Here is a 140,960-nt window from a genome sequence, read left to right as displayed (position 1 = left end):
CTGATTCAGAGAGTACGGGACGCTGACTCTGAGCTGACATTGATTCCAGGGGACCCAAAACATCATTGTGGGTCTGCAGGTAAAGTAGGGGCTAATGGAGGTCAGGTAATCAATGGAGTTTTAGCTCAGGTCTGACTTACAGTGGATCCAGGGATCCCTGGACTCACCCTGTGGTCATTTCCCCAGTGCCAGAATGCGTCACTGGCACAGACATTATACTTAGCATACTTGCCATACTTAGCAGCTGGCAGAATCACCACACTGGCTCCCTGACTGGTAAGGTAAGTACTATTATGGTGAGAAAGGCCAAAAGGAAGCCATTAGAGCTGCCTCTACCTAGAAAAATAGTAAGTAAAAAACAATATCGCATCTCTGGAGGGACTGCAGAGATTAGTGCCACCATCAAGGACTTGAAAGACACAGGGGTGTTGATTCCCACCACATTTCTGTTCAACTCTCCTATTTGGCCTGTGCAGAAGACAGATAGATCTTGGAGAATGACCGTGGATCGTCGTAAGCTTAAGCAAGCAGTCACTCGAGTTGCAGCTGCTGGACCAGATGTGGTTTCATTGCTTGAGCAAATTAACACATCTCCTGGTACCTTGTATGCAGCCACTGGCTTGGCAAATGCCTTTTTCTCCATTCCTGTCCATATGGCCCACCAGAAGCAATTTGCCTTCAGTTGGCAAGGCCAGCAATATGTCTTTTTTTTTTTTTTTTTTTTGAGACAGAGTCTCGCTCTGTCACCCAGGCTGGAGTGCAGTGGCGCCATCTCGGCTCACTGCAAGCTCCGCCTCCCGGGTTCACGCCATTCTCCGCCTCAGCCTCCCGAGTAGCTGGGACTACAGGCGCCCGCCACCACGCCCAGCTAATTTTTTTGCATTTTTAGTAGAGATGGGGTTTTACCGTGTTAGCCAGGATGGTCTCGATCTCCTGACCTCGTGATCCGCCCGCCTCGGCCTCCCAAAGTGCTGGGATTACAGGCTTGAGCCACCGCGCCCGGCCCAGCAATATATCTTCACTGTCCTACATCAGGGGTTATCAACTCTCTGGCTTTGTGTCATAATCTTATTCGGAGAGACCTTAATCGCTTTTCCCCTCCACAGGATATCACACTGCTCCGTTATACTGATGACATTATGCTGACTGGATCCAGTGAGCAAGGAGTAGCAAACACACTGAACGTATTGGTGAGAATTTGTGTGCCAGGGGATGGGAAATAAATCTGATTAAAATTCACAGACCTTCTACCTCAGTAAAATGTCTAGGGGGGTGGGGCCTGTCAAGATAGTCCTTCTAAGGTGAAGGATAAGTGGCTGCATTTGGCCGCTCCTACAATCAAGAAAGAGGCTCAATGCCTAGTTGGCCTATTTGGATTTGGGAGGAGACACATTCTTCATTTGGGTGTGTTACTCTGGCCCATTTATCAAGCGACCTGAAAGGCTGCCCGTTTTGAGTGGGGTCCAGAACAGGAGAAGGCTCTGCAACAGGTCCAGGCTGCTGTGCAAGCTGCTCTGCCACTTGGGCCATATGACCCAGCAGACCCAGTGGTGCTTGAGGTGTCAGTGGCAGATAGGGATGCTGTCTGGAGCCTTTGGCAGGCCTGCATAGGTGAATCACAGCAGAGGCCTCTAGGATTCTGGAGCAAGGCCCTGCCGTCTTCTGCAGATAACTAGTCTCCTTTTGAGAGACAGCTCTTGGCCTGTTACAGAGCTCTGGTGGAAACTGAATGTTTGATTATGGGTCGTCCATTCACCATGCAGCCTGAACTGCCTGTCATGAACTGGGTGTTTTCTGACCCGTCTAGCCATAAAGTGGGTCATGCACAGCAGCATTCCATCATCAAATGGGGTGGTACATACGTGATTGGGCTTGAGCAGGTCCTGAAGGCACAAGTAAGTTCCCTGAGGAAGTGGCTCAAATGCCCACGGTCTGCACTCCTGCCACCCTGCCTTCCCTTCCCCAGCCTGCACTGATGGCCTCATGGGGAGTTCCCTATGATCAGTTAACAAAGAAAGAGAAGACTAGGGCCTGGTTCACGGATGGTTCTGCATGATATGCAGGCACCACCCGACAGTGGACAGCTGCAGCACTACAGCCCCTTTCCAGGACATCCCTGGAGGACAGCGGTGAAGAGAAATCTTCCCGGTGTACATGAGCAGTGTACATGGCTGTGCACTTTGCATGGAAGGAGAAATGGCCAGATGTGCGATTATGTACTGATTCATGGACTGTAGCCAGTGGTTTGACTGGATGGTCAGGGTCTTGGAAGAAGCATGATTAGAAAGTTGGTGATAAAGAAATTTAGGGAAGAGGTATGTGGATGGACCTCTCTGAGGGGTCGAAGACCATGAAGATATTTGTATCCCATGTGAGTGCTCACCAATGGGTGACCTCAGCAGAGGAGGATTTTAATAATCAGGTGAACAGGATGACTTGTTCTGCAGACACCACTCAGCCTCTTTCCCCAGCCACCCCTGTCATCATCCAATGGGTGCATTAACTAAATGGCCATGGTGGCAGGGATGGAGGTTAGCCATGGGCTCAGCAACATGGACTTCCACTCCCCAAGACTGACCTGGCTATGGCCACTGCCCAATGCCCAATTTGCCAGCAGCTGAGACCAACACTGAGCCCTCGATATGGCACCATTCCTCGGGGTGACCAGTCAGCTACTTGGTGGCAGGTTGATTATATTGGGCTTCTTCCATCATGGAAAGGGCAGAGGTTTGTCCTCACTGGAAGAGACACTTACTCTGGATATTGGTTTGCCTATCCTGCATGTGATGCTTCTGCTACGACTACGATTTGTGGACTCATGGAATGAATGCCTCATCCACCATCATCGTATTTCACATAGCATTGCCTCAGACCAAGGCACTCACTTTACGGCTAAAGAAGTGCAGCAGTGGACTCCTGCTCATAGAATTCACTGGTCTTACCATGTTCCCTGTTATCCTGAAGCAGCTGGATTGATAGAACGGTGGAATGGCCTTTGAAGTCTCAATTACAATGCCAACTAGTTGACAATACTTTGCAGGGCTGGGGTAAAGTTCTCCAGAAGGCCGAGTATTCGCTGAATCAGCATCCAATATATGGTACTGTTTCTCCCATCGCCAGGATTCACCGGTCCAGGAATCAAGGGGTGGAAGTGGAAGTGGCACCACTCACCATCAACCCTAGTGATCCGTGAGCAACATTTTTGCTTCCTGTTCCCACTACATTATGTTCCGCTGACCTAGAGGTCTTAGTTCCAGAGGGAGGAACACTGCCACCAGGAGACACAACGATTCCATTAAACTGAAAGTTAAGATTGCCACCTGGACACTTCGGGCTCCTCCTACCTTTGAGTCAACAGGCTAAGAAGAAGGGAGTTACAGTGTTGGCTGGGGTGATTGACTGGACTATCAAGATGAAATCAGTCTACCACTCCACAATAGCGGTAAGGAAGAGTATGCGTGGAATACAGGAGATCAGTAGGGCACCTGTTAATAGTACCACGATCTGTGATTAAATTCAATGGGAAACTACAATAGCCCAATCCAGGCAGGACTACAAATGGCCCAGACCCTTCAGGAATGAAAGTTTGGGTCACTCCACCAGGTAAAAAACCACAACTTGCTGAGGTGCTTGTAAAAGGCAAAGGGAATACAGAATGGGTAGTAGAAGAAGGTAGTCATCAATACCAGCTACGACCGCATGACCAGTTGCAGAAACGAGGACTGTAATTGTCATGGGTATTTCCTCGTTATTTTGTTAAGTACATGTTTGTGCATCTATACACTAAGAAAATATCTTCATTTTATTTCCTTTATCATGTGACATAAGATTTATTGACCTCATGTCAGCATTTATGTGCTGCTAACTTTATGTAATAGCATTTAGGCTAAGGATTGGTGTACTTCCGGTTGTATGAAGGATAGCTGTATTATGTTAGATGTAATTATGAACTTTTTTTTTTTTTTTGGAGACAGAGTCTCGCCCTATCCCCCAGGCTGGAGTGCAGTGGTGTGATCTCGGCTCATTGCAACCTCTGCCTCCTGGGTTCAAGCCATTCTCCTGCCTCAACCTCCCGAGTAGCTGGGATTACAGGCACGCGCCACCACGCCCAGGAAATTTTTGTATTTTTAGTAGAGACGGGATTTCGCCATGTTGGCCAGGCTGGCCTAGAACTCCTGACTTCAGGTGATCTACCCGCCTCGGCCTCCCAAAGTCCTGGGATTACAGGCCTGAGCCACCATGCCTGGCCCATTATTATCTTTATTTGAAAATTACATATGATTTCAGGAGATGTATATGGGTTCAAGTTGACAAGGGGTGGACTTGTGATAGTTAATATTGAGTGTCAACTTGATTGGATTGAAGGATGCAAAGTATTGATCCTGGATGTGTCTGTGAGGGTGTTGCCAAAGGAGATTAATATTTGAGTCAGTGGACTGAAAGAGGCAGATCCACCCTCAATCTGGGTAGGCACCATCTAATCAGCTGCCAGTGTAGCTAGGATAAAGCAGGCAGGGCTGGGCTCATACCTGCAATCCCAGCACTTTGGGAGGCCGAGGCGGGTGGGATCCACCTGAGTTCAGGAGTTTGAGACCAGCCTGGTCAACATGGTGAAACCTGGTCTCTACTAAAAATACAAAAATCAGCGGGTGTGGTGGTGGGTGCCTGAAATCCCAGCTACTCGGGAGGCTGAGGCAGGAGAATCGCTTGAACCTGAGAGGTGGAGGTTGCAGTGAGCCGAGATGGCGTCATTGCACTCTAGCCTGGGTGACAGAGTAAGACTCTGTCTCAAAAAAACAAAAAGAAAACAACAACAACAAAAAAAGCAGGCAGAAGAAGTTGGAAAGAGCAGACTTGCTGAGTCTTTTGGCTTTCCTCTTTCCCCTGTGCTTCCTGCCCCCAAACATTGAACTCCAAGTTCTTCAGCTTTTGGACTCTTGGACTTACACCAGTAGTTTGCCAGGGGCTCTTGGGCCTTCAGCCACAGACTAAAGTCTGCACTGTCAGCTTCCCTAATTTTGAGGTTTTGGAACTTGGACTGGCTTCCCGGTTCCTCAGCTTGCAGACGGCCTATTGTGGGACCTCACTTGTTATCGTGTGAGCCAATTCTCCTAATAAACTCCCCTTCAAATATTTATCTGTCTTATTAGTCCTGTCTCTCTAGTGAACCCTAATACAGAGGTCCTGGATCCACTTGTTCCTGAAGCGGGATCTGCCCATGAACTGTTCAGCTGCAGGAGTTAATGAGCACGCTTCTTTTCTTTGGCTTGGCTCAGCTTCGTCTGGGTTTCTGTCGTTTGCAGATGAAAGCATCCTGACTCATCTAGACAGGATGCTGTGGGAGCACCAGCCTTCATCAACAAGGCCCCATCTCCAGGCACCTACCATCTGCTGGGCAAGGTGCCACTGCTGTAGAGACACTTGGTTCTTACTGTGACCCTTGTGGGAGTTCTTCTCCTTATCACCCATTCATAAACAAGGAGCGTGGTGAGCAGCGGCAGCCCTTCCGAGCATACCCCCGTGCTGGGATTCTCCCTGGGGCTGCTGGCTCTGGGGCCGTGGGGGGGGCTCCAGGGCTGGGCCTATGCCAAGGGCTTTATAAGCCTCATGGATGGACGCTTGGAGAATGTGTGGCCCTGAGAGGGCTGGGAGGGTCCTTGGATCCCTGAGAATGACAGGGAGGGAGGCCGGGCGTGGGTGGCTCATGCCTGTAATCCCAGCACTTTGGGAGGCCGAGGCGGGCAGATCATGAGGTCAAGAGTTTGAGAGCAGCCTGGCCAACATGGTGAAACCCCGTCTCTACTAAAAATACAAAAATTAGCTGGGTGTGGTGGCCAGCACCAGTAATCCCAGTTACTTGGGAGGCCGGGGCAGGAGAATCACTTGAATCCTGGAGATGGAGGTTGCAGTGAGCTCAGATCGCGCCATTGCACTCCAGCCTGGGTGACAGAGCGAGACTCCATCTCAAAAAAAAAGAACAAAGAAAGACAGAAAGACAGGGACGGGGTCTCTGGCCTCCCACCTACACGCTGGGGGTCTCTGTCCCTGCCTCCCTCCCCCTTGTGTACCTGGGAGGCCCTTGTGCATGTCTCCCTGTCACCCGTCTGGCTCTCAAGCTCACTAACCTACTTTCTGTTTCCGGGTGCCCCCAGCATCTCACACCCCAAGCCTCCCCTCTCCCGATTCCATTGCCGCGTTTGTGTCTGCCTGGCGCTCAGTCTCGCTGCCTCTGCCCTGTCTCGCTGTGTCTTTGTCTCTGTGTGTCTCGGGGTCACCGCGCCCCTTTGGCTCTGACTCTGTCTCTAGTCTGTTCGTGTCTCTCCAGCTGTCTTCCTCTGTCTGTCTGTCTGTCTCTCTTTTTCTCACTCTTTGGGAACTGCTCTGTCTCTCTCATCTGTCTCTGCATCTCTGCCTTAGTTTTGGCATCTCTGTCTTGGAGATTCTGTCTCTGGTCTCTGTGTGGCTCACTGTCTCTTGCTGCGATCTCTCTCTTCTCTGTCTCCCTCCTCCTCTCCCTGCCCCTCCCTCCCCACATCCTGAGTTGTCTTTGGGGAACCGGAAATTTGGGGGATCAGAGAGATATTGGGAGGCTCAGTGGCTGCTGCTGAGAGATAATGCGGGTGTGTGGGGGCTGGGGGTGGGGGTGGGAGCCCAGAATCCACCGCGCCCTCCTCCTGGCCCTGGGACACACAAAGGCAGTGGCGTGGGGGAGGTTCTGTTCCCTCTGTGGGCCTCAGATGTGAACCCGCCTCCCTCACGGGCTTGGGGTGAGGGGCAAATCCAGCAGCCAGGGCAGAGGTGGGGCTTGGGCTAACAAGGGGTGGAGGGAGAGCACCCTCCAGCAGGCGTCTGAAGGTGAGGCCAGCGGGGGCTGGCAAGGGGCTGAGAGGAGGGGAGGCTCTGGCCTGGCATCAGGGGTCTTCCAAGGACTCTCGAGCCCATCCCTTCCCTTCCCTGCACCTCAGTGGTGCTATCTGTACTGTGGTGGGCTTATTTAGTTAACAGACACTTGCTCTGAGACAGTCTTTAATCTTCGCAACAACCCTATGAGTTCGTACTAACTCCATTTTACAGATAGGGAGACTGAGGCACAGAAAGGTGCCTTGAGTGACCTGCCCAAGGTCACACAGCTAGGAACCCTCAAAATGACAGAACTCTGATCAAATTAGGTTGGTCATTGTCAAAGTCTGAGCTGGCTGTATGCATGCCCATTTTAAACAGAGGCAGAGGTAATTCACCTTAACTCCTGGGGAGATGCCAGGATTACAGGCAGTGGCTCAGTCCTGTAATCCCAGCACTCTCAGAGGCTGAGGCAGGAAGACTGCTTGAGGCTTGGAGTTCTAGACCATCCTGGGCAACATAGTGAGACTCTGTCTCTACAAAAAAAAAAAAAATTAAGACGAAAATCACAATAGGCTGGATGTGGTGGCTCATGCCTATAATTCCAGCACTTTGGGAGGCTGAGGCAGGCGGATCTCTTGAGACCAGGAGTTAGAGACCAGCCTGGCCAACGTGGTGAAACCCCATCTCTACTAAAAAATACAAAAATTAGCCAGGTGTGATGGTGCACACCTGTAATCCCAACTACTGGGGAGGCTGAGGCAGGAGAATTGCTTGAACCTGGGAGGTGGAAGTTTCGGTGAGCTGAGATCGCGCCGCTGTACTCCAGCCTGGGCAACAGAGCAAGATTCCTCTAAAAAAAAAAATCATAATAAAATAAACATTTTAAAAATTATCTGGGTGTAGTGACTCCGGCCTGTAGTCCAAGCTACTTGGAAAGCTGAGGCAGGAGGATTTCTTGAGACCAGGAGTTCGAGGCTGCAGTGAGCTATGTTTACTCCACTGCACTCCAGCCTGGGCAACAGAGACAGATGCTGACTCTAAAATATTAAATATAAAAAAATTCTGGGGCCAGGCATGGTGGCTCACATCTGTAATCCCAGCACTTTGGGAGGCTGAGGAGGGCGGATCACTTGATGTCGGGAGTTTGAGACAAGCCTGTCCAACATGGTGAAACCCTGTCTCTACTAAAAATACAAAAATTAACTGGGTGTGGTGGCGGGCACCAGTAGTCCCAGATACTTGGGAGGCTGAGGCGGGAGAATTGCTTGAACCCAGGAGGCGGAGGTTGCAGTGAGGCAAGATTTCACCACTGCACTCCAGCCTGGGTGATAGAGCGAGACTCCATCTCAAAAAAAAAAAAAAAAAAGTAGAAAACTAATAAGAAAGTGGGAACAGACAGTTATGGATATAGTAAAAGTCACAAATGGTGAATGTAGATTCAGAAGAATGAAATTTTAGGAAACCCAAAGCCCGCTGGTGGCTGACAACCCTTCTCTGGCTCTACCATTTCTTAATCACAGCCTGGCAGTGCCGTCGATCACCCGTCCGAGACCACAAGGCCACTGGGTGGCAGGGCTGGGATCCCAGCAGCTGTGGCAGGCTCTGCAAGGCACCAGAGCCTGAGAGACCCTCTGCATCCTTCAGAGCTCGTGGTGGCAAGCAACAGAAACCAACCGGAGCTGTTAAATGCTGGAGATTAATGGGAGGGCCAGCCAGGCACAGGGGATCATTGGAGAGGGGAAGCCATCCTGGAAAACCAATGGGATGTGGGGGACAGTTGTGCGTAGCAGGAGCTACTGTTGCCCTGCCCAGACATCCCAGCCCTGTGTTGGGCCACTGGCTTGGCCCTAACTGTCCCTCCCTCTCTGTTCACCAGCACCTGTGATTGGCCTAGTCCAGCCTCCACATCCAGGTCCATGCTGCCTGGAGGTTGGGGAGAGAGTTCTGCCCATAAATGAAGTGGGGCACAGGTCCCTCCAGAATCCACAATTTGGGCTTCTCCGACATAATTTAGGACTGTGGTGATGGAAGTCTTCTTCTCCCAGGCCTCCTCACCCCACCTCTGGGCCCGACTCCTGCTCCGCCAGCCTTGCTTGGAGCTCCTCCCACCCACCTGCTCTGCAGTGGTGAAGGGAGTCAGATCAAATCTATGGCTTGTAAACCACTCAAGAAGCTGATTCAGGGATTCAGCAGACTGAATGTATCGAGGCAAATATGAGGCTTTGAGGGGTTTCTGTTGACCTAGCCTTTCTCTAGGACAAATCAGTTTGTTGTTATTATTTATTTATTGATTTATTTTTTTAAGAGATGGGGTCTTGCTCTGTTGCCCAGGCTGGAGTGCAGTGGTGTGATGATGGCTGGCAACCTCAACCTCTTGGGCTCAAGTGATCCTCCTGCCTTGGCCTCCCAAAGTGCTGGATTACAGGTGTGAGCCACCACGCCTGGCCATAATTTATTATTTTTTTCATAGAAAATAATCATCCATTTGAATTTGCAAAACAAGTCTATGCTGGTAAAGGTGGCCTTTTTCCCGTTCCACGTATATTGGGGCTGCTGGCAGTATTCCAACCACCCACCTCTCCCACTTGCTGAGTCAGTCATGTGGGCTTTTTTGCTTCCTTGACACCCCAAAACCACCAGGCTCTTTTCTTCCTCTGGGTTTTTGCATTTGCTGTTCCCTCTGCCTGGAGCTCTGCTTCCATGGCCTCATGTGGCCTCCTCCTTCCATCATATGGATCTGGCTGAAGTTTCCCCTCCTAGGAGGAGCCCTCACCCTCCACCCTATGTAACTGTGTATGTCCCCATCTCAGTTCCCCTGCATCCCATTACTCTGTTGAATTGGCTTCCTAATGCTGATCTCTTTTTTTTTTTTTTTTTTGAGATGGAGTCTGCCTGGCCCTGTTGCCCAGGCTGGAGTGCAATGGCATGATCCTGGCTCACTGCAACCTCCACCTCCTGGGTTCAAGCAATCAATCCTTCTGCCCTAGCCTCCCAAGTAGCTGGGACTACAGGCATGTGCCACCACGCCTGGCTAATTTTTGTATTTTTAGTAGAGATGGGGTTTCACCATGTTGGCCAGGCTGGTCTTGAACTCCTGACCTCACATGATCCACCAGCCTTGGCCTCCCAAAGTGCTGGGATTACAGGCTTGAGCCACTGCGCCCAGCTATAATGCTGATCTCTTTATGCATTTGGTGTTTTTGTCTGTCCTCCTTGGTACTGTGAGCTCCCTGTTCATCTCTGTCAGTCCAGGGCCCAGCATAGAGCTTGGTACACAGTAGCTGTTCGACAATCATGTTGAGTGAATGAATTAAAAAAGAGCTTAAGACAAACACGTGAGGCCCTTAACAACAAGTTCGTTTCAGTCCTAACACGTGGTACATTCCCAGCCTTAGAGAAAGCACTGTCTAAAGGAGAGACTGCAAACTGACTGCTCACCAACGTGTTTAATTTTTTTAGACGCTATGGTTAAAAAACCCCACCACATAAGATAACATTTACCATCTTAACCATTTGTAAGTGTACAGTTCAGTAGTGTTAAGTGTATTCACATCGTTGTGCAACAGATCTCTAGAACGTTTTCATCTTGCAAAACTTTTTTTCATCTTTGCAAAACTAAAACTCCCTACCCATTAAACAACAACTCCTGGCAACTGCCAGTCTACTTTCTGTTTCTTGTTTTTGCATGTGCGTGTGACTGGCTTATTTCATTAGCATAATGTCCTCCAGGTTCATCCATGCTGTAGTGTGCAATAGGATTTCCTTCCTTTTGAAAGTTGAATAATATTCCATTGCATGGTGCTACAATTTAAAAGTCCTCTCCAAAACTCATGTTTAATTGCCATCATGATAGTATTAAGAGGTGGAACAGCTGGGTGTAGTGGCTCACGCCTGTAATCCCAACACTTTGGGAGGCCAAGACAGGAGGATGGCTTGGGCCCAGAAGTTCGAGACCAGCCTGAGTAGCATAGGGAGATCCTGTCTCTACAAAAAAATTTAAAAATTAGTCAAGTGTGGTGGCACATGCCTGTGATCCCAGTTACTTGGGAGGCTGAGGTGGGAGGATGGCTTGAGCCCAGGAGGTCAAGACTGCAGTGAATTGACATTGAGCCACTGCCCCCCAGCCACAGGTCCTCCACAGAGCAAGACCCTGTCTCAGAAAAAAAGAAAGAAAGAAAGAAAGAAAGAAAGAAAGAAAGAAAGAAAGAAAGAAAGAAAGAAAGAAAGAAAAAAGATCGTGTTACCAAAGTCCCAGGTTCTTCGTGCTGTGAACAAAGAATTGGAGGAGACCAAGGAGAAAGAAGCCAAAGTTTACTAAGCACAGTAATACACTGTCAGAGAGGGTAGAGCAGACTGACCTGTGCAAAATGAGATCAGCACCAGTTTGGTGTATTTTGAGTCTTTCGATATGTTTTTTTTCCTGAGTTGCCTAATCTTTAGCCGGTAGATGCCTTTTGCCTTTTGATTGATAGGTGGAGTTGTTTAATTTCTCGACCTTTGTGAGCTTGTATGTTGCCTCCATCCCATAATTTTAAGTACATCCATGATATGCAGTCCATTTGCATGAGCTTTAATGACTCGATTATCATATGGGATCCGTTTATTTTTTTTCTGAAATGGAGTCTCGCTCTGTCACCCAGGCTGGAGTGCAGTGGCACAATTTCAGCTCCCTGTAACCTCCACCTCCCGAGTTCAAGCAATTCTCCTGCCTCAGCCTCCTGAGTAGCTAGGATTACAGGCGTGCGCCACCACGCCCAACTAATTTTTGTATTTTTAGTAGAGATGGGGTTTCACCATGTTGGCCAGGCTGGTCTTGAACTCCTGACCTCGTGATCTGCCCACTTTGGCCTCCCAAAGTGCTGGGATTACAGGCGTGAGCCATCGCTCCCGGCCCATATGGGGTCCTTTTAAGGATACCTTTTCTCTCTTACGCAAATACCCATCCTGAGGGGACTAGTTCGGTCTGGATCTTGCCAACCAAGGGCTCCTTACTTCTTGATCTCACTTTTGTTTTGGCTCAACTTCTGCTTCTTGCTCACCCACTTCTTTATCCTGCTTCTGCTCCTATTCATTCCGCCCTCTATCCAACCTCAAATTCCCCCTGCTATCCTCCTGCCTCAGTTGGACTGTTAAGGTGATTAGGCCCTGAGGACTCTGCCCTCATACATGGATTAATGTCGTTATTGCTGGAGCAGGTTGTTATAAAAGCAAGTTCAGCTCTCTCTTGCTGTCTCCTGCAAATGCTTTCTTGCCCTTCTGACTTCCACGGTGGGCTGACACAGCAAGAAGGCCCTTGCCAGATGCAGGCCCTCAAGCTTGGACTTCCCAGGCTCCAGAAGTGTATTTTTAACAGTTTCTTTTTCTGGCCAGGGACAGTGGCTCATGCCTGTAATCCCAGCACTTTGGGAGGCTGAGGCGGGCAGATCACTTGAGGTCAGGAGTTCGAGACCAGCCTGGACAACATGGTGAAATGCTGTCTCTACTGAAAACACAGTGGGCACTTGTAATCCCAGCTACTTAGAAGGCTGAGGCAGGAGAATTGCTTTGAACCCAGGAGGTGGAGGTTGCAGTGAGCCGAGATCGCACCTCTGCCTTCCAGCCTGGGTGAGAGAGTGAGACTCCATCTAAAAAATATATAATGATAAAATTCTCTTTCTTATTAATTCCCCAGTCTGTGGAGTTCTGTTATAGTGGAGCAAGACAGACTAAGACATACGGATATACCATATTTTGTTTATCCCCTCATCCTTCAATGGCCAGTTGGGTTGCTTCCACCCTGGCTACTGTGAGCAATGCTGCCATGAGCATGGGAGTGCAGCTACGTCTTCAAGATCTAGCTTTTAGGCCAGGCGCGGTGACTCACGTGTGTAATGCCAGCACTTTGGGAGGCCAAGACAGGTGGATCACCTGAGGTCAGGAGTTCAAGACCAGCCTGGCCAACATGGTGAAAACTTGTCTCTACTAAAAATATAAAAATTTGCTGGGTGTGGTGGTATGCACCTGTAATCCCAGCTACTTGGGAGGCTGAGGCAGGAGAATCGCTTGAACCTGGGAGGAGGAAGACTGAGCCATTGTACTCCAGCCTGCCAGCCTGGGCAACAGAGCAAGACTTTGTAAAAAAAAAAAAAAAAAAAAAGAAAGAAAAAAAAATCTAGCTTTTAATTCTTTTAAATATATACCCAGAAGTGGGATTGCTGGATCATATGGTAGTTCTATTTTTAATATTTTGGGGAACTGCCATCTTATTTTTCATAGAGGTTGCACCATTTTGCATTCCCACCAACAGAGCAAAACAGTTCCAGTTTCTCTATGTCCTTCCCAACGCTTGTTATGCTCTGGTTTTTTTTTTTTTTTTTTTTTTTTTATGGAGTCTTGCTCTGTTGTTCAGGCTGGAGTGCAAAGGTGTGATCTCAGCTCACTGCAACCTCCGCCTCCCAGGTTCAAACAGTTCTCCTGCCTCAGCCTCCCAAGTAGCTGAGATTATAGGCACGTGCCATCATACCCAGCTAATTTTTTTTTTTTTTGTATTTTTAGTAGAGATGGGGTTTCACCATGTTGTCCAGGCTGGTCTCGAACTCCTGACTTCAGGTGATCCTGCTTTGGCCTCCCAAAGTGTTGAGATTACAGGCGTGAGCCACTGCACCCAGCCCTGTTTTTTGATCATAACCATTCTAATGGGTATAAAGTGGTATCTTGTGGGTTTGAGTTGCATTTTCCTAAGGATTTGTGGTGTTGAGCATCTTTTCATACATTTGTTGGTCATTTGCATATCATCTTTGGAGAAATGTCTATTCAAGTATTTTGCACATTAAAAATTTATTTTAATTATTTTTTTAGAGACTAGGGTCTTGCTATACTGCCCAGGCTGGCCTCAAACTCCTGGGCTCAAGCAATCCTTCTGTCTCTGCCTCCCTAAGTGGGATTATGGACATGAGCCACCATGCCCAGCCTGCCCATTTTTTAAATTGGGTTGCTTTGTTGTTGTTGAGTTATAGGAGTTTTTTAAAAACATATTCAGGATATTAACCCCTTATCAGATATATGATTTGCAAATATTTTCTCCTATTACATAGGTTGCTTTTCACTGGGCTGATTGTGTCCTTTGATGCACAGAAGTTTTTTGTTTTGTTTTGTTTTTGAGAAGGAGTTTCACTCTTGTTGCCCAGGCTGGAGTGCAATGGTGCAATCTCAGCTCACTGCAACCTCTGCCTCCCAGGTTCAAGCAACTCTCCTACCTCAGCCTCCCAAGTAGCTGGGACTACAGGCTTTTACCACCATGCTCAGCTAATTTTTGTATTATTAGTATAGACAGGGTTTCGTTATGTTGGCCAGGCTGGTCTTGAACTCCTGACCTCAGGTGATCCACCTGCCTCAGCCTCCCAAAGTGCTGAGATTACAGGCGTGAGTGACTGTGCCCGACTGATGCACAGAGGTTTTTAATTTTGATGTAGTCTTATTTTACCTTCTTCTTGTTGTTGCTGCCTGTGCCTCTCTTTTCTTTCTTTCTTTTTTCTTTCTTTTTTTTTTTTTGAGACAGAGTTTCACTCTTGTCGCCCAGGCTGGATTGCAGTGGCATGATCTTGGCTCACTGCAACCTCTGCCTCCTGGGTTCAAGTGATTCTTCTGCCTCAGCCTACTGAGTATCTGGGATTACAGGCATGTGCCACCATGCTCAGCTAATTTTTGTATTTTTAGTAGAGAAAGGGTTTTGCCATGTTGGCCAGGCTGGTCTTGAACTCCTCACCTCAAGTAATCTGTCCACCTCGGCTCCCAAAGTGCTGGGAATACAGGCGAGAGCCACCACACCCGGCTGCCTGTGCCTTTCTTGGTGTCATATCTAATAAATCATTGTCAAGTTCAGTGACATGAAGCTTTCTCTGTATTTTTTTTTCTAGGCATGTTATAGTTTTAGGTCTTATATTTAAGTCTTTACATTTTGAATTAATTTTTGTATATGGCTGGGTGTGGTGGCTTACACCTGTAATCCCAGCACTTTGGGAGGCCGAGGTGGGTGGATCACCTGAGGTCGGGAGTTTGAGACCAGCCTGACCAACGTGGAGAAACTCTGTCTCTACTAAAAATACAAAATTAGCTGGGCGTGGTGGCACGTGCCTATAATCCTAGCTACTGGGGAGGCTGAGGCAGGAGAATCACTTGAGCCCGGGAAGCGGAGGTTGCAGTGAGCCAAGATCGTGCCATTGAGCTCTAGACTGGGCAAGAAGAGCAAAATTCTGTCTCAAAAAAAGTTTCTTTTGTGTGTGTATGGTATATGATAAGGGTCTAACTGCATTATTTTATGTGTGAATAGCTAGTTTTCCCAACACCATTTGTTGAAGATTTGGCTATTTCTGCCACTGAATGGTCTTGGCACTCTTGCCAAAGATTATTTAACCATAAATGTGACGGTGGGCCAGGTGTGGTGCCTCACGTCTGTAATCCTAGCACTTTCGGAGGCAGAGGTGACAGGATTCTTTGAGGCCAGGAGTTTGAGACCAGCCTGGGCAATGTAGTGAAACTAGGTCTCTACCAGAAAAAAAAAAAAAAAAAATTGCCAGAATGGTGACACCCACATGTAGTCTCAGGTACTTGGCAGCCTGGGAGGATAGCTTGATCACAGGAGTTCGAGGTTTCAGTGGGCTACAATCACACTGTGCACCGGCCTGGGCAACAGAGTGAGATCTTGTACAAAACAAAAACAAACAAACAAAATATTAAAATAAAAAAATGTGAGGATGTATTTCTGGGCTCCCTATTCTATTCCATTAGTCTTTATCTCTGTCTTTATGCCAAATATCACATTGTTTTGATTCCTGTAGCTTTGTAACACATGTTGAAATCAGGAAGTAGTCTTCTTACTTCTTAAGATTTTTTAATCTTAATTTTTATTTCTTGAGACAGGGTCTCACCCTGTCGCCCAGGCTGGAGTACAGTGGTTTGATCTCAGGTCACTGCAGCCTCTGCCTCCCGGGTTCAAGCAATTCTCCTGCCTCAGCCTCCTGAGTACCTGGGACTACAGGCACTTGCCACCATGCCTGGCTAATTTTTGTGTTTTTAGCAGAGACAGGGTTTTACTATGTTAGTCAGGCTAGTCTCAAACTCCTGACCTCAAATGATCCACAAGTCTTGGCCTCCCTAAGTGCTGGGGTTACAGGCATGAGCCACCTCACCCAGCCTACGATTTATTTATTTATTTATTTTATTTTTATTTTTTGAGACGAAATCTTGCTCTTGTCCCCCAGGCTGGAGTGTGATGGTGCGATCTTGGCTCACTGCAACCTCTGCCTCCCGGGTTCAAGTGATTCTCCTGCCTCAGCCCCCTGAGTATCTGGAATTACAGGCGCCTGCCACCACGCCCGGCTAATTTTTGCACTTTTAGTAGAGATGGGGTTTTACCATTTTGGCCAGTCTGGTCTAGAACTCCTGACCTCAGATGATCCACCCTCCTTGGCCTCCCAAAGTGCTGGGATTACAGATGTGAGCCACTGCTCCCTGCCTTTTTGATTTATTTTTTAAAAATTAGGTGCGATATCATTTAGAATTAAAACATTTTAAATTAATATTATTTTTGATTGACAAATCATAATTGTTCACATTTATGAGATACAAGGTGATTTAAAATTTTTTTTTTTTTTTTTGAGACGGAGTCTCACGCTGTTGCCCAGGCTGGAGTGCAGTGGCGCGATCTCGGCTCACTGCAAGCTCCGCCTCCCGGGTTCCCGCCATTCTCCTGCCTCAGCCTCCTGAGTAGCTGGGACTACAGGCGCCCGCCACCGCGCCCGGCTAATATTTTTTTGTATTTTTAGTAGAGACGGGGTTTCACTGTGGTCTCGATCTCCTGACCTTGTGATCCGCCCGCCTCGGCCTCCCAAAGTGCTGGGATTACAGGCTTGAGCCACCGCGCCCGGCCTAAAAATTTTTTTTAATAGAGGTGGGATCTAGCTATGTTACCCAGGCTGATCTCAAACTCCTGGCCTCAAGTGATCCACCCGGCTCCACTTCTCAAAGTGGTGGGATTACAGGCATGAGCCACTGTGCCCAGCCACACACACACACACACACACACACACACACACACACACATATATATATTTTTTAACTAGGCTCTGTAATCCCAGCTACTCGGTAGGTTAAGGCAGGAGGATCCCTTCAGCTCAGGAGTTTGAGACCAGCCTAAAAAAAGAAAAAAAAAAAAAAAAAGACAGTATATTCTGTGGTTCAACATTCCAAAGGTACTAAAGGTTTTACACAGAAAAATCTCCCTCCCACCTGATCCCTAACCACCAAGCTCCTATCCAAAGGCACAGTCATTCTTATCAGTTACCCAAAGATTTTCCACAGGTCTATAAGCAAATGCACGTTTAAGCAAATTTGCAGCTACTTTGTTTTTGTTTAAGTGGCGTAATTCCATGCATTGTTTGCATTTTGCTTTTTCGTGTAATGCCGTGTCTTGGAGATTGTTTGACATCATTACCCTAAAACTTAAAACCTTGTGCATTGTGTTTTTTGTTTTGTTTTGTTTTGTTTTTGAGACAGAGTGTCGTTCTGTCACCCAGGCTGGAGTGCATTGGCACAATCTCTGCTCACTGCAACCTCCGCCTCCCAGGTTCAAACGATTCTCCTGCCTCAGCCTTCTGGGATTACAGGCACCTGCCACCATGCCCGGCTAATTTTTGTATTTTTAGTAGAGATGGGGTTTCACCATGTTGGCCAGGCTGGTCTCGAACTCCATTTCACTCTGTTGCCCAGGAGTGCAATGGCACGATCTCGGCCCACTGCAACCTCCACTGTGGGCTCAGGTGATCCTCCCACCTTAGCCTCTTGAGTAGCTGGGATTACAGGCGCCTGCCACCATGCCCCACTAATTTTTGTATTTTTTGTAGAGGCAGGAGTCTTGCCATGTTTCTCAGGCTGGTCTCGAACTTCTGAGCTCAAGCCATCCTCCCGCCTCAGCCTTCCAAAGTGCTGGGATTACAGGTGTGAGACATCACACCTGGCCAGTGCGTTCTTTTTTTATTTTTTGAGACAGAGTCTCACTCTGTCGCCTAGGCTGGAGTGCAGTGGTGGTGATCTTGGTTCACTGTAACCTCCGCCTCTCGGGTTCAAATGATTCTCTTGCCTCAGCCTCCCAAGTAGCTGGGACTACAGGCACGTGCTACCATGCCCAGCTAATTTTTGTAATTTTTAGTAGAGACGGGGTTTCACAATATTGGACAGGCTGGTCTCGAACTCCTGACCTTGTGATCCGCCCGCCTCAGCATCCCAAAGTGCTGGGATTACAGGCATACCCACCGCGCCCGGCCCAGTGCATTCTTTTTTAATAGCTGCATGGTATGCTGTTGTGTGGATGGACTTTAAATAGCTATCTCGTGATGGACATTTAGATTGTTTTAATAGTTTGCCCCCCAAAAGCTGCAATGAATAATCTTATGCATAAGTCATTTAGCCTGTGTGGGAGGACTTCTGTATAATGAATCCCTTGAAGAAGAGTCACTTGGTCAAAGCGAATGTGCATGTGTGATTTTGATAGACACTGCCAAATTCCCCTTCGGGGAAAGGGACCAGTTGACACTCCCACAAGAGGTGGCCCACAGTGCCTGTTTCCCCACACCCTTGCCAGCTCAGAGTGCTATCAAACTCCTTAATCTTTTGCCAAACTGTTAGGTAAAGATGAGTCTTTTTCTTTTGTTTTAGACGGAGTCTTGCTCTGTGGCCCAGGTTGGAGTGCAGTGGCACGATCTTGGCTCACTGCAACCTCCGTTGCCCGGGTTCAAGCGATTCTCCTGCCTCAGTCTCCCAAGTAGCTGGGATTACAGGTGTGTGCCACCACACATGGCTAATTTTTGTATTTTTAGTAGAGATGGGGTTTTGTCCTGTTGGCCAGGCTGGTCTTGAACTCCTGACATCAGGTGATCTGCCTGCCTTGGCCTCCCCAAGTGCTGGTATTACAGGCGTGAGCCACCGCACCGGCCAAGGTTAGAGTCTTATTGTAGTCTTAATTTGCATGTCTTTTATTATGAAAAATAGCTGAGCATCTTTTCATATGTTTGCATTGTTTCTGTTTACTCTTCTGTGATCTATCTGTTCATGTCCATTGACATTTTTTGAGTAGTCTTTTTCTTATTTATTTCATGAGAAGCAGCTATATTTTTCCTGTTTGTCACTGATCTTTTTAAAAAACATGTTTCTGAAGTATAACGTGCTCTGCACAGTGTGAAATCAGAAGCGTGCAGCTTGATGGATCTTCAAAAAGTGGAGCTTCCTGTGCCACTTGGCATTTAATATCGTTTATACTCATCAGGGCTTTTGACGCGAGAAGTTTCTTATTACAGAGGTGAGTTTATCAATTTTTTTTTTTTTTTTTTTTGAGACAGAGTTTCGCTCTGTTGCCCAGGCTGGAGTGCAGCAGTGGCGTGATCTCGGCACGCTACAACTTCTGCCTTCCGGGTTCAAGCTATTCTCCTGCCTCAGCCTCCTGAGCAGCTGGGACTACAAGCACCCACTACCGCGCCCAGCTAATTTTTGTATTTTTAGTAGAGACAAGGTTTCGCCATGTTGGCTGGGCTGGTCTCGAACTCCTGACCTCAGGTGATCCGCCTGCCTTGGTCTCCCAAAGTTCTGGGATCACCAGCGTGAGCCACCACATCTGACAGAGTTGATTAGTCTTTTGTTTTATGACATACTGGTTTTGTGTTAAGCTTTCCCATTCTGAGATTTTAAAAATATATATAACATGGTTTATTTTAGTATTGTTGCTATTTTATTGCTAATGTTAAAATCTTTTTTTTTTTTTTTTTGAGACAGGATCTTGTTCTATTACCCAGGCTGGAGTGCAGTGGCACTATCATAGCTCATAGCTCACTGTAGCCTTGACCTCCCCAGCTCAAGTGATCCTCCCACCTCAGCCTCCCTAGTAGCTGGGACTGCAGTGACACCATGCTCAACTAATTTAAAAATATTTTTGTAGACATGGGGTCTTGATATGTTGCCCAGACTGGTCTCAAACTCCTGGACTCAAGCGATCCTCCTGCCTCAGCCTCCCAAAGTGCTGCTGTTACAGGCATGAGCCACCGTGCCTGGCCTCGTTTAAACCATGAATATAATTTATCCTGGTGTAAGGTGTGAACTATGAATCTGCATTATTATTATTTTTTTCAGATGGCTAAACTTTGTCCCAAAGCCAACTTGTTGCATAATCTGTATTTTCCCCACTCACCTGAAAAGGTGCCTTATCTGTGCTAAATTTCCTTGGCCTATTTCTGGATTTGCTGGTCTATTCCGCTAACTGCTGTCTATTCATGGGGACATTTTAGTTGGCGCCACCAATTTATTGAGCAATTCTGTGCTGTGTGTTCTACATATAAGCTGTGGTAGTTAACACAGTTAGAATACCGGGCTGGGCTACGTGGCTCACGCCTGTAATCCCAGCACTTTGGGAGGCTGAGACGGGCAGATCACTAGCGGTCAGGAGTTCAAGACCAGCCTGGCCAACATGGAGAAACCCCGTCTCTACTAAAAATACAAAAATTAGCCAGGCATGGTGGTGGGCGTCTGTAACCCCAGCTACTTGGGAAGCTGAGGCATGAGAATTGCTTGAGCTGGGAGGCAGAGGTTGCAGTGAGCCGAGATCGCGCCACTGCACTCCAGTCTGGGTGACAGAGCAAGATTCTGTCACACAAAAAAAAAAAAAAAAAAAAAAAAAAATTAGAATACTGACTCAGTGGCGGTGTGAACTTTAGCAAGTGACTTCATCCCTCTGCCTCAGTTTCTTCAGCAATAAAGTGGAAAATGATAATAGTGCCCACCTCATAGGCTTGTTGGGAAGATTGCGTACACTTTTTTTTTTTTTTTCCAGACAGAGTCTTGTTCATCCTATCACCCAGGCTAGAGTGCCGGGCATGATCTCAGCTCACTGCAACTTCTACCTCCCAGGTTCAAACAATTCTCCTGCCTCAGCCTCTTGAGAAGCTGGGACCACAGTGCGCACCACCACACCCGGCTAATTTTTGTATTTTTGGCAGAGACATGGTTTTGCCGTGTTGGCCAATCTGGTCTCGAACTCCTAGCTTAAAGTGACTCACCCGCCCTGGCCTCCCAAAGTGCTGGGATTATAAGCATGAGTCACCATGCCCAGTTGGGATTCAAGAATTGAATGTACTATGCAAAGTGCCTAGAGCAGTGTCCGGCATATAATATACACTAAATAAATGTTAGTCATTTATTTTTATTATTTAGCGTCTTTTTTTTTTTTTTTTTTGTACAGATGGGTGTCTTGCTATGTTGCCCAGGCTGGTCTTGAACTCCTGGCCTAAGATGGTTCTTGTGCTCTGGTCTCCCAAAGTGCTGGGATTACAGGTGTGGGCCATCACACCTGGCTGTAAGGCCATTTTTCATACTTCCTTCAGCCCTGTGACTGTTGACCCAGTTCTTTGGATGAGGAAACTGGGGCTTGAGGCCCTGAGATGAGTTACCCAGGACCTTGGTGAGTGGCATCACTGGTTTGGAGAGAGGCTTCCCTTGTTCTTGAGACCCGTGTGCATAAGCCTGGCCACTTTGAGCTGTCAGATCTCTCTGAATTCTCATGGGAGAGATGGGGCCTTTTCTTCCTTCCTTTCTGTCACCCCAGCACCGCGGTGGCTGATCCCCGAAGAGGAAATGTCACATGAGGTTCCAGCAGCTGGAGCCTCAGTAGCTCGGCCCCTCCGTGCCAGGCCTACAGGGATCCCAAGTCTCTGAGAAGGTGGTGGCCTGCCTGGGCAGCCCTGGGGCCTTGGAAAGAGACCCCCATAGCCCATCCCTCACCAGCAGTGGGACCTGGGGCAAAGGCCTTCCCCTGTCTGAGGGTCAGTGTCCTCTGTGAAATGGGCAGGTTGTAACAGGGCTCAAAGAAGGTGATGGGAGCCTCGAGGGCTGGTGTGGAGATTTGCAGTGGGCTAGTGATTTAAAATGGCAAACAATGTGTTCTGTTTCCTACCATCCCCACCCCACAAAAGTAGCTGGGTATGGAGACAGAGGGCCCAAACTGCCAGTTCAAAGGTCTGTGTGCCAGGTGTGAGGCAGAGAGGACCCAGGAAGCGCCAAGCGGGAGAATGAGGTTTCTCCTGCCAGCAAGAGGGAAGATGTAGTGAGCTGGAAAGGGAACCCAAGGGAGGGTCTGGTCATGGGGGCAGGTGGAACTTGGGGCCAGTCCAGGGGGAAAGAAGGTGGCGTGGGGGAAGGGGTAGATGGAAAGGGAGGAAATACAGAGGAAGGGCGCCCCTGGGGAGTTTGGGGTATTTGAGGGAGAGGCGGATTGGCATCCTCCTCCCTAACTGGAGTGGCTGGGTTGTGTCTGTACAGACAAATCCAGCTCTATGGGTTGGGCTGGCCCGATTTGGCAGATAAAAATGCAGGATGCAATTGCTGGGACATACTTATACTAAAACATTATTGTTATTATTATTATTATTACTATGATTTTAGAGATGGAGTCTTGCTCTGTTGTCCAGGCTGGAGTGAAGTGGCATGAACATGGCTCACTGCAGCCTTGACCTCCTGGGCTTAAGCAATTCTCTTGCCTCAGCCTCTCAAATAGCTGGGACTACAGAGGTGTGCCACTACACCCAGTTAATTTTTAAATTTTTATAGGGATGGGGGTCTCGCTATGTTGCCCAGGCCGGTCTTGAATACCTGGCCTCAAGGGATCATCCATCTTGGCCTCCCAAAGTGTTGGGGTTACAGGCATGAGCCACCGTGTCCAGTCACTAAAAGATTATTTGTTGGTTATCTGAAATTCAAATTTAACGGAATGCCCTGTATTTTATCTGTCTCACCTACCCAGGGTGCCTGAGGAGGACAGGGCCAGAGGGTGGTGATGAGGTATTACATGGCCTGTGTATGGTGCAGAAATGCTCCAGGAGCTTCTGCAGGCTCTGATAGGGATACAGAAGGTAGCTGGGAGGACATGACCTTGTAGCTGACGGCTGGTCCCAAGCAGGCGTCGAGCGGGAGGCTTGAGAAGCCTTAGCAACAGCAAAAACGAAGAGGAAAGCCTCCAAGCTGCAAGAGAAACCGCAGTGCTCCTGCAGGTGGGAGGCTGGGGGAGCAACCTATCAGCCAGCAGCTTTGTCCAAACTCTCTCCCCTCCCCCCCCGTCACCCAGCTACATTCGTGGGCTCCCACCCTGTGGCCTGGGGGCTGAGGCTCTCCCAGGGGCAAGTGAAGCGGAAGAAACAACACCATGACGGTCCTCAGAGAATGACTGGGGCTTGGAATCTTCAATGCAACTGAAAAAAAAAAAGGTCACTGATTTGGACTGAATTTACCCAAATATGTCTCAATGATGTTGTCAGAGGCGGTGAAGGTTGGAGTCAAGAAAATTATGTTTGGGCTGGGTGCAGTAGCTCACAGCTGTAATCCCAGCACTTTGGAAGATCAAGGCAGGAGGATCACTTGAGTCCAGGAGTTCAAGACCAGCCTGGGCAACATAGGGAGACTCCATCTCTACAAAAAATAAAGAAATTAGCCGGGTGTGGTGGTGCACACCTGTAGTCCCAGCTACTTGTGGGACTGAGGTGGGAGGATCACTTGAGCCTAGGAGGTTGAGGAGGCTACAGTGAGCTATGATGGTGTCACTGCACTCCAGCCTGGGTGACACAGGGAGATCCTATCTCAAAAAAGAAAAGAAAAGCCTTGGCATGGTGGTTCACGCCTATAATCCCAGCACTTTGGGAGGCCAAGGCAGGCGGACCACCTGAGGTCAGGAGTTTGAGACCAGCCTGGCCAACATGGTGAAACCCCGCCTCTACTAAAAATACAAAAATTAGCTGGGTGTGGTGGTGCGCCCCTGTAGTCCCTGCTACTCAGGAGGCTGAGGCAGGAGAATCCCTTGAACCCGGGAGGCAGAGGTTGCAGTGAGCCGAGATTGTGCCACTGCACTCCAGCCAGGGAAACAAGATTGAAACTCCATCTCAAAATAAATAAATAAAAATAAAATATAAAATAAGGTTATGCTGTTTTCTTCTACTCTGGTGCCCTGTGCCCCGTCTATTTGCTCCATGTTGAGTGCCCGGCATGGCTCCTGACACCCAGTCCCCGGACACGGGGGCATGAGCAGGGCATTGAGGAGGACTTGAACACCCAGGGCAGGCGCCCAGAGAAGTGCTCCTTGTGATGCAGACTCTGAAGTCACTGGCAGAGGGAGGTGAGAGCTGCTTGAATGTAGAAAGAAGTGCTGGCACTTGAAGGGGTCACAGTCACTTGTTCCTATTTTCCCAACACTTCTCCAGCATTAACTGTGGCCCAGCCCTGTCTTAAGTGCTTTATAAATATCACTTTATTTTTTTTCTTTTATTTTAAAATTTGTTTTTAAGAGACAGTCTTACTTTGTCACCCAGGCTGGAGTGCAGTGGTGTGATCGTGGCTCACTGCTGCCTTGAACTCTTGGGCTCAAGGGATCCACCTGCCTAAACCTCCTGAGTAGCTAGGACTACAGGCATGCACCATCACACCTGGCGAATTTTTTTTTTTTTTTTTGAGATGGAATCTCCATCTCTTGCCCAGGCTGGAGTGCAGTGGCGTGATCTCGGCTCACTGCAACCTCTGCCTCCCGGGTTCAAGTGATTCTCCTGTCTCAGCCTCTCCAGTAGCTGGGACTACAGGCGTGTGCCACTGTGCCCAGCTAATTTTCTATATGTTTAGTAGGGATGGGGTCTCACCATGTTAGCAGGATGGTCTCAATCTCCTGACCTCAAGATCTGCCTGCCTTGGCCTCCCAAAGTGCTGGGATTACAGGTGTGAGGCACTGCACCTGGCCCACCTGGCTAATTTTTAAAAATTGTTTTGCAGAGATGGGGTCTCACTTTCTTGCCAAGGCAGGTCTTGAACTCCTGGGCTCAAGTGATCCTCCTTTCTCAGACTCCCAAAGTGCTAAAATTACAAGTGTGAGCTACTGCGCCTGGTCCTTTTCTTTTATTTTCATTAAAAATTATTATTATTATTATTATTATTATTATGTAGATAGAGTCCTGCTCTGTGGCCCAGGCTGGAGTGCAGTGGTACGATCTCAGCTCACTGCAACCTGTGCCTCCTGGGTTCAAGCAATTCTCCTGCCTCAACCTCCCGAGTAGCTGGGATTACAGGCACACTCCACTATGCTCGGCTAATTTTTTTGTATTTTTAGTAGAGATGGGGTTTCACCATATTGGTCAGGCTGGTCTCGAACTCCTGACCTTGTGATCCACTTACCTCAGCCTCCCAAAGTGCTGAGATTACAGGCGTGAGCCGCCGTGCCCAACAAAAAAATTATTTTTTAGAGACAAGGTCTTGCTATGCTGCCCAGGCTGGAGTGTAGTTGCTATTCAGAAGTGCAGTCCCACTACTGATCAGCCTGGGAGTTTTTGTTTGTTTATTTGTGTGTGTGTGTGTGTTTGTTTGAGATGGAGTCTTGCTCTGTCACCCAGGCTGGAGTGCAGTGGCGTGCCACTGTAGCCTCAAGCTCCTAGGCTCAAGCCGTCTTCCTGCCTCAGCTTCCTTAGTAGGCTGGGGCCACAAGTATGTGGCACTACACTCGGCTCATTTTTAAAACTTTTGTAGAGATGGGGGTCTTGCTCTGTTGCCCAGGCTGGTCTTGAACGTCTGGTTTCAAAGGATCCTCCCACCTCAGCCTCCCAAAGAGTTGGGATTACAGGCATGAGCCACTGCACTTGGCCCCAGGTCTTTCATTCAATGAACAGGCTGTATGAGACGGCCTCTGGGGCGGGCCCTGTGGCTGGGCTCTGAGGACAAGCACGGAAATGAGATGCTGGACAGACACTAATAATTACAATCCAATATGATCAATGATATAAAGAGCCGAGTTTACTGTGGGCCAGGCCATGTTCTAAGCACGTTGCCCTGCTCATTTCTTCGTCCTCACAACAACCCCCTGAGATATCATTGGCCTCATTTTGTAGATGAGCAAACAGAGGCTCAGACAAGTTCAGTCATTTGCCTATGGTCGCAGCAAGCAAATGGCAAATTTGGGATTCACACCTGGGAGCTCTAAGTGTAGGGCTCTATGGGGGCACATCCCAGAGGGCTTCCTGGAGGAGGTGACACTGCCCCCTGGAGTAGTACAGAAGGAGTAGTTGAGAGAAGGGGAAGGTGTCGTAAGCAGAGGGAACTGCCTATAGAGTCTGGGAGGTGACCAGCCTGGCACTGGAGGAGTTGGAGGTAGTTGTGGGGCTGGAGCTAGTGCAGTGCCTGGTCTAGGCTCCTTGGTGGTGGGCAGAGCTGGTGCCCACCCACTCCTTCCTCAGAAGGTGGTCCTCTGCTCACCATTCTCAGGGGCTCTGGCTGGGCTGGGTAGAAGGGGAAGGACAGGACAGGACTCAGAGCAGGCAGGAGTCCGAGGCTGCAGGGGAGCCATGAAGGCGCCACTGCACTCCAGCCTGGGTCACGTAGCAAGAATCCATCTTAAAAAAAAAAAAAAAACACCCAGGGCAGGACCCCACCTTGCCTGGCCCTTGGGACAGCGTTGAGGCAGGAGCACCAGTCATGGAGGGGCAGGATTGCATGAGTCTCTACAGGCTGCCTGAGTTTGCTGCCTGCCCTGTCCTTTGCTGGCTCTGTGACCTTGAGCAAGTCACTCTCCCTCTCTGAGTCTCAGTTGCCCCATCTATAAAACAGACAAGAGTATCAGATTTCTTAGCAGATGCAGAGGTTTAGAGCAGGGCCTGGAAGTAAGTATCTTGGTGTCAGCTGTTATTAGCACTGACACAGTGACCTTCAGCAAGTTATCTGCTTTCCTTAGGGGGAGGGGAGCCCGTGGCAGTTGCAGGGCTAGTGTACCCCCCTGCCTCCTTGCGACACCTTGGGATCAGGCCTCGGCCCTTCCCTAGGGCCCAGCCCTGCCACACACTTGGGTCTGAGCCTTCTGGGGGTGTCGCAGGCAGCTCCCGGCAGCCGGGGGAGGGGTGGGAACCAAGAGAAGTGGTGACTAAGACGGGAACCTGAAATGCACTCACATGGAGGCCTCCCCCAGGGAGGTGGGTTTTCACTCTGCTCTGGTGGGTGACTCATGCGGGGGCAGGTACGGAAGGTGCCAGGACACAGGGGTGATACGCATCCCTCCCAAGAAGCTGGTGACGCAGTGGGCTGTGGAGGGCTGGTGGTGTCTCCCACATTCTGGGGGCAGAGGGATAGACTCTGTGACTGCGAGGCCTGGAGTCAGAACGACCTGGGTTCCAGTTCCAGCCCTGTTAGCTTTGTGACCTTGGGCAAGTAACTTCCCCTCTCTGTGCCTCAGTTTGCCCATCTGTAACATCAGGTTCATCTCACATCCACATCCCAGCACTGAGTCCATCCTATTGCGCTTTATTGGCTCTTGGCCACTCCCCTCCTCAAGAACCTGCACTGGCTCCACATTGCCCAACAACAAAATGCAGCCCTTCTCTGTTAGGGGGTGGCGAGGAGGACCAAGGAGGAAACACGTTTATGGGATATCTGCTCTGGGCCTTGGGCTTATTTATTTATTTTATATATTTTTTTAGGGTAGAGTCTTGCTATGTTGCTCAGGCTGGAGTGCAATGGTGCAATCTCAGCTCATTGCAATCTCCACCCTCCGGGTCCAAGCGATTCTCCTGCCTCAGCCTCCTGAGTATCTGGGATTACAGGTGCCTGCCATCATGCCCGGCTAATTTTTGTATTTTTAGTAGAGACAGGGTTTCACCATGGTGGCCGGGCTGGTCTCGAACTCCTGACCTCAAGTGATCCACACACCTCGGCCTCCCAAGGGAGGTGATTATGGATTGGGCCACCGCACCTGGCCCTGGGCTTATTTGAACCCCACACAAACCTATTTTACAGCTGAGAAAGCCAGCTCCCTGCAGGTGTCCAAGTCACCCAGGGCCACGCCGGGGGCAGAGCTGGGCTTCAAACCCTTGTCCATCCCTCTCCATCCCCCTGAGTCCATCTCTCTCCTGCCCACACAGCTTCAAATCCAGTCAATAAAATGGCAGGAGTTTAAATGTGAACCTGTTTTTATTACAAAGAAGAAAAAAAGAGGAAAGCAGAGAAAACCACCAATTCTTCTTCAGGGTCTCACCTCCTCGCAAGTAACATATGGTGACAATATCTGGCCTACTCCTGAGTGCTGACACCAGAAGACAGCTGTTAAGAGGAGGCGGTGGGTGTCCCCTCTCCCTTGACCTTTTAACCAAGCTGAACCTTGGTGACACCATGAGTAAGTTATAAATGTACTTTAACTCGGCTCTGGGGTCTTCATTCTGTGCCTCCTAACTTACATGTATGTTACATGCCATTTTGTGTGCACAAAATTGTTTGTAAAGGCACCAACCCCTGATGGTTTCAAAGATGAGTCTAGTGGATCGTCAGATAAAGTGAAATGAATTTAGCTAAACTATTCTAGGTTATAGAAAAAGATAGAAGGCCGGGCGCGGTGGCTCAAGCCTGTAATCCCAGCACTTTGGGAGGCCGAGACGGGCGGATCACGAGGTCAGGAGATCGAGACCATCCTGGCTGACACGGTGAAACCCCGTCTCTACTAAAAAATACAAAAAACTAGCCGGGCGAGGTGGCGGGCGCCTGTAGTCCCAGCTACTCAGGAGGCTGAGGCAGGAGAATGGCATGAACCCGGGAGGCGGAGCTTGCAGTGAGCTGAGATCTGGCCACTGCACTCCAGCCTGGGCGGCAGAGCGAGACTCCGTCTCAAAAAAAAAAAAAAAAAAAAAAAGAAAAAAAAGAAAAAGATAGAAACTCTTGGATTTTTTTTATAAAGGCAGCATGACCTTCCTATGAAAATCTCATAAACATAGTAGGCTGGGCACGGTGACTCATGCTTGCAATCCCAGCCTGTGGGAGGCTGAGGTGGGTGGAGCACCTGAGGTCAGGAGTTCGACACCAGCCTGGCCGACATGGAGAAACCCTGTCTCTACTAAAAATACAAAAATTAGCCGGGCATGGTGGCGGGTGCCTGTAATCCCAGCTACTTGCTATTCAGGAGGCTGAGGCAGGAGAGTCGTTTGAACCGGGGAGGTGGAAGTTGCAGTGAGCCAAGATCGTGCCATTGCATTGCACTCCAGCCTGGGTGAGAGAGTGAGACTCCCTCTCAAAAAAAAAAAAAAAAAAAAAAAAAAAGAAAATCTCATAAACATAGTAAACCAACAAGCAAATTACAACAACAACAAAAAACCAAAAACAAGCCAAGAAGAGGAAATTGAAGATTAATGATTTGGGTATAAAAATTCTAAATAAAATGTTAATAAAGTACAATTGTATATCAAAGAGTAACATACCTTGAGCAGTTTACTTCAGGAATGATCAAGTACAGTAATTGATCAATATAATCGCATAGGGAAAGTACAATGTGATCACATCAATTGATATTGAGAAGTCAGCTGGAAAATTCAACAGCTTTTTCTAAAAAAAAGAAAAACAAGGCCGGGTGCGGTGGCTCATGCCTGTAATCCCAGCACTTTGGGAGGCTGAGGCGGGCGGATCACGAGGTCAGGAGATTGAGACCTCGATCTGGCTAGCACGGTGAAACCCTGTCTCTACTAAAAATACAAAAAATTAGCCGGGCGTGGTGGCAGGTGCCTGTAGTCCCAGCTACTGGGAGGCTGAGGCAGGAGAATGGCCTGAACCCGGGAGGCAGAGCTTGCAGTGACCCAAGATAGCGCCACTGCACTCTAGCCTGGGCGAAAGAATGAGACTCCGTCCCAAAAAAATAAAATCAAAAAAAAGAAAAAAAAGAAAGAAAGACAAACAAAACCTCCAAAACTCAAAAAAGGAAATAAAAATTAACTCCCCAGCCTGGGTGAGGCAGCTCCTGCCTGTAATCCCAGCATTCTGGGAGGATCGTTTGAGCCCAAGAGTTTGAGACCAGCCTGGGCAACATAATGAGACCCTGTCACTACAAAAAAAAAAAAAAAAAAAAATTAGCTGGGCAGGTGGTGCATGCCTGTGATCTCAGCTACTCGGGAGGCTGAGGTGGGAGGATCACTTAAGCCTGGGTGGTTGGGGCTGCAGCAAGCTGTGACTGTGCCACTGTACCACTCCAGCCTGGGCATGAGAGGGAGACTCCCTCTTAAAAAAAAACAAAAAGTCTCATAAGAAAATTTAGGAAACTAGGCCAGGCGCGGTGGCTCAAGCCTGTAATCCCAGCACTTTGGGAGGCCGAGACGGGCGGATCACGAGGTCAGGAGATCGAGACCATCCTGGCTAACACAATGAAACCCCGTCTCCACTAAAAATACAAAAAAATTAGCCGGGCGTGGTGGCGGCGCCTGTAGTCCCAGCTACTCGGGAGGCTGAGGCAGGAGAATGGCGGGAACCCAGGAGGCGGAGCTTGCAGTGAGCCGAGATCGCGCCACTGCACTCCAGCCTGGGCGACAGAGTGAGACTCCGCCTCAAAAAAAAAAAAAAAAAAAAAAAAATTTAGGAAACTATATATATATATAACATGGAAATTGTGGAAGATATTTGTTATTTATTTATTTATTTATTTTTTTGTGACAGAGTCTCACCCTGTTGCCCAGGCTGGAGTGCAGTGGCATGATCTTGGCTCGCTGCAACCTCCACCTCCCAGGTTCAAGTGATTCTCCTGCCTCAGCCTCCCGAGTAGCTGGGACTACGGGCATGTGCCCCCATGTCTGGCTAATTTTTGTACTTTTAGTAGAGACGGGATTTCACCATGTTGGCCAGGCTGGTCTTGAACTCCTGACCTCAGGCAATCTGCCCACCTCGGCCTGCCAGAGTGCTGGGATTACTGGCGTGAGCCACCGTGCCCAACCGGGAAATTGTTAAACCAATAAAAGAAGCCCAGAAATCACCAAGAATCTTTTAGATGAATCTTTGTTAAAATTGGAGGAAAAAATTATGGGAAAATATCCTAAGCAAAGTTAAAGGGTGACTTGGGTTTGCCAATATGGCAAATGAACAGCCTGAATCTGTGGCACATAGACGGGCCTTGCAGACTGTCAGCAAAAAGACAAACAATACGAAAGAAAAACAGCCAAGAGGAGGAAGCACAAGAAATTCACAGAGGAACAAATTTAAATAGCAAATAAATAAGCAAAAAATGTTCAGCCTCATTAGTAACCAGGGAAACACAAATTGAAGGACCAATGAGGTAGCAGTTTATACCCATCAGGTAAGCAAAAATTAAACAGCTAATGAAGTTTTAGGGGAAGCATAGTCATATATTGCTGGTGAAAATGCAAACCCCAGTGGGCATTTTAGAAATCAGTCTGATAAGATCCAACAAAAAAATTTTTTTTTTGGCAAGATCTCAAAAGATACTCCATTTATTTATTTATTTATTTATTTATTTATTTATTTATTTATAGAGTTGGACTCTCGCCCTGTCACCCAGGCTAAAGTGCAGTGGCATGATCTTGGTTCACTGCAACTTCTGCCTCCCAGGTTCAAGTGATTCTTCTGCCTCAGCCTCCCGAGTAGCTGGGAATACAGATGTGCACCACCATACCTGGCTAATTTTTGTATTTTTAATAGAGATGGGGTCTTACCATGCTGGCCAGGCTGGTCTTGAACTCCTGACCTCAAGTGATCTGCTTGCCTTGGCCTCCAAAAGTGCTTCGATGACAGGCGTTTTTTTTTTTTTTTTTTTTTGAAAGCAAGGTTATTAAGAAAGTAAAGGAATAAAAGAATGGCTGCTCCGACTGGGCGCGGTGACTCACACCTGTAATCCCAGCATTTTGGGAGGCTGAGGCGGGTGGATCACAAGGTCAAGAGATTGAGACCATAGTGGCTAACACAGTGAAACCCAGTCTGTACTAAAAATACAAAAAATTAGCCAGGAGTGGTGGCAGGCGCCTGTAGTCCCAGCTACTTGGGAGGCTGAGGCAGGAGAATGGTGTGAACCTGGGAGGTGGATGGAGGTTGCAGTCAACCGAGATTGCGCCACTGCACTCCAGCCCGGGTGACAGAGCGAGACTCCATCTCAAAAAAAAAAAAAAAAAAAAAAAAAAAAAAAAAAAAAAAATGGCTGCTCCATAGGCGGAGCAGTCAAAAGTTACATCTGATGCGTTCTTTAACTGGGCAACTATAGGAGAATGCACTCCACCAAAACAAGAAAACAAACCAAGTAAGAGGAACATAATGGCATCTAGGAACAGGAGATTCAACATACGAAAGAGGGGAAAGGAGGTGGGGCGGGGTGGTTCACGCCTACAATCCCAGCACTTTGGGAGGCCGAGGTGGGTGGATCACCTGAAGTCAGGGGTTTGGGACCAGCCTGGCCAACGTGGTGTAACCCCGTCTCTACTAAAAATACAAAAATTAGCTGGGTGTGGTGGCGCACACCTGTGATCCCAGCTACTTGGGAGGCTGAGGCAGGAGAATTGCTCGAACCCAGGAGGTGAAGGTGGCAATGAGCAGAGATTGCCCCACTGTACTCCAGCCTGGGTGACAGATTGAGACTCTGTCTGAAAGAAGAAAAAGACAAAATAGGGGAAGGGTCTCCTCGGGGAAAGGATGAGATGAGAAAGACCCCACGGTGACATCGTGCAGCAGGCCTGGGCAGGAGTGCATTCATGTTGGAGCATGGCAGGAGGCAGCAGCAGAGATTTTTTCTCCAAGAAAATGAAATTCACAAACCACTTAATCTAAGTGAACATCTTGAGAAATGATATAAACAACTGATGGAGAGCTTTGGATTGAGTTAATAAGCATGTCGAAAATGCTAAGCAAATGAAGAAAATGAAAATGACTAACCCTAGGAAAACAAAAATTGTGCAGAAAGGAAAGGTAATAGTAATTTACTGCACAGCTTAGCTCTGAGTTGTGTTTACATGTCAATAATAATATTCGCTAAGATTTTGGTAGTTTAATGTTTTTCATCACATTTAGGATGCTTTCAGTCATTATGTATTTATTATTATTATTTTTTGAGACAGAGTCTTGCTCCGTCGCCCAGGCTAGAGTGCAGTAGTACGATTTCGGCTCACTGCAACCTCTGTCTCCCCGGTTCAAGTGATTCTCCTGCCTCAGCCTCCTGACTAGCTGGGATTACATGTGCACACCACCACACCCAGCTATTTTTTGTATTTTTAGTGGAGACAGGGTTTTGTCATGTTGGCCAGGCTGATCTCAAACTCCTGACCTCAACTGATCCACCCACCTGGGCCTCCCAAAGTGTTGGGATTACAGGTGTGAGCCACTGCGCCTGACTGGCTTTCAGTCGTTATGTCTTCAATTTTTTTTCTACGCCAATATGCTTTAAAAGCTGAGTATTACAGCAGAGTTTTTGCTGCAGGAAAAACTGGAACCGAAGTGAGCGTCCGCCCAGGAGGAGATGTTTGAGCCATTTGTGGAGCATCCACATGGTAGAATGTTACACAGCAATGAGACAGAATGAATCACACATCTATCCTGGCTGCCCTGGCAGGATTCCGTCAAGTGCTCTTGTTTTTTGAGACAGAGTCTTGCTCTGTTGTCCAGGCTGGAATGCAATGGCGCGATCACAGCTCACTGCAGCCCCCAACTCCTGGGCTCAAGCGATCTTCCTGCCTCAGCCCCCTGAGTAGCTTGGACCACAGGCAGGCACCATCACAGCCGGCTAATTGTTTTGGAAAGACGAGGTCTCAGTATGTTGACTAGGATTATCAAGTGTTCCTACAGGAAGAAAGTAAGATGGTGAGAGATATGAATAATAAGATTACAGTTTTATAAAACAAAAGCGACCCTCTTTACATGAATATATGGACTTGGCTATGATCAACAATAGAAAAGGTATGGGAGGGAACACATTGAATTGTTAGCTTTGGTCACTAGCGTTAAACTAGAGCTTATAATACTGATGGGGCCAGATGCCATGGCTCATCCCTATAATCCCAACACTTTGGGAGGCTGAGGTAGGAGAATCGCTTGAGGTCAGGAGTTTGAGACCAGCCTGGGCAACATAGTGAGATTCCATCGCTTCAAAAAATTGAAAAAACTCACCAGGGCATGGTGGTATGTGTCTATAGTCCAAGCTAGTCGGGAGGCTGAGGTGGGAGGATTGTTTGAGCTTGGGAGGTCAAGGCTTCAGTGAGCAGGGATCATGCCACTGCACTCCAGCAGGGGTGACAGAGCAAGACCCTGTCTCAAAACAAAAACAAACAAACAAACAAAAACAAAACAAACAAAAAAGTAACATTGACAGAATGGACTCTTTGTGGCAATAAGATACCAAATTATAACATGCTGGGTAAAGGTTAAGTCATGCAGTTCCACACTTAAAGAATAAACTGGCTGGGCATGGTGGCTCACGCCTGTAATCCCAGTACTTTGGGAGGCTGAGGTGGGTGGATCACAAGGTCAGGAGTTTGAGACCAGCCTGGCCAACATGGTGAAACCCCATCTCTACTAAAAATACAAAAATTAGCCAGATGTGGTGGCGGGCGCCTGTAGTCCCAGCTACTCAGGAGGCTGAGGCAGGAGAATCGCTTGAACCCGAGAGGCGGAGGTTGCAGTGAGTCGAGATCGTGCCACTGCACTCCAGCCTGGGCGACAGAGCAAAACTCTGTCTCAAAAAAAAAAAAAAAAAAAAAAGGAATAAACTATGCTCTAACTGCCACAAGGGTTTTCTTTTTGTCTAGTAGCTAAACAAGCAGTGGCCTTGTTGCAACTGGACCACCAGACGGTGACTAATAGACACATTTCCCCATTCTATAAACCATAGCCACAGCATTGCCTGGACAAGAGACTGATTTCAGCAACTTTTTTTTTCTTTTTTTGAGACAGTCTCACTCTGTCGCCCAGGCTGGAGTGCAGTGGCATGATCTTGGCTCACTGCAACCTCCATCTCCCGGGTTCAAGAGATTCTCCTGCCTCAGCCTCTCAAATAGCTGGGATTACAGGCACCAGCCACCATGCCCAGTTAGCTTTTGTAGTTTTAGTAGAAATAGGGTTTCACCATATTGGCCAGGCTGGTCTTGAACTCTTGACCTCAAGTGACCCACCCACCTCGGCCTTCCAAATTGCTGGGATTACAGGTGTGAGCCACCTCACCCAGCCTGATTTCAGTAACTTTCTCCTGACAAGAGGCCACTGACATAGACTGGTCCTGGCAGGTTTACAGAGGCTGTGCACTGAATGCTTTCGGGCCCTCTGCTTTACCTACCTTCTGACATCCAGGGCCTCACTGTAATGCACTTACATGTTAAGTCTCCAGCTCAAAGTGAACGTGGGATGCATGTTTGTTTACTGAGTACGTGTGCACCCTCTCCTTCATGAATATTCATAGCTCCTCCTGTAACCTCTTAAATATCTGATATAGTTTGGATATTTGGTCTGCCCTAATCTCCTATGGAAATGTAATCCCCAGTGTTGGAGGTGGGGCCTGGTGGGAGGTGTTTGGGACATTGGGGTGAATCTCTCATGATGGCTTAGTGCTGTCCTCAGGGTAGTGGGTGAGTTCACAAGAGATCTGGTTGTTGGAAGGTGTGTGGTACCTTCTCCGCCCCCTTGCTCCTGCTTTCACCATGTGATGTGTCTGCTCCCACTCTGCCTCCCACCATGAGTAAAAGCTCTCTGAAGCCTCCCCAGCAGCTGAGCAGATGCCTGCACCATGCTTGTACAGCCTGCTGCACTGTGAGCCAATTAAACTTCTTTTTAATTTTTTTGAGATGGAGTCTCATTCTGTCGCCCAGACTGGAGTACAGTGGTGTGATCTCTGCTCACTGCAACCTCTGCTTCCCAGGTTCAAGTGATTCTTCTGCTTCAGCCTCTAGAGTAACTGGGATTACAGACACCCACCACCATGGTTGGTTAATTTTTTTTTTTTTTTTTTTTGGATTTTTTTAGTAGAGCCTGGGTGTTACCATGTTGGCTAGGCTGGTCTTGAACTCCTGAACTCAGGCAATCTGCCCACCTTGGCCTCCCAAAGTGCTGGGATTACAGGCATGAGCCACCGCACTCGGCCAGACCTCTTTTTTTTTTTTTTTTAAAATAAATTACTCAGTCTCAGATATTTCTTTATAGCAATGCAAGAACAGACCAAAACAATATGTATACGTAGCCAATCTGTTTGGCATACATTTCTCTTCCACTCTTCCCTCCCTTGAAGTGCCTGCTTTTGGTCTCTACTGGAGGCTATGCTTCCCAGCCTGCAAGCTGCAACTTTTTATAAGAAGCAAAATCTCCTCTCAAATGGAGGAAGACCGTATTATTTTTCAGTTGACACTGGGGAGGGATGCCATGGGGGAGAGGGAGGGTGGGACGTAAGTCAAGAGAAGGAAGAAGGCTGCCCATGATGAACGATGCTCATGCATATAACCCGCTTACATACATCTCCGTGTGTGTTCGTGGGTGTTTGTTTTCATAAGGAAATGCTTGAAGGGTGCTCACTGAATGAAACAGGGGCTATTTCAGGGTAATGGGATTCTAGGCGACTTTTACTTACTTTCTTGTTTTTTTTGTTTTCTTTTTTGAGACAGAGTCTCACTCTGTCACCCAGGCTAAAGTGCAGTGGCAGGATCTCAGCTCACTGCAACCTCTGCATCCTGGGTTCAAGTGATTCTCCTGCCTCAGCCTCCCGAGTAGCTGGAATTACAGGCGTGTGCCAGCATGCCCAGCTAATTTTTGTATTTTTAGTAGAGACTGGGTTTCACCATGTTGCCAGGCTGGTCTCAAACTCCTGACCTCAGGTGATCCACCCGCTTTGGCCTCCCAAAGTGCTGGGATTACAGGCATGAGCCACCACACCCGGCCTATTTATTTTCCTTCCTGTACTTTTTAAAAAATACTTTTTTTTTTGGAGACAGGGTCTCACTCTGTCACTCAGTTTGGAATGCAGTGGCCTGATCACGGCTCACTGCAGCCTCAAACTCCTTGGCTCATGTGATTCTCTCACCCCAGCCTCCTGAGTAGCTGGGACTACAGGTGTGTGCCTCCACGCCTCCTGTTTGGTTTTTTTTTAATTTTTTTTTTTTTTTGAGATAGAGTTGCTCTGTGGCCCAGGCTGGAGTGCAGTGATGTGATGTCTGTTCACTGAAATATCTGCCTCCCAGACTCAAGCGATCCTCCTGCCTCTGCCTCCCAAGTAGCTGGGACTACAGGCATGAGCCACCATGCCCAGCCTAATTTTTTATTTTATTAGAGACAGGGTCTTGCTGTGCTGCCCAGGCTGGTCTTGAACTTCCTGACCTCAAGCAGTCCTCCTGCGTTGGCCTCCCAAAGTGTTGGGATTACAGGCATGACCCACTGTACCCGGCCACTTTTTTTTTTTTTTTTTTTTTTTTGAGATGGAGTTTCACTCTCGTCACCCAGGCTGGAGTGCAATGGCGTGATCTCGGTTCACTGCAGCCTCCGCCTCCCAGGGTCAAGTGATTCTCCTGCCTCAGCCTCCCAAGTAGCTGGAATTACAGGAATGTGCCACCACGCCTGGCTAATTTTGTATATTTAGTAGAGATGAGGTTTCTCCATGTTGGTCAGGCTGGTTTCAAACTCCCGACCTCAGGTGATCCACCTGCCTCAGCTTTCCAAAGTGCTAGGATTACAGGTGTGAGTCACTGCGCCTGGCAAACCAGGCCACTTTTATTTTAATTCTTTCCTATGCATATGGATCATTGACATCATCAGAGAAGTCAATTTGTCAAAAGAAAAGGATTAAGAGATCCCCAAGCCTCAAGAGGACAGGTTTCTTTGACCCGGGTCCTCCAGAGCCAGGATCTGTCTGTACTCATAAGAGGTCCAGAGTGTGACAACATGGTCTTGCAACCTTGTGCTCAGGGACCCTGGAGCCAGTCCGTCATAGGCCTACTGGACCTCGCCACCCCAGGACTGCAGGCTCTGCCTGGCTGCAATCAAGAATCCCCTGGGGCCAGGTGTGGTGGCTCGTGCCTGCAATCCCAGCACTTTGGGAGGCTGAGGTGGGCAAATCAGCTGAGACCAGGAGTTCGAGACTAGCCTAGCCAACATGGTAAAACCCCTCTCTACTAAAAATACAGAATTAGCCAGACGCGGCGGCGGGTACCTGTAATCCCAGCTACTCAGGAGGCTGAGGCACAAGAATTGCTTGAATCCAGGAAGTGGAGGTTGCAGTGAGCTGAGATTGCGCCACTGCACTCCAGCCTGGGAGACTGAGCAGAATCCGTCTCAAAATAAATAAATAAATACATACATACATAAATAAATCCCTGGGGATCTTGGATTTGATCCTGGTGCCAAGGGAATCGGGTTTCTTTGGTCTGGGTGGTGCCTTGGCATCTGTATTACGATTATCATTTGTCAATGATTATGAATTTTTAAATTTCACACAGCTTTGGGGAAGCAAAGAACCTGGGCTTGTTCAGAACAATCAGCTATTGACACCAGAGGCTGCCTCTGGGTTATAATTGGACAATTATCCTTTCATGGTGCAGACATTAGTGGCTCTCTTGTGCTTGGCCATGAACCATTTGCTACATCCTCCATGTGGCCAAGCATCAAAAGGGTAATGTTTTCATTTTTTAATTTTTGTGGGTAATGGTAGGCATATATATGTATGGGGTGCATGAGATGTTTTAATACAGGCATGCAATGTGTAATAATCACATCAGGGTAAATGGGGATCCATTACGTCAAGCATTTATCCTTTGTGTTACAAACAATTCAATTACACTCTTTGAGTTATTTAAAAATGTACAATTGACTGGGCACAGGGGCTAACACCTGTAATCCCAGCACTTTGGGAAGCCGAGGTGAGCGGATCACTTGAGGTCGGGAGTTTGAGACCAGTCTGGCCAACACGGTGAAACCCTGTCTCTACTAAAAATACAAAAATTAGCTGGGCATGGTGGTGCTTATCTGTAATCTCAGCTACTCAGGTGGCTGGGGGCAGGAGAGTCGCTTGAGCCCAGGAGTTCGAGATTAGCCTGGGCAACCTAGCAAGACCCCATCTCAACAACACAGCTACAGATTCAAAAAAAAAATCAGACCATATAACTCTCTGCTTAAGGCCTTCAAGGGTTTCCTCATGCATTCAAGATAGAATCCAAACTCCTTAGAGTGACCCAGAGGGACTGACACAGTTGGGCCTGGCTCATCCCATGGCAGCCTCCTGCTTGTTCAATTAGGTTGTGATGCACTAGTCCCTCCCCCACACCCTCCCCAGATTTATTTCATTTTATTTTACATTTTTTTGAGACAGGGTCTTGCTCTGCTACCCAGCCTGGAGTGCAGTGGTGCGATCATAGCTCACTGCAGCCTCGAACTCCTGGGCTCAAGCTATGCTCCCACCTCAGCCCCTCAAAATACTACAATTACAAGCATGAGCTACTGCATATTTATAAATAGCTTTAAGTATTTAAAACATCCAAACATATAAGAGTTGAAAAAGGTATAATGGTCACTCATACACCTGTCCTGAAATTCAGTAATTACCATTTTGTCATATTTTCTTTGTGTGTATGTATGTATTTTGCTGAAACATTTATTTATTTATTTATTTATTTGAGATGGAGTCTCGCTCTAATGCTCAGGCTGGAGTGCAGTGGCACGATCTCGGCCCACTGCAACCTCTACCTCCTGGGTCCAAGTGATCCTCCTGCCTCAGCCTCTCAAGTAGCTGGAATTATAGGTGCCTGCTACCATGCTCAGCTAATTTTTTTGTGTTTTTTGTAGTGACGGGGTTTCGTCATGTTGGCGAGGCTGGTCTGAACTGCTGACCTCCAGTAATCCACCCGCCTTGGCCTCCCAAAGTGCTTGGATTTCAGGCGTGAGCCACTGCGCCTGGCCAACATTTAAAAGTTAGTTGTAAGCCAGGCATGGTGGTGTGGGCCTATAGTCCCAGCTATTGGAGAGGCTGAGGCAGGAAGATCACTTGATCTCAGGAGTTTGAGGCTGCAGTGAGCTACGATCATGCCACTGCACTCCAGTCTGGGTGACAGAGCAAGACCCTGTCTCTAAAACAATAATAATAATAGTAATAATAATAAATAAATAAAATAAAAGTTAGCTGTAGATATCGTGCCACTTGACCCCTAATGACTGCAGTGTGAATCTCCTAAAAATAAGCATCTTCCCTTATAGCCAGCCGCATGTCAGCACCCTACCCAAGAAAATTAATATAAATTTTCTAATATTGAGTCCACGTTCAAATGAACCCAATTATTCCCTGAATGCATTTTAAAGATGTTTAATTTCTAAATCAGGACCCAATCAGGTTTGCACATTGTGGTTGGCTCCAGTGTCTCTTTGGAGTCTCCTAGTCTGGAACTTCACAGTGTGGTTGGAGAGCAGCAGCATGAGTATCACCTGGGAATTTGCTAGAAATGCAACTTCACAGGCCTCACTCCCAACCTGAATCAAATTCTGGGGTAGGGTCCAGGAATCTGTTTTAACAAGCCAGGTGATTTTTTTTTTTTTTTGAGACAGGGTCTCGCTCTGTCGCCCAGGCTGAAGTGCAGTGGTGTGATCTCGGCTCACTGCAACCTCCGCCTCCCAGGTTCAAGTGATTCTCCTACCTCAGCCTCCTGAGTAGCTGGGACTACAGGCACCTGCCACCATGCCCGGCTAATTTTTGTATTTTTAGTAGAGATGGGGTTTCGCTATGTTGGCCAGTCTGGTCTAGAACTTCTGACCTCGAGCAATCTGCCCACCTCCGCCTCCCAAAGTGCTGGGATTATAGGCACGAGCCACTGTACCTGGCCTCAGCTAGTTATCTTCATGGCTGTCTCTTCCCTTTCTTTTTTTTTTTTTTTTGAGACGGAGTCTCGCTCTGTCGCCCAGACTGGAGTGCAATGGCCGGATCTCAGCTCACTGCAAGCTCCACCTCCTGGGTTCACGCCATTCTCCTGCCTCAGCCTCCGGAGCAGCTGGGACTACAGGTGCCCGCCACCTCGCCCGGCTAGTTTTTTGTATTTTTTTTAGTAGAGACGGGGTTTCACCGTGTTAGCCAGGATGGTCTTGATCTTGTGACCTCGTGATCCGCCTGTCTCGGCCTCCCAAAGTGCTGGGATTACAGGCTTGAGCCACTGCGCCCGGCCTTCCCTTTCTTTTATTTAATAATAATGTTATTATTATTTTTGCAGAGATAGGGTCCCACTATGTTGCCTAGGCTGGTCTTGAACTCTTCGCCTCAAGTGATTCTCCTGTCTTGCCTCCCAAGACCCTAGAATTACTGATGTGAGCCACTGTGCCTAGGCTGTCTTTCTTCTCTGTGCTCATTAGTTCTTCTCTCTTTCTCTCCCTCCTTCTATTTTCCTCCTTTCCCTCTCTTCTTTTCCTTCTCTCCTCTGCAAAGAAACTGATTCCTTCCCTTCCTGGGCACGTATTTCCCAGCCTTCATTGCTGTTAGGTGTGGTCACGTGACTGGTTTTTGCTGATGGAAGGTGGGTGGAAACGACGCGGCCCCCTTCTGGGGCTGAGATGGTTAAGATCATGGATCTGTCTTTTCCTCTCTGCATTGTTTGCCATCTACCAGTAGAGGCCCCGAGAGAGAGCAGAACCACAAGGTAGCGGTCCCTGAATGGCCATGTGGCAGACCTGCCTTAGACTGTTATCTGAGCAGGTAATAAAATTCTGTAATGTTAAGCCACAGAGATTTGGGGGCTTATCTGTTCCAGCAGCCGGCATTACCGTAAGTAACAAACACATGGACTCTCTCCGCTTTTCTAGGTTTTCAACTAAACACACCTGCCCCACGACTCCTAAGTTCTCATATTTTTCATTATAACAGATACTGATTGGCTTCTCATCTCAATTGTAACCCTCCTTGTAATGGGCCCAGTTTGGGACTCCTTGGAGCCACTCCTAAAATGATCAGCTATGGCTGGTGATCCGTTTTCCCTGCCAGTAAACGGTAGGGCCATTCTGTTTTTTTTTAAATTATTATTATTATTTTTTAAATAGAGCTGAAATCTCATTATGTTGCCCAGGCTGGTCTTGAACCCCCTGGCTCAAGAGGCAGGGCCAGGCATGGTGGCTCACACCTGTAATCCCAGCACTTTGGGAGGCTGAGGCAGGCGGATCACCTGAGGTCAGGAGTTCAAGACCAGCCTGGCCAACACAGTGAAACCCTTTCTCTACTAAAAATACAAAAATTAGCTGGGCGTGGTAGCGGGCTCCTGTAATCCCAGCTACTTGGGAGGCTGAGGCAGGAGAATCTCTTGAATCCAGGAGGTGGAGGTTGCAGTGAGCTGAGATGGCGCCATTGCACTCCAGACTGGGCGACAGAGCGAGACTCCATCTCAAAAAAGAAAAAAGAGGCATCAGGTCATCCTGCCCGTGAGAGAAGGGCACTGCAAAATTACATGGCCAAGGGCATGGGTAGGGGAAGGGTGAAGAGTTAGGGCCAAATAATGTACACCTTACCTAATTTCCCACTGAAGAACACCCCCTTTCAGTCAATTACTTTGGGTGGGGCTCCAGCTCAGGGGTGGAGCAGGTGACAAAGACCTCAGCCAATCAGAGAACAGCCTTGCCCATCTGGAAGGCGTAGGCTCCATTGGGGACTACAGGTGCGCACCATCACGCCTGCTAATTTAAAAAATTTTTTGTAGAGGCTGGACGCTGGTGGCTTACACCTGTAATCCCAGCACTTTGGGAAGCCAAGGCGGGAGGATCACGAGGTCAAGAGATCGAGACCATCCATGCCAACATTGTGAAACCCCGTCTCTACTAAAAATACAAAAATTAACTGCCCCTGGTGGTGCGCACCTGTAGTCCCAGCTACTCGGGAAGCTGAGGCAGGAGAATCGCTTCAACCTGGGAGGCAGAGTTGCAGTGAGCCTAGATTGCGCCACTGCACTCCAGCCTGGGCGACAGTGCGAGACTCTGTCTCGAAAAAAAAAAAAAGAATTTTTTTTTTTTTTTTTTTTTTGTAGAGACAGGGTTTTGCTATGACGCCCAGGCTGGTCTCGAACTCCTGGGTTCAAGTGATCTGTCCACCTCAGCCTCCCAAAGTGCTGGAACTACAGGCATGAGCCACCATGCCTGGCCGACTTTTCCTTTCCAAATGAACCAGTTTGGGTTGGGTTTTCAGTCACTGAGACCAAACTGGTCCCAGTGAATACACCAGTAATCTTAGACTCGGAGGTGTGCATCTAGTCACAGAAGGGCTCAGTGGCAAGGCTATTGGATTGCACAGGAGCTGTTATAGGGCAAGCCCCGTGGATACTGGCGGCTCAGGGATCTTACAGATGAGGTTTCACTGGAAACCAATCAGAACTCCTTTATTTGCAAGTAACAGACATCAAACTCGAATGGATTTGTGAGAATATGTTGGCTCATGTAATTGAAAAAGCCACTTGAGGCTGGGCGCAGTGGTTCACGCCTGTAATCCCAGCACTTTGGGAGGCCAAAGTGGGGCAGATCACTTGAGGTCAGGAGTGCAAGACGAGCCTGGCCAACATAGTGAAACCCCGTCTTTACTAAAAATACAAAAAGTAGTCGGGTGTGTTGGTGCGCGCCTGTAATCCCAGCTACTTGGGAGGCTGAGGCAGTAGAATCACTTGAACCTGGAGGCAGAGGTTGCGGTGAGCTGAGATCGTGCCACTGTACTCCAGCCTGGGTGACAGAGTGAGACTCCGTCTCGAAAAAGAAAAGAAAAGAAAAAAAAAAGAAAAGAAAAGAAAAGAAAAGAAAAGAAAAAAAGCTATTTGGATTTCAGACACAGATCCTAGTACTGATATAATGCAATCAGAATCCATTTCTCCTCATCTCCTGGCCCAGCTTCATTTACTCTGTGCGGGCTTCATGCCTGGCCAGAATCTCCCTAAGCGGTGGCAAAGGCAGCCACCAGCAAGTCCAGGCTTACATCCCACACGCTTAGCAACTCCAATGAAAAGAGAACACACTTTCCCCTAATAGGTGCAGAAGTCCAGGAGCAGCCTATCTTGGACTAGGGGCACACAGCCGCGGCTTAGGGATGGAATGTGCTGATTGGCTAGACCTGGGTCATGTGGCCACCCCACAGAGCGAAGGGGTGGGGTCGGCCTCCGCTGAAGGAAGGGCTGGTTCAAAGGAAGCTTGGGGTGCTATCACACAAAGCAGAACCAGTGGATGCTGAACAGGCAAAAATAGCAGACGTCCGCTACATCTCATTACTCTTAGCACCTTGTGGTCCTTATTACAATTGTAATTAACTATCACTCCAAATCCTCTACCTGCTACAATCACCTCCCATTTTCCTTTTTTAAAAAAATATTATTATTTGTCTCTGTCAAAAAATAATAATAATTATTATTATATTGTCACCCAGGCTAGAGTGCAGTGGCGCGATCTTGGCTCACTACAACCTCCGCCTTCCGGGTTCAAGCAATTTTCCTGTCTCAGCCTCCTGAGTAGCTGGGATTACAGGCACCCACCACTGTGCCCGGCTAATTTTTGTAGTTTTAGTAGAGACGGGGTTTCACCATGTTAGCCAGGCTGGTCTCAAACCCATGACCTTAAGTGATCCACCCAGCTCCGCCTCCCAAAGTGCTGGGATTACAGGCATGAGCCAACGTGCTTGGCTAATTTTAGTATTTTTAGCAAAGATGGGGTTTTGCCATGTTGACCAGGCTGGTCTTGAATTCCTGACCTCAGGTGATCTGCCCCCCTGGGCCTCCGAAAGTGCTAGGATTACAGGTGTGAGCCACGGTGCCTGGCCCCATTTTCCTTTAACATCAACATTGAATGACTTGAGCCCACATACTAAGAAAAATCAAGGCCTAGTGTGGTAGCTCATGCCTGTAATCCCAGCACTCTGCGAGGCTGTAGTGGGAGGATCACTTGAGGCCAGGAGTTTGAGACTAGTCTGGGCAACATAGCAAGACCCTGTCCCTAAAAATTAAGATATTAGCCAGGCCTGGTGGTGTGTGCCTATAGTCCCAGCTGTCTGAAAGGCTGAGGCAGGAGTGTCAGAGGCATTTGAACCACAGTGACTCCATCTTGAGTAGGGGCTAGGTAAAATAAGACTGAGACCTGCTTGGCTGCATTCCCAGGAGGTTAAGGCATTCTAAGTCACAGGATGAGGCAGGAGGTCGGCACAAGATACAGGTCGTAAAGACCTTGCTGATAGAACAGCTTGTAGGCTGGCCACGGTGGCTCACCCCTGTAATCCAAGCACTTTGGGAGGCCAAGGTGGGCAGATCACCTGGGGTAAGGAGTTTGAGACCAGCCTGACAAACATGGAGAAACCCCATCTCTACTACAAAAATACAAAATTAGCCGGGCGTGGTGGCACATGCCTGTAATTCCAGCTACTTGGGAGGCTGAGGCAGGAGAATCGCTTGAACCTGGGAGGTGGAGGTTGCGGTGAGCCGAGATTGTGCCATTGCGCTCCAGCCTGGGCAACAAGAGAAAAACTCCATCTCAAAACAAAAAACAAAAAAACAAAAAACAGGGCCGGGTGCAGTGGCTCATGCCTGTAATCCCACTTTGGGAGGCCAAGGCAGGTGGATCATGAGGTCAGGAGTTCAAGACCGGCCTGACCAATATGGTGAAACCCCGTCTCTACTAAAAATACAAAAATTAGCTGGGTGTAGTGGCGTGCGCCTGGAGTCTCAGCTACTTGGGAGGCGGAGGCAGAAGAATCGCTTGAACCTGGGAGTCAGAGGTTGCAGTGAGCCAAGATTGCACCACTGCACTCCAGCCTGGGTGACAGAGTGAGACTCTGTCTCAAAAAAAAAAAAAAAAAAAAAAAAAAGCAATAAAAATAAAAAATAAATTAATAATAATAATAAATATTTTCAAAAAGGAAAACCAAGCCCCCTCCACGATGTCTCTGAGGCATCCCAAAATGGGGCTCCCCGTCTCCTGAGTCCACCATGCTCGGCCCACTTCCTGGCTGTCCTTGTCTGCTCTTGGCCTCTGGACCCATTGTCCCCTTTCTTCGCCTCCAAATCAAAACCTCTGTTTTTGTCCATTACACCAAAGCTCCACTAACCCAAGGCTGGGTGAGGAACAGTCTCCTCCCCTCAGTTGCCAGTAAGTACCTCTAAATTACTTTTCTTACACCCACATTTCCACCCTAAACCAGACACTAGATGGGTGTATAGATGTTGACATTTCTGAGAGAGAGAGATGCCCTTTGGTGACTCTCCCATGGTGATGTGACTGTAAGTTGAGTAGTCATCTATGGCTGTGTGTGAGGGGTGTCATGGGGTCTTTGCAATCACTTTGCAAATCACTTCGCCTTGGCCCGCTTAGCTGTGACTGCTGAGGAGTTGGGAACATTTGCATAGACCTCAAGGAGTGTCTTGGGAAAAGAGGAATCAAGGCTCCAACTCCCTTTCCTTCTGAAGTTTAATGTTTTTTATTTTATTTCATTTTATTTTAATTTTTTGAGATGGAGCTTTGCTCTGTCACCCAGGCTGGAATGCAATGGTGTGATCTCGGCTCACTGCAACCTCCACCTCCTGGGTTCAAGTGATTCTACTGCCTCAGTCTCCCCAGTAGCTGGGATTACAGGTGCCTGCCACTATGCCCAGCTAATTTTGTATTTTTAGTAGAGATGAGGCTTCACCATGTTGGCCAGGCTGGTCTCGAACTCCTGACCTCAAGTGATCTTCCCACCTCAGCTTCTCGAAGTGCTGGGATTATAGGTGTGAGTCACTGCAACACTGCAACCGGCCTTGAAGTTTAATGTTTTTTTTTTTTAAATTTATTTTTTATTTTTGAGACAGTTTCACTCTTGTTGCCCAGGCTGGAGTGCAATGGCACGATCTCGGCTCACCACAATCTCCGCCTCCCGGGTTCAAGGGGTTCTCTTGCCCCAGTCTCCCGAGTAGCTGGGATTACAGGTGTTAGCCACCACACCGGGCTAATTTTGTATTTTTAGTAGAGACGGGGTTTCGCCATGTTGGCCAGGCTGGTCTAGAACTCCTAACCTCAAGTGATCTGCCCGCCTTGGCCTCCCGGAGTGCTGGGATGACAGGCGTGAGCCACCGCAGTCGGCCAGAAGTTTAATGTTATTGGAACCTTTTTGATGGACTGATTAGTCTGGATGGCAGACTATGGACAGGATACCAGCACCCTCAAGAAGGAATGTGACCAATATCAGGGGAGGTGACCAAGGCTAAATTAAAGGACAGAAGGGGCCACAGGGACAGGGCTAGTTATCTTGCAGCGTGTGGGTGAGATTAGAAGCCCTTCCAGTCAAGCCATGGGCATGGCAGGACAAAAGCTTTGTAGCCTGGAGGATGCCTGATATTGTCCAAGTGAATTCAGCGGTGACATGAGTGAATGGCGGAGACAGAAGCCATGGCTGCCGAAAGCCGGGGCCCCCTGGTGGTGAGTCCCGCCACTCTCTGACTCAGTGGGGGATCTGAAGAGGTGATGTTTGTCCACCAAGCTGGGGAACCAGTGATGCTCTTTTGCGTTTGTAGATTTCTCCTCCATCCCTAACAATCCATTAAAGTGGACGACACCTTTATCATGGCAGGGAAGTGGCAGCCATTCTGAAATGACAGAGCTTTCTTTAACATATCCCAAATCAAATACTTGGGTAGGAGTCCTTTCTGCCCCGTAGGGCTTTTTTCTGTTCTTTTTGGCCTCCCTCTCTTTTTATTTCTGCCCCTGCCCCATCATTTCATATATAATTATGTAACTTATAGAATGTCTGTTTTCCTCTTTAGAACAGCAGCCCCCAACCTTTTTGGCACCAGGGACTGGTTTTGTGGAAGACCATTTTTTCCACGGACCGGAGGTGGGGTGGGGTGGGGTGAAGCGAGGATGGGGGTGGAGGGATGGTTTCGGGATGATTCAAGCACATTACATTTATTGCACACTGTATTTCTTTCTTTCTTTCTTTTTTTGAGACAGTTTCGCTCTTGTAGCCCGGGCTGAAGTGCAGTGGCACGATCTTGCCTCACCGCAACCTCCGCCTCCTCGGGTTCAAGCAATTCTTCTGTCTCAGCCTCCTAAGTATCTGGGACTACAGGCTCATGCCACCATGCCCGGGTAATTTTTGTGTTTTTAGTAGAGATGGGGCTTAGTAGAGATGCCTGTAATCCCAGCTACTTGGGAGGCTGAGGCAGGAGAATGGCTTGAACCCAGAGGTGGAGGTTGCAGTGAGCCAAGATCGCGCCACTGCACTCCAGCCTGGGTGACAGAGTGAGACTCCATCTCAAAAAAAAAAAAAAAAAAAAAAAAAAAGACTGGGTGTGGTGGCTCAAGCCTGTAATCCTCCAGGCTACACTTTGGGAGGCTGAGGTGGGTGGATCACTTGAGGTCAGGAGTTCAAGACCAGCCTGGCCAACATGGTGAAACCTCATCTCTACTAAAAATACAAAAAAATTAGCCGGGCATTGTGGTGTGTGCCTGTAATCCCAGCTACTCAGGAGGCTGAGGCAGGAGAATTGCTTGAACCCGGGAGGTGGAGGTTGCAGTAAGCCAAGATTGAGCCACTGTACTTCATCCTGGGCAACAGAGCAAGACTCCATCTCAAAGGAAAAAAAAAAAAGAAAGAATTAAAAAGGAAAAAAAAGTAAGTCTCAGAGGATGTGACAGGGATTGTGTGTCTTGTTTATTACTGTTTCTTTGGTCCCCAAAATAGTAGCGGGCATGCATTCATTCATTTGACAAGTTGTTATGGAGCTCCCATCACCATACCAGGCCCTGTCCCAGGCGTGGGGGCTGGAGGGAAGTAGCAGTTTGCCAAACACTGCCTCTGCTCTTATGGAACTTCCATTCTAGCGGGGAGAGATGGGTAACAAACAAATACATGGTCCTGCAGGTGGTGATGAGCGCTCAGTGTGCAGCGAAGCAGGCTAAGGAGGGCTTCTCTCCACCTAGGCTGCTCAGGAAGTTTGCTCTGACCCTGAAGGAAGGGCGAGAGGGAGCCCTGGGGGAGTATGAGGCAAAGGTGAAGCCTTCCAGGTGAGCACATTCTCAGCAGGCAGTACAGGGATGAGGCTGGAATGTGCCGGGGTTGAAACTTGACCTCGACATAGGCTCTAGGCCTCCTGTGACCTCTCAGAGCTCGTGGGACCTTGGAGACCACTCTAAGGACTTCAGCTGTGATTTGGGGTGGAACAGGAAGCCATTGTAGGATTCTGAACACAGTGACAGATCTTATCAAAAGGATCTGTCTGGCCGGGCACAGTGGCTCATACCTGTAGTTCTAGCACTTTGGGAGGCCAAAGCAGGAGGATCGCTTGAGCCCAGGAGTTGGAGACCAGCCTGGGCAACATAGTGAGATCCCGTCTCTACAAAAAGTAACAATAAAACTAAAATAGCCCAGAGCAATGGCACATGCCTGTAGTCCTAGCTACTGGGGAAGCTGAGGTGGGAGGATCGTTTGAGCCCAGGAGATTGAGGCTGCAAGTGAGATATGATTAGACCCGGGAGGTGGAGGTTGCAGTAAGCCAAGATTGAGCCACTGTACTCCAGCCTGGGCAACAGAACGAGACCCCAACTCTTGGGGGAAAAAAAAAAAAGAAGAAGAAGAAGAGCCTGTAGAGTCTCAGGAGAGGAGGCTCCTGCCCTTGGCCAGGAAGGCTACGTCCAGGGGCAGTAATGCAGGCGATGGGCAGTTGCTGCCTTGGGATGTGTCTGTATTTGAAGGCAGAGCCAACAAAGCTGCTCTGTTGTCACAAGCAGGTAATTAACAAATATTTGTTTGAATGCGTGTTGAATCATGAAACTCCCTACAGCCCACTGAAGCTCCCCCTCCTTCAGAACATCCACCTCGCCTGTTGCTGGAGTCTACACCTGCAACCAGCCCTTTTAGCTTCCTCCTGTCCCTTGCTCTGGCCTCACCTTCAGGGAGCATCTGTGGGCTCCTCCAAACTCGATGAGTCTCCCAGTTCCATGCTCTCACTGAACCCAGCCTGCTGTTTGGGCAATGTCTGCCTTCATCATTAGATCACCAGCTGCCCAAGGGCAGGGGCCCTGGTCTGTCCTGCTCAATGCTGTGTCCCCAGCCCCTAGGAAGAATCCCGGTAAACAAAAGGTGCTCAGTAAAAAGACGCTGAGTGGTGAACTGGCCTGCACCATCCCTCTGGGCTTTTGCCTCTATTTTCTGGCTAGGCAGAAGGGCTACAAGCTGAACTCCAGGGAAGGGACAACTGCCTGCCCCTTGTCCCAGAATCTGGGTCCTGTTCCCCTCACCCTCAAGCTCTGAGAGGTCACAGGAGTCCTAGAGCCTATGTCAAAGTCAAGTTTTCTTTTCTTTTTTTTTGAGATGGAGCTTTGCTCTTGTTGCCCAGGCTGGAGTACAATGGCACGATCTCGGCTCACTGCAACCTCCGCCTACCGGGTTCAAGACCTCCTGCCTCAGTCTCCCAAGTAGCTGGGATTACAGGCGTGCGCTACCGCGCCCAGCTAATATCGCATTTTTAGTAGAGACGGGGTTTCACTATGTTGGCCGGGCTGGTCTTGAACTCCTGACCTCAGGTGATCCGCCCGCCTCGGCCTCCCAAAGTGCTGGGATTATAGATGTGAGCCACTGTGCCCAGCCCAAGTTTTCATTTTCTAGAGTACCTGTGTGCCCCCACCCCCACCGCCCTCTCCACCCCCACCGCCCTCTCCACCCCCACTGCCCTCTCTACCCCCACTGCCCTCTCCACCCCCACCGCCCTCTCCACCCAAACCTGAGAAAAGACAGCCACGCAGTGGTCATTTTTCTAAACTTTTGTTTATTTTTATAGCAATCGTCATGTTTAGAGAAGTAAATAACACATTTAAAAACCTTCTCAGGGCCAAAGGATGCCAGAGTATTTACAAACACATGGGGGAAGGGCGGCAAGACATGAGGGGCTGGGGCTCTGGGGCTAGGACTCCATCCAGGACCCTGCCCCAGGCCCTGAGCCAAGCATGGACGCTGATGCCAGCCACCAGGACTGTCCCACCAGTCACAGCGTGGGCTCAGGGAACATTTGGGCAGCCATGGGGCTCTGTTCAGTGGGCCTGGTAGAGACCCTCTGGTCGACCTGTGGCCCCGCCTCCCACCCAGGGGGCTCCCCGCACCCCACAGGCCAGCTCAGAGGGGTCTCTGGGAAGCACCGAAGGACGGGGGCCAGTGTGGGGGACACGGGGTCTGGGACAGAGGCCAGGATGCCCTGGCCTGCCTGGCGTGGGACAGAGACACGCACACACACACACGCACACACACATACACACTGTACCTTCACAGAAGAATCGCAACAAGGGAGATTTTTTTGTGTGTGAGTTTTTTTTTTTTTTTCTTCTAAGTCTTCATGTCTACAGTGTTATTTTTTGCTATTATTTTTTGTTTCTTCGACAGTGACATAAACTGAGGTAAACATCTGTGACCAACACCTCTCCTAAGGGGCAAAGGGTCCCAGCCCAACCAGCAGAGGAGGTGGCAGCACCAGGGCCCCAACCTGGTGTTCCGGTTCTGCTTTGAGGTCAGGCTGGTGGCTGGCCCTCTGGGTGCCTCTGGGAATGAGGGGGCTGGGCTACATAACTACGGTCCCCTCCCAACTCTAACATACTAGATACTACAACGGCTGAGGGAAACTCCCGAACAGGATCTTAACAGAGAGAGAGAGAGAGAAAGAGAGAGAGAGAGCACGGCAAGGGACGTCTACTGTGGAATCTCGATTCCTTGTTATTGCAGGAGAGATCAGGATGTCGCGAGGCCTAAGGCAAAAGGAGAAGTCGCGGCTGGGAGAGGCAGCCCCGATGGGCTCCAGGTGGGCCGGGGGCAGTGATGGGGGCCTTCTCTGAGACCTGGCCCTTGGAGGGAGTGGGGGTTTGCTACTTACCTGGCATGTAGAGGGCCCATACCCACTGGGGAGGTGGGGTCTGGAGAGGAGTGGGCACAGCGGGGAGAGCGGGGCCAGGCCCTGGGGCCACCCCACACTGTTTGTAAACTGGACCTGGGCAGGGCAGGGGACCTATAGCCCTTTTTCAAGGTGGGAATGAGTGGGGAGTGGGGGCATCAGCCAGAAAGTGCTCAGAGTTCACTCTGGCCAGCCTGGCCCATCAAAGAGCCCCTCAAATGGCCCAGAACCCCAGGAGGGACCCTGGCAGGGGTGACCTGGGGCAGAGGGCCAGGCACAGGGACAGCCTCACCCATGTGGAGCTTATTGCGGGGGTCCCAGGCCTCCCCAGAGAGGGGCAGGGAGTCAGGAGGGAGCACTGGGGGAAGCAGGGGTCTGTTGTTTCTGTCTTGCTGCCTGGGGGCCTGAACCAACCTGCAGGGGCCTCCTTTCGGGATTCCCTGAGGGGTGTGGTGCAAGGCAGGCCTGGGCGCCCTGGGACAGCTGCCTGGGAGCACCAGGGTGGTGGGGGCGCGGCTGAGGTGTCTGGACGCACAGTCACTGAATGCATAGGAGGACACCCACGTGTCTGCACCCTATGCGTGTACACACACACCTAGTCACACACTCGCCCCCTCGCTTCCACCGCCCCCGTTCTCACACCCACACATGCAGGTCCTACGCCCTGCACACTCCAGTGCCAGAAATGTGGGAGACGTGAGGATGGGGTCTTGGAGGTTGGCATGTTTGACCCCAAGAAACCTAGGAGAAATTTCCAGCACGAACCAGCTCGCCACCTGCTGGAAGCCCAGGCTACTACGTCTAGGCTGGTGCGGCAAGGGCTGGGAGGACCTGGCAGAGGTCCCTGGGCCTAGGACGGTGCGGCCGGCAGGGGGAGCTGGGCCCTGCCCTCAGCTCCACACTCACTCCCCTGCCCTAAGGATGCGGGGGCAGCTGAGACTCCCGCCCTGTGAGCCCTTCTATCCCCAGAAGTTGTCAGGACAACCCCTTGTGGTTGGGGGGAGGGGCGGGGAGAGAGCTCCACTTCTCGGCCAGTGCCAAGCTGCCCTCCCTCCTGGGCTGTGATTTCATTCGTGCAATGGGAGTGCGCAGGAGTCACTGGTTTCTCGGGGCCTGTCCCGCACATATACGCACTTATGCGACACCCAGACATTTGCTACATTTTCCAGGGGCTTGGCCTCTCCCCTCCAGCCTCTAGGAGAAGGGAGGGCAGGACACAGCTGCCCTCCGCTCACTGCCCTGATCCCAGCCAGTACCCAGGAGCCTTAAGTCCCCTCTCTGCCCAACACTTCAGTCCCTTTCTGTACCCAGGGTGTGGAGGGGGCAGAGTGGGATGGCCAGGAGGAGGGGATCTGGGGTGGGACCGCAGGATGATCTGCCAGTGGGTATGGAGGGCCAGGAGCAACGAGTCCGGGTTCCAGGGCTCAGGGAGGCATCTGGGAGTGTGGACCGAAAGCTCCCTTGCTCCTGGCGTGCGTGTGTGTGTGTGTGTGTGTGTGTTGGGGGGGGCTCCGAACTCTCGGGTCTGTGGGGCTTGGCTCCTCTGGGCCAAGTCCCCGCTCACCAGGCCGCGCTAGGGGTCTTTGGTAGCCCCCTCACCAGCCCGCCGGGGACGGACCGGGTGCCGGGCCGCGTCCTGCCTAGTCTACCGCTGCGCCCCCTGTCCCGCGGCGAGGTGGCTCCATTCCCCACCGCCGCACCGGGCACCGGCTGGGGCGGGCCCGGGCGGCTCCCCGGTCCGAGGGCGGCGGAGGCGACTCAGACGCAGATCTCGATGGCCGTGGCCAGCACCACCTGCCCTTTGCTCTTGTCCGCGCGGCCGTCGGTCCGGCCGGGGGGCCCCGGGGGGGCCAGGCCGGGCTCGGGCACCGGCACTGGCACGGGCACCGGCACCGGCACGGGCACGGGCACCGACCCGACCGCGGTGGGCGCGGGCCGGGAGCCGCTGCCGCTCTCGGTCAGCACCGTCCGCTTGAGCGGCCCGGGCGCCTCGAGGCGCAGTGGCCCGGCGGCGGGCGGGCGGTCCCCTGGGGGCTTGCGCGCGCGGTGCGAGGGCCGGCGGCGCAGCTCTGACGTGAGCTCATGCTTGAGGAAGCGGAACACCTCCTTGGCCGGGCCGCGGCGCTCGGGCTCCAGGGCCAGCAGGCGCTGGAACATGCGCAGCGCGGGCTCGGTGAAGCGGCGCCACTGCGAAGGCAGACCCGGCAGGCGGCCCCGCTGCCAGCGCACGAACTCCTCAAAGAAGGCATCGGCGCCCGACGCCGCCTCCCACGGGAAGTTGCCGGTGAGCACACAGAAGATGAGCACGCCGAAGGCCCACACGTCCACGCCCGTGTCCACCGCCAGCCCGTCGGCGCGGCCTGCCTGGCACACCTCGGGCGCCGTGTAAGGGATGGTGCCACTCACGCGCTTGACGCGGCAGCCCACGCGGCGCGTCATGCCGAAGTCGGCCAGCTTCACGCGGCGGCACTCGCGGTCGAACAGCAGCACATTCTCGGGCTTGATGTCGCGGTGCACCAGCTGCCGCCCGTGCATGAAGTCCAGGGCCAGGCCCAGCTGCTGCACACATCGTTTCACCGTGTCCTCCGGGAGCCCCACCTGCGGGCGGCCGGGGGGAGCCGCGCTCGGTTTCCAGCTCTCCCGCGCCCGCCCCGCCGCCCTCCCCTCCAGCTCCCTCTCTAGCAAGGCAGTTTTCGCCTCCCACCCTGTCCCCAGTAACTGGAGCGACCGCGCAGACGCGAGCCTGCTGCGGCCCGGGTGCTGCTGAGCGCCCTTTCCCTCGCTGTCTCATCCAATCCTCTTAGTGCCTGCTATGCCTGCTTCTCCTATGGGGACATCGGGGCCCTCCAGGAGAAAATTGACGAGGGGGTCCGCGGCCACCTCCACCTGCTGTCATTTTGCCCTGCCTGCTAGATAGTTATCTCGTCGGTCTCCCCCAACTAGAACGGGGCTCTCTGAGCTTCCTGTCTTGTTCCTTGCTGTGTCCGTGCATCTTCGTCCCCAGATTCTGGCATGTAGTAGGTGCTCAGCAAAGGAGGACCTACTCCAAAGGTCTCATCACTCAGCCAGCAAGCGGCAGGGCAGATTTAAAGTTAGTGCCTGAACCCTCCCCCACCCTCCTGGCTCCAGGGTCGCTTCCTCTGAGGGCCCCTTCTCAGGTGGATCTGACACCTCTCCTCTTGTGCAGCCCCAGGGGAGGGCGCAGTAAGACTTCATCCCATCATTGTCACTGTCCCTTTCAGGGGCTCATCTCCATCTGTTATTATCTGACCCACTGTGGAGTGTCAGTTTCCCACTAGAACAGGGACTTTTGTCTTCCTTACTGCACATCCCCAGCTCCCCGAATGGTAACTGACATACAGCAGGCGCCCAGTAAATACTTGCTGATTAAATGGTCTGACTCCACTCCCACTCTCATACTCTGGGACCCTGAAGAGTGTGACCCTCTCCCAGAGTCCTCTCTGGGACCCTCTCCCTGCCCTACGCCACCATCCCGAGTACCTGGGGAGGGATGATGTCAAATAGGTCCCCAGCAGGTGCGTACTCCTGGGCAAAGACATAGCAGTCCTCTGTCTCAAAGACCACGTCAAAGACCTTGATGATGAAGGGGCTGGAGGAGAGGCTGTTGGTGATGCTCACCTCCCGCAGGAAGTTCTTCAGCTTGGTTTTGCTCTTGTTCACAAACTTCAGTGCCATTTTTGTGCCTGATGGGAGCAACAGCAACAGGGTTGAAGCCCCCTCTCCCAGTGCCTCCGTGCTGGATGCACCCGTGCCTGTCTCTGGAACAAGGTGCAGCAGGGTCCCCAGAAGGCATGACTATCCTCATCTCACGGATGGGAACAGACCCAGCGAGAGGAAAGGACTTGCCTAAAGCTATGCAGGCAGGGTCAACCTGGGCCTTCTACACCCAGTCTGCAGCCCTCCAGGAGGAGGGGGCAAAGGGGCGAGGTGGCCTGTGGCACCCTCCACTTCTCTCATTTTGTCCTGCCTGCCATATGCTTATTTATCTTGTCGGTCTACCCCAGCTAGAATGGGTCTCCATAAGCTTCCTGTCTTGCTAAATGAATGAATGAATAAGAAATGAGACACTGCAAGGCACATGTCCACAACTCTGTCTCCTGGGCAAGCATCTGTGCCCATCTGGCACATAGCTGTGTGGTACACACATGTGTGTCCACGGAGCATTTACACATCACAGGCCCTGCCTTCGGCACTGCACATTCACAACTCACACTTCATTATGACTGTATGAGTTGTGCACCACTGTTACCCTATTTTACAGAGAGGCACAGAGAGGTGAAGTCACTTGCCCAAGATCACACAGTAAGCAAATAACAAAGCTCAGGTGACTCCATGTTAGGTGCTCTTCCTGCTGCCCTCAGTTAGCACAAAGCCCCTGGACCCAGGCGTGTGCAGCTGTGGGAGCTCATGCAGCCCCAGCCCCTGGCTGACTGGGTGGCATGGCTGTGACCTACAGTGTGGGAGAGGTATCAAGCTCAGTGACTAAGCAACAAGGCTCTGGAGATGACTCCTGGGGTCTCATTTTGGTTCACAGCCTCTGTAGCTGCAGGGCATTGGATATGTGGCTGAAATGGCCTAGGTCTCCCTGTCCTCACCTGAGAGATGGCGATGGCCATACTGACCTCACAGGTCCTTCCACCACCCATTAAGTGTGGCACCCTGGTCCTGAGGAACTGCCCTCACTCTCTGTCCACCTCCCTGGGGCCAGCTATCCCTGAGACGCTGGTGATACCCAGACACAGCTGGCAGCCCTGCCCTCTCCAGAGGCTCCTGACACAGCCCCTTGGCTGTCTCAAAGGCACCCCAGATGGCCCCGGAGCAGCCCATCCTGTACCCTGGCCACTCTGCCCCGGATTCCTCCCTTGCCCCATCTGCCCGGTCTCCTCCCCCGTGGGCTGCCTCAGGCCTCATCCTCTCCATCTGGCCCCTGACCCTGCCTCCTTGCTTCCACAAAGCACCAGAGAGCCGCGGCCCAGCTGGAAGGTCACGTCCCCCTACCCCGACCTCCCAGCCCTGCCCCACCCCAACCTCCCAGCCCTGCCCCACCTCAACCTCCCAGTCCTGCCACGCTGCACTTGCTCACCTGTGCCCTTGTAGACCACCAGGTCAACCTTCCCGTAGGTGCCTTTGCCCAGCTCCCGGACTAGTTCGTAGTGCTTGGTGACATCGCTGGCAGCCAGTGTGCGGAGAGTCAGGGCCTGCATGTCTTCAGTGAGAAGGGGCACGCCGGCACCAGGCCCAGGGGCAGCCCCTGGCCCACAGCAGGTCAGGGAGCGGGGCGGCTCAGGCTCTGGGCAGCCCATGCTCATCTTCTCCCTGTTGGGTAGGGGTGGTGAGCATGAAGTGTGGCATCAGGCAAGGGTCCCCTCCTCCAGCCCCTCTGCCCTCCCCAGAACCCAGAAAACTTGAGGATGGGCCTGGATGCCAGGCCCAAGATAACCACAAGGGGGCGACAAGCATCTTGGTCGCGTCGCCTTCCCCAAAGCCTCAGGGGCCAGCCTGACTCAGCTCCCTGAAGACCGTCACTGCTTGACCCTGTGCTTGGTGGCACCAGCCCCTCTGCCTCATGCTGCCACCCACACACAGTGTCAGGCAAGGCCCCTGTTTATGTCACACAGACACAGCCAGATACCAAGTTCACACGGGTACTCCCATTCACAAGCGTTGGTTTTGTTTATTTGGATTGTAGAGAGGGGGTCCCACTATGTGGCCCAGGCTGGTCTCCAAATCCTGGCCTCAAGTGATCCCTCTGCCTGTCCCTCCCAAAGTGCTGGGATTACAGACATGAGCTACTGCACCCGGCTTGTTTTTATTTTTATTTCTGAGACAGTGTCTTGCTCTGTCACTCAGGCTGGAGTGCAGTGGCACGATCACAGCTCACTGCAGCTCGACCTCCCAGGCTTAAGCTATCCTCCTATCTCAGCCTCCTGAGTAGACTGGACTACAGGCATGCGCCACCACACCTGGCTAATTTTCATTTATTTATTTAATTTTAATTTTTAATTTTTAGGTATGGGGTACATGTGCAGGATGTGCAGGTTTGTTACACAGGTAAATGTGTGCCATGGTAGTTTGCTATTACGCCTGACTAATTTTTAATTTTTTCTTTGTAGAGTTGGGGTCTCACTATGTTGCCCAGGCTGGTCTAGAACTCCTGGCCTCAAGTGATCCTTCCACCTCAGCCTCCCAAAGCACTAGGATTACCAGCATGAGCCACCGTGCCCAGCTTATTCACAAGTACTGACGAAGCACCTGCTGTTCCCCAGGGCTCTCCAAAGCCCGGAGTACACAGCATGAAACGAACACCTAGGATTCCCTGCCCCATGGGGCTTACACCCCAGGGGGAGAAAGGCAGTAGACACAGTGATCATACCAGTTGTATATTATGATGGAAAGTGATATGGGCTCTCCATAAGGTAGGAGGTGGGGAAGAGGTCTGAGGGCCATGATTGCAGCATCACATATCTTGGCCATGTGGTCTTAGGCCAAACTGGCAGGATGGTATAGATGTGGCCACACCATCCCACCACACACATGGCCACACATCAGCACAGCCTGGCAGTGCCTCCCCCACTGCAGACGACCTCACCACCCAACTAATGAACACTGCGCCCGGCTGACCTGACTTTTTAAAAAATTGTATTTAGGCTGGGCGTGGTGGCTCACACCTATAATCCCAGCACTTTGGGAGGCCAAGGCAGGCGGATCACTAGAGGTCAGGCGTTCGAGACCAGACTGGTCAATGTGGCGGAACTCTGGGAGGCCAAGGCAGGTAGATCACTAGATGTCAGGCGTTCGAGACCAGATTGGTCAATGTGGCGGAACTCTGTCTCTACTAAAAATACGAAAATTAGCTGGGCATGGTGGTACACGCCTGTATCCCAGCTACTTGGGAGGCTGAGGCAGGAGAACTGCTTGAACCCTGGAGGCGGAGGCTGCAGTGAGCAGAGATTGCGCCACTGCACTCCACCCTGGGAGACAGAACAAGACTCTGTCTCAAAAAAGAAAAAAAAAATTGTATTTGTATTGAGACAGGGTCTTGCTCTGTTGCCCAGGCTGGAGTGCAGCAGGGTGATCATAGCTCACTACAGCCTTGAACTCTTGGGCTCAAGGGATCCTCCTGCCTCAGCCTCCTGAGTAGCTGGGACTGCAAGCATGCACCACCACATCTGGCTAATGTTTAAATTTTTTGTAGAGATGGGGTCTTGCTATTTTTCCAGGCTGGTCTCAAACTCCTGAGATCAAGCGATCCTTCCACCTTAGCCTCCCAAAGTGCTGGGACTACAGCGTGAGCCACCACGTTGGGCTGAGACCTGACTTGTCACGTGGGTGACAGTGAACTAACTCTCCGCCCGTGGCCTTCATTTCTTTATTTCCCCTTATCTCATGTCATTTTTCTGGTTTTATTGAGGTATATTTAGTGTTCAAAAAACTATACGTTTGAAGTGTACAGTGTGATGATTCTGACATATGTATACATCCCTGCCGCCGAGACCATGAACACATCCATTACCCCAAAGTTTCCTTTTGCCCCTTTCTAAAACCCCATCCCTCTCTGCCCCTATCTTCCAGGCAACCACTCTGGGCGTTCATTTCTCATCTGTAAATGGAGAGGGGTTGACTAGGGCGAACGAGCCTTTTCCAGGCGCAGGCACACATGAGTATGTGTCTGTGTGTGCACCAGCAAGAGAGGCCAGGCCTGTCTCCTTTAGAAGCTGCCACCAGCTTCCAGCCCGAGCACCTGCTTCCCAGTGCAGCCTCCCTCCCTGCACTCCCTTCTCCCTCTTTTTCCTTTCTTTCTTTCTTTTTTTTTTTTTTTTTGAGACGGAGTTTCTCTCTTGTTGCCCGGGCTGGAGTGCAGTGGCATGACCTTGGCTCACTGCAACCTCTGCCTCTTGGGTTCAAGCGATTCTCCCACCTTAGCCTCCCAAGTAGCTGGGATTACAGGTGTGTGCCACCATGCCTGGCTAATTTTTGCATGTTTATTAGAGATGGGGTTTCACCATGTTGGCCAGGCTGATCTCGAACTCCTGACCTCAGGTGATCCACCCGCCTCGGCCTCCCAAAGTGCTGGGATTACAGGCGTGAGCCACTGCACCCAGCCCCTTCTCCCTGTAATCCCAGACACGTCACTCCAGCGTCCCTAGCCTGCCCCTAAGCACCCCTGCACCCTGAAGAACAACGACCACAGCTCCATCTGGGAGAAGGCACAGATGTAGAGCCAGACAGCCTGGGTCTGAGTCCCAACTCTGTCACTTGCTAGCTGAACGTCCTTGGACAAGTTACTTCCTTTCTCTGTGCCTCAGTTTTCTCATCTATACAAAGGATGTAATAATAGTGCATTGGGCCAGGCAAGGTACCTCACATCTGTGATCCCAGCACTCTGGGAGGCCAAGGCGAGAGGATTGCTTGAGGCCAGGAGTGTGAGACTGGCCTGAGCAAGACTCTGTCTCCACAAAAATTAAAAAAAAAAAAAAAAGTTAGCTGGGTTTAGTGGTGCACACTTGTGGTCCCAGCTACTCAGGAGGCTGAAGCAGGAGAATTGCTTGAACCCAAGCGAATTCAAGGCTGCAGTGAGCTATGATCACTGCACTCCAGCGGGGATGACAGAGTGAGACCCTATCTAAATATTATAATAATAATAGTAATAATAATAATAACAGTGCCTTCTCCCAATGCGTTCTTGCGAGGGTTAAATAAGTTAATAGGCGTGAAGCCCTGGCATGTGGCATGCAGTAAGTGCTCCATAGGTGCCCGGGGTTACTGTGTTGTTCTCGTCATCATCACCGGCTTTCTCTCCGGCTGAGCAAGGGCGGGCAGGGATGGCTGGAGGCTGGGAGAGGGTGAGCACTCCACGAGCCTTGCATCCTCGCCCGGCCCGGCAGCTCCCTTCCAGGCCCCAAGCCTCTCCTCCTCCTCCTCTGCCTTCCCCTTCACTCTCGGCACGACCCAGCCTCCCACTTCACACAGAGAGGAGGAACATCAGGAGAGAACTTCCTGGCCTCCCACCCAGCCCCAAACGGAGCTCCATCTGCACCGTCCTCTCAGCTGGCTGGCGAGGAAGGAGCCCTCCCCTCCCCGCCCTGCAGCCTGCTCCCATCCCTGTCTCCCCAGCCTCCTGCCTCCCTCCATTCATGAACCAGCTCATCTCCCTGTCAGCATTTTTTTTTTAAGACAGGGTCTTGCTCTGTCACCCAGGCTGGAGTGCAGTGGCATGATCTCAGTTCACTGCAACTTCTGCGTCCCAGACTCTGGCAATCTTCCCATCTCAGCCTCCTGAGTAGCTGGGACCGCAAGGTGTGCGCCACCATACCTGGCTAATTTTTGTATTTTTTTGTAGAGATGGGGTTTCAACATGTTGCCCAGGCTGGTCTTGAACTCCTGACCTCAAGCAATCCTCCAAAGTGTTGAGATTACAGGTGTGAGCCACCGCATCCAGCTTCCCATTGTTTTTTTAATTTAATTTTTTAAAAACAGGGTCTCGCTCTGTTGCCCAGGCTGGAGTGCAGTGGTGCCCACATGGCTCACTGAAGCCTCCAGCTCCTGGGTTCAAGCAATCCTCCCACCTCAGCCTCTTGAGTAAGTGGGACCAAAGGCATGTGCCACAAAGCCCAGATAAAGTTTTTCATATTTATTTTATTTTATTTTATTTTATTTTATTTTATTTTGAGACAGAGTTTTTTTGTTTTTTGTTTTTTTTTTTTGAGACGGAGTCTTGCTCTGTCGCCCAGGCTGGAGTGCAGTGGCGCGATCTCGGCTCACTGCAAGCTCCGCCTCCCGGGCCAACGCCATTCTCCTGCCTCAGCCTCCCGAGTAGCTGGGACCACAGGTGCCCGCCACCACACCCGGCTAATTTTTTGTATTTTTAGTAGAGACGGGGTTTCACCGTGTTAGCCAGGATGGTCTTGATCTCCTGACCTTGTGATCCGCCCGCCTCAGCCTCCCAAAGTGCTGGGATTACAGGCGTGAGCCACCGCACCCGGCCGAGACAGAGTTTTATTCTTGTTGCCTGGCGCGATCTCGGCTCACCGCAACCTCCACCTTCCGGGTTCAAGCGATTCTCCTGCCTCAGCCGCTCGAGTAGCTGCGATTACAGGCATGCGCCACCACGCCCAGCTAATTTTTGTATTTTTAGTAGAGATGGGGTTTCTCTATGTTGGTCAGGCTGGTCTCGAACTCCCGACCTCAGGTGATCAGCCCGTCTTGGCCTCCCAAAGTGCTGGGATTATAGGTGTGAGCCACTGCGCCAGGCCCACATTTTATTTTTTGTAGAGATGGGGTCTCACTATGTTGCCCAGGCTGATCTTGAACTCTTGGGCTCAAGCAATCCTCCTGGCTTGGCCTCCTAAAGTGCTGGGATTACAAGCCTGTGCCACTGTACCCGGCCTCCTCACCTCTGTTCCAACAGGACCTTCCTATCTAGCAACTGTCTTTTCTTTCCTAGCTCATTTCCACTTAAACATGTGCCCTGGCCTCGCCCATTCCACAGTCCCCTCCACCAGAGGTAGGAACGGTGCCAGGCCCGGAGAACCCAGTCCCGCATGCCCTTCTTCTCTACCCTAGCGTGCTCACCCAAACGCAGACATGCCACTTGCCACCATGTCTCCACGCCGTCCCAGCTCTGGGCTGGACAGCACTGGGTCTTTCCCACAGCCACCAACTGGGCTTACATGGGGTGACATCTCCGCGTGATTGTCTTTCCCTGGTCTCAGGCTTGGAAAAAATCTCCTCTTCCAACCCCTGTGAAATGTCCACCCACCACCTGGGTGATGAGGCTTCCGAGTTAGAAAACTGAGGCGACCGCTGCAACACCAGCAGGGTGAGGCAAGGCTGCTTCTGTGCAGGCCTCCCTGGGGCCAGCGCGTCCTTGGGCCCTTTCTGTGTGGACTGCGGGCCTGTCCCCCAGGGGCTCTGATGAGCACGCAGCCCTCTTTGCCTCAAACTCCTCCCCACGCCCACCAGGGAGACGCTGGGCTGCTCCCCTGACCTACTTTTCCTGATGCTTGTGGAGTCCCCAAGGGCTGCTGAGGTGGGCGGTCCACGTGCGTACAGCACACGCGTCCACACGTGTGCAATCCTCCCGCCTTGGGCTTTGGCCCTGCAAGGCTACCTCAGGCTGTTCTGTGTCCCCTGGGAGCTTAATTGGTGGCCACCAGTGGCTACAAGCTCTCCTTCCCTCCCACACCCAGGGACGGGATGCTTGGCTCATCTCTGCCCTCTGGGGTGTCTGCCTCAGAGTTGCCCTGGGAAGGGCTGGGCTGGATCAGGAACACAGACCAGTGGGCTCAGTTTGGGCCCCACGTGTGCCCCCCACTGTCAGGTTCAGCCCATGCTCTGACCACTACCCCACACTGACTCTCTATGGCTTTATTTAATGAACTTATTTACTTTAATTTTTTTTTTGAAACAGGATCTTGCTCTGTTGCCCAGGCTAGAGTGCAGATCATGGCTCACTGTAGCCTTGAACTCCTGGGCTCAAGGAGTTCTCCCAGCTCAGCCTTGTGAGTAGCTAGGACTGCAGGTGTGCGTCATGGTGCACAGCTAATTTTTTATTTTTTGTGTTTAGATGGGGTCTTGCTATGTTGCCCAGGCTGCTTTTAAACTCCTAGCCTCAAGCGACGCTCCTGCCAAGCCACCGCCCCTGGCCTCTCTAAGGCTTTAGTGTCCTCTATCCTATCTTCTTGATTCCTGAACAGTCTCGCCTGCCTGTTCCACGTCCCTGCCGTGCCTCCTCATCCCCAGGTCTCACTCCTCCAGGAAAACTTCCCCGCTGCCCTCACACGTGCTGACTCCTGCCTCTGCTGAACCGCAAGATTCACAGGGGCTGCCTGTTCCTCTCTCAGGGCCCCTGTTGAATACCTCAGCTGTGTCCCCGTCTGCTCCACCAACAATCCAAGAGCTCCCCAGGGGCAGGGGCTGGATCGGGTTCACCCCTCTCCTGCATCCCTTTCCTGGGTCATAGGGCTCAGCTTTGGGGGTCCCCCTACCGTCCCCTCCCTCCTCCTTTTCCTTCTACACTTCCCTCTCCCTTCAGGCCTTTTCTCCGCAAGGTGTCAGCAGGAGACAAGGAATTAATCCACGAGCCCATCCCTGCCTCTGCGTCATCCGCCAGGTACGTGCTGCCTCTGACCCAGTTCCAACGCACGTGGCTTCAGAGGCACAGGGGGAGCAATGGACCTTGAGACTTGGCCTTGATCCTAATGTGCGCCACTTTTTTGCTGGGTGACCTTGAGCAAGTCACACCACTGCTCTGGGCCTTTGTTTTCTCATCCCTACAATGAAGAAATAAAATAACAACAACAATAATAATGGCACCAACATTCACACAGGACTTACCACCTGCCTGGCCGTTCTCAGGACTAATGCACTTAATCCTCACAAATATGAGGTAGGCATTATTGTTAGCTCCACTTAAAAAAAAAAAAAAAAAGGCTGGGCGCGGTGGCTCACGCCTGTAATCCCAGCACTTTGGGAGGCCGAGGCAGGCGGATCATGAGGTCAGGAGATCGAGACCATCCTGGCAAACACGGCGAAACTCCATCTCTACTAAAAATACAAAAAAAAAAAAAAAATTAGCCAAGTGTGGTGGCGGGTGCCTGTAGTCCCAGCTTCTCAGGAGGCTGAGGCAGGAGAATGGCGTGAACTCGGGAGGCGGCGGAGCTTGCAGTGAGTGGAGATCGCGCCACTGCATTCCAGTCTGGGCGACAGAGCGAGGCTCCATCTCAGGAAAAAAAAAAAAAAAAAATAGAGACAGGGTCTCGCTATGCTGCCCTGGCTGGTCTCCAATTCTTGGCCTCAAGCAATCCTCCCGCCTTGGCCTCTCAAAGTGCTGGGATTACAGATGTGAGCTGCGGCACCGGCTTTTGAGATGAGGAAACAGGCACAGAGACTAGATAACTTGCCCAAGGTCACACAGCTAGCATTGGTATTTGTTCCAAAGCTGGTACCTTTCACTCCGGTGCTTTCCCAAGGCAGGATGTTGGGAACATCGCAGCCAGATTTCCACAGCCAGGTGGGGAAACTGAGGCCCAGAAGAGGGCTGAGTCTCAGTGGGAACTCAACCCTCAAAGTATTTCGTCATTGGTCATCCCTGCCTCCACTTGCAGGAGCAGCTGTGGATGTGATGGCTGTGAACTTGCCAGCACCAGGCAGCGGAGGCCTCTCTGACCTCTGTTCATGCCAGGCAGTCAGCGCCGCATCCACCCACACTCAAGAGGGTGGAGGAAGGGTGCGCACATCTCACGCCTCAAGGGTGTGTCCTCACTGGCCCCAAGGGAGGCCTCCATCTGCCATCTGTGTTGCCCAGGGTGGGTGGGGGTCTCCCCCGACTTCATGGCAGTAGTCATGGCTTTGCCACATGCTGGGAGGGCCACCGTGGTGGGGGAGGGTTTCCCAAGCAAGAAGCAAGACTGAACCGCCCACCACTTCCTGCTGGCGGTCGGCAAGTGCTGGCACCACCTTATGAAACGACACCCAACTCATCGTCTGGCTCAGGCCTACTTTGGAGTCCTTGTTGCTCTCCCCCCCAACACACACACACAGACGCACAAGCATCCACACAGACACGCATGCACACATGCACACACACACAGAAACACATGTACACACAGACCTACATGGTGTGGCCAACTGGGAAAAATTTCATTCACTGAGTCCTCGTAAAACCCCTGAGAAGGGGGGAGTGCTTTCTATTATTTTATTTTTTAAAGCATTTGCATTTGCTTGAGGTGAGGTTTCCCCATTTTGTCGAGGCTGGTCTTGAACCCCCGGGTTCAAATGATCCTCCTGCGTCAGCCTCCCGAGTAGCTAGCACCACAGGTGTGCACCACCACGTCCAGCCTGAATTCTTATTTTGAAAAAACAGCTTAATTGAGGTATAACTTATATACCACCTAACTTGCCCATGGAGTGAACAATTGAATGGTTTGAGTAAACGCACAGGGCTGTGCAGTTGTCACCACAACCGAGTGATGCCTTCGATTTAACAGACAACAAAAGAGGCCCAAGAGGTGGATGATTTGCCCATAGTTATGACACAGACAGTCAACTGTCCCTCAGCAATGCGTGTGTCCTTTCCTATACTACAAAGTCGGGCTGGAGAGTGGCCATCCAGCAGGGAACCACGTTTCTCGGCCTCCCTTGCATCCAGGCCGGCCATGTGACTGGCTCGCCACAGGAGTGTGCACAGAAGTGGTATGTGTGTCGCTGTAAGCCTGGGGCTTCAAAGGCTCAGGGAAGGTTTATCTGTGCTCTCTTCTTCCACAGTGGTTTGATGCAGAGGACTCTAAAACCCCAGAAGATGGTGGAGCTGCAAGACAGGAGGCACCTGGGTCTCCAGGTCACTGTGTGAAAGCCTCCTGCTGTGGAGGATTGCCCATCTGCATTGTTGTGGGAGTCACTGGGAAACCTCGATCATGTTCGGCTGCTGGGGTCTGGGGGCTTGTTTGTTACAGCAGCTGGCACTACCCCAGTTCAAGGGTTATGCAGCAAGTAAGCAGAAGAGCTCAGATCTGGGGCTGCGAGTGATGGAACCTGTAGTCCCACCACTTTGGGAGGCCAAGGTGGGAGGATTGCTTGAGGTTAGGAGTTCGAGGCTGCAGTGAGACATGATCACACCACTGTATTCCAGCCTGGACAACAGAGTGAGGACCCCATCTCTATCAATTAAAAACAAAACAAAACACACACACACATACACACACACACACACACACCCCAAAGATGCCAGGCATGATAGCTTGTGCCTATAATCCCAGCAGTTGGATTGGGAGGCCAAGGCAGCTGGATTGCTTGAACCTAGGAGTTCAAGACCATCTGGGTAACATAGCAAGACCTCCATCTCTATCTACAAAGAAACAAAAAAATTAGCTGGGTATGGTGGCACACACCTGTAGTCCCAGATACTTGGGAGGCTGAGGTGAAAGGATCACTTAAGCCTGGGAGGTCTCAACAGAGTGAGACCTTGTCTTGGAAAAAAAAAAAAAAAAAAAAGGGCCAGGCATGGTGGCTCATACCTGTAATCCCAGCACTTTGGGAAGCTGAGGCAGGCAGATCACTTCAGGTCAGGAGTTTGAGACCAGCCTGGACAACATGGTGAAACCCCGTCTCTACTAAAAATACAAAAATTAGCCAGGCGTGGTGGTGGGCGCCTGTAATCCCAGATACTTAAGAGGGCTGAGACAGGAGAATCGCTTGAACTTGGGAGGCGGAAGTTGCAGTGAGCCGAGATGGTGCCACTGCACTCCAGCTTGGGTGACAGAGCGAGACTCTGTCTCAAAACAAACAAACCAGAGAGTTTAGATTTGAACCTTAGCGTGTTCAGCTGCCTGGAATGTGGCCAGAGGAGGTTAACCAGGATGGTGACAACACTGGGCACCGAGTGACAAGGAACCAGTTACAGAAGTGGGTGGAGAGTGACTAGCCTGTAAAGAGAGGAGGGCCTGTTCCTATCCTGCTCTGTGGGAGAATAATTATGCTGGTAAATATTTGTTGAGCATTTACTATATGCCGGGCACTGTGCTAACCACTGTGGATTAAATCTACTACATAATAAGCCCAGCAACCCTGGGAGGTGGATGCTACCATCACTATCCCCATTTTACAGGAAGAGATACTATTATGGTTTGAATGTCCCCTCCAAAACTCATCTTGAAATTTATTTCCGGGCCAGGCGCGGTGGCTCAAGCCTGTAATCCCAGCACTTTGGGAGGCCAAGACGGGCGGATCACGAGGTCAGGAGATTGAGACCATCCTGGCTAACACGGTGAAACCCCCTCTCTACTAAAAAATGCAAAAAACTAGCTGGGCGAGGTGGCGAGCGCCTGTAGTCCCAGCTACTCGGGAGGCTGAGGCAGGAGAATGGCGTAAACCCGGGAGGCGGAGCTTGTAGTGAGCTGAGATCCGGCCATTGCACTCCAGCCTGGGCGATAGAGCGAGACTCCGTTTCAAAAAAAAAAAAAAAAAAAAATTATTTCCTTCCTTCCTTCCTTCCATCTTTCCTTCTTTCTTTCTTTCTTTCTTGAGTCTCATCTATTGTCCAGGTTGGAGTGCAGTGGCATGATCTCGGCTCACTGCAACCTCCATCTCCCGGGTTCAAGCGATTCTCCTGCCTCAGCCTCCTGAGTAGCTGGGACTATAGGCATGAGCCACCATGCCCGGCTAATTTTTGTATTTTTAGTAGAGATGGGTTTTCACCATGTTGGCCAGGTTGGTCTCGAACTGCTGACCTCATGATCTGCCTGCCTCAGCCTCCCAAAGTGCTGGGATTACAGACATGAGCCACTGCGCTAGCTTGAGGTGGGTGCTTTCAGAGGTGATTAGACCATGAGGGCTCTGTCCTTATTAATGAATTAATGCTGTTATGGCAGGAGTGGGTTCCCCATAAACGGATGTCTGGCCTCCTTTTGGTTGATCCCTCCCTTCCTCTCTCTCTTTCTTGCTCTTTTGCTGTGGGATGATGTGGCACGGAGGCCCTCACCAGATGCTGGTGCCTTGATCTTGGACTTCCCAGCCTCCAGAGCCGTAAGAAATAAATTTCCATTCATTATGAATTGCCCTGTCTGGGGTATTCTGTTATACTGAGGTGCGGATGGGCTGAGTAACTTGCCTAAGAGCTCATGATTAGCAGTGCTGGGATTTGAACTCAGGCTTTTGGGCTTCAGATCCCATGCTCACATACACTGTGTTTTGCAAGGCTCCGAAGGCTGACCCAGGCAGAAATCGACTCATAGTAAGAAGACGCAGGAAGGAAGTGCGCTCTGCTCACTGGGAATGGAGAAGCGAGGCTGGATGCTCATCTGCTGGGGACTCCGTTGGGGGTCGAGATTGCACCAAGCGATGCCACACAGGCCTTTCTGACTCTCACACTGGGTTCCCAAGAGATTCTCTGTCCCTGCGCCCAGGTCCTCTCCCTCAGGCCGCTGGACTTGTGCTGTACCCCTAGCATGGACAGACTCCAAGGGTATCCTTAACAAGATGCTGGCCTGGAAGGAAGGCATGGACAGGAGGACTGTTCTTGGGTGGGTCACCTCACTTCTAGGTTAGTGTTACTATTAAAAGCCCCTGTGAAGAAAGCAGCCATATGGTGGAACTTCAGGCCCTGAGCACCTCTGACCTCTCTCACCTGCTTCACTTTGCTTCTCTGTAAGGCAAGGGGGCCAGAGCTGAATTCCCTTAGCCTGCAGAACCGAGCCCACTCTGCACCTCCATATGACCCCTCACCTGCCTCTAGGTTTCTCCCCGCCAGATCTTTCTTTCTTTCTTTTTTTGGAGATGGAGTTTCGCTCTTGTCGCCCAGGCTGGAGTGCAATGCCGCATCTCAGCTCACTGCAACCTCCACCTCCCAGGTTCAAGTGCTTCTTGTGTCTCAGCTTCCCAAGTAGCTGGGATTACAGGTGTGTGCTACCATACCTGGCTAATTTTGTATTTTTAGTAGAGACAGGGTTTCACCATGTTGGTCAGGCTGGTCTCAAACTTCCGCCTGCCTCGGTCTCCCAAAGTGCTGGGATTACAGGCGTGAGCTACCGCACCTGGCCCCGATCTCTCTCTCTTTCTCTCTCTCTCTCTTTTTTTTTTTAGAGTCTTGCTCTGTTGTCCAGGCTGGAGTGCAGTGGTGCAATCTTGGTTTACTGCAACCTCTGCCTCCTGGGTTCAAGCGATTCTCCTGCCTCAGCCTCCCGAGTAGCTGAGATTACAGGTGCCTGCCACCATGCCTGGCTAATTTTTGTATTTTAGCAGAGACCATGTTTCAACATGTTTCACCATGTTGGCCAGGCTGGTCTTGAACTCCTGACCTCAAGTGATCTACCCCCCTCAGCCTCCCAAAGTGCTGGGATTACAGGCGTGAGCTACCGTGCCCAGCCCTGATCTTTCTTATATACACAGTCAGATAAACTGTCTTAAAACCAGATTTGACCCAATCTTTGCCTTGCTTACATATTTTCAGTGGATTCTTGAATGGGCATGTGGTGTTTTCTGTTCCACATCAGTTTCCCTTCCTTGCAGTAATGGCCCTCTCTCTGCCCTTGAAGTTTAGAAGGGATGTCTCCTGCATGCTTTTGCAGGGAGGGCCTGGCCAATCAGCAGATCGATCCCATCTGCCAGGTCACTGTGACTTGTTCAGAGATGAACAAGTGACCAAAGGTGACCCACCGAGATCTAGCCCTAGGACTGTTGGTGCAGCCATCAGGAAAGAGGGACCCTCTCACCCTGGGCTGCAAAGCTGCAGGACACAGCTGTGCCGCTTCTGTGGGTTGGCTTTTCCATCATGGGGGAAGGGGAGAGCCCACTTGAGAATAAAGCAACGAAGATATAAGCAGAGAGGAGAGAAAGGTGGAGAGATTTCCGATGACTTTGAGTTCTGGGGCCAAGCATGCCTAAAGCCAATTATACTCTTGAACATTTGTTTCATGAATCAATATACTTCCTTCTTGGCTTAATTCAGCTAGTTTGAGTTGAGTTTATGTAACTTGCAAGCTATTCGGGCTCAGGCACTGTGCGGGGTGTTGGCATGGGGTGCCTATGTTAGAGCAATGCAACAGACAAGTGGGAATGAGCCCACAAATCAGAGAGGCAGGTAAAATATGGACACACATAACCATGAGGCCAGGGCAATGGTCAGGGCTCCAATATGTCCAAGCAGAGCCCTGGCAATGAGGATCAGGGTGGCTTCCTAAATCAGGAGGTGGCGCCTGAATAGGCCTTGAAGGGGATTAACAACCCAGCAAGAAACCCAAGAGCTCCTTGAAAGCAAGCCCTATGCCTTCATCATCTCACTATTCCCAGCACTTAGCCAGGGTGTGACAAATGCTGGGTGAATAATTCTCTACGTGTTTGGGAAATTGTAACTTTTTATATCTTGGCTTTCCTGAATGTGACCCTGTAGGCACATAGCTATTTTCCCAAGGGCCTGCACAAAGTATCATCAGTTCCATTTCACAGGCACAGAGACTGATGGCCAGAGGGGAACAGCGATTTGCCGAAAGTTACATAGGAAGTCAGTGGGCAGGGCTGGGCTAGAAGCCAGGGCATCGCAGGGCAAGGTGCTGTCTCCCTCCAGCAGCCCCAGCCCCAGCCCCAGCACAGTGCAGTACAGATGGGGGTGGCTGTGAGTAACAGCGGCCGCTGTGAACAGAGAGGCTGGGGGTGCTAGAATAGGTTGATGATGCCAACAGGGAGGAAAGTGATGATAAATAGCTGACACTCACGGAACCCCTGTCATGTGCCAAGTGCCTCATGTAAATGAACTCACCTAATCCCCACAATGTCCTATGACACAGAGACTATTATTAACCCCGATAGACAGATGTGGAAACTGAGGCACAGAGTGGTCATGTCACTTGTTCAAGATCATACATCCAATAGGTGGCAGAGCCAAGATTCAAATCCAGGAACCATCACTCCAGTGTCCAAAAGCTTAATCACTATGCTTCACTGTCTCTGAAATGACAGAGTAAAAATTACCATTTATTGGCTGGATGTGGTGGCTCACACCTGAAATCCCAGCACTTTGGGAGGCCAAGGCGGGTGGATCACTTGAGGTCAGGAGTTACAGACCAGCCTGGCCAGCATGGTGAAAACTCATCTCTACCAAAAGTACAAACATTAGCTGGGTGTGGTGGTGCGTGGCTATAATCCCAGGTACTCGGGAGGCTGAGGTGGGAGAATCACTTGAACCCGGGAGGTGGAGATTGTAGTGAGCCGGGATGGTGCCACTGCACCCCAGCCTGGGTAACATAGTGAGACTCCCTCTCAAGAAAAAAAAAATTACCATTTATTTTATCAGTGTGCTGAGGCTTTACATTGCTGCTGTCAATCAATCTTCATGGCAGCCCCATTTCACAGATAAGGACACTGAGGATCAGAGGGGTTAAGCAACTTGCCCAACGTCACTCAGCTCCTCAGTGTCAGAGCCAGAGACTGAACCCTGAACGTCCCCCTGCTCTGTCTCCCCTTCTCTATTCTCAGTCTCTGGTTCGCAGCACCTGCCTCTCTCCAGCTCCACTGTCTTCAGCACCGCAGGCGTGGACAGCACCCAGGCCTGTCCAGCATTAACTGCGAGGCTGGGGAAGGTTCCAGGAGGATAGGGAGCCAGGCACGGAGGAACTGCCGCAGAACTGGAACTAAGGCCCCCAGGGCTTGAAAGGCATATACGGATGTACTGCCATTCATTTAACCAAACTCTGAATGACAGACACTTGGGTCGTGACTAATCTTTTGCTATTACTATAAACAATCAGTAGCCTTGTACAGAAGTCATTTTGCCACGTGAGGTGAATCCGTATGATAAAGTCTAGAAACAGGCTTGCTAGGTTAAAGGGTGAGTGTGTTTGGAATTTCTGGAGAGTGCCCAACACCCCTCATCCCATCCCACAGAGCTGTGGCACTGAACCTCTCCCAGCCAAGTAGGAAGGGGCTGCTTCTTGGTGAAACACAGCAGCTGTCAGTAGCTCCCTCACCCTCTCTGGGCCTCGGTGTCACTTTGGGACATGGCCAGACAGTCCCAGGTAGTTAATATGCTACCTTGCAATGGGGGAAAATCGTGGGTGTGGTAGCTCATGCCTATAATCCCAGCACTTTAGGAGGCCAACAAGGGAGGATCACTTGAGCCCAGGAGTTTGAGACCAGCCTGGGCAACATGGTGAAATCCCATCTCTACAAAACTTTTTTTGAAAAGCAGGCAGGAGTGGTGGCATGTGCCTGTAGTTCCAGCTACTCAGGAGACTGAATGGGAGGATTTCTCGAACCCAGGAATTCGAGGCTGCAGTGAGCTATGATTGCACCACTGCACTCCAGTCCGGGTAACAGAGCAAGAACTTGTCTCAAAAAAAAAAAAAAAAAAAAAAAAAAAAAAAAAAAAAAAAGAAATGGTGAGAAGAACAGGTTTCTCATTTGTATTTGCATAAAATAACTCTAGAATCAACACTAGACATTAGCAAGGTGCTTAGCCACCTCAGCACCCAACCTGGTCACTCTCCACTCACTCCCACCTCTCTGAGCCATCATCAGTCACTTCTCAGCTACCACAGCAACCTACTAACTGGTCCCTGCCTCTAAGCCCTCTCAACACAGCTGCCAGGGAGCATCCCCTTACTCCCAGGCTCAGCAGCCTCTACTGGCTCTCATTGTGTTCCAAAGCCCTTACCATGGCCCTCCATTTACTCTTTGGCCTATCTCTTCCTCATCTTCTCCCTCCCTCTGCTCAATACGCTGGTCCCCCTACTGTTCCCTGAACATGCCAGCCCCCTATCTGGGGGCAAGTCCCTCTGCCTGGACAGATCTTCCCCTAGATATCCACAGCACGGCTCATTTCCTGCAAGTTCTGTTCAAATGACACCTTCTCAACCAGGGTTACCCTACTGCACTCCCGACCCCCCATCCCCTGCTCTATTTTTTTCCTGGTAGGATGTATCACTTTCTCATGTATTATATAATGTACCAACTTCTGACATCTATTATGACTGTCTCTTTTCCTCACTAGAACTTAAGCAGCTGGAGGGCAGGGATTTTACTGTCTGGTCTTGTTCACTGCTGTATCCTCCTGCTGCTAACATGTGCCTGGAGTATAGAAGGCACTTAGTAAATATTTGTTGAATGAATGAATGAACCTCTGAGGAGAATGGCAGGAACTAGGTGAAAAGGGGTAGGGTAGGCATGAAAATTCCTACCAGGTACAATCCAGTTGGGTCTGGGGAGTAAAAAGAACCAGGAGATCAGACAGTGCCAGAGGAAAGTGCCAGGGAGGGGTTGCACCTGCCTGCCTACCTGCCTGGCACCCCCAGAGAAGGGCTAGAGAACAACTGCCCCCTGAATTCCCACAGCAGGCCAGTCTGTGCTCAGGAAGAGGGGGAGGAATCTGGGAGCCCCCTTCACACCCTACCCAAAGTGGAGGCCTCCCTCTGTGTCCTGAGGTGGGTGTACCAGCCTGGCTCTCTGCCTTATAACACCTTCCCTGAAGGATGTCCCCGACCTTCGCCTTTGTTTACTCCAGTGCAGAAATCTGTTCACTTGTGGACTCTTCTATTCACTGCCAGAGGGTGGGGGGCACCAAGCCAGGCTAGTGAGGTGCTTGGAAAAATTTCGGCCTCTGCTGTTGGTCCCAGGGAGCCCTGGCCAGCCCCTCCTTCTCTCCAGTTATCCAGTGGGTGAAATGAGCTAAGCTGGTAGTTCTGCCTTCATGGAGCACCATGAGGCTCAGGACCTTCTCCCCTGAAAAATGTCCCATGTAGCACATGCATACTTCTACACACAACAGCAGGGATAGGGCTCCCGGGAGCCTACAAGCCTCTAGATAAGGCCTCTTCCTCCCCTTGGTCCTCAACACAAATACAGATGCCAGCAAGCATTCTATTTTGGCTCACAAGGAGAAGGAGGAGAATATTCTCAAATCCCCTCCTTGTCTTTCCTTCGGGGTATAAATCCTGGCTCCATCCCTTCTTAGCTGTGTGACCTTGGGCAGTTTGTGCCACCTGCCTAAGCCTCAGTTTGCCCATCAGTAAAATGGGGCTGGGAATGCTCATTTAACAGGATGGGGCACAAAGTGGGTGTCAGTAAGAAGTTGCTAGTCAGAGGGGCCTGGACCTTGGATCTGTCACTGATTCTGCAGGTGAGCCTGGGGAAGGCCTTCCACTCACTGTGCCTTCGTTTTCTGTTCTGTAGATGGAGGCCATTTGGCTCTGCTGAATCTCACCGCTGAATCCACTGGAGCCAGAAGGCACTGTGTGGATCAACTGACCCTGCTCCTCCACTTCCCACATGGGGAGCCTGGGAGGCAGAGTTCAGACTTTCCCGAGATCAAGCTGCAGACATTTGGACATTCTTCCTCACTGCCCTCCCCACCAGGGGCAGCCTGGGGTTCCCAGGGCTGTGAACTCCTGTTCGGCTCCGGCCTCTGCCTCAGCCTCCCCTCCCAGCTGGTGCACAGTCCGCCCCTTCTTGGGGCACATCTTTGGTGGCTATTAATAGCTTGTGACGCTGCCTTCCTGCAGCTGGTGCCCAGAGCTGGAACAGGCTCTCTAGCCTCTCCTGCTCTCCCCAGTGAGGCACTGTGGGAGGCAGGCGCCCTGGGTCCTATCCTTCTGGCTACTGGAGGGTGCGGGGCCTGGGGCAGCCCCTGGGGGTGTGGGATGAGCTGGGGAGGTCTTCCCAGCCTGGCTGCCTGGGTGAGGCAGGGGGCCCAGCACTCAGGGGTATTAACAGGATGGAGGATGCTGGGCACTGTGGGTGCCCACCACTGGCTGACAGGCAAGGGGACTGAGTTGAATGTCTACCAGTGGGCAAGTGGTGGTCTCTGGTGAGATGGCTGGGTGAGCAAAGGCCCCAGAAGAGATGGGCCCTTCTCCAGCTGCAGCCCTCACCTCCTTCGCCTCTCTGAGCTCCTACACTGGGATGGACCGAAGACAGCCCAGCCTAGGTGCCTGTGGTTCAGGTTCAGGCTTTCACCGCCACTGCTAGCCTGGAAGCTTTGGATCTGCCACTTACTGTCTCCATGGCCCCATTTCCCCATCCTCAGTAAAGCAAAATAATAAAATAACAGTGCGGGTTAGGGTATTATTAGTAATAGCCAACATTTATGAGCCACTGAAAGTATAAGCACTGTATATATATTGACTCATTTCAACCTCACGACAATTTCAGGAGAAGCTATTATTATTCCCCTTACGTCCTTTACAGCTCAGGAAACTGAGACTCTGAGATAGAAGCTTGGCTGGGCACAGTGGCTCACACCTGCAAGCCAAGCACTTTGGGAGGCTAATGCAGGCAGATGGCTTGAGCTTAGGAATTCAAGATGAGCCTGGGCAACATAGCAAGACCCCATTTCTATACAAAATTTTTAAAAAATGAGCCGAGCATGGTGGCATGAGCCTGTGGTCCTAGCTAGTCGAGAGGCTGAAGTGGGAGGATCACTTGAGCCTGGAAGGTCAAAAGTGCCATGAGCTGTGATGGCACCACTGCACTCCAGCCTGGGTAACAGAGTGAGATCCCATCTCAAAAAAAAAAAAAAAAAAAAAAAAAAAGAAAGAAAAAGATAGGAAGCTTAAGTGATGTGTCCTGTGTCACACAGCTAAGAAGTCACGTAGAGATTATCTATCTGGCTCCAAAATATTCAATAAGTATTTGTTGGCTGGGCGCGGTGGCTCAAGCCTGTAATCCCAGCACTTTGGGAGGCCGAGACGGGCGGATCACGAGGTCAGGAGATCAAGACCATCTTGGCTAACACGGTGAAACCCCGTCTCTACTAAAAAATACAAAAAACTAGCCGGGCGAGGTGGCGGGCGCCTGTAGTCCCAGCTACTCGGGAGGCTGAGGCAGGAGAATGGCATAAACCCAGGAGGCGGAGCTTGCAGTGAGCTGAGATCCGGCCACTGCACTCCAGTCTGGGCGACAGAGCAAGACTCCGTCTCAAAAAAAAAAAAAAAAAAAAAAGTATTTGTTGAGCACCTACTATGTGCTTGGTACTATTTTTGGGTCTGAAATACATTCGTGAACCAAACAAACTGTCCTGCCCTCAAAGAGCTCATATTCTAGTTTGGAGGCACACAATGACAAAGATGAGCAGATGTGTGTCAGGCAGTGAGAAGTCCTCAAGGAACAGCAGAGGAGGGAAAGAGACAAGGGAATTGTGGGTGGGAGGCCAGCCCATGGAGAAGGCTGCACACACACGGGCACTGTGGTGGGCGGGCTCTCCTGGCAGAGGGCACTGTGTGGAGGCCTAGAGGTGGGACCTGCTATGTGCACAGGGATAAGGGAGTGAAGGGCAGGAGATGAGAGCACAGGTGAGAAGAGATGGCCGTTGTCATTCGGGGCCTCCGAAGCCATGGCGGGGACCTGGCTTCCACTCCAAGTGGGATGCACTCCAAACAAACCCTTTGGATGCAGGGCGGGATGCAGACCTGAACAAACCCTTCCTGAAGCCAGCCTAGCCTGGAAAAGTGAAAAGTGACTCAGAAACTCCAAGGCCAGCTGTGGCAGTGTTGCACACTGTCCTTGGAGTGGGGCTGAGGAGGGGCTGGGGAAGCTTAGAGGTTCTCAGGGAGGCCTGGGGCCAGAGCTGCAGATTCTTCCCTGGCACAATTCTCACTGCCATGGCCCCGTGTGAGTGGGAACCACAGGGCAGGAAATCTAGCCCTGGAGCCCAGGTGAGGTCCCATCAGGTCCATTTGACTGGCCTTGGCTTGTGGACCACGTGTGAATGGTATCAAGGGAGGCAGACTCTTCCCTAAATCCCAGCTACAGAACCCTGAGGAAACACCTTCACCCATACACCTCCAGTTTTCTCCATCTGTAAAGATGGGGCTAACTTTCCCTTTCTGCTCAGGGCTTTGAGCAGAAAACGAAAAACAAACCCTTAATGGGTACTGGGTGCCATTCACGGCACTTTACGTTCATTCTTTGACTCCTCACAATGACCCTAAGAGGCAGGTACTAATATCATCCCCCTTTTTTATAGATGATGAACCTGAGGCACAGAGAGATTAAGCACCTTGTCCAAGGTCACACAGCTGCATCTAGGGATTGTGCTTTTTACCACTAAGCTGGGTTATCTGCGGGCCCCATTGTGCCTCCTGGAGACACCTAGGGTCAGGGCTGGCAGGCACCTGAGCTCGCAAGGCGGAAAAGTCTCCTCTCTGCAAGGCCTTGAACCCTGGCTCAGAAAGTCACAAGTTATGCTCATGGATAGGTAAACCCCTTCCTTCTATGATGGGGGGCCCAAACAGACCCAGAAAAGCTGCCCTGGAGGCAGTGGGGGCCCAGCACTGTGCAGCCTCTCTGGGCCCAGATCAGGAGGAAAAGGAGGATGGTCCCCTCCAGCCCCACCCCTGCCCCATCTCCCAGCCCCTTGGGGCCATCCCAAAGCCCAAAGGCAGTTGGAACATCCTCGGCCCCTCTTGTGGTTGCCTAAAGCCATGCCGGAAGGAGTGCTAGTGCAGTGCGAGGTCACAGCGGGTCCCCGGGCCTGGATCGGTTTATTTGCATACCCCGGCAGGGCAGGACAGAGCAAACGCTTAAGCAGCAGGCCCCGCTCAAGCTCTTCATCTGCAACAGATCCACTTAATTCTCACGACTTTAGGAAGTGGCAGCTATTATTATCTCCATTCTACGTCAAAGGAAACTGAGGCCCAGGAGATAACTGACCTGCCCAAGGTCACGCAGCCAGAGAATGGTGGAGGTGGGCTTCAAACCCAGGCACTCAGATGTCTGCTGGCTTCACACAAACCTTTGGTGGCCCACAGAGCTGGGTGCAAATCCTGACTCTGGGGTTAACACGGTGCTGTCCTCAGGGCTAAATGAGAAAACGCTGTCCAGCACTGGGCACTCGACACTAAGAGATGTTCCACTGCTTCCTCTCCAATTCTGATGTTACATGGTTTCCCAAGGTGGGGCTGAGCTGGACCTGTTCTCTCTCCAGGTGTGGCCAGGCAACGGTGGGGTGAAGGGAGGGTGGCTGGGGAGGAGACAGGACTTTAACTGGCCTTTCCAGGCCTAGCTGCCACCGCTTCCTGAGACCTGAAAGGGGGAGCAGAAAGGGGGGCAGGGGAGGGGTGGTTTGGGGAAGACTTTGGCCTGGGGCCCATCCTCCTGGGGCAGAAAGTCTCCAGGAAAGTCTCCAGCATAAGGCAGCAGGCGCCTCACGTGAAAAGTATAGGCTCAGAAGGAGGAGGGCTTTAACCACAAAACCACGCTCCCAGCCCTCAGGCAGAGTGCTAGGAGAGCCTCAGGGAGGGCCTCCACCCTCACCCACACCCGGGGCAGGGGCAAGCTCCATGGCACAATGCTATCCTGCCTCCCAGAGATCCCTTCCCTTTCTTGAGGACAGAGCCAGAAGCCTCTGCCTCCCTAGACTAGCTCCCAAGGAAGTGTAACTGTGGAGGCTCAGTCACCCACCTGCCGACGCCCCATTTAATAAGGGCCAATAGTTAGTGAGCACTTTTGATATGGGATACCCTGTCCTAGGTCCCTTTCATTCTTTAGCCTGTTTAATCCCCCTGATGATCCTGCAAGACAGTATTATTCCTGTTTTATAGACAAGGGCATTGAGGCCCAGAGAGGGTAAGTGCCTTGCTGAAGGTCACACAGCAGCACAGTGAGCTTCAGGTCCAGGCAGAGTCCAGAGCCTGAGCTCTCCACCATGGTGCTCTGGTATCTCCTTTGACCTCAGGCTGTTGGAGACCTGTGTTCAGAAAAAGGGTGCACTCCCTTCTAGAGCCATGCCCAGTGACAGGGGCCTGCTGCTGGCCCCCAGCCCAGCTACTCCACAACGCCCATCAGTTTCATTTCTGTTTAGGAAATGACAAATTTTTTTCTTTTTCTTTTGAGACGGACTCTCACTCTGTCACCCAGGCTGGAGTGCGTGCTGAAATCTCGGCTCACTGCAACCTCTGTCACCTGGGTTCAAGCAATTCTCCTGCCTCAGCCTCCCTAGTAGCTTGAATTACAGGCATATGCCACCGCGCCTGGCTAATTTTTTGTATTTTCAGTACAGACAGGGTTTCACCAAGTTGGCCAGGCTGGTCTTGAACTCCTGACCTCGAATGATCCCCGTGTCTCAGCCTCCCAAAGTGGTGGGATGACAGGTATGAGCCACTGCACCTGGCCAATATTTTTGAGTAACTCCTATATTTAGGCCCCCAGCTCTCCCGCCTGACCAAAACTTAGACCAACTTGGACTTAGTCTTAGAAAGTTAGAAGGAAGAAACTTACAGCTGCAAGAAGCTTTCATCCAATTCTTCTCTGGTCAGAGGGGTGAATGGAACCCTGGACAGCAGTCCTGCCCCAAGAGTCCTGAGCAAGACCTGCACCTAGAACCCGGTCAGAAGAGGAAGGGAAGGACTCGAGTTTGCTGTCCCTGGGACATATGGGGCAAGTGGGACAGAGAAAACAGGTTTTTGGTTGCTGGATGTCACTAGTTTAGGGGTAAGGGTGCAAGACGGGATCAAGAGCGGAAAGTGGAACCAGGCTGGAGAAGTTCAGGCTCACTTCACCACGTAGCCCTTTAGACCCTGGATGGACACTGCTCTATGCACCTTCTAATTTGACCATGGGGGTGGGAGGGAACACCAGTGAGTGCAGAACACATACAGACGAAGGTTGCCCACTGAACAGATTTTTTGGGCTGGGCGTGGTGGCTCATGCCTGTAATCCCAGCATTTTGTGAGGCTGAGGCAAGTGGATCACCTGAGGTCAGGTGTTCAAGACCAGCCTGGCCAACAGGGTGAAACATCGTCTCTACCAAAAATACAAAAATTAGTTGGGTGTGGCCAGGTGCAGTGGCTTATGCCTGTAATCTCAGCACTCTGGGAGGCTGAGGCAGGTGGATCACGAAGTCAGGAGATCAAGACCAACCTGGCCAAGATGGTGAAACCCCATCTCTACTAAAAATACAAAGAATTAGCCAGGCATGGTGGCAGGTGCCTGTAATCCCAGCTACTCGGGAGGCTGAGGCAGAGAATTGCTTGAACCCAGGAGGTGGAGGTTGCAGTGAGCCGAGATAGCGCCATGACGCTCCAGCCTGGGCGACAAAGCGAGACTCTGTCTCAAAAAAAAAAAAAAAAAAAAAAAAAAAATTAATTGGGTGTGATGGCTGGGTCTTTAATCTCAGCTACTTAGAAGACTGAGTCAGGAGAATTGCTTGAACCCGGGGGACTGGAGGTTGCAGGGAGCTAAGATCTCACCATTGCACTCCAGTATGGGCGACAAGAGCGAAACTCTGTCTCACAAAAAAAAAAAGATTTTTCTGGGCCTGCAAACCCAGATGCCAGCTTCAGGGTCCAGGAGGTGGCCTAAGGGAGTGAATGGGCTGCCTGTGGGTGGACTGGAAGGCATGGGCCCTGTCTAAAGAAGGTGGTCATTCTCCCGCTGTGGCCTGGGGTTGCCACATCATCTGATTTTTCAAGAAGATCCAAAAATCAGCTTTTGAATGTGAAATTGCCTCCCTTCGACTTTTTTTTTTTTTAGCACTCACAACAAAGGCAAACATGTAAAATACACTGGCCCAACAAAAATCGTCTATAGGCTGTATTTTACAGCACGTGCCCGACCATACGCTGGGCTCTGAATTAGACAATGCTGATGCAGTGTGGACAAGATAAACCTGGTTCCCGTCTCCTGGAGCCGAGTCTAGATGTGGAGAAAAACTCTCACTGCACATGTAGACACACGCCACTACCTCCAAGCCACCAAGCCACCAACCAATCAAATTCAGCTCTCTACTACATGCCAGCTCAGGTCAGCTCAAAAAGGGAGGTGGAGGCAGAAAACTGCTCCGGAGCCATCCTAGAGTGGGGCTTTTCAGGTCAGGGGAAGAGCACGTGACGGAGGGAGAGAATCAGAGGACACGGAGGAGATGGGCTAGGAGAGGTGGTTTAGGGCCAGGCTGCAGGAGCTATCACTGTCTGGACTCAGGGACTTGATTTTTGGACTCCATGGGGAGCCACTGCAGGTTAGTGAGGAGGGGAGGTCTTGCTCCTTGTCCTCCTCTGGCCTCATGATTTGCCCTGGTCACAGTGACTCAAATTTCTGCTCTTCAGCCTCCGGTTCCACTGCCTTGCCTGTGGGGTATGTGACAAAGCCCTGGGCTTCTGACAACCCCCACTGGGGGGAAATGAACTCCTTCAGCAATGGGTAGAGCAAACCTGGATGCTTCTCCTGCCCAATTCCATCTCCAACCGCCCTTCAAGCTGCAGAGAGGTTCCCTCTCTGTCATTTTCTCTGGGAAGTGCCACATGCTTGCCCAAGGTCACCCAGTCTTCAGGGCGCCTGGTTCCCCCACAGCCTGTGCTGAAGGTGGCTGCCTCAACTGTCCGGAAATCGGCAGGAGGGGCTGCCAGAGGTCTGCCCGCATCAAGCGCCCCCCACCCTCTTCTCTTGCTGGTCACACCCTCACCCTTGGGTCAGTGCCAGCAGCAGTTGGGGGTGGGGGCACTTCATGCTGGGAAGGTGGGAGATGAGGACTCAGCCACCCAGGCTCAGGGCTCCCAAGGCTGTAGCAGGACAGGGATCAGGTGATTCAGGTGTGGGGTCAAGAATCTGTCAGCTGGACCTGGCCAGGTCCACCTCAACAGGCCCAATGGGAGGTACCCAGGGGTCTGATGATCAGGAGACATCAAGAAAGGAGATAGGAATGAAGTGGGGAAAAGGACCCCGACTCTAGTGCATGGTCCATCACAGACACTGGTGAAAGGTTTGTTGAATGAATAAGTGAAGGAACTATTGGCAGGGCTAGCCGTACCCTGGATCCCGCCTTCCCAAGCCTCAGTTTGTGCACCTATCAAACGGGTCCAGCATCACTGCTTGCCTGCAGAAGGCTCAGAGAGAAGAGATTGGGGAAACTCCTAGCAGCCCAGAGTGTGTTCCTTCCATGCAGTCCAGCTCCTTCTCAGGATCTCTGATTCAGGATTTCAGGGTACAATGTCCCCTAGGGCCTCTCAGCTTCCCCATATGCGGTAGAACCTGGGGTTCAGGACCTCACTGAGGGCCAGGCTGGGGTACCGCCGTGTATATCACCTGGAAAGCCACAGGGAGACTCTGGAATCGGCCCTTGGTTGTCTGGGATACACTGAGCCAGCCAATCCTTGGTTTAACCTGGGTGTTCTCCAGGTTAGGAGGGGAAGGGAAGGACTTGGGTTGCTGTCCCTGGGACAAATGGAAACAGAACGGTGCCCTGACCTGAAATGGCTTATTCATCTAGGCTACCTCTCCTCCCCAGAAACTAGCGCCTCGCTTTGGGGGATACAAACTCCTTCTCTGTCCCACAGGGAGTACAAAGTATGGTCTAGGTGAAGACCCCCAGTGTGGCCTGGGTCGGGCAGCCAAGTCACAGGGAAGATGCGACTCCCATCCATCCTCTCAAACACACCCCTTCCCTGCGCTCTCACAGACAAAGACACACACCCGAAGCCCCAGCCATCACCTAGGGCCACATAAGGCAGCGCCCCTCACCTGTGGGCTCCCCCAAATTTTCCCCTCCCGGAGGGGACTTCACTAGAAGCTCAGCTTGGCTGTGGGGGAGGGGTATACACACTTCAGGGACCTGGGGTCCAACCTCCAGGCTCGCAGCTTTTGGGGGGACTCTCTGCCCTCTTCCCCTCTCTTCATGGTACAACGGGCTCCACCACCACTCCCCCATGGGGCCGGGGAACTGCGCCCGAGCCTCAAGACTAGGGAGTGGGGTGGGGGAAGGGAGAGGAGGAGGGGGCGGCTCCTCCAAGCGAGACACAAAGAGACGTCCTTCAGCCTCGGCTCCATGGCGACGCTGGGGAAGGGGGAGCGCGCAACCCGATACTTCCTTCCCCACCTGCAGGGCTATGGGGACCTCGGTGACCACTCACCTGCCGCCCCTCACCTGGGCCCGGCTTACCTGGGCTGGGGCCGCGGGGACGCCGCGGCAGGGGGCCTGGGCGCCGTCGCGGTCTTCGTCTGCCCGGCCCCGGGGGCTCAGGGCGCCACGACCATGGACTGGGGTGCAAGCGGTGCCGCCAGGGGCTCAGTCGCCCCAGTACTGAAGCTTTGGGGGGTCCCCGAGGCTTCTTGCTGGTGAGGGTGTCTCTTGCTGTCCCCGGCTGCCTAGATTTGGGATTTCTGTGTACCGGAGTTGGGGGGGATTGGGATCCCCTGATCTAGGGGCGTTCTGAGCTGGGTCTTCTTGTCTTGAGGTGTGGAGTTGTAATGACCGGATCTTGGGAGGGGGTTCCCGGCCTGGGGGGCACTGCGTTCTAGGTCTTGGGGGGCCCAGACTGAGGAGGGGGAGTTCTTGCGGTGCTATAGGGGGCTCGCTGTCTTCTAAATACCGAGGAAGTCTCCGCTTTCCCCGCAGGGGAGTCGCTCCGTGTCGGATCCAGGAGGGCCCCCCCTCTTCCCCGAGGCTCGCCGGATCCTGAATGTGGAGGGGGGCTCCCCGCGCTCCTCGGCTGCGGGGGCTTTACTGGGTCCCGGCCACCGGCGGGCGCTGGGAGGAAGCCCCTCAGCCGCTGGGGGGCTCGGTCGCCACCGCTACGAGCAGCCCGGCCCTGCGCTCCCGGCCCCCGGCCTGACCCGGGCTCCGGCTGCGGCTCCGGCTCGCGCTCCGCCTGGTGCTCGGGCCCCGGCCCCGGCGCCCGCCCGGGCTGCGCTCCATCGCGGCATCGCGGCTCCGCCCTCCAGCCCGCGCGCACCTGCCCGCCCGGCCCGCGGCTCCGCCCTCCCGCTCGCGCGCCGCCGCCCGCCCCTTTGTCCGCCCCGCTCGGCGCGCGCCCTCGCGCCACCGCGCTCACCAGCCGCGCGCCCGCCCTCCCGCCGCGCTTCGCGGGGCGCAGATTCTCCCCGCGCGGCCCCACCACCCGCTTCCGGCCGCGCTGGGTCCTAGCGCCGGTGGCTCCCGAGCTGGCTCCCACCCCCCCAACCCACCCCCTGCCGTTTCTAGGTCAGAGCCCACGAGGGGGCGAGAACGAGGTTACAGAGGGCTCAGGGGAGTCTGAGAGGGTCACCTGGTCCAGCTTCCTGGCACTTGCGGGACCAGACTGCCCCAGACTGTCCCAGTCTGTGATTGTGGGGCGGAGCCTGTGTCTGTTTGAAGGAGGGAAAACAAATCCAAGTTCTGTATTCGGATATGCATTCATTCATCCATGCGTTCGCCTGTTCCTCCGCCTGCCTGCCTGCCTGCGCTTCCAACCATCCGTCCGTCCGTCAGTCCATCCATCCATCCATCCATCCATGCATCCTATTTCCAGCGAGACCTCAGAGAACTCACAGCCTTCTTAGGGAATAGGTCATAAACTTGGGCCTGGGTGGATGCCCTGTCCAACTGAGGTCGCCTTTGCGATCCCTGCTGCAAATAGGCAGTGACTAGCCCAGGAGTGCAGCTGGGAGGAACTGCTCGCCAGACAGAAGGGAAGAAAGGAGATTCTAGGCAGAGGTAGCAGCAGGTGTAAGGGATGTTGCATTGTCTGTTTGATAACCGGAAGTTGGTGGCCTGGATGAAGTGGGTGGTTGAGGACAGAGATGAGATAGGGACAGCTCGTCCTTCCAGGCCCTGTTCTTTCTCCTCCCTGCAGCTCACTCTTTCCCTAGTGAGAAAGCCCCCAAGGACGCCTTCCCTATTTCTTCTAAGTTTTTGATCAGGCTGTTTTCTCAAGCCAGCGTAATCCTCCCAACCACTCCGACTGTTTCCAGAGCTTTCGGAGCCAGGGATTGCAAACTGAAGTACCTACAGGCGCAGACATGAGCGACTGGGGTCGCGTGTAAAGTGATAGAGAGGGTGGAGAAGAGGGGAGCTGGAGACATCGTGGGCTGTGCGTGGCTGGATGATATTCAAAGAGAAGCAGGAAATCCAGAAATCTTCCAACTTTTAAATGTTTGAAACGAATTCCCAAAATTCAGAAATATTGAATGGGCCAAATGAAACACACTTTGCAGACAAATCTGGCCCCCAGGCCATAGGTTGGCAACCTCTACCATTGAGAATATTGTTTCAGTTCTTAACTGGTCTGCCTCCTGTCTCTGTCTAGATTGTCTTTTTTCTTTTCTTTTCTTCTCCCTTCTTCTTCTTCCTCCTCCTCCTCCTCCTCCTCCTTCTCCCCCCCCCTCCTTTTTTTGATGGAGTTTGGCTCTGCTGCCCAGCCTGGAGTGCAATGACATGATCTTGGCTCACCGCAACCTCTGCCTCCAGGGTTCAAGTGAATCTCCTGGCTCAGCCTCCTGAGTAGCTGGGATTACAGGCGTGTGCCACTATGCCCGGCTAATTTTTGTATTTTTACTAGAGACGAGGTTTCACCATGTTGGCCAGGCTGGTCTCAAACTCCTGACCTCAAGTGATCCACCCGCCTCGGCCTCCCAAAGTGATAGGATTACAGGCATGAGCCAATGTGCCTGGCGATTGTCTTTTTTCTAGAATCCAAATCCTTTGGGGTTATCAGCTCCGTAAAATACATATGGGCTGGGTTGCTGTCTTACATAAAACTACCAAGGACTTCCTGTGTACCATCAGTGTAAAGCCTAACCTTATGTTGGCATTCAAAGCCCTTAACATTTAGAGCCTGGTCTCCATTCACCTACAGAGGACCTCTCTTCTCCATTCAGCCTTGACCTCAGCCACACTATTCTAGGACATCTGCCTCTGTCTTTTGTTTTGTTTTTGTTTTTGAGACAGGGTCTCACTTTGTCACCAAGGTTGTAGTGCAGTGGTGCGATCATGGCTCACTACAGCCTCGACCTCCTGGGATCAAGCGATCCTCCTGCCTCAGCCCCCTAAGTAACTAGGACTACTGGTGTGCACCACCATGCTCTGCTAATTTTTGTATTTTTTGTAGAGATGGGGTTTTACCATGTTGCCCAGGCTGGTCTTGAACTCCTGAGCTTAAGCCTTCCACCCACCTCAGACTCCCAAAGTGCTGGGATTGCAGGTGTGAGCCACCGCGCCCAGCCCTGACATCAGCTTTTTTTTTTTTTTTTTTGTCCTGAGATGGAGTTTCACTCTTATTGCCCAGGCTGGAGTGCAATGGCAATGGCACAATCTTGGCTCACTGCAGCCTCTGCCTCCCAGGTTCAAGTAATTCTCCTGCCTCAGCCTCCCAAGTAGCTCGGATTACAGGTGTGTACCACCACGCCTGGCTAATTTTCGTATTTTTGGTAGAGACAGGGTTTTGTCGTTGTTGGCCAGACTTCAGGTGAACTCCCGACTTCAGGTGATCCGCCCACCTCAGCCTCCCAAAGTGCTGGGATTACAGGTGTGAGCCACTGTGCCTGGCCTGACATCTGCTTTTCACACCTGTACACCTTTGTCTACTCGGTTTCCTTTGTCTGGAATACATTTCCCTTCTTCCTTGTTTTCCAAACAAGTTCTCTTCTAAGAACTCTGTGTCTTCACTTGGACTCTCCCACACTCCTTATCCTGCCAATGTAAAAGAGTTTCAGATTTCATCCTAACTTTGTTCTAATCCTCTGCAAGGCCTTAGTGCCGTAAATAAACTAATAGCAGGATTTCAGTTATTGGGTGTGCAGAAGAGGGGGCTGGAGAGGGAGAAAGCAGGAAGAAAACATCTTCCTGTGTCTGAAAGCTGAGTCTCAGAATGTTAGCCCTTAGAGAGTGCTTTCCTCTTTTTACAGAGGAGGAAACAGACCTAGAGAGGGGAGAAGTCAAATCAAGCCTCGCAGTGCCCCTAGCCACAGTTATCAAGGGCTGCCCAGTTCAAGGCCACCTTCTGCAGAAACCTTCCCCGATTCCTCATCTGGGGCTTTGATTACCCATAGTGCAGTTAGTAAAGGCTTGCTGGCATGCACTGTGGGTAATCAAGTCCTCTTCCCAGCTCCCTCTCAGTTCTACAGGGTGGGAAGTCCTGGTCCCCAAAGGGAGTGCACTCTAGCCAGGGGACACAGCATGGGTCCCGTTAAATTTAAGCTATGGCCAGGGCCAGGAAACTTTGGACTCCATGTGTTCTGGGACCAGCAGAGGAGAAGAGAAGGCACCATCATGGCTGCACTAACTGACCCTGGTCAGCAGAGAGGGCAGGGCTGCTTTTACAGTGGGAGGACAAGGAGGAATATATGGGAATCCAGTGATTCATGGGTTACAATAACCAATAATTTAGTTCCCTCAGGACTGAAGAGTCGGGTCACATCATCAGGTAACCCACCAAGGCCTACCAAGGCGACAGTGGAGAGTGTGGATAATTTAGAATGGATAGTGAAGGAAGAAAGAACAAGCGCTGGTTATGGCTCTCAATAACTGCAGTAAGGAGGCGGGGGCTCTAGCATGTTCCACTAATCTCCCTCTTCAACGTTTTCCCATAGAAAGAGAGGCTCACAGGATCCATGGTAGAGCTGAGCAGTGCGAGGGATGGAATGTGACGGCCCTGAAAATGTGCCACTCAGACCTCTGACTTCAGGAAAAGTCATTGACCAAGGGCAGCAGCTGTGAAATCCATCTGTGGTTCACACAGGAAGGCTCTGGTTTGCTTCCCACGAGCCGATCCCAGCCAAAGAACTAAGGCACGTCTGTTCATGGAGACACAGGACTCCTTGAATGGGCAGCTTTGGATCAAGGACTCCCCCTTGACTTTGTAGAAACTTTCTCACTGCACTGCAGTTGAAGAGTCTTCCTATCCCGTCGTCTTTCCTTCTGTCTCTCTCTTCCAGGTGTTAGATCTAGTACAGTCTGATGATCTTCCCAGCCTCCTCTTCCTTCCTCCTTGGTCCCTCCCAAGGGTTTTCCTCAATAAATTGTTTGCACATCTGGCCCACCTTGCCTGCTTCTCAGAGGATGGAACCAACACAATACATCTGAAGAGAGGAACAGAAGTGGTGACTTTGGGAGGCCAAGGTGGGCAGATCACCTGAGTTCAGGAGTTCAAGACCAGCCTGGGCCAACATGGTGAAACCCCATCTCTACTAAAAATACAAAAATTAACTGGGCATGGTAGTGCACACCTGTAGTCCCTGCTACTTGGGAAGCTGAGGCACAACAATCACTTGAACTGGAGAGGAAGAGGTTGCAATGAGCCAAGATTGCACCATTGCATTCCAGTCTGAACAATGGAGTGAAACTCTCTCTCTCAAAACGAAACAAACAAACAAAAACAAAAAAAGAAGTAGCAGCCTGCAATGGTGCAGTCCTTTGTCCCTGACACCTAGGGATAAGCCACTCTTGCTAGTTCAAAAGTGCCAGCTCTCCAGAGAGGGTCTTGATGGGTATAATTTGGATAGCAAAACACAAAGAAAAAACTTAGCCATGATTTTATTTTCCTTCTTTCTTTCTTTCTTTTTTTTTTTTGAGATGGAGTCTTGCTCTGTCACCCAGGCTGGAGTGCAATGCCACAATCTCGGCTCACTGCAGCCTCCAACTCCCAGGTTCAAGCAATTATCTTGTGTCAGTCTCCCACGTAGCTGGGATTACAGGTTGTTTTTTGTTTGTTTGTTTGTTTTTTGTATTTTTAGTAGAGACGGGATTTCACCATGTTGGTCAGGCTGGTCTCAAACTCCTGACCTTGGGTGATCTGCCTGCCTCGGCTTACCAAAATGCTGGAATGACAGGCATGAGCCACCTAGTCTGGTCTCTTTTCTTTTCTTTTTTAAATTTAATTAATTAATTTTATTTTATTTATTTATTTATTTATTTATTTTTATTTATTTTTTTTTTTTGAGACGGAGTCTCACGCTGTTGCCCAGGCTGGAGTGCAGTGGCGCGATCTCGGCTCACTGCAAGCTCCGCCTCCCGGGTTCCCGCCATTCTCCTGCCTCAGCCTCCTGAGTAGCTGGGACTACAGGCACCCGCCACCGCGCCCGGCTAATTTTTTGTATTTTTAGTAGAGACGGGGTTTCACTGTGGTCTCGATCTCCTGACCTCGTGATCCGCCCGCCTCGGCCTCCCAAAGTGCTGGGATTACAGGCTTGAGCCACCGCGCCCGGCCTATTTATTTATTTTTTGAGATGGAGTCTCGCTCTTCTCCCCCAGGCTGGAGTGCAATAGTGCGATGTCAGCTCACTGCAACCTCCATCTCCCGGCTCCAAGCAATTCTCCTACCTCAGTCTCCCGAGTAACTGGGACTACAGGCACCCGCCACCATACCCAGCTACTTTTTGTATTTTTAGTAGCGACAGGGTTGCACCATGTTGGCCATCCTGACCTCAGGTGATCCACCTGCCTCGGCCTCCCAAAGTGCTGGGATTACAGGTGTGAGCCACTGTGTCCAGCCGGCCATAATGATAGACTCCCTGCTTTGGGAAACTGATGGCATTTGGGGATTTCCCCAGCATGTCCTGTGATGCTCTTGATTCCTTGTGTCTCCAGTCATGACAGAGAGAAGGCATTCCTGGCTTGTTGGTCTGCATTTATGATTTGTTGTTGTTGTTGAGATGGAGTCTCACCTTGTTGCCCTGGCTGGAGTACAGTGGTGCGATCTTGGCAACCTCCATCTCCTAGGTTCAAGTGATTCTTCTGCCTCAGCCTCCTGAGTAGCTGGGATTAAAGGTGTGTGCCACCATGCCCGGCTAATTTTCATATTTTTAGTAGAGACAGGGTTTCACCATGTTGGCCAGGCTGGTCTTGAACTCCTGACCTCAGGTGATGTGATCCACCCGTCTTGACCTCCCAAAGTGCTGGGATTACAGGCGTGAGCCACTGTGCCTGGCCTGTGATTTTTTTTTTTTTTGAGAAGGGGTCTTGCTATATTGCCCAGGTTGGTTTTGAACTCCTGGGTTTGAGATCCTTCCACCTCAGCACCCTGAGTAGCTGGGACTACAGGTATGAGCCACTGTGCCAGGCACAATGGTCTTTTGTAGAGGAGAACCTCCTCCCTGGGACCACTGGAAGACACAGACCAAGTTATTGCTGATAGGAAAACCAAGAGGTCCGCCAGAACCCAAGACGGATCGGATGGAAGATGGCACAGGTGCCCGGGATGTGAGGCACTGGAAGGGGTGATGGATCCTGGAATATCTCCATCCCTTTTTGGAGTGTACATTCTGCCGTGAGAAACAGTGCCCCAGCACAAGTGCTGATGAGCTCTCCATTGCCATGCCGAAATACAATTCTGTGGCCATGGCCAGCGGGGAGCCACTGATGAGGGGAAACACAGTGTGGTGGTGCCCAGGGAAAAAACCTGCTTCTCTGTGACATCGTGGAGCTGCTGAGCCGATTGAACTTGGAGCCTCTTGGAGTTGGGAATTCTGACTTTTTTTGCAGCTGAAAGTGTGCCAGCCCCATATGAGAAGAATAGCTGCAGGTCCACGTGCGGCGGCTTGTGCCAACACTTTGGGAGGCTGAGACAGGAGGATCTGCTTGAGCCCAGGAGTTCGATACCAGCCTGGGCAACATAGTGGGATCCTGTTTCCACAAAAAATAAAAGTAATGAGAAGAATAACCCTAAAATCATGAGAGTGGTTGCCCCTTGGGATGGCACCTAGGAAATAGGACTGGTAGGGGGAGTATAACAGGAATTCATCTTTATTAGTCTTTTTTTTTTTTTTTTTTTTTGAGACAGAGTCTCATGCTGTCACCCAGGCTGGAGTGCAGTGGTGTAATCTCGGCTCACTGCAATCTCCGCCTCCCGGGTTCAAGTGATTCCCCTGCCTCAGCCTCCCAAGTAGCTGGGATCACAGGTGCACACCACCATGCCTGACTAATTTTTGTGTTTTTAGTAGAGATGAGGTTTCACCATGCTGGCCAGGCTGGTCTTGAACTCCTGACTTCATGATCCGCCCGCCTTGGCCTCCCAAACCAAAGTGCTGGGATTATGGACATGAGCCACCCAGCCCAGCCCTATCTTTTTTATTTTATTTTATTTTATTTTTTTGTTTTTTTTTTTTGTTTGTTTGTTTTGAGACGGAGTCTTGCTCTGTCGCCCGGGCTGGAGTGCAGTGGCCGGATCTCAGCTCACTGCAAGCTCCGCCACCTGGGTTCACGCCATTCTCCTGCCTCAGCCTCCCGAGTAGCTGGGACTACAGGTGCCCGCCACCTCGCCCAGCTAGTTTTTTGTATTTTTTAGTAGAGACGGGGTTTCACCGTGTTAGCCAGGATGGTCTCGATCTCCTGACCTCGTGATCTGCCCGTCTCGGCTTCCCAAAGTGCTGGGATTACAGGCTTGAGCCACCGCGCCCGGCCCTTTTTTAAAGTTAAAAATATCTGACGCAGGATCCAGGTGCCGTGGCTCACACCTGTAATCCCAGCACTTTGGGAGGCTGAGGAGGGAGAATCACTTGAGACCAGGAATTCCAGATCAGCCTGGGCAACATGGTAAGACCTCTGTCTCTACAAAAAATAGCCAGATGTGGTGGCACACTCCTGTAGTTCCAGCTACTTGGTAGGCTGAGGCAGGAGGATTGCTGGAGCCCACAAAGTCAAGGCTGCAGTGAGCTGTGATCGTGGTACTGCACTCCAGCCTGGGTGACAGAGTGAGACCCCATCTCTGAAAAGAAGCACTCTGACACAAATGTGATAGAATATTGACACTGTTTCTATTATAGCTGTAGGTATACACAGTTTACAGTTTTGTGTAAATTCTTTCACTTTTTCCAAAATAATTAAAAACTATTCCGTGGAAGTGTTTTAAAATGGGATCTTAAAAAGAAGGAGGAGGAGAAAAAGAAGGAAAAAGAAAGAACTTTTTCACTATGTGATTCTGTTTTCTTGAACTTCTGACCTTAAGTGATCCTCCCGCCTTGGCCTCCTAAAGTGCTGGGATTACAGGCATGAGCCACTGCGTCTGGCCTGATTATCTGTGTTTTCTAAAGCCTGGTCTGAGAACGACCGGAAATGCCCTCCTCTCTCACACTCTGAGAAGCACTAGGATTAGGTAGCAAGTTTGGCTCCCTGGCCCCTGCCACCCTGAGCTCCTGCTCATGATGGCTCTGGGTGCTGGGCTCCTTAGGACTGGGACGAGGCCATTGCCCCTGGAAGCTATGCAGCAAGGATCTAATGGGGCCTGACCCCACCCAGACCCATGGGGGTGTGTGCTGGGGGAACAGGGGGTATCCCCTGGAATTCCCAGAATGGAGACAGGATTCTCAGAGCTGGCTCCGCCCCAGCTCCTTCACAGGCACAGGTCAACAAAGCCAGCCCCAGGAATCGCAGACATTTGGCAGGAAACAAGCGCCGTCTGGAACACATCCCTAGGGGGCTGGCTTTAATGATGTCCTAGTTTGGGTTTCCCAGAAACAGACCCTGAGACAAGGATTCTAGAGCAAGCAGTTTGTTTGGTAGGTGATCCCAGGTAGCGGAGTGGTGGGTCGGGGGGGTGAGACAGGAAGACAGCGACAAGCATTGTGTTACCAACTCAGTCACCACTGTGGGCAACAGGAGGTGAACCCCAGTGAGGAACTCAAAAAGGCAGCATACAACACACTGCTCAGGGTTACCGCATCCAAAGGCAAAGGAGCTGGGGTATTGACACTCTGCCTGTCAGTCATTTGGGAGAGCTGCTGGGGCAGTGGGGAGGAGGGGAGGCAGCACTCTGGATGCTGGCAGAGCAGGCGGGGGCCAGAGAAGGCCCTGGGAAAAAGAGATGAGGACGCTGGCAGGTTGGAGTGGGGAAGGGGTGGGGAAATTACGTGTCTGTCACCAATTTCTAGCACTTAGAACGGTGACCGGCTGGATCTGGCATGATGCCCACATATTCCTCTGTTATATAGGCTCTGTCTTCTACCTGTTAACAGAACCCCAGTTTCCTCTGGGAACCCACATTCCCTGATACATCCTTCCCTACCCATTAAGGGTTCTGATGGTGGGGTTCACCTGTTCGACTCTAGGGGTGGACTTGTGACCCAGCCCCCATTGATCAGTGTGTAACAACCCATGGCCTTAGCAGTTGTTTCTGAGATTGGTCTGTTCCCTGAGCCAGGCTAGTAGGATAGAAGTTGTCTTTCTATGGCGCTGAAAGGCAGTAGGATGTAAGCCTGGAGTTGCTGCAAGCAGGGAGAACCCCTCAGAGGAGAAGGGCAACACAGCAGACAGCAGAGCCAAAAGAGGTAAAGAGAGAATCCTTGTCATCGTTTGATCCCCTTGATCCAGCCATGCCTGAAACCTTGAACTTTTCAATTACATGACCCAGTCAAGTCCTTTTTGTGCTTAAGTCAGTTGGACTTCGGTCTCTGTCACTTACAATCCCCTAGAAATAAAGTGTTTAAAAATGTGGGAGTATGGCCAGGTACGGTGGCTCATACCCAGCACTTTGGAAGGCCAAGGCGGGCAGATCACAAGGTCAAGAAATCAAGACCATCCTGGCCAACATGGTGAAACCCCATCTCTACTAAAAATACAAAAATTAGCCAGGTGTGGTGGCGCACACCTGTTATCTTAGCTACTCGGGAGACTGAGGCAGGAGAATCGCTTGAACCCAGGAGGCAGAGATTGCAGTGAGCCGAGATTGCGCCACTGTGCTCCAGCCTGGAGACAGAGTGAGACGCCGTCTCTCAACAAACAAACAAATAAATAAACAAATAAATAAAAATGTGAGAGTAATTAAATACCATCTCCTCTGTCCCACACAGTCACTATATTTCCTCAGCATCCCAGGGTATGCCGGGGATTCTCAGAGGAAGCTCAGCCTTCCCCTGAGCAGGGATTTGGGTCCTTGGAGTTTAGCCCTTGCCCTCTAAGAATGGTTATTCCTGGAGCCATGTGAAGAGCTGGGTGGGTTCATAGCTGCCTGGGCTGCCATATGGGCCCCCTTTCCCTCCAAGCTCCAGCAACCTCTGGTCCAAGGCACTTCATTCATTCATTCATTCATTCATTCATTCATTCATTCATTCATTCACACTTGTTCCCAGGCCCCCAAAATGTGAAGGCTCTGGGATAAAAGGGCCTTGTTTATCGGGGTTGTTATACACTGATCAATGGGGTCTGGGATAAAAGGGCTGGCTAAAAAGCACAGTCTGTGCCCTCAGGAGCTCCCAGACTAGTAAGAGAGACATGGCACTAATCATGCCAACAAATGTAAAATTCCTACTGAGACCGGGTACAAAAGAGACACAAAGGTCGGGGGCTTCCGGGAGGAAGGCATGACCGCGCTGAGATCTGAGGGGTGACTGGGAGCTGAGTGAGCTGAGAGCCAGCTGGTGCTCAGGCTCCTTCTCCCCTTCCCCTCAGTGCGAGTGCCCACTCATCTCTCCCCAGAGCCCACCCAGCAGCTCAGACACCTCTTCCCCCTTTCCATTGCTGAGATCTTGCACTCTTCAACTCTGGTAAGTCCTGCCTGATGTCTAACCTGCATCCAGCCTGCTGCCTGCACAGCACACTTTCCTTGCTTGGGTCTCAGGGGAGGTGTAGGTCACCTTCACTAAGCCCCTCCCTGCAAATGCTTTTTGGGTCACTTCCCATCTCAGGGATGAGTCTAGATTTTGATTAGGCATCCGGAATATGCCAGGTACTTTCACAGGGCGAGGATCTTCCCCCAGATGGGGAAACTGAGGTACAGAGGGCATAGGTAACGAACCAACAAGGTCAGTTTCTTCCATCCCCGGAGGAGGAAGAGGATACCGAGGCCTGAGTCCTCCCAGCCCACTTTTTACCTCTTTAACCTCTCCTAGGCCATGGCTTTTTCCAGCCCGATCCATTTGTGGCACCCCCCCAGAGCCTGCCTGGGATCCCCACCTGGCTGTTCCCTCCCCTTCTCCAGCTTTTCGCCCTCAGGGGGCCTCTGTTCATGCCCACCCACTTATTTAACAAGCACAGATTTGTGCCAGGCTGAGTTCTAAGCCTTTTACACAAATGAGCTCATTTAAACCTCGCCACCACCCCAAGGGTGTGGATGCCATCATCATCTATCAGGCACACAAAGAGGCTGAGGCATTTGCTGAAGTGCACACCCTAGCTGGGACTTGAACCCATGCAGGCTCCTGAGTCCAGGCCCTAACCACCCTGCTACCCAGCCTGTCCGTCAGCCACCAGCCTCACCTCCTCCTCCCACCCGATTCCATTTTATTCTGATTCCATCCCTCTCTCCATTCACTTCCCGTCCCCATTTCCATCCTGCCTCTGGGTTGCTGCCTGGGAGGGGCACTGTCCTGGTGTCCCGGGACTCAGGGAGGGACACAGGGTGAAGGCCTGGGTGCTAGAGGGGCCCAGTTCACACCTGGCTCCATTCCCAGGCTGAGGCAGGCTTGGCTGAGCCAAGAGCAGAGGAGGCAGGCTGGGGTGGAGCAGGAGGGGGCTGGGAGGAGCTGGGTCTGCAAGCCCTAATTAAGTCAGTTAATTAGGAGGGGAGGAGAAGTCTTGTGGGAGTTAATGAGCTTGGCTAATTAAGTGGATCCAGGAGGATGGCTCAAATCCTAGTGGCTGGGGAGAGACAGGCTCAGCCAGGATGGAGGGAGGGGAATGAGATGCTAGGTGCCTCCCTGCTGTTACCAGGGTCTCTCTGAGGACACCACCAAGGTCTGAGGTCACCAAGGTTGCCACTGGGTCTGAGGCCACTGAGATCACTACCAAGACCTGTAGCTACCCACAGAGTCTGGTTTGAACTTGTTGTCAGGAGCCAGGCATGGCGGCTCATGCCTGTAATCCCAGCACTTTGGGAGGCTGAGGCAGGTGGATTACCTGAGGTCAGGAGTTCGAGACCAGCCTGGCCAGCATGGCAAAACCCCATCTCTACCAAAAATACAAAAATTAGTTGGGTGTGGTGGCATGCACTTGTAATCCCAGTTACTCAGGAGGCTGAACCAGGAGAATTGCTTGAATCCGGGAGGCGGAGGTTGCAGTGAACCGAGATCACGCCACTGCACTCCAGCCTGGGTAACAGAGTGAGACTCTGTCTCAGAAATAAAATAAAATAAAATAAAATAAATGAAGTTACTGTCAGGGTCTCACAGTAGGGCCATAGAGGATATCCACACCTGGGCCTGAAGTCACCACTGAGGCCCCATCCCTTGTCAGCCATCCTTAGGGGGTTAAAGCTGGATCCCCTTTGAACATTTCAAGGGGTGGGGGTAGAAATTGAGTCCTGGGCTGGGCGTGGTGGCTCACATCTGTAATTCCAGCATTTTGAGGCCAAGGCAGGAAGACTGCCTGAGGACAGGAGTTCAAGACCAGGATGGGCAACATAGTGAGATCCCATCTCTGAAAAAAAACATATATATATATATATATATATATATATATATATATATTTTTTTTTTTTTTTTTTTTCAAATTAGGGAGGCATGGTGACCAGGTTGAGCCAGGAGTTTGAGGTTTCAGTGAGCTATGTTTGTGCCACTGCACTCCAGCCTGGGCAATAGAGCAAGACCCTGCTCAAAATAAATAAATAAATAAACAAAACTAGCAATTGAGCCCCTGACCGTGGCTCCTTCAGAGGAACCATGGCAATCTCCGGCAGGTCAGGAACCATCGCTGCTGCCCACACGTCCCCCCACGCTTCAGTTTGCAGACATCCTCACCCGCTGTCCCTGCTGGAATCCAGGCGCCTCCCCGTGCACAGTGGGACAACTGAGGTCCGGGGAGGTTGTCATCCGGGGAGGGGCTCATCCCCAGCCTGCTGCCCTCAGTGCCGACCCTGGACTCAAGATCCTGGGGAGGGCAGGGGAATGTGGTCCCCAGGCCTGGCACCAGTCACCTTGAAGGCCACCAGCTGTCCCTGGGGCCCCTGGGCTTTGTCTTGCTTGCCTGTTTCTCTCTAATCATAGGATCCTAAATAACCACAGCTCCCATGATGGAGCACTGACGATTTTCGAGGTGTAAGTACTTGACCCTGTGCCCGCGACAGAATGCAGGACCCAGAGAAATTTAAACGTGGGGCCTCTTATTTCCTAAAGTGGAAACAAAGCTTCTTCCTTTCTCCCTTAGTCTTCTCCCAGCCTGTAATGGTGGATTTTTTTGTTTTTGTTTTTTTGGTTCTTTAGAGACCAAGTCTTGTTCTGTTGTCCAGGCTGGAGTGCAGTGGTGCAATCATACCTCACTGCAGCCTCCAACTTTGGGGCTCAAGTGATCCTCCCACCTCAGACTCCCAAAGTGCTGGGACCACAGGCATGAGCCATCACGACCAGCTGTGTGATGGTGTTATTTCCTTTCCTTTTTTTTTTTTTTTTCAGAGTCTCGCTCTGTCACCCAGCAAACTGGAGTGCAATGGTGCCATCTCGGGGCACTGCAACCTCTGCCTCTTGTGTTCAAGTGATTCTTCTGCCTCAGCCTCCCGCATAGCTGGGATTACAGGTGTGCACCACCACACCCGGTAGAGACTGGGTTTCACCATGTTGGTCAGGCTAGTCTTGAACTCCTTCCTGACCTCAAGTGATCCACCTGCCTTGGCCTCCCAAAGTGCTGAGATTACAGGCGTGAGCCACCATGCCCGACCCTTTTTTCCTTTCTAATGTCATGCTCCCTTGGGCACAGGGAGGTTGGTGGGGCAAGTGCAGACTCACAGGTGCCTGGGGCCACGTGGCGGCACACCTGACACCGATCCTGCCCTCACCCAGGCCCCTGGCTGGGGACAAACAGCAGCAGCGGTGACTGTTGTCGGGGGGGAGTAGTTAGCTGAGAACCTGCCTACGGGAGGCGGTCAGAGTGTGATCATGCCTGGTGCGAGGCAGAGGCTCCAAGGCCTGGGCACATGCTCCACGGGCCCATCAGACTCCGCTTACAAATTCAAACATGAAATTATTTAGAATTTCAAACTGGGGCTGAGATTGCGCCATTGAACTCTAGCCTGGGTGATGGAGTGAGACTCTGTCTCAAAATAAATAAATAAAATAAAATAGAATAGAATAAAATAAAATAATAATTAAAAATTTCTCGGGCGTGGTGGCACCTGCCTGAAGTCCCAGCTACTCAGAAGGCTGAGGCAGGAGGATGGCTTGAGCCCGGGAGGCTGAGGATGCAGTGAGCTGGGATCAGGACACTGCACTCCAGCCTGGGCGACAGAGCAAGATCCTGCCTCTAAACAAAAGCAGGGTGGGCGAGGTGGGGGAGGTGGCTGCCTCCTCTCTTTCCTTGTCCTAGAGGTCGCCTACCTCCCCCTGCTGTCCCCTACCCCAAAGTCGATCTGTCTCTCCTGGGACCGGATCTGGCCTGGGGAGGGCTGGGCGGAGGGGCTGCGGGAGAAGCGAGAGAGACGGAGGCCATGGCGAAGCCTCCCCTTCTCGCAGGGCCATTCGTTCCCCACTGGACGCGGCTCTGCCTACGTGGCCCCGTGCATCCTCCCACCACCTTAGAAGGTCGGACCTATAGCTGTGCCCATTTTATGGCTGACCAAACAGGGTCACAGAGCTTTTGTGTAACCTGGCCGAGGCCACAGGGCCCGGACGTAGCGGACCTGGGGCCAAGCCCAGGGGTCTATGGCTAAACGGAGACTTTGGCAGCGGAATCCGCCACCTGCCGGCCCTTCTGCATAAGTGAGCACAGCGCGCCCTCTAGTGGCCATTCCGCCGCAGCGCAGGACGATCCGAGGGACCGCGGCGCGCGCTCTGTCTCTGTTCTGTCCGGTTCTCGAGGGGAAGACCACGACGTTTCCATCTTATGCTCGCCCACAACCCAGGACATGAATCCCCTCCCTAGCTGGTCCTCTCGAGGTCCTCTGTCTGTGCCAGCCGCAGATTACCTTTTTAAATTTGTATTTGGGAGAAAGGGTCTCACTGTCGCCCAGGCTGGAGTGCAGTGGTGTGATCATGGCTCACTGCAGCTTCCACCTCCTGGGCTCATGCAATCCTCTCGCCTCAGGACTACAGACGAGCACTGCCATGCCCGGCTAATTTAATTTTTTGTAGAGATGGGGGTCTCACTGTATTGCCCAGGCTGGTCTCAAACTCCTGGTCTCAAGTGATCTTCCCTCCTGGGCCTCCCAAAGCACTGGGATTACAGGCGTGAGCCACCGTTTCCCGCATTAGGGTGCCTTCTTGTTACTCCCCTGTTGTCTTTTTTTTTTTTTTCCTCTGTCTCTATGTTTATACCGTGGTTCTCAAACTCTGGGGAGCTTTCAAAAGTCCCCACGGAGCCACACCCCAGAGCACATGAATCCGTTTCCTCTCTCACCATCTTTAGATTCGTGGGGTAAAAACCTCAGAGAACAGACGACCTCTCAGCAGCCTCCAGCAGCCTCTCAGCTCCCTGACCTCCTCCCGTCCCCTTCGACCCTCTCCTCTGCAAGCCCCTTGGCCACCGCTCCCAGGCCCACACCCCAGCCCGCGTAATGACCCCACACCTCACCCCCTCTGAGTTCTCTATTTCCAGCACTCCCCCCTCTGCTCCGTCCCTCCCTTCTCTTCATCACTTGCCCTGGTATCTGCAGGCATCAACTTCAATCCACCGGCCAGGCGCGCGTGGCTCACGCCTGTAATCCCAGCACCTTGGGAGGCCAAGACGGGCGGATCACGAGGTCAGGAGATCGAGACCATCCTGGCTAATATGGTGAAACCCCGTCTCTACTAAAAATACAAAAAATTAGCCAGGCTTGGTGGCGAGCGCCTGTAGTCCCAGCTACTCCGGAGGCTGAGGCAGGAGAATCACCTGAATGCAGGAGGCGGAGGTTGCAGTGAGCCGAGATGACACCACTGCACTCCAGCCTGGGCAACAGAGCAAGACTCCGTCTCTAAATAATAAATAAATAAATAAAATAAAAACTTCAATCCACCACCAGCAGCACTTTCTCACTACCCAGCAACCCCCTTCTGCCATCACCACGATGGCCTTCTGGAAAACATGCCCACTCCCATGCCCATCTGTCCTGCTATAGGACCAGCCTGGCACAGCGCTAGCCAGGCATCTGCTCTCTGCCTGCACCAAGCAAGCCAACACTGCTCGGGAGGGTCACCCCACAGCTGCCAGTGTCCCTTCTCATTCAGGGGCACAGGTCTCAGAGAGGCACTCAGCACGGTGCCCCCAACCTCTGCCTTCACTATGCCTCCCAGTTGCTTGTTCCTGCCCTTTCTGAGCAGCTTCTGAAACTGTAATTCGCCTGTGAGTCTCCTAGGGGTCTTGGTGAGGCCCGAGATTCCGCACGTCCACCCCGCCAGCCCCCAGGGGTGCTGACGTTGCTGTCTGTGGAGCCCACTCTGTAGCAAGGTCTGGGATGACTTCCCACCTCCTCCTGTCTCCTCAAACAAACCGTGGCTCCCACTTCGCTGAGAAAACAGATGGATCAGAAACACTTCCACTGCCTCCACCATCAAATCACAAATCCTCCTCCAGCCTCCCTTCTCCTGCACTTCTTCCATCCGCTTCAGTGGCAGAGGGCCCTTCCCCATGAGGGGCTGCAGGGACCCTGTTTCTTCAGAGGTTCCCTTCTTCCGCACTCCATCCTCCTCATTCTTTCTGCTTTCTTTCTTTCTTTTTCTTTCTTTCTTTCTCTTTCTTTCTTTCTTTCCTTCCTTCCTTCCTTTCTTTTTCTTTCTTTCTTTCTTTCTTTCTTTCTTTCTTTCTTTCTTTCTTTCTTTCTTTCTTTCTTTCTTTCCCTTTCTTTCTTTCTTTCTTTCTTTCTTTCTTTCTTTCTTTCTTTCTTTCTTTCTTTCCTTCTTTCTTTCTTTTCTTTCTCTTTCTCTCTCTCTCTCTCTCTCTCTCTCTCTCTCTCTCTCTCTCTCTCTCTCTCTCTCTCACTCTCTCTCTCTCTTTCTTTCTTTTCTTGAGACAGGGTCTTCCTCTGTCACCCAGGCCGGAGCTCTGGAGTGCAGTGGTGCAATCATAGCTCACTGCAGCCTCAAACTCCTAGGCTTCAGTGATCCTCCCACCTCAGCCTCCTGAGTAGCTGTTACTACAGGCATGCACCATGGTTGGCTAATTTTCTTATTTTTTTTGTAGACTCAGGGTTTCATCATGTTGCCAAGGCTGGTCTTGAACTCCTGGGCTCAAGCGATCCACCTGCCTTGGCCTCCCAAAGTGCTGGAATTACAGACATGAGCCACTGCACCGGGACCCCTCATTCTTTTTCCATGACTTTCTCGTGGGCACCGAGGCTCTGGCGTCTCCTCCTGACCCACGTCTTGAGCCATTTCTGGGCCCCCCGAACAAAGCTTCTTGATGGAACTGGCTTCCTTCTCTCTGCTCTGCAACTTCCGAGTCTCTTTCATTTGTTATTATTTCTGCTTTTCTTATATATATATAGAAAATATACTTTTAATTTTTATTCAAGTTAGATATGTCCATTGTTTAGAATCAACATGCAGGGGCAGCCTCACCCCCATTTCTCACTTATTTTTTAAGAGATGGGGTCTCACTCTGTCACCCAGGCTGGTGTGCATTGGTGTGATCACGGCTCACTGTAGCAATCCTCCCGCCTCAGCCTCCTCTGTGTAGCTGGGACCACAGGCACAAGCCCCCATGACTGGCTAATATGTAATTTTTTGTAGAGATGGGGGAGGGTCTCACTATATTGCCCAGGCTGATTTCGAACCTCAGTCCTCAAGAGATCCTCCTGCCTTGGCCTCCCAAAGTGCTGGGGTTACAACGTGAGCCACCACGCCCAGCCCCTTTTCCCACTTCATAAGGACAACCATCTCAACTCTTTTAGCTCGTGATTAGTCATTTTTACCTCCGCATTTCCTACATAACATGTTTACATTGCTTCTTTTCCAGTTTTAGGCATTCCTTACCAACCTCCCACTTTGGGAGAAGAGGATTTAGCTCCTTATGTCCATCCACTCCCTCTCCCACCCACTCCCACATCCTATCCCCCCTCACATCACAGTTGCATCATAACATTGGTAAGACTGGAAATGTTTACATATTGTGGAAATGTTATTTACAGCTCTGTGTGGAACACTATAATTCCTTTCTCTTTTCTTCCTTTTTTTTTTTTTTTTAATAATAGGCTTTGTATTTTAGAGTAGTTTTAGGCTTACAGAACAATTGAGCAGAACGTGTTTCTTTTTATTTTTTGAGACGGAGTCTCGCTCTGTCACCCAGGCTGGAGTGCAGTGGCTCGATCTCGGCTCACTGCAACCTCCGCCTCCTGGGTTCAAGAGATTCTCCTGCCTTAGCCTCCCGAGTAGCTGGGATTACAGGTGCCCGCCACCATGCCTGGCTAATTTTTTTTTTTTATTTTTAGTAGAGACGGAGTTTCACCATGTTGGCCAGGCTGGTCTTGGACTCCAGACCTCAGGTGCTCCGCCTGCCTTGGCCTCCCAAAGTGCTGGGATTACCTGTGTGAGCCACTGCACCTGGCCTGAGCAGAATGTGTTTGAATGGACCAAGAGACTTTCAGTTTTGTAGTATACTTCCTCTCCTCCCAACAAATTTCTCCTACCATTAACATCTTGTATCAGTGTGGTGCACTTGTTAAAACTGATAAACCAAGATTGATACATAGTTACTAACTAAAGTTCACATGTTACATCTTCGGGGCTCACTCTTTGTATTGTAGAGTTCCATGGGTTTTGACAAATATGTTACAGGTCCACCCTCCTAGTATCATACAGAATAGTTTCACTGCCCTAAAAATCCACCACGCTCTACCTCTTCATCCCTCCCTCTCTCCCGCCAGTCCCCTGGCAACCGCTGATCTTTGTACTCTTTAGTTTTGTTTTTTCCGGAATGTCATATCACTGGAGTCAGAGAGTACTTTTCAGACTGACTTCTTTCACGTAGCGATACACGTTTAAGGTTCCTCTATGTCTTTTGGGTGGCTTGATGGCTCATTTTATCACCGAATATTCCACTGTACGGATGTACCTATGGAAGGACATTGCCGTTGTGGTTTCTTGCAAGTTTTTGCAATTATGAATAAAGCTGCTATAAATATTCATGTGCAGATATGACACCAAAAACACAGGCAGCAAAAACAAGAATAGACAAGTGGGGCTGGGCACAGGGACTCTCGCCTGGAATCCCAGCACTGTGGGAGGCTGAGGCGGGTGGACTGCTTGAGATCAGGAGTTCAAGACCAGCCTGGGCAACATGGCAAAACCCCATCTCTACAGAAAAATGAAACAGACAAGTGGGACTACATCAAACTAAAAAGCTTCTGCTTAGCAAAAGAAACAGTCTACACAGTGAAAAGATAATCTATGGCCGGGCATGGTGGCTCATGCCTGTAATCCCAGCACTTTGGGAGGCTGAGGCAGGCAGATCACCTGAGGTCAGGAGTTTGAGACCAGCCTGGCCAACATGGTGAAACCCTGTCTCTTCTAAAAATACAAAAATTAGCTGGGCATGGGGGTGCACGCCTGTAATCCCAGCTACCTGGGAGCCTGGGGCAGGAGAATTGCTTGAACTCAGGAGGTGGAAATTGCAGTGAGCTGAGACTGCGCCATTGCACTCCAGCCTGGTCAATAAGAAAGAAACTCTGTCTCAAAAGAAAAAATAAAAATCTGAAAGACAGGCCAGGTGTGGTGGCTCACACCTTTAATCCAGCACTTTGGGAGTCCAAAATGGAGGGACTGCTTGAGGTCATGAGTTCGAGACCAGCCTGGGCAACATAATGAGACCCTGTCTCTAAAAAAAGAAAAAAAATTCTCAAAATGGTATTAGCACTCCTGTGTTCTTTACAACAATATTCACAATAGCTAAATGTAGAAATAACCCAAATGGGTTCAATGGATGAAAAAATGTGACCTATACATGCAACAGACTACTACTATTAAGCCTTAAAATTATGCGATGACAGGCCAGGCACGGTGGCTCATGCCAGTAATCCCAGCACTTTGGGAGGCGAAGGTGGGTGGATCACCAGCTCAGGAGTTCGAGACCAGCCTGGCCAATATGGTGAAACCCCCATCTCTACTAAAAATACAAAAATTATCCAGGCATGGCGGTGCATGCCTGTAGTCACAGCTACTCAGGAGGCTGAGGCAGAAGAATCACTTGAACCTGGGAGGAGAAGGTTGCAGTAAGCCAAGATCGCACCACTGCACTCCAGCCTGGGTGACAGAGCGAGACTCTGTCTTGAAAGAAAAAAAGAAAGAAAGAAAGAAAAAAAATATGCGACGACGTAAATGAAACTCAAGGACATTATACAAAGCAAAATAAGCCACAGAAGGACACATATCTCATAATTCCACTTATATGGGATATCTAAAGAAGTCTAATTCCTAGATTTTGGTTCTATAGTTGTCAGAGTTGCAGAAGAAAATGGGGAATAGCTCATCAATAGACATAAAGATTCAATAAAGCAAGATGAATAAGCTCTAAAGAGCTGCTGCGTAACTCTGTACTTATAGTTAACAATACTGCATTGTGACTGGGCATGGCAGCTCACGCCTGGAATCCCAGCACTTTGGGAGGCTGAGGCTGGAGGACCACTTCAGCCCAGGAGTTCAAGACCAGCCTGGACAACATAGCAAAACTCTGTCCCTACAAATAATTTTAAAAATTAGCTGGATATGGTGGCATGTATCTGTAGTCCCAGCTACTCTGGAGGCTGAGGATGGAGGATTGCTTGAGACCAGGAGATGGAGGCTGCAGTGAGCTGTGATTGTATCACTGTACTCCAGGCTGGGCAACAGAGTAAGACCATGTCTCAAATAAAACAACCATGTATTGTACATTTAAAAATGTGCTAGGAGGACAAATCTCATATTAAGTGTCCTTACCACAGTAAAACGAAACTAGCAAATATTCATGTGCAGGATTTTCTGTGGGCATAAATTTTCAACTTATTTGGGCAAATACCAAGGAACACTTGATGTTTTCTGCCATTCTATGGCTTCTCTTCACATTCTCTTGGCAGTGTCTTTTGCAGGGCAGAAATTTTCATTTCAAATTTCTTTCCCTTTTCTGCTCAAAAGTTTTGGTTTTCCTGGGTTTGACAACATTTTTGGAGAGGGAAGTACTTGTTTACCTACATGTTTATATATCGTTCAACCCATATTCTCCCCTACTTGTGTAAATGTCTCCAAAATTCAAAGACATTAGGTATTCTATCAATTTCATCTTCTTGAAGCAATCTCTTCTCTTATTTCAGTGTGAACTGCGAGATTCCCTTCTCCTCTCTCTTATGTTCAATTCCTATTTCCTGGAGTCCAGATGTTACTCTTTTTTTTTTTTTTTTTTTTTTGAGATGGAGTCTCACTCTGTCTCCCAGTCTGGAGTGCAGTGGCATGATCTTGGCTCACTGCAACCTCCGCCTCCCAGACTCAAGTGATTCTCCTGTCTCAGCCTCCTGAGTAGCTGGGATTATAGGTGCGTGCTACCATGCCTAGCTAATTTTTGTATTTTTAGTAGAAATGGGGTTTCACCATGCTGGCCAGGCTGGTCTCAGACTCCTGACCTCAGGTGATCCGCTTGCCTTCGCCTCCCAAAGTGCTAAGATTACAGGTGTGAGCCACTACGCCCTGCTCAAGTCTTACTCTTTATTTTCTTGTTTACTGTTTCTTGTTTTACTTGGTTTACTCCCTTACCTTAGTGGAGTACATCCTTCAGTAGCTTTCTCAAGAAAGGGTGCATAGGAGGTAAAATTTTTGAGTTCTTGCCAATCTGAAAATATTGTTTTTTCTACTCTCACTTTATTAGTAGTTTGGCTAAGTATTGAATTCTATGCTGAGGCTGGGCACAGTGGCTCATGCCTGTAATTCCAGCACTTTGGGAGGCCAAAATGGAAGGATCACTTGAGCCAGGAGTTCAAGACCAGCCTGGGCAACATGGCAAAACCCTGTTTCTACAAAAATTAAAAAATTAGCTGGATGTGGTGGCACTGCCTGTGGTCCCAGGTACCCAGGAGGCTGAGATAGGAGGATCACTTGGGCTCAGGAGGTTGAGATTGCAGTGAGACATGATAGTGCCACTGCACTGTAGCCTGGGTGACAGAGCAAAACCCTGTCTTTAATAATAGTAGCAAAAAAAAAAAAATAATTTTAGGCTGAAAATAATTTTCTTTTCTACTTTTGAAAACATAGTTCCAGCAGGGCGCAGTGGCTCATGCCTGTAATCCCAGCACTTTGGGAGGCCGAGGTGGGTGGATCACGAGGTCAAGAGATAGAAACTATCCTGGCCAATATGGTGAAATCTCATCTCTACTAAAAATACAAAAATTGTCTGGGTGTGGGGGCATGCGCCTGTAGTCCCAGCTACTTGGGAGGCTGAGGCAGGAGAATCGCTTGAACCCAGGAGGCGGAGGTTGCAGTGAGCTGAGATCATGCCGCTGCACTCCAGCCTGGTGACAGAGCAAGACTCCGTCTCAAAAAAAACAAAACAAAACAGAAAAACATAGTTCATTGTCTTCTTGTTTCCAGGATTGCTGTTGAGAAGTCTGATGCCATTACGATTCTTGATGCTCTATACAATATTGCAGAATTTTCTTCTTGTCCCTGTGTTTTGAAATTTACTGGTGATAGGCTTTGGCATGGGTCTGTTTTTTTTTTTTTTTTTTTTTTTTTTTGAGACAGAGTCTCGCTTAGTCGCCCAGGCTGGAGTGCAATGGCGCGATCTCGGCTCACTGCAAGCTCCGCCTCCCGGGTTCACGCCATTCTCCTGCCTCAGCCTCCCCAGTAGCTGGGACTACAGGCGCCCGCCGCCTCGCCCGGCTAATTTTTTGCATTTTTAGTAGAGACGGGGTTTCACCGTGTTAGCCAGGATGGTCTCGATCTCCTGACCTCGTGATCTGCCCGCCTCGGCCTCCCAAAGTGCTGGGATTACAGGCGTGAGCCACCGCGCCCGGCCCATGGGTCTGTTTTTATCCTTAGTTTTTGTTTGTTTGTTTGTTTGAGACGGAGTCTTGCTCTGTCACCCAGGCTGGAGTGCAGTGGTGCCATCTTGGCTCATGACAACTTCCACCTCTTGAGTTCAAGCGATTCTTGTGCCTCAGCCTCCAGAGTAGCTGGGACTACAGGTGCGTGCCAACACTCTCGGCTAATTTTTTTTTTTTTGTTATTTTTAGTAGAGACAGGGTTTTACCATATAGGCCAGGTTGGTCTCAAACTCATGACCTCAAGTGATCCTCCTGCCTCGGCCTCCCAAAGGGCTGGGATTACAGGCATGAGCCACTGCATCTGGCCTATTTTTATCCTTTGGATGGTCACTCCATGGGCTCTTTCAATCAGGAAACTCAGGCCCTTCAGTTCTAAGAAATATTGGAAACATTTCTTTGACTATTTCCTCTCCTCTGTACTGTCTTTCTGGAGCTCCTTTGTTCAGATATGGGATGCCTGCAATGATCCTCTAATCCTCATACCCTTTCTTTCCTATTTCCCATCTGTAGTAGTCATGGAGGTGGCTGCTTGGTTCTCCCTTCAAGAAACAACTTTCAGGCTGGGCGTGGTGGCTCACACCTGCAATCCCAGCACATTGGGAGGCCGAGGTCAGTGAATCACCTGAGGTCGGGAGTTCGAAACCAGCCTGACCAACATGGTGAAAACCCACCTCTACTAAAAAATACAAAAGTGAGCCAGGCATGGTGGTGGGCACCTTTAATCCCAGCTACTCAGGAGGCTGAGGCAGGAGAATGACTTGAACCCAGGAGGCAGAGGTTGCAATGAGCCGAGATCACACCATTGCACTCCAGACTGGGTGACAGAGAAAGACTCCATCTCAAAAAAAAAAAAAAAAAAAGAAAGAACTTGCTATTTGGATTTGAGGATTGCAGTTGGCTGACAGCCTTCAACTACAGTGTCTTTGAGATCTGCCACAGAATTTGAGCCAAGACAAACGTCTTGTTGGGCAGCTCCAGCCAATGACTGAGGACAGTGGGGACACTGGGGCTCCTCTCCTGCACAATGTTTGCCCTTGAGCTCCTCCATGGGTTGGCCAAGACTGCTGGATCAACATCAAAGTCGCTGCCTAGCTCTTTAGCTCTTTTTACCTTCTTTTCTTTTCTTTTCTTTTTTTCTTTGAGATGGAGTCTTGCTCTGTCACCCAGACTAGAGTGCAGTGGTATGATCTTGGCTCACTGCAACCTCCGCCTCCCAGGTTCAAGCAATTCTCGTGTCTCAGCCTTCCGAGTAGTTGGGACTACAGGCGCGTGCCACCATGCCTGGTTCATTTTTGTATTTTTAGTAGAAACAGGGTTTTGCCATTTTGGCCAGGCTGGTCTCGAACTCTTGACCTCAGGTGATCCACCCACCTCGGCCTCCCAAAGTGCTGGGATTACAGGTATGAGCCACCAAGCCTGGTCAATAGTTTTGATTTCTGGGCAACATACTGAGAATCATCTTCACCCACAAAAAACCATTTTTAAAAATTAGCCAGGTTTGGTGTGCACACCTATGATCTCAGCTACTCAGGAGGCTGAGGTAGGAGGATTGCTTGAACCCTAGAAGTGGAGGCTGTAGTGAACCCTGATCCCACCACTGCACTCCAGCCTAGTTGACAGGGTGAGACTCTATCTCTAAACAAAAACAAAACCCAAAAAACTCACAGAACTATTACTACTATATTTAGATATTTAAGAAAATATACTATAACTATGAAACAAAAGCTAGATGCTATTTGACAGGGGGAGGAACCTCCAGGAATGAACAAAACTGTTTTGTAAAGATGGGGTCTCACTATGTTGCCCAGGCTGGTCTCAAACTCCTAGGCTCAAGCAATCCTCCCACCTCAACCTCCCATGTAGCTGGGACTACAGGTGCACACCACCATGCCTGGTTAAGTTTTACCTTTTTTAGAGACAAGGTCTTGCTATGTGGCTCAGGCTGGTTTTGAACTCCCGGCCTCAAGCAATCCTTCCAGTTCAGCCTCCCAAAGCGCTGGGATTACAGGCATGAGCCACTGTGCCTGGCTGCAAGGACATTTGAGGATTTAAGCCCTTCTTACCCTAGTCCTTCTGGGGTTCAGCCCCAGCTTTACTCTCATTTCCAGAGGTACTTAGGCTATTAATGCCACACCTTTGGGGGATTTTGCAGTATAAATTATACTCGTTGGCCTGTCCTAACCCCAGTTTAGGGTTCACTTAAAGTGCAAATTCCTCAACCTGCTAAGTCAGTTATTACCACGTGTTCATTTGCCATCCCAGATTCCAAAATGGTGTTGCTATTTTCTCCATTTTCATTTGATTAGTTCTCACTGCTTCATGCTGTGTTGGGCAGAACAATGGCCCCCTGCAAACATCCATGTCCTAATCCCCAGAAGCCGTGAACATGTTACCTTCCGTGGCAAAAGGGACTTGGCAAATGTGATTAAGGTTAAGAAGCTTGAGAAGGGGAGATCAGTCTGGATAATGCCCAATCTAATCACATGAATTGTGAAAACCTTTCCCAGGTGTAGTCAGAGAAAGTGATACAGCCACGAATAGTGGCCCACACCTGTAATCCCAGCACTTTGGGAAACCGAGGCGGGAGGATCACTTGAGCTCAGGAGTTCAAGATCAGCCTGGGCCACATGGTGAGACGCCCCCGCCTCTCCCTGGCCCAATCTTTATAAAAAATTAAAAATTAGGCTGGGTGCAGTGGCTCAAGCCTGCAATCCCAGAGCTTTAGGAGGCTGAGGTGGGCGGATCACCTGAGGTCAGGAGTTTGAGAACAGCCTGGCCAACATGGTGAAACGCTGCCTCTACTAAAAATAAAAAAATTAGCCGGGTGTGGTGGTGCACGCCTGTAATCCCAGCTACTCAGGAGGCTGAGGCAGGAGAATTGATTGAACCCCGGAGGTTGAAGTGAGCTGAGATCTCGCCACTGCACTCCAGCCTGGGCAACAGAGTGAGACTCCGTCTGAAAAAAAAAAAAATTAAAAATTAGCCATGGTGTAGTGGCGCATGTCTGTAGTCCCAGTTACTCGGGGGACTAAGGAGAGAGGACCACTTGAGCCCAGGAGGTCAAGGCTACAGCAAGCCTGATTGGGCCATCGTACTTCTGCCTGGGCTACAGAGCAAGATCCTGTTGTTGTTTAAAAAAAAAAAAGAAAAGAAAAGAAAAAAGAAAGTGATGTGATGAGAAAGCAGAGAGATGCTACCTTGCTGGAGGGAGGGGACCACAGGCCAAGGCATGCAGGTACCTTCTGGAAGATGGAAAAGTCAAAGATATGGGTTCTCGCCTGTAGCATCCAGAAAGCCCTTCTAGGAAGAGCTTCCTAGAGCCATCCTGTCAACACTTTGATTTCAGCTCAGTGAGACCTGTGTCATTTTTGACATAAAAAACCATAAGAATTAATTTGTTGGCCGGGCGCCGTGGCTCACGCCTGTAATCCCAGCACTTTGGGAGGCCGAGGCGGGCGGATCACAAGGTCAGGAGATCGAGACCACGGTGAAACCCCGTCTCTACTAAAAATACAAAAAATTAGCCGGGCGCGGTTGTGGGCGCCTGTAGTCCCAGCTACTCGGGAGGCTGAGGCAGGAGAATGGCATGAACCCGGGAGGCGGAGCTTGCAGTGAGCCGAGATCGCGCCACTGCACTCCAGCCTGGGCGACAGAGCGAGACTCCGTCTCAAAAAAAAAAAAAAAAAAAAAAAAAAGAATTAATTTGTTTAGTTTAAGGCAACTAAGTTTATGGCAATTTGTTATGGAAGCAATAAAAGACTGATGCCCGCACCTTAAAAAATCCACTCACTGTCCTTTTTCTTTTCTTTCGTTTTTTTTTTTTTTTTTTTTTTTAGAGACAAGGTCTCCCTTTGTCACCTAGGGTGGAGTGCAGTGGTGTGATCATAGCTCTCTGCAGCCTTGAACTCCTGGGTTCAAGCCACCCTCCCACCTCAGCCTCTCCAGTAGCTGGGAATACCCATACATGCCACTATGCCCAGCTAATTTTTAAAAGTTTTTTGTAGAGACAGGGCCTTGCTATGTTGCCCGGGCTGGTCTTGAACTCCTGAGCTCCAGTGATCCTCCTGCCTCGGCCTTCCAAGGTGTTGGGTTACAGTCGTGAGCCGCTGTACTCAGCCTCACTATCCTTTCAATGGGGCTTTAGGATATAGAGAAGTTACATGTGTGTGTTCAATCTTCCTTCTTTAACCACATCAAACCTGGTTTTGTTTCCACCGCTTCATGATTGCATTCTTTTTTTTTTTTTTTTTTTAATTGAGACAGAGTCTCGCTCTGTGCAGTGGTGCAATCTCAGCTTACTGCAACTTCCGCTTCCCAGGTTCAAACGATTCTTCTGTCTCAGCCTCCCGAGTAGCTCAGATTACAGGTGCATGCCACCACGCCGGGCTAATTTTTGTATTTTTAGTAGAGACAGGGTTTCACCATGTTGGCCAGGCTGGTCTCAAACTCCTGACCTCAAGTGATCCACCTGCCTCAGCCTCCCAAAATGCTAGGATTACAGGAGTGAGCCACCGCACCAGGTTTCATGATGCATTCTTATCAAAGTCACTCTTGACTTCTACATCACTAAATCTAATCTTTTTTCTCTTTAAAAAAATTACTTATGTTTTTAATTTTAGTTTTTATATTTTTTAGAGATAGGGTCTTCCTCTTTTGCCCAGGCTAGAGTGCAGTGGTGCAATCACTGTAAGCTTGAACTCCTGGGCTCAAGCAATCCTCCCGCCTTGGCCTCCTCCCGAGTAGCTAGGACTACAGGTGCATGCCACCATGCCTGACTAGTATTTATTATTTATTTATGAGACAGAGTCTCTCTGTCTCCCAGACTGGAGTACAGTGGTGCCATCATGGCTCGGTGTAGCCTTGACCTCCCGAGCTCAAGCAACCCTCCCACCTCAACCTCCTGAGTAGCTGGAACTACAGACACGTGCCATGATGCCTGGATTTTTTTCTTTCTTCTTCTTCTTCTTTTTTTTTTTTTTAATAGAGATGGGGTCTCACTATGTTGCCCAGGTTAGTGTCAAACTCCTGGCCTTAAGTGATCCTCCTGCCTCTGCCTCCTCAAGTGCTGGGATTATAGCTGTGAGCCACTGCGCAAGCCCTATTTTTTTTTTTTCTCTAACTTTTTGTAAAGATGGGGGTCTCCCTAAGTTTCCCCGGCTGGTTTCAAATCCTGGGTTCAAGCAATCCTCCTGCCTTGGCCTCCCGAAGTGCTGGGATTGCAGGCACGTTCCAACGCTCCTGGCAGCTGAATCTAATCTCGTTTCCCTGGACTGTTCACATCTTTGAAGCGGGTGGACCATGCCCCCTCTCCTCGAGACACTTCCTTGGTTTCCGTGACTGCACATGCTCTCAGTTTCCCTCCCACTTTCCCAGCTGCTCCTTCTCTGCCTCCCTCGCTGGCTTCTCCTCCACATGATCTCAATACCGCGGAGTCCTCAGGGCCCTATCCTGGAGCCTCTTCCCTCCCGTCTCTCCTGTGAGATCTCATGGCTCGAGACACCATCTGTTTACCAATGACCCTGGAGTTCCGCCGCCAGCCGAGAGGCTCCTCTTCTGAACTCCAGACTCTCATTATGATGTCCTCTCTTGACATCTTCACTTGGACACCTAAGCTGCTTCTCAAATGGAAAATAGCCGTGACAGGACTTTTTTTTTTGAGACGGAGTCTCGCTTTGTTGCTCAGGCTGGAGTGCAGTAGTACGATCTCCGCCCACTGCAACCTCCGCCTTCCAGGTTCAAGCTATTTTCCTGCCTCAGCCTCCCTAGTAGCTGGGACTACAGGTGTGTGCCACCATGCCTGGCCAATTTTTGTATTTTTAGTAGAGACGGGGGTTTCACTGTGTTGGTCAGGCTGGTCTTGAACTCCTGACCTCAAGTGATCCGCCCGCCTCGGCCTCCCAAAGTGCTGGGATTACAGGCATGAGCCTGTATTCTTGATGTTCTCACCAAGCCTCTTCCCTCCATCGAATCTGCCCATTATACATGCACCTCTGTAATTCCCAAAGCCCAGATCACCCCAGGTTCCCTTCCTCCTCTAACCCATCAGAAAATTCTGTGGATTTGTCTCCAATGTTTGTTTTTACTTTATCTTTGTTTTTAGAGACAGGGTCTTGCTGTGTCACCTAGGCTGAAGTATGATGACACAATCACAGCTCACTGCAGCCTCAAATTCCTGGGTTCCAGCAACCCTCCCACCTCAGCCTCCCGAGTAGCTGGGACTACAGGCCCGTGACACCATGCCCAGCTAATTTTAGAATTTTTCTTTTGTAGGGATAGGGTCTCATTAGGTTGCCCAGGCTGGACTGGAGCTCCTGGGCTCAGGCAATCCTCTATTTATGGTCTCCCAAAGTGCTGGGATTATAGGTATGAACCACGGTGCCCAGCCTCCTAAATATATTCAGAAAGCACTTTCTTACTTCCCCATCTCCAAAGCTGCCCACCACCATGACCTCCACGTTGGCGTCCTCTATTCATTCTGGCCTATCACCATTGATTCTCCCAAGCATAGCCTGAAATATCCTTTAAAATGTCAGTCAGATCATACAACTTCCCCCATTTAAGAGCTCTCAAAGGCTTCCCAATTCCATCTGGAACAAAATCCATTCTCCTCGCCATGGGTGCCAAGGTCTACGTGGCCTGGCTGTTCCTGTCCCTCATGCCCTGCCTCTTGTCACTGTCTCCATCATTTGCTCTGCCTCGGCCACACTGAGCCCTCTCCATGCCCCTGCCTACCTGTTGCTCTCAATTTGCTTTGCCCAAGCTGCTGTTACCACCCCTCTCCCCACTGCTGGCTCCTTCTCATTCCCTAGGTCTCAGATGAAATGTCTTCACCTCCCTGTTTACCGTATGCAAAGCGGCTGTCTCCAGCATCCCTGGTAATTTCCTTCGCAGTGGGCTTTGAACCTTGACGATTTGTTCACTTGTGTTTTGTTTGACTCCCTCATTAGATATAAACCCCATGAGAGCAGGGATAGTATTTTCAGTCCAGTTTCTGGTGCTAGCCCACAAAAGCTATGCAATGAAATTTGTTGAGTGAATGAATGAACGAGCACATTGGGCATCTATTATGTACTGGATGCTTTCATGTGGACTGGACTACATTTCCCAGCTTTTCTTGCAATGAGCTGTTCTGGCCAATGCATGTGGGCAGAAGTAAAGGAGGCCATTTCCAGCTTTGCTTCATAAAAACCTCCTGTGTGGTCTCCACTCTTGTTCTATATCTGCAAGCTGGATGCAGAAGATCCAGCAGTGGCCATGGGTGATGATGGAGTCACAAGATGAGAGGAGCCTGGATCCCTGAAAGATCACGTGGAGCAGAGTCTCCTCCATCACCACCCCCTGCCAACACACACATACACAGAACATAAGGCTCTTCTGTGTTGAGCCATTACGATTGCCAAGCTTATTTATTCCAACAGCTTGGCTCACCTTAATTAATACATCAAAACACCAGATGTAGGTGGCTGGTGAACATCACTGTGGGTGATGGGTTTGCTGACAAATTTTCATCAAATGCAGATGTGTTCCCTGTGGGGCTGTCTCTTGCATCGTCCCACAACAGAAGCCGAGGGCACAGTGCTCACACCTCTATTATAGCACATTGCGCTGTCTGTTGGAGCCTGTGTTGTTTTGTCTTCACTAGGCGGCAAGCCCCTCCAGGGACATGGCTGTGTCACATTCATTGCAGTGGCCTCAGCATCCAGTCCACAGGGAGCCTCAGGGGAAATGTACTGAATCCACAAAGGAGTGAACTGGTCACCTGCCCCGCTTCGTTGCCTTTCTTTCCTTACAAATGCCTGAGAAAGTCCAACTCTTTAATTTTACAGAGACCCAAAGAGAAGTGACTTCCCCAGGATCACACAGAAGCGGGATGCACCAGAATTAGCCTGCCCGGGGCTGTGAAACGTGGCAGCCAGCTATTCTAGGAGTGAATCCTGGAGCCTACCAGGGGCTGGAGCAAGGCTGGGAGAGGCGGGGCAGGGTTGGCTGGGGGCAGCCACAGATTCCTCTAAGTCCCCAAGGTGACCCCACCCAGCCTCACTGCCCCACTGCCCCTCCTCCAGCAGCAAAGAAACACTCCAGAGCCTTCCGTCCCACCCTCCCCAGCCAGCACTGGCTCCTGCAGCCTGGGCGGACGCATCACTCAGTATTTTTAGCTTCACCACCTGGCACCTGTGGTCACTGTCTCTGCCCAGCCTGGCCCTGTCCCCTCCCAGGTCTTAAAGGGCCAGAACCTGCCAGCTAGAAAGGAGACCAGCTCCTGCAAACACAGGCTACCATACTTCCAGGGCAGGAGGCGGAGAGATATCCCCTACAGAGTCCCCAGAATCAGAAGTGGGAGATGAAGGGATGAGGGAGGAGGGGGCAGGATTTCACAGCTGCCAACCCTAAGGCCTGTGCCTGTCTCTTTCTGGGGCTTCCCAAACGCTGGTTTGCTTAAGTTGTTCACCTGGAAGAAACTGACCAAAATTACACATCCATCCTAAGGCCTGAAGCTGCAAAATCTCCGAGGCAGGGTCTGGGAGGGTAGTATTTTTTAACAATTCAACTCAGATTATTCCCATGCCCTCTCTCTTTCTCTTTTTTGAGACAGGGTCTCGCTCTGTTGCCTAGGCTGGAATGCAGGGGCGTGATCATAGCTCAGTGCAGCCTCAAACTTCTGGACTCAAGGGGTCCTCTTGCTTCAGCCCATGGAGTAGCTGGGACTACAGGTGCATGCCACCATGCCTGGCTAATTGTGTGTGTGTGTGTGTGTGTGTGTGTGTGTGTGTTTAGGTGGGGGTCTCACTATGTTGCCTAGGCTGGTCTCGAACTCCTGAGCTCAAGCTATCTACCCGCCTTGGCCTCCCAAAAGTCTGTGGTTACAGGTGTGAGCCACCACACCCAGCCTGATGCCCTGTCTTTCAATATCATATTCGTTCATTCATTCATTCATTCATTCATTCATTCATTCATTCAACAAGCATTTTGTGTGTTCACGATGAACATGGGGTTCTATCATGAGACCATTGCTCTGGAGTTCAAGAAGCCCTTCTGCACCTATTATTCCCTTGCCTCTCCTCACTTGCCCCTGTTTTGCCTCGAGTCTTCTCCATTGCTTGCTTCAGTGCCTATGGGTCAGGTCCCCGGCTCAGCGTCCGGGCCCTCTGTGATCTGGCCCCATTCTGCCAGCCTCATCCCCACCATCCACACTTCATTTTTTGTTTGCACCAAGCCTTCCCTCTTGCTGTTCCCACTGCCTGCGATGCCCTTTCCTCAGCCTCTCTCGCCCCTGGGAGGGCACTTGCACGTTCAGACAGACCTGGTGGGCCTCTGATGGCTCCTGTGGGCAGAGGTGGTCCGTCTTGCCTCCTGACTTCCCAGGCACTGTGCAACCATGCCCATCAAGATGCCCACTACTCTGTGTGGAACTGACCTGTCTTCTCTTTTGTCTCTCCTAGCAGGCTGCGACCCTGTGAGCCGGGTTCCAGTCCCCAGCCCAGGCCCTGGCAGTCTGTGGGTGGCCAGTCACCGTGTTGAACGTTAAGCTGACAACAACCACAGCAGGGAACATCCTCCCATTTCACAGACGAGGAGACAGAGGCCCACGGAGCGGGAACTGTGGACCCAGGGTCCAACAGAGAAAGTCAGGGAGGAACCCGGCCTAGGCTGCAGGAGCCCACACCTGGCCCGCTTGTCCTGCAAGGGTCCTGGAGGGGAAAACTCGCTTGGCCCACGCCTGCCCTTCTCCCCACCCAGGGCAGGGCAGTGCTGACTCAGACAGTGATGGAGGCGCAGGCAGGCTGGGCTGGAGCAGAGGTGACCCCTGTCTCCCCTGCAGATCACTCCCAGAGCCTGTGGTCACGGCTTGGATAATGCACTTGGCTGGAGCCTGGGTTTCCCTGCAGGTGGGGGTGGGGAGAGCTGGCTAAAGGAACAATGGTCTCTAGGGCATGAACTCCCACTGGGCCCCAGGCACAGCCCTTCCCGCCACATAGCTATGCAGAACTCACACCTGCTCCCACAAACATGTACACAGGCTCACAGTCACACACGGTCACCCCCAATACCCAGTCACGCAGCCACACAAACCATTCTCTCTCTCTCCCTCTCTCTTTTACACACACACACACACACACACACACACACACACACACACAAGCAAATACACATGCACACATTTTCACTTAAGAATTCAACAAAGATGGAACACCTGTTAGGTGCCACTGCCGTGCAGGATGGAAAGGTGGCTCTCAGGTTGGGGTGGGACAGGGACATCCAGGAGGGCTTCCTGAAGGAGGAAGTGTTGCAGCTGGGCCTGGATGGAGGAGAACAGGGAAAGAGAAGTCTGGGGAGAGTTTCACTGGAGGTGAATATAGGGGAACACAGTGAGATGAGGCGGGGGATGTTGGCCCCAATCACGCAGGCCTTGAATGCTCAGCCGAGTGTCAATTTCATCCCACGGGAGCTGGGAGCCATGGAGGGCTCTGAGCAGGGGAGGGACATGCTCACTGTGGAAGAGGACATGAAAGCCACTCTGGCGCCAGGGTGGGGGAGATAGGGAGGAGGCTGTGGCAACAACCAGGTAAGAGATCTGAGATCTGAAGCAGGAAGTGGCAGTGGGTGGTAAGCAGTGGACAGAGAGAGATTGACTTGAAGCAAGATTGCCAGGTCCAGAGACACCCCAGGTCGAGCGCTGTGCCCACCCACTGCCCACCCGCTGGCCACCCACAGGCACTGACCTCCGCAATGGGACTTCTTCCAGCAGCTCCTCCTCCTCCTCCCTGTGGAAGCAGACGAAGCAGAAGGCCGGCACATCATCGACTCCGCAGCCCATGGGCCAGGCCGGAGGTAGCTCCAGGACAGGGCAGGGGTGGCCGGGGGTGGCCTCCACAGCATCGTCGCCAGCCTGGGCAGGAGTCCCCGAGCCAGGGCGCTCCAGGGTCAGCAGCCCGTCAGCTTCGGGGCTCTGCACTTGCCCGCCCGCCACCTGTGCCTTCTCACTCAGGTTGCCCGTCGCCTCGGTGGGTGGAGGAGCCGGGGGCTCTGGTGGGAGCTCCTGTCGTGACCCGCGGGGGTTCCAGCCACGGGGCTGGGCCCTGGGAAGCAGTGTCCAGCCACCTGGACTCCGAGGTGGTTGGTGGGTGGATGGAGGTCCGGCGGTGCCCCCCACTGCCCCTGTGGAACCCTAGGCCCCCCAGCTGCCCACTCTGTGGCTGTCTGTCAGAGGCAGGACTGAGAGGGCAGGCTCGCAGGTGTCCTGTGCCCCAGTCCCCCTGTCTGTCCAGCCTGTCTGACCGTCTGCTTCTCCCAGTTCAGCCAGCACGGCCGCAGAGGTGGCTTCCCTAAGAAAGTTTGTTCTCCTTGGCTGGGGTGGGTGGCATGGGTGGCCTCCAGGAGAGAGGGTTGGGACCTGCAGCTGAAAGATGGGCAAGGGCCAGGTGAGGTTGGCACGGTGCCCACGCCGTCCTCGAGAAAAGTTCTGACCCCTGGAGTCCCGGTCCCGGCTGTGACTGGCGGCTCTCCTGGCTCGCTGCTTTCCCCAGCTCCAGTGGCTTCTCTGGCAGACTGGCTGGGCTGTGGGTATTAATAGCTCTACATTCACGCTGAGAAGCCTGGAGGTTAACTCCTTCTCTGCCAGAGCTAGGGAGGCGGGCAGGGCGGGCGGGTGCGGCCAGGCGGCCTGGTGAAATGGCTTCAGGGAGTGCAGGGAAGGGCGGTGCCTTGATCCTGCCCCCGCTCTGAGCCTGGCTGCGGCAGCGGGACCCTCAGTGCCACCTCCTGCCCACGAGTCTCTGTGCCGCACTGGGCTCCCAGGGCTTGGGAGTGTGTTGGCCACCTGACCCCTCCACGTGCACCTCCAGGAAGCTGGGGGGCCCTGGGAGGGGGGACTGGGGGCTCAGGGCAGCACCTCTGGAATAGACAGGGCTCAGAGCTTCAGGGAGCATCCCCAGGGCTCCCAAACTCACACAGTCACCCCTCAACTTCCTGGGTCCTCCCATGTTCCCTTAACAGTCACCTTTGCCAACCCTGGGCCCAGTTCTGGGGCTGGCTTCAGTGAGACCCAGCGACGAAGCAGCCACAGTGCCTAGCGTATTTTATTGAGGAGTATGGGAAGAGGGTGGGAGTGGGGGAATCAGAAGAGAATTTGTTTGCCTGAATTTATGTATGTATGTATTTATTTTTTTGAGACAGGGTTTCGCTACGCTGCCCAGGTTGGTCTCAAACTCCTGGGCTCAAGCGATCTTCCCATCTCAGCCTCCCAAGTAGCTGGGATTGCGGCGACTGCACCAGGCTTGGAAATGTTTATTGAGCACCTGTCTAGTACCAGGCACCGTGTTGGACATGGGCATGCAGCAGTGAAGTGAGCAGGTGCCATTCCTCTTTGGTGGGTTTGGGTGTCACTGCAGGAGGTGACACCAGCGGAGCTGCAGCTTGCCTGCATAGTGCCATCATGTGGATTAGGAAAAGCTGCTTCCCACCAAGCAAGTACAGCCCCAGCACCAGCTCGTAGTGTGGACCCAGGCTGGGTTTCAGCCCCACTCACCTCCTCTGCAATTGACAACATGCACAACCATTCACAGTGGCTCAGGAAGCGCCCATAAACAAAGGAAAAATAAATTCAGATTGTCCAAAGTGCTAAAAAAATAAAATAAAACAGAGACATGTGACAGGCTGATGGGGAGGTAGTTAGATGGGGTGTTCAGGGAATACCTCCCAAGGAGGGAACACTGGAGCTGAAACCGCAGGGGGAGGAGGAGAAGGAGGAGGAAGGAGGAGGAACCAGCCAGATCTGGAGGGAGAACATTCTAGGAAGAGGTGCAAAAGCCCAGAGGCAAGAACTGGCTGGCATTTGAGGAGGAGAGTGAGAGGCAGAGGTCTTTAAGCCGGGCCTTGAAGAGTGAGTAGGGTTTTTCAGGGGGCTCAAGAGAGGAGGTTTTGCCAGCAGAGAGAATAGAGTGTGCGAAGGCTCAGAGGCATGAAAGGCAGGGACGGCACACTGCAAAGCAGCAAGAAGGCAGAGGTAATGTAGTCGGAGATGGGAGATGCAGGAGGGATTCGTTCCAGAGCTGCCCATCCAGGGCTCTGAGGAAGAAGGATGGGTGGGAGGAAGATGGAAGTGGGAACTTGGGTTAGCTAAGGGGCTGAGGAGTTTGGAGGTGGGGAAGCAGAGAGGCTTGGAAGGGACCATCGATACATGTGGAACTGAATTCCACTGGCTGGAAGAATAGGTCTGGGCCTCCTTGGCCCAGAGAAGGTGGAGGCTTGGAACAGAGTGGCCATGTACAGTTGTTTAGGCTGTGCACAATGCACAAGGAGACCCTGGCAGATAGGAGACAGTCGGGGGTAAGGGAGAGAAGAGGGGAGGGGAGGGGAGAGATGGATGGGGGCTGGTATCCAGCCCTACCTCTGCTCTGCCAAGACTTGCACTTTTCAACTGTGACAGCATGGGGAGTTGCCTTTTTCTTATTGGCCCACCCAAAAGGTGCTTTTTTTTTATTGGTTAGTCTGAAGGGTGCCTTTAAAAAATTAGTTCCTCTAGGCCAAACACAGTGGCTCAAGCCTGCAATCCCAGCACTTTGGGAGGCTGAGGAGGGTGGATTGCCTGAGGTCAGGAGTTAGAGATCAGCCTGGCCAATATGGTGAAACCCCATCTCTACTAAACATAGGAAAATTAGCCAGGCGTGGTGGCGCACACCTGTAATCCCAGCTACTCGAGAGGCTGAGATGGGAGAATCGCTTGAACCCAGGAGATGAAGGTTGCAGTGAGCCGAGATCGCGCCACTGCACTCCAGCTTGGAAGACAGAGAGAGACCCTGTCTCAAAAAACAACAACAAAAAAATAGTTCCCCTAGAAGGGTGCCTTTTTCTAATTGATCTATTCAGAGGTCATGCATTCATTTTCAAATTGGTACGCTCAAAGAAGTGGCCTTTTCCAGCTGGTTTACCCAAAGGGGTGCTTTTTTCTGATTGGCACAAAGGGGTCCCATAGACTGGGCTGGGGGAGAGTGCCCAGTGGCCCAGGCTCTGCTGCAGACCTGCTGTGTGACTTTGGACATCACTGTCCCTATCTAGAACCACAGACTGAGCAAGAGGCTGGCTGGGCTGATCGCTGCACTGTGCAGAGGTGGAGAATGAGCCCAGAAAGGGGCAGCAACTTCGCTGAGGTCACACGGTGACACACAGCAGAGCTGCCACCCCTGACTCTTGCCTCAGTGCTCTATCCTCCCTGCTCCAGCATCGGCTTAGGTCGCTGGCTGCGGCGTGGACTTTGTGTTTCTTTAAGGAGAGGACAGGGAATGAGAGGGGACAAGAGACAGGGAGGGGAGGGCAGCCTAGACTATGGCTCCCTGAGGTGGGGGTCAGAAGGGGTCAGGGTGCCCCAGGCCTCTAGAAGTCCCTTCCCGCCTCCCTCCAGCCCCATGGGGTTGTCATTTGCAGATGTTAATTATTCACGATGCTGCTGCTTTGCCTGGTTTTAATGCACTTTGATGGCATTCTCTAGCTAATGGGGAAAATCAATAGGTCTTAATTCTTAGTGGCTGTGAAGCTCTGTCTGTCTCCTGTTTGGGTGGCTGGGCCTGGCTCTTTGGCTGGAGGTAGCGGGTGGAGGCTCAGACGCAGTTCACAAGAGCCTGAGACTCCACCTTTCCCTCTCCCACCTCCAACCCTCTAGGAAAGGAGGATTAGAGTCACCATGCAGTTCCAAACTCTGCCCCGAACATCTTGGAGGGTCTGACCCCTTCGATCTCAGCCATTTGCCACCCTTCCCAGAGGGATGGTGGTTCCCTCTGCCTCCCCCCAGTCCCTCCTGGCCACCGAGCCAGACCTATGGGCCACACCATGGGACAGCAGGGGCCATGTCACAAACTTCTGGCGCCAGAGCCAGACCTGTAGCCCTTGGCTCTGTTGCTTTGGGATGCGGGGGAGCTTTCCTCTCACCACTCAGGGTCAGCCCTGGTCATCCTCCTGGGTTCAGGCCTGGCTTACAGACCTGTCTTGAGGAGTTGGAGGAATCTGGCCTGGGCCCCACATTAAGAACCTTAAACGTAGACTTACTTGGCCGGCACCGTGGCTCACGTCTGTAATCCCAGCACTTTGGGACGCCAAGGCTGGTGGATCACCTGAGGTCAGGAGTTCGAGAACAGCATGGGCTACATGGTGAAACCCCGTCTCTACCAAAAATACAAAAATTAGCAGGGTATGGTGGAGCATGCCTGTGATCTCAGCTACTTGGGAGGCTGAGGCAGGAGTATCGCTTGAACCCAGGAGGTGGAGGTTGCAGTGAGCCTAGATCATGCCGCTGCACTCCATCCTGGGTGACAAAGTGATACTTCATCTCAAAAAATGAAAAACAAGAAAAACAAAACGTTGACCTGTGGTATTATCTTTGCATGCCGTCATACACTCAGGCATGACAGTTTCTCTGATGGGATTGAGAGCTGAGACATTCATGGGACGTCATTCAGGAAACCTCCCCTTCTCAGCCCATACCCTCCTCTGCTACCCCGTGGTGGTCAATGTCCTGTATGAGTCCTGTAATTATCTTGTGAATGGAACAGCTATACGACCCTGTATTTGTGTGTCTGTATTAAGAGTGTTCATTACAGCCGGGTGTGGTGGCTCACTCTTGTAATCCCAGCACTTTGGGAGGCCGAGGCCAGTGGATCACCTGAAGTCAGGAGTTTGAGACCAGCCTGACCAACATGGTGAAACCCCGTCTCTACTAAAAATACAAAAATTAGCTGGGCGTGGTGGCGGGCGCCTATAATCCCAGCTACTCGGGAGGCTGAGGCACGAGAATCGCTTGAACCTAGGAGGCGGAGGTTGTAGTGAGCCAAGGTCGCGCCACTGCACTCCAGCCTGGGCGACAGAGTGAGACTCTGTCTCAAACAAGCAAAATGAAAACAAGAGTATTCATTAGGCAGATGTAAACATTTAAGATACACCATGGTTTTCATAATGTTGTTTTTGGTATTTTTTAATGTTTCCAAAACACAATGAGCCTCCAAAAAAGGAAGAGGCCTGAGATAGCTCCGCCTTGGGGAGGCCCTTCCTGCTTCCTGGTGGGCCCAGGCCCTTCCTGATGGAGCCGAGGCCCACCCTTGGCTGGCTGGAAATGCTCGGACCATTTAGAGAATCTGTCTGCTGGGGCCCTCACCTATCACCATAGCTATCTGGAACCCAGGATCCAGGGATCGGAGAATGGCCTCTGCCAGGCTTCATCTTCTTTGTCTGCCCAGGCCCCACCTAGGCATGATCATAGCTCACTGCAGCCTTTATCTGGGCTCAAGCAATCCTTCCACCTCAGCCTCTTGAGTAGCTGGGACTGCAAGCCTGTGTCACCATTCCCAGCTAATTTTTTTAATTTTTAATTTTTGTAAAGATGGGGGTCTCATTATATTACCCAGGCTAGTCTTGAAGTCCTGGCCTCAAACAATTTTCCCACCTCAGCTTCCCAAAGTGCTAGGATTACAAAGCATGAGCCACCTCGCTGGGCCCCTGGTTTCCTAGAAGAAGTCTTACTTGAATTAAAGTTTATCAGAATGTTGCAGCCAGGGAAGGTAGCTTACGCCTGTAATTCCAGCACTCTGGAAGGCGAAGGCAGGTGGATCACCTGAGGTCAGGAGTTCAAGACTAGCCTGACCAATGTGGTGAAACCAAACCCCATCTCTACTAAATACAAAAAATTACCCAGGCGTGGTGGCGCATGCTTGTAATCCCAGCTACTTGTGAGGCCGAAGCAGGAAAATCGCTTGAACCTGGGAGGTGGAGGTTGTAGTGAACCGAGATTGTGCCACTGCACTCCAGCCTGGGCAACAAGAGTGAAACTTGGTCTCAAAAAAAAAAAAAAATGTTGCTTTCTTCATTTTGTCAAGGATGCCAATGTCTTCCCAGAAGGAGGTTGTGAATTGCATCACATGGAAAAACGTTATATCCCGAGCCAGGTTTGGGCCAAGTTTTCTTTATCACAAGGTAGAATTTTGTTTCTCAGGTAGCAGTCCAGGGGTTGGTGGTCTTCTCGGTCTAAAATGACTTATAGGCATCATGCTCACATTTTAGTCCTCAAGAAGGAAGAAAGATGGAGTGATGCCTAAGTGACATTCCTTACTCCTACTCATTTTCTGTTAGCAAATAGTTGGTTCCTCGCTGCAAGAGAGACTGGGAAATTCAGTCTATGGCGGCATGGCCATATGCATTGTTTAAGGTTCAAAAGTGGATTACTATTGAAAAGAGGGAGGGGGAAAGTAGGATACAATTAGCAGTCATAACCTAATTCATAGCAGAGGTTCCAAATCCTCCTTTCTGCTTCCTGCCTCAAACTCTGTTTAGTAACCCATTTCTTGCTCTTTTTTTTTTCTTTTCGGAGTCTTGCTCTGTTGGAGGAAATACTTGGAGCAACCAACCTATATTGGGTCAGGAGACAGGGGCTCTAAGGCCTAGATTATGCAATGTGTTTGAATCTACTAAGAAGAGCCTTTCAGTTTTGCCAGGAAGGTTTGTGAATGCACTGATAAAGGTGAAATGAAAATATTAAGCAATGATTAACTCCAGGGAAAACAAAAAGTTGTACAAAAAACGAAATGCCATCATAGTATACTATGTGGCTGAGCTGTGAATGTTATCTACAAAGGTATAGTAATATAAATACTAAAAATTATTTTAACCAAAAAGGTTATGTCACCATATTTAACCAAAAAGGTTATGTAACTATATTGGGAGGATGAAGATAGAATGTATGTGTGTGGAAGAGGAGGGATAGGATATTAGATAACTACATTTTCATTTTCTATAGTAGTAAGTAAGATCAAAATCAGAAAAATCAAGAAATAGCTGTGTTCGCAGATTCTTTAGAATCTTGCCATTCAAAGAATAATCCATGGACCAGTAGCATCAGCATTACCTGGGAGCTTATTAGAAATGCACAGTCTTGGAACCTACCCCAGACCTGCTGAATCAGAATCTGTGTTTTAACAAGATCCCTGGGTGATTTTCATGTTGCTTAGAATTTGAATGACCTTGACTTCCAAAGACAACAGCAAACAGTAGGATCAACTAAAAGAGTTGAATGCACTGCCTAATTTAGAAAGAGAAGAGTTGGAGTGCAGAGCAGCAGGATAAGGGGCTGCTAATTTTTGAGATACCTCCTGTAGCTTTGAGTTTTAAACTGTGTGGAAGATTTATGTTGCTGAGAAAATGTAAATCATGTACATGAATTCAAATCCCAATGCTGGTTGGGTGTGATGGCTCATGCCTGTAATCCCAGCACTTTGGGAGGCCAAGGTGGGAGGATCACTTGAGGTCAGGAGTTCGAGACAAGCCTGGCCAACATGGTGAAACCCTGTTTCTACTAAAAATACAAAAAATTAGCCAGGCATGGTAGTGGGCACCTGTAATCCCAGCTACTCAGAAGGCTGAGGCAGGAGAATCCCTTGAACCCAGGAGGTGGAGGTTGCAGTGAGCCAAGGTCGTGCTACTGCACTCGAACCTGGGTGACACAGCGAGATTCCATAAAAAAAAAAAAAACTCAGTGCTACAAAAAGGAATATAAAGGCTTCCTCCTACTAGAGGCCCCCAGACTGTCCTTTGCCTTGTCAACAGTTTCTAGAGCATCCTTCCAGAACATTTCTCTGCACATCCAGCCTTTGTGTGTGTGACTATCCTGTTTATCATTTATTTTTATTTTATTTTTTGAGATGGGGTCTCACTCTGTCACCCAGGCTGGAGTGCACTGGTGCAATCATAGCTCACTGCAGCCTCAACCTCCCAGGCTCAAGCGATCCTCCCACCTCAGCCTCCAAGTAATTTTTAAATTTTTTGTAGAGACAAGGTCTCATTGTGTTGCCCAGGCTGGTCTCGAACCTGTGGGCTCAAGTGGTCCTCCCACCTTGGCCTCCCAAAGTACTGAGATTACAGGCGTGAGCCACCACTGCTGGCCCTGTTTATTATTATATTATCATTACTATTATTTCACACACGAGAGCACATGCAATGCACTGTTGGGCATCGTGCTATTTTCACTTAACAAGAGCTTGAAGATTGTTCCATATATGTGCATATAGATCTGCTTAATTCATTTACAGATTGCTTTTATAGGTTATTACAGGATGTGTGGTAGTGTAATTTGTTTAACTACTCCCCTATTGATGGGAAATCAGGTTGTTTACAGCCTTCTTCTATTACACACAGTGCTACAATAAGCATTTTCTAACCACAATGTAGAGTAGGGTTAAGGGGACAGAATGTCTGGGGTTGGAAACCTAGGGGTGCTGTGAAAGCAGGTATTTTTCCTCTATGAACCTCAGCTTCTATAGCTGTGAAATGAGAATGAAAATGACATTTACAGTGCCTACTATGTGCACTTATATTCTAGACACAGGGGATTTGGGAATGAACAAAACCAATGTAAGTCCCTGCCTTTGTGGAGTTATATTCTTGTGGCAGGAGATAGATAATAAATAAGATAAATTTATAAAAATAGGCCAGGTGCAGTGGCTCACGCCACTAATCCCAGCCCTTTGGGAGGCCGAGACGGGAGGATCACTTGAGGTTGGGAGTTTGAGACCAGCCTGGCCAACGTGGTGAAACCCCGTCTCCACTAATACAAAAAATTAGCCGGGTATGGTAGCACGCATCTGTAATCACAGCTACTTGGGAGGCTGAGGCAGGAGAATCACTTGAACCCAGGAACCAGAGGTTGCAGTGAGCTGAGATTGCGCCACTGCACTCCAGCCTGGGCGACAGAGTGAGATTCCATCAAAAAAAAAAAAAAAAAAGAAATTAATGAAAAAGGATGATGATAATAAGTGATGAAGAAAGTGGAGCAAGAAGAGGATGGAGTGGGAGGTCTGCAATGTTAGGTAGGTGGCTGCAGATGGCCTTACTGATAAAGTGACACTTGAGTGGCATGGACCTGGAGGGGCTGAGTAGAGAGCTCTGCAAATCCTTGTGGGAAGAGCATTCCAGGGAAAGGAACACGGATGGGAAACACACTACCTCCCATAGAGCTGCAGGCAATTAAAAGGGCTCTCTATTAGTCAGAGTTCTCTAAAGGGACAGAACTAATAGGATAGAAGAATATTTGAAGGGGAGTTTATTAGGAGAATTGACTCACATGGTAAGAAGTGAGGTCCCACAATACGCCGTCTGCAAGCTGAGGAGCCGGGAAGCCAGTCCAAGTTCCAAAACCTCAAAATTAGGGAAGTTGACAGTGCAGCCTTCAGTATGTGGCTGAAGGCCCGAGAGCCCCTGGCAAACTACTGGTGTAAGTCCAAGAGTCCAAAAGCTGAAGAACTTGGAGTCTGATGTTCAAGGGCAGAAGGCATCCAGCACGGGAGAAAGATGGAGGCCAGAAGATTCAGCCAGCCTAGTACTTCCATATTCTGCTGCCTGCTTTTATTCTAGCTACACTTGCAGCTGATTAGATGGTGCCCACCCAGATGGAGAGTGGGTCTGTCTCTCCCAGTCCACTGACTCAAATGTTAATCTCCTTTGGCAACACCCTCACAGACACATCCAGGATCAACACTTTGCATCCTTCAATCCAATCAAGTTGACACTCAATATTAACCATCACAAGTTCCCTGTACCTTCCACCTCCTGGGCCTTAGTCTGTCTTTGGGGATCCACACACAATAAGTAGAATCCCTCCCCTGTGTGCTGCACTTGTTCCGTCAAATGCCAGCAAGAGAGCTGCCCCTGCCACGTGGCCGTGTTGAGATGGAGCTGCCCAAAGAACTGTAGTGGCTCCCTGGTGGCCTCAGATGCCCAGCCCAGTGGGGTCAGTCCTTTACCACAGGGGGACTCTGCCCCCTTGTCTGGATCCTTCTCCTGGACAGTTGTGTGGGGGGGAGGGGGAACCAGGAGAGAGTGGGGGCTGGGAGTGCCATCTTAGGGTGAGCACACTTGGCTCACAGAGAAGGATGGCAGCATGGGCAAGCTGTGTGCAGACCTCAGCAAGGTAGGATATGTGAGAACAGCCCTCTTAGGTGGTTGTCAGCTCTCCTTCTATTTATTTATTATTTATTTATGATGGAGTCTTGCTCTGTCGCCAGGCTGGAGTGCCGTGGCGCCATTTCGGCTTACTGCAACCTTTGCCTCCTGAGTTCAAGTGATTCTCCATGTTGGCCTGGATGGTCTCGATCTCCTGACCTCGTGATCTGCCTGCCTTGGACTCCCAAAGTGCTGGGATTACAGGCATGAGCCACTGCGCTAGGCCCCCTTTTTAATTTTTTAATTTTTTATTTTATTTTACTTTTTAAAATAGAGATGGGGTCTCCCTATATTGCCCAGGCTGGTCTCGAACTCCTAGGCTCAAGCGATCTTCCTGCCTCAGCCTCCCAGAGCGCTGAGATTAAAGGCATGAGCCCCCATGCTTGGCTTCAGCTCTCATTTCAGAGAGTAAGATCCATTTCAGAATTCCTCTGCAGACATCTTTAGGACGGCAATCTGGTTGGAAAAGGAAGAGAAGTGCTGGAGAGTTTGTTTCAAGGCAGCATTGGAAGACAGACATGCTGTTTAACTCAGAGTATGTTTATATTATTTTATTATCATTATTATTATTATTTTCTTGAGATGGAGTCTTGCTCTGTCTCCCAGGCTGGAATGCAGTGGTGCGATCTCAGCTCACTACAACCTCCGCCTCCCGGGTTCAAGTGATTCTCCTACCTCAGCCTCCCCAGTAACTGGGATTACAGGTGCCCGCCACCACGCCTGGCTAATTTTTGTATTTTTAGTAGAGACAGGGTTTCACCACGTTGGCCAGGCTGGTCTCGAACTCTTGACCTCAGGTGATCCGCCCGCCTTGGCCTCCCAAAGTTCTGGGATTACAGGCGTGAGCCACTGCGCCTGGCTTAGAGTATGTTTATTTGAGAGGACTTGGTGAGGGGAGAGAAGAGCAAGTGGTGGGAGGGCTAAAGTACTGGGTAGGAGGGCCACCCAGTAGCATCACCATTGCTCCAGGGTCACAGGAACAGGAAGGACTCTGGTGTCCTCACTCCCCCAGCCTCGCAATCTGCCTCCAGCAGGGAGTCTAGCAGAGAGCGGCTAAGGTGGTTTGCACAGTTGCGGCCTCAGCATTGCAAAGATGACTATGAAAGGGATAGATTTGAACTTAACACCCGACACAGGGGTGGTTCAGGTCATGAGGCAGGGCCGGGTGTGGCACTAACGCCTGTAATTCCAGCACTTTCGGGGTCCAAGACGAGAGGACCAACTGAGCCCAGGAGTTTGAGACCAGCCTGGGTAACATGGTAAAGTCTGGACTCTAAAAAAATAAAAAACTTAGCTGCGCATGGTGGCACATACCTGTAGTCCCAGCTACTCCGGAGGCTGAGGCTGGAGGATCGTCTGAGCCCAAGAGTTTGAGGCTGCAGTGAGCTTCCAGTACAACCTGGACGACAGAGCAAGACCCTGTCTCTAAAACAAAACAAAAACAAAGCAAATTAGTGAGGAAAAGACGGGCTACTCGATGGTCTTCGGAGAAATATAAAGCTGTATTCATAGTTACTAGATACCTTACTCTTTAAACCCTAGGAAACAACAGATGGATCAGAGATTTCAAAGTTAAAAATAAAGCTATAAAAGAATTAGAATAAAATGTAAATGATTAAAAAAAATTTCGATGCGAAAGGGTTTTCCAGGTGAGAAACCAAGTTCAGAAATCATAAATTTGACTAGAAAAGTTCGGGCGCTGTGGCTCACGCCTGTAATCCCAGCACTTTGGGAGGCCGAGGTGGGCAGATCACTGGAGGTCAGGAGTTTGAGACCAGCTTGGCCAACATGGGGAAACCCGCTGTCTACTAAAATATAAAAATTAGCCGGGTGTGGTGGCGGGCACCTGTAATCCCAGCTACTTGGGAGACTGAGGCAGGAGAATCGTTTGAACCTGGGAGGCAGACATCGTAGTGGGCTGAGATCACACCGTTGCACTCCAGCCTGCGCAACAGAGACTCCATTTCAAAAAAAAAAATTTTTTTTCCACTAAAAAAAAATGGAAAATTGTCTATGCAGCAAAAACTACCATATACAAAATAAACACCAATAACAAATGATTTTAAAAGTGCATAATGCAAAGGACAGATAAGGGGTAATATCCATAAACCAAAATTAGTTCTCACAAATCAGAAAGAAAAGCACTGTGAATTCAATAGGAAAAAGAGCAGGCTGGGCTCACGTTTTCATGTCATTAGTCCCAGCACTTTGAGAGGCTGAGGTGGGAGGATTGCTTGAGCCCAGGAGTTCAAGATCAACCTGGCAACATGGTGAGACTCCATCTCTACAAAAAATACAAAAAAATTAGCTGGGCACGGTGGTGGTTGCCCATAGTTCCAGCTACTTCAGAGGCTGAGGTGGGAGGATCACTTGAGCCCAAGAGTTTGAGGATACAGTGAGCTGTGATCGTGCCACTGCACTCCAGCCTGTTTTAAAAAACAAAAACAAAAATGAAAACTTCACGTCTGTAATCCCAGCACTTTGGGAGGCCAAGGTGGGTGGATTACCTGAGGTCAGGCGTTTGAGACCAGCCTAACCAATACGGTGAAACCCCGTCTCTACAAAAATACAAAAAAACTAGCTGGGCATGGTGGCAGGCACCTGTAGTCCCAGCAACATGGGAGGCTGAGACAGGAGAATTGCTTGAATCTGGGAGCCAGAGGCTGCAGTTGCGCGGCAGCTGAGATCCTGCCACTGCACTCTGGCCTGGGCAACAGAGTGGGACTGTATCTAAAAAAAAAAAAAAAAGAAAAATGAAAAGAAAACAAACAAATGAAAAAATGAGAAAAGAAAAAAGAAAAAAAAGGAAAAAGCAAAGAATGTAAACTGGTAAATGGAAATAAAGAAATATAAATAGCCAGTAAGTATGTGGGGAGCGATACTCATCTTCTCTTATTACTGAAGGGTCTTTGCATTTTCTGTGCCTTTGCCTGTGACCCTCCTTCCCCAGGTAGCAACTGTAGCTTACCTTCAATTCCTTCAGTTCCGTGTCACTCAAAAATCTAAGGGCTATTTTGACCGGGAGCGGTGGCTCACAAAAATCACAACTTGTGTGTGTGTGTGTGTTTTGTTGTTTTGTTTTGTTTTGTTTTTTTGAGATGGAGTCTCACTCTGTTGCCCAGGCTGGAGTGCAGTGGCATGATCTTGACTCACTGCAACCTCTGCCTCCTAAGTTCAAGTGACTCTCCTTCCTCAACCTCTGGAGTAGCTGGGATTACACGTGCCCGCTACCACGCCTGGCTAATTTTCTTGTATTTTTAGTAGAGATGGGGTTTCACCATGTTGGTCAGGCTGGTCACGAACTCCTGACCTCAAGTAATTCACCTGCCTCGGCCTCCCAAAATGCTGGGACTACAGGCGTGAGCCACCCTGCCCGGCGGACTTCTAGGCTTCTTGCTTGTGGATCTAGATTGATGGTTTTGCTAGTTACTGAAATAGGGACACCAAAAGAGGATTGGGTACGGAGGACCCTGAAGGCAAGCTTGTCCTCCTGATGAGCCCCAGGGGCCTTGGAAACATCTAGGCGAGGTTGTGGAGCAGGAAGTTGGATGGATGGAATTGACTGCAAGGTGAGGTTTGGGTTGTGTATAATTGCGGGACTCATTGGTGTAGAGATGGTAACCAAGGCCAGGCACAGTGACTCACACCTATAATCCCAGCACTTTGGGAGGCCGAGGCTGGAGGATTGCTTGAGGCCAGGAGTTCGAGACCAGCCTGGGCAACATGGTGAAACCCCATCTCTATTGAAACAAACCAAAAACAAAGTCAAAGTGGGTGGGATCAATGAGGGTCAGTCTGGGGTGAGACAAAAAGAGGGCCTAGGACTCGCCTCCAGGAACCCCGATATCTAATTGCCATGTAGGAGGATGAGCCTGCAAAGGGGATGGAGGAAGGGAGGCCAGCATCATCGCGGAAGTCACAGGATTCAGCTTTGCATGAAGGAAGGAGAGTCAACGATCCTGAACACTCCTTCAGAGGCCAAGATAGATAAAGACTTAAAAACAAAAGTCCACTGGATTTAACTTTGATGTCAGAAAAAATGCTAATCCAGGGTTTCTTTACTTTGTCACTGTTGACATTTGGGCTGGATGATTCTGGGTCGTAGAGGGCTGTCCTGTGTTTTAGCAGCCTTCCTGGCCTTTACTCACCAGTAGCACCCAGTCCCTAGGTTTTTTTTTTTTTTTTTTTTTTTTACAGAGTCTCGCTTTGTCACCCAGGTTGGAGTGCAGTGCAGTTCAGTGGTACAGTCTTGGCTCACTGCAACCTCCACCTCCCGGGTTCAAGCGATTCTCCTGACTCAGCCTCCTGAGTAGCTGGGATTACAGGCACACGCCACCATATCCAGCTAATTTTTGTATTTTTAGTAGAGACAGGTTTTCTCCATGTTGGTCAGGCTGGTCTCGAACTCCTGACCTTAGGTGATCCACCCTCCTTGGCCTCCCGAAATGCTGGGATTACAGGCACGAGTCACTGTGCCCAGCCTCTCCTTGCTTTTTTCACTTAAAGGTATATCCTAGAGCTCTTTTCATCACAATACATAGAAGCCTTCTTCATTATTTTATGGCCACAGAATATTCCGTTTTGTGGATTTACCATAGCTTGTTTCATCAGTTCCCTATTGATGATTCCCTAGGCTGTTTCCAGTCTTCTAAAAAGAAAGTCGATAGTACCAAGCAACACACACACACACACACAGACACACACACAGACACACAGACACACACACACACAGGCACACAGACACACACACACACACACAGACACACAGACACACACACACAGGCACACAGACACACACACACACACACACACGCACATTTTCATTCATGTCAAGTAGCTCTATAGCATAAATTCCCAGGAGTGTTCAGAAAAAGTAAAGGAAAGAAAAAAGAAAACATGAGCTATCTGATCAGGAAAAAACATCCCCAGAAATGCCAGAAACGAGACTGCTGAGTCAAAGGATAAATGCATTTTCAGTTTTGCTGGATAATGCCAAATTGTCAATCACAGGAGCGGTAGCAATCTGCACAAGCCATCAGAAATGTACTCAAGAGCCTATGTCTCCTTCACCTCAATAGAGTCAAAAGGAAAATGACAAACTAGGAAAAAATATTTGCAAGTCATATCACAAATGAACGACTATTCTGTCTAATATACAGAATTATTGACTGGGCGTGGTGGCTCACCCCTATAATCCCAGCACTTTGGGAGGCCAAGGTGGGCAGATCGCTTGAGTCCAGGAGTTCCAGACCAGACTGGGCAACATAGGGAGATCCCCCATCTCTACAAATAAGTAAATAAATAAAACATTAATGAGATGGATTCAATTGAAAGTGATTGAAATACAGAAGTGAGAAGTTCCTGAGAAGGTGGAAGCGGGTGGGATTCAAGGCCAGGTGTAAGTGTAGGCGTTTGCCCCCGTTTCTTTTCTTTCTGTTTTTCTTTTTTTTGAGACAGAGTCTCACTCTGTTGCCAGGTTGGAGTACAGTGGCAAGATCTCGGCTCACTGTAGCCTCCGACTCCCTGGTTCAAGTGATTCTCCTGCCTCAGCCTCCTGAGTAGCTGGGATTAAAGGCATGCGCCACCACACCCAGCTACTTTTTGTATTTTTAAGTAGAGATGGGGTTTCAGCATGTTGGCCAGGATGGTCTCAATCTCCGGACCTCATGATCCAACCACCTCGGCCTACCAAAGTGCTGGGATTACAGGCGTGAGACACCGCGTCTGGCCTCCAGTTTCTTTCGATTTTGCTTTGTTTTGTTTTGTTTTTTTTGAGATAGAGTCTCACTCTGTCTCCCAGGTTGGAGTGCAGTGGCATGATCTTAGTTCACTGCAACCTCCACCTCCAAGGTTCAAGTGAGGCTACTGTCTCAGCCTCCTGAGTAGCTGGGATTACAGACGTCCACCACCATACCCGCCTAATTTTTGTATTTTTAGTAGAGACAGGGTTTCACCATATTGGCCCGGCTGGTCTCAAACTCCTGACCTAAAGTGATTTGCCTGCCTCCGCCTCCCAAACTGCTGGGATTACAGGTGTGAGCCACCGTGCCCGACCCTGCCTCAGTTTCTCCATTCATAAAATGGGGGTTCTCGAGCTAACCATGAAAGGCACCTAGCACTGTTCTTTGTCAAGTGTAACTCATCCCTTTGCTGAGGTCCACGGCAGACTGGGCTTGGGGCCAACGGGCGGAGGCTGGCCTTGGGAACAGGCCTTGTGCACAGGTCCTCCGAGTGCAGCCTGGAGGATGGTCGGTGGCCAGTGGAGGGCCTGAGCCACTCCTGGAGCCTCACCACAGGAGAGGAAGGGAGACCTTTAGCACAGCCGGAGGAGGGGAACCTGCAGGCCTGGAGCCATCTGTTTGTGAGTCCACCCACACCCTTCTTCAGCTCCACCAAGCCCACGATGGGGACAGATTGGCCCTAAATTTAGCTAAACATCAGCCCCAGACGGAGCTTTTAAGAAGCACAGTGCACAACAGCAGCCATGAGCGCCGTCACTGGAAGCCCCTGGTTTACAAAAGAGGATACAGGCTGAGAAAGGGCAGGAGGCTATTTCCAGAGCCACGCTGAAGGATAGGCCTGACTCCTGCTAACAAGTGTGTATTATGGGCTGGAATGTGTCCCCCTCCAAATGTATATGTTGACGTCCTAACTCCCAGTGCCTCAGAATGTGACTGTATCTGGAGATAGTGCCTTTAAAGAGGTAATTAAGTGAAAATGAGGTCACTGGGGGGGTCCCAATCCAATATGACTGGTGTCCCTACAAGAAAAGAAGATTAGGGCTGGGCACAGTAGCTCACGCCTATAATCCCAGCACTTTGGGAGGCCAAGGTGGGTGGATTACCTGAGGTCAGGGGTTCGAGACCAGCCTGATCAATATGGTGAAATACCATCTCTACTAAAAATACAAAAATTAGTTGGGCATGGTGGCACGTGCCTGTAGTCCCAGCTACTCGGGAGGCTGAGACAGGACAATTGCTTGAACCGGGGAGGTGGAGGTTGCAGGGAGTGGAGATCACACGTCTGCACTCCAGCCTGGATGACACAGCGAGACACTGTCTCAAGAAAAAAATTAGCTGGGCATGGTGGTGAGTGCCTGTAATCCCAGCTACTTGGGAGGCTGAGGCAGAGAACTGCTTGAATCTAGGAGGTAGAGGTTGCAGTGAGCTGAGATGGCGCCACTGCACTACAGCCTGGGTGACAGAGCAAGGCTCAGTCTCAAGAAAAAGAAAAAAAAGAAGAGGAGATTAGGACACAGACACACAGAGGGAAGACCGTGTGAAGATACAGGAAGAAGATGACCATTTAAGGCTCACTGTGGTGGCTCAAACCTATAATCCCAATACTGTGGGAGGTTGAGGCAGGAGGATTGCTTGAGGCCAGGAGTTTGAGGCCAGCCTGAGCAACACAGTGAGAGCCCGTCTTTTTTTTTTTTTTTTTTTTTTTACGACTGAGTCGCACTCTGTTGCCCAGGCTGGAGTGCAGTGGTACGATCTCAGCTCACTGCAACCTCCACCTCCCGGGTTCAAGCGATTCTCCTGCATTAGCTTCCCAGCTAGCTGGGAGTACAGGCGTGAGCCACCACGCTCAGCTAATTTTTTGTATTTTCAGTAGAGACGGGGTTTCACCATGTTGGCCAGGCTGGTCTTGAACTCCTGACCTCAGGTGATCCGCCCACCTTGGTCTCCCAAAGTGCTGGGATTATAGGCGTGAGCCACCACGCCTGGCCGAGCCTGTTTCTTAAAAAAACAAAATTGGCTCTCTGCTACTCCCATTCGACAGACAGCTGCATCTTCTCTGTGAAGATGCAGGTGAAGGTCAGAACCAATGGATTTGGTCGTATTGGGCGCCTGGTCTCCAGGGCTGCTTTTAACTCTGGTAAAGTGGATATTGTCGCCATCAATGACCCTTCATTGACCTCAACTACATGGTCTACATGTTCCAGTATGATTCCATCCATAGCAAATTCCACGGCACTGTCAAGGCTGAGAACGGGGAAATCCCATCATCATCTTCCAGGAGCGAGATCCCTCCAAAATCAAATGTGGCAATGCTGGTGCTGAGTTCGTCGTGGAGTCCACCAGCATCTTCACCACCATGGAGAAGGCTGGGGCTCACTTGCAGGGGAGAGCCAAAAGGGTCATCATCTCTACCCCCTCTGCTGACGCCCCCATGTTCGTGATGGGCGTGAACCATGAGAAGTATGACAACGGCCTCAAGATCGTCAGCAATGCCTCCTGCACCACCAACTGCTTAGCGCCCCTGGCCAAGGTCATCCATCACAACTTTGGTATTGCCGAAGGACTCATGACCACAGTCCACACCATCACTGCCACCCAGAAGACTATGGATGGCCCCTCCAGGAAACTGTGATGTGACAGCCATGGGGCTCTCCAGAACATCATCCCTGCCTCTACTGGCGCTGCCCAGGCTGTGGGCAAGGTCATCTCTGAGCTGAATGGGAAGCTCACTTGCATGGACTTGCATGGCCCCGCTGCCAACGTGTTGGTCGTGGACCTGACCTGCCGCCTGGAAACACCTGCCAAATTGTCAAATACGACGACATCTAGAAGGTGATGAAGTGGGAGTCCAACGCCCCCTCAAGGGCATCTGGGGCTACACTGAACACCAGCTTGTCTCCTCTGACTTCAACCTCAACACCCACTCTTCCACCTTTGATGCTGGGGCTGGCATTGCCCTCAATGACCACTTTGTCAAGCTTGTTTCCTGGTATGACAATGAATTTGGCTACAGCAACAGGGTGGTGGACCTCATGGCCCACATGGCCTCCAAGGAGTAAGACCCCTGGACCACCAGCCCTAGCAAGAGTACGAGAGGAAGAGAGAGGCCCTCACTGCTGGGGAATCCCTGCCACACTCAGTCCCCCATCACAATGAGAATCTCTCTTCCTCACAGTTTCCATGCAGACTCCCTGAAGAGGGAGGAGCCTAGGGAGCCCTGCTTTGTGTACCATCAATAAAGTCCCCTGCACTCAGCCAATAAATAAATAAACACAATTTTAAAAGATGATCATCTACAAGCCAAGAAGAGAGGCCTCAGGAGAAACCAACCCGGCCAACACCTTATTCTTGGATGTCTAGTCTCCACAATTATGAGAAAATAAACTTTTCTTGTTTAAACCTCCTAGTCTGAGGTACAGTTGTCTCTTGGTGTCCCTGAGGATTGGTTCCAGGATCTCCCACATATCAAAATCGGCAGATGTTCAAGTCTTCATGTAAAATGGTATATTATTTGAAAATAATCTATGCAGTATACTTTAAAACATCTCTAGGTTACTTAGAATACTTAATACAATGCAAATGCTATGTATTTTTTATTGTATTGTGTTGTATTGTATTTCATTCTTTTTAGAGACAGGGTCAGTCTCTGTTGCCCAGGCTGGAGTGCAGTGGCACAATCATAGCTCACTGCAGCCTTGAACTCCTGGGTTCAATTGATCGTCCCACCTCCACCTCCAGAGTAGCTGGGACTACTCTGGTGTGTGCTACCCTGCCCAGCTAATTTTTATAAATTTTTCTGAAGAGATGGGGGGGTCTCATTTTGTTGCTCAAGCTGGTCTCAAACTCCTGGCCTCAAGTGATTCGCCTGCCTTGGCCTCCCAAAGTGCTGGGATTACAGGTGTGAGCTACTGAACTCAGCCTAGTATTGTTCTTTTTTTTCTTTTTTTGAGATGGAGTCTCACTCTGTTGCCCAGGCAGGAGTGCTGCGGGACGATCTTAGCTCACTGCAACCTCCAACATCTGGGTTCAAGTGATTCTCATGCCCCAGCCTCCTGAGTAGCTGGGATTACAGGCACACACCACCATACCCTGCTAATTTTTGGATTTTTAGTAGAGATGGGGTTTCACCATGTTGGCCAGGCTGGCCTTGAACTCCTGACCTCAGGTCATCTCCAGCCTCGGCCTCCCAAAGTGCTAGGATTACAGGTGTGAGCCACTGCGCCCAGCTTATTATAGTTTTCGTTTTTTCAGATATTTTTGAACTGTGGTTGGTTGAATCTGTGGTTGCAGAACCTGAGGATGTGGAGAGCTGGCTGTTTTTTGTCATGGTGGCCCTCACAAACTAATGCAGTGCATTTCCTATTCATGTCAAATACATCTGAAGGCGAGTGGTCCAAGATGCTATGGCCACAACACAGAGTCTCACACTCCACTTTCTCATCTGCCTTCTATTTTCAAGGTCACCTTTTGGGCCAACATGGCTGCTGGAACTGCCTTACTCCAAGCAACAAGGAAGTGGGGACAAAGCTTATGTTCCTTCCTTTTAAGGCAACTTCCTACAAATCCCAATAGAGCCATTTTGCTTACATCTTATTGGCCACCGCTTAGTCACATGATGACACCTAGCTGCAAGGGAAGCTGGGAAACGTACCCAGCTAGAAGTAAAAGTTTATTCCTAAGGAGGAGGGGGAAAATGGATGCCGGGAGAGGTACCCAGTGGTCTCTGACACAGACTATGATCTCAGACCACATACTCAAGAAGGCATGAAGAACTTTCTTACTTTTTCCATAAGTCAGTAATTTCTCTCCCTTCCCTTCCCTTTCTGGTTTTTTTTTTTTTGAGACAGAGTCTCACTCTGTTGCCCAGGCTGGAGTGCAGTGGTGCAATTTCAGCTCACTGCAGCCTCTGCCTCCCTGGTTCAAGCTATTCTCCCACCTCAGCCTCCTGGGTAGCTGCAATTACAGGCACACACCACTGTGCCTGGCTAATTTTTATATTTTTAGTAAAGATGGGGTTTCACTATGTTGGCCACGCTGGTCTCAAACTCCTGACCTCAGGTGATCCACCTGCCTTGGCCTCCCAAAGTGCTGGGATTACAGGTGTGAGCCACCATACTTGGCCACTCAGCATAATTTCTATTGCAAGCTAGGATGGCATTTTCACCTTTCTATGTGAATGTGTATATTTCTTGGTAACTTTTGAAGTGCCAAACTATGGTGGGAGTGTCCGTCCTGAAGTCCTCTGTCCATGCAGGTGTGCCTGAGACATCACCCCTCAGCCATCGACCCCCTGGCTTTCAGCTTACACAGGCTGCTTGTTTCTGTCTGTGCAGCTCCTTCCACCTCTCAGGACCATGCTCAAGGCTCAGAGAATGTTCCACTACTCTCATGCCCGCTGAGAACTAGGGCATTGTGTGAAGCATTCTCCCCTCTGCTCTTTTTTTTTCTTTTTGAGACAGGATCTTGCTCTATCCCTCAAGCTGGAGTGCAGTGGTGTATCATGGCTCACTGCAGCCTCAACCTCCTGGACTCTAGCAATCCTGTTATCTCAGCCTCCCGAGTAGCTGGGACTACAGGTGTGCACCACCATGTCTAGCTTATCTTTGTATTTTTTTTGTAGAGATGGGGTTTCGCCATGTTGCCCAGGCTGGTCTCCAACTCCTGCACTCAAGTGATCCTCCTGCCTTGGCCTCCCAAAGTGTTGGGATTACAGACATGAGCCACCACACCTGGTCCCATCTACTCTGGACTTTCTGAAGCATCTCTCTGGGGTCTCATTGCTTTTCCCCCAAGAAGTAGAGTTCAGAGCTTCTCCCTCTGAAATTTCCCAAACTCTCTCTTTTTTTCCCATTACTTCCCCTCTGCCTTTCTCTTTTCTCTCTACCCCAGGGGCATCTGAAAGTGACAAGTCCTATGTTTGGCCTTTATCTTTCTCCAATAAGGACTTAAGCTATTGGGATACAAAAGCCTGAAACTCATGGATTTTACCTGCTTTCCACCCTCTCCCATTTCTCTACTGAATGTGAGACAAAGACAGGTTTTGGATTAACAGTAGGGAAGAAAGAAGAAAATAAAATATCAGGCTGGACATGGTGGCTCACACCTGTAATCTCAGCACTTTAGGAGGCTGAGGTGGGAGGACCACTTGAGCCCAGAAGTTTGAGACCAGTCTTGGGAACATAGTCAGACTCCGTCTCTACAAATTAATAATAATAATAATAAAAATGATAATAGTAATAATAATAGTAAAGGTTTTTAAAATCAAGAAATTAAAGAAAACATCAATCCGTGTCTCAGAAAATATTATCCTGCCATATTTACAGTAAAGTATCCTGTGGTTGGCACTATTTGGCATTCCTCACTTCCCTCTCTCTTGCTACTGCCACTATAGGGTCTAGAAAAGCTACATTTTCCCTTTCCCAGCCTCTCTTGAAGCTTAAGGAGGTGGTATTTCCCAGTCCTGGTCAATAAGATAGGAACAGAAAGCTGTTCAAGGTTTACAGGAAAGCTTTGACTTTATTCGAAAAAAAGGGGGCCAGGTGTGGCTGGCGTCATTTCTTTCCCTCTGCTTCCTACTTATAATGTGAACATGGCTGGGCACCGTGGCTCACACCTTTAATCCCAGCACTTTGAAAGGCCAAGGCGGGTGGATCACCTGAGGTCAGGAGTTCGAGATCAGACTGGCTAACATGGTGAAACCCTGTCTCTACTAAAAATACAAAAAATTAGGTTGGGGGGGGTGGTGGTGCGCACCTGTAATCCCAGCTACTCAGGAGGCTGAGGCAGGAGCATTGCTTGAACCCGGGAGGTGGAGGTTACAGTGAGCTAAGATCATACCACTGCACTCCAGCTTGGGCAACAAGAGCAAAACTCCATCTCAAAAAATATATATAATAAATAAAAAAGAACGTGAACACAATGCTGGAGCTACAGCAGTCATCTTGCAACCATGAGGAAAAGGCTAAGAGAATCATACAGATGTCATGGCATCATAAGCAGCTATGTCTATATAGTATCATTTATTTACTATTGAGAAAGAAAAATAAACCCCATTTTTAAGTAAACATAATCCCTGGGACATGGTAGGAGCCCCTGGATCAGGCTATGCCTGAAAGCCACCTACACCTAGACTTTTGTTACTTGCTGCTAAAAGCATTCCTAATGTATATATGTTATTAAATTAACACAAATGCTTTTCTCTTTATTGTCACAAACTATGCCCAGACAGTGACAGAGTGACAGGCATCTTGAATTTTTTTTTTTTTTTTAAGAGTCTTACTCTGTTACCCAGGCTGGAGTGCAATGGCATGATCTTGGCTCACTGCAACCTCTGCCTTCTGGGTTCAAGTGATTCTTCTGCCTCAGCCTCCCATCTTGAACTCTGAACCACATGGATGCAAGACCATTTCTAACTCTCCTTCCATCATGCTCAGCCCAGGTCCTGCCACCAATTCTGTCCTGAGGGTTCCCATGCCAGGCTCTAATTTTCAGAGTGAGTCAGGTGTGTAAGGTAATGTTCACAGCATACTGAGTGGAAACTCTTGATCCTTCAGACAGGCTGTAGGATGGAGATAGTCCTCCAATTATTGTCAACCTTAGGACCCACCACCTTGCCTTGGTCCCCCTTTCTCAGCAGCAGAGCTCATAAACTGAGTGTTTGAGGGAAGTCCAGACCTGTCTACTAGAAGTCTTCTATAGGATATGTCACTGCTATGGTCTGAATGTTTGTGTCCCTCCAAAATTCACAT

The 140,960-nt window shown here is 50.5% G+C and overlaps 1 protein-coding gene, 7 long non-coding RNA genes and 1 pseudogene across 11 annotated transcripts; 4 read left to right on the top strand and 5 right to left on the bottom strand.

The window, feature by feature from the left end:
* Positions 1-50,346: 50,346 nt before the first annotated feature.
* Positions 50,347-121,850, bottom strand: SBK1 (SH3 domain binding kinase 1). Of its 4 annotated transcripts, XM_077985833.1 has the most exons (6): positions 120,294-121,850; positions 117,220-118,633; positions 116,691-116,795; positions 56,578-56,810; positions 54,975-55,177; positions 50,347-54,071 (listed from the first exon to the last, which is right to left on the bottom strand). In XM_077985833.1, the coding sequence occupies exons 2-6, from the start codon at positions 117,312-117,314 to the stop codon at positions 53,232-53,234; spliced, it is 1,476 nt and encodes a 491-aa protein (XP_077841959.1). In that variant the 5' UTR covers positions 117,315-118,633; positions 120,294-121,850; the 3' UTR covers positions 50,347-53,231. The 4 variants fall into 4 exon arrangements, with proteins under 4 accessions (XP_077841959.1, XP_077841960.1, XP_014981333.2 ...); XM_077985834.1 differs by lacking the exons at positions 116,691-116,795; positions 120,294-121,850 and adding an exon at positions 79,194-79,291 and having other exon boundaries at positions 117,220-118,036; XM_015125847.3 differs by lacking the exon at positions 116,691-116,795 and having other exon boundaries at positions 117,220-121,841.
* On the bottom strand, positions 57,301-99,189 carry LOC144337989 (uncharacterized). The gene is made up of 2 exons (XR_013411696.1): positions 98,667-99,189; positions 57,301-57,430 (listed from the first exon to the last, which is right to left on the bottom strand). It is a non-coding gene; the product is annotated as an uncharacterized LOC144337989 (long non-coding RNA).
* Positions 59,279-69,389, top strand: LOC144337979 (uncharacterized). Its single transcript, XR_013411685.1, has 2 exons — positions 59,279-59,578; positions 69,007-69,389. It is a non-coding gene; the product is annotated as an uncharacterized LOC144337979 (long non-coding RNA).
* LOC144337976 (uncharacterized) lies at positions 63,353-66,487 on the bottom strand. The gene is made up of 2 exons (XR_013411682.1): positions 66,239-66,487; positions 63,353-63,946 (listed from the first exon to the last, which is right to left on the bottom strand). It is a non-coding gene; the product is annotated as an uncharacterized LOC144337976 (long non-coding RNA).
* On the bottom strand, positions 68,743-75,920 carry LOC144337963 (uncharacterized). Its single transcript, XR_013411669.1, has 2 exons — positions 75,651-75,920; positions 68,743-70,999 (listed from the first exon to the last, which is right to left on the bottom strand). It is a non-coding gene; the product is annotated as an uncharacterized LOC144337963 (long non-coding RNA).
* LOC144337991 (uncharacterized) lies at positions 89,598-94,505 on the top strand. Its single transcript, XR_013411698.1, has 2 exons — positions 89,598-90,202; positions 93,830-94,505. It is a non-coding gene; the product is annotated as an uncharacterized LOC144337991 (long non-coding RNA).
* Positions 90,415-93,692, top strand: LOC144337974 (uncharacterized). Its single transcript, XR_013411680.1, has 2 exons — positions 90,415-90,905; positions 91,648-93,692. It is a non-coding gene; the product is annotated as an uncharacterized LOC144337974 (long non-coding RNA).
* Positions 101,689-105,736, bottom strand: LOC144337971 (uncharacterized). Its single transcript, XR_013411677.1, has 2 exons — positions 105,552-105,736; positions 101,689-101,846 (listed from the first exon to the last, which is right to left on the bottom strand). It is a non-coding gene; the product is annotated as an uncharacterized LOC144337971 (long non-coding RNA).
* Positions 121,851-135,214: 13,364 nt separating the features above from the next.
* Positions 135,215-136,389, top strand: LOC706976 (glyceraldehyde-3-phosphate dehydrogenase pseudogene; annotated as a pseudogene).
* The last annotated feature ends 4,571 nt before the right edge of the window (positions 136,390-140,960 follow it).

This window comes from Macaca mulatta, chromosome 20 (genome assembly GCF_049350105.2).
Source record: "Macaca mulatta isolate MMU2019108-1 chromosome 20, T2T-MMU8v2.0, whole genome shotgun sequence".
Classification (NCBI taxonomy): Eukaryota; Metazoa; Chordata; class Mammalia; order Primates; family Cercopithecidae; genus Macaca; species Macaca mulatta.
Note: the sequence above shows the minus strand (reverse complement) of the source record. Positions and strands in the feature narration are given on the sequence as shown.

Excerpts from the sequence above, each read along its gene's own strand:
- SBK1 (XM_077985833.1), bottom strand. The coding sequence starts at position 117,314 with ATGGGCTGCGGAGTCGATGATGTGCCGGCCTTCTGCTTCGTCTGCTTC. Across the intron at positions 116,796-117,219 it reads GAAGAAGTCCCATTGCGGAG|GCCCAGCTGCAACACTTCCT; the intron begins GTCAGTGCCTGT and ends TCCTCCATCCAG. Across the intron at positions 55,178-56,577 it reads GGTGGTCTACAAGGGCACAG|GCACAAAAATGGCACTGAAG; the intron begins GTGAGCAAGTGC and ends TGCTCCCATCAG.